Source organism: Urtica dioica, chromosome 6, assembly GCF_054948205.1.
Source record: "Urtica dioica subsp. dioica isolate 48M chromosome 6, U.dioica_male_clone48M_v1_H2, whole genome shotgun sequence".
Lineage (NCBI taxonomy): Eukaryota > Viridiplantae > Streptophyta > Magnoliopsida > Rosales > Urticaceae > Urtica > Urtica dioica.
The window spans coordinates 499,695-638,782 of NC_142761.1; the positions used below are offsets into that span (position 1 = coordinate 499,695).

Consider the following 139,088-nt stretch of genomic DNA (forward strand, 5'->3'; position numbering starts at 1 on the left):
ATCGACCAACACTTTGTAATCTATCTCTCTATATATATTATATATATATATGTGTGTGTGTGTAATGTATTTCTATATGATGAGCATGAAGAAGATGAAATGACTATTTGTTCATACAAACTTATACAATATGCATTACCCATTTCAGGAAAAATCTTCTTCAATCATACTCAAGTTTTTTTTTTGTACAACTTCATTCATCACTACTTGCTTGTTTTATGCGTTTATTTATTTTGTAAGTCCTAACGTATTTTCAAGGTGATTGGGACTAAGAAGAAAGGAACAAAAAAATCCTGGCAAAGATTCTTCAATCTTCACCAGTGAGTGAATTATTTGAATTTTGTTTCTGTGGTCCACCTTCAACATGAGTTTCCAGGTAAAATCGTAAGACATTTGGATTTTGAATTATTTCACTAATTTTTTTATTTTTATTTTATTTTTTTTATTTGGTGCAGAAAGCAAATCTACTACCAATAAATTGCAAGTGGAAACATGTGATACGTGTCGGCTACAAATTTGGTCCATCATCCAAAAATCTAATTTGTAACCCGGCCGTAGACAATGGAAAATGATGATTATGTAGTTGAAAGTTTTTCAACTTTTTGAAACCAAAAAAATAAATAGAATTATTAGCAATATATTATGAGAAATTTGCTTTTTTGATAACCATTTCAGAAACAATGCATGTGAAGCTAAACAGACCACTCCATCAACTTCAACGATATTCAATATTGATCAATTCATGTTGTTATACAGTGAGCCCTTCCATCTACTCAAGTCCTTTTTAATTTCTTTCATTTAAAGTTTAACTCTTAAAATATTCAATTATTTATTTATATATATGGAAGAGAATAGTTTGGGATGGAAGTCAAATTATTTATGTTCACAAATTAAATAAACTGTTTTTCTATCATTTCACCTCCAGGCTCGACGGGTACTCGAGGTAATATATATATATATATATATATATATATATATATATATATATATATATATATGATAAAAGTTAGGCTACTTAGTAACAATATTAACCAATCCTTACAGTAGTCCAATTGAATTAATTTATGATTATATATCTCACTTACTCAAATAAACAATTTTTTATTTATCCAAACTAAACTAGTTAATATCCCCACTTGCAATAAAGCTGCATTAAAAAAAATCATTTATGATACGAGAAGCTAAATAATCTAAATTGATATTGATCGGGTTGATTTGACTTGATTCAAATTACAAAAGTGGAAACTTCCTCATATAAAATATATCGTAATTAAGAATAATAATCTGAAAAAGACGAAGCTAATACAACAAATAAGTCTCAAAAAAGAAAAAAAAACAAGTTATATTAAATTAAAAATTAATGATTTTAACAATGCTTATTGATAAGAGGAACTAGCTCAATTAGTAAAACACTCTCCTCTAAAAAAAAATTATGAATATGAGTTCAAATTGTTGCATAATAATTTATCAATAAAAAATAATCCTAGAGACGAAATAGTGATTTAACAGGGTACTACAAAATTCAAACCACACCAAAAGTAATTACTTATACAATGGCTTGTAATATCATTTATTTTGGTTTGATATTTGAGACACGCAACTCTCTCTCTCTGTTTGGAAATTATGTTGTATTACGTCTCATGTCGTTCATAAGCATAGGTTGTCGTTTATTTTTCTTCCTCTTAACCAAAGTCTAAACACCAATAAGAAGAGTGAAACAAGTGTAGAGTAAAGTTGCGGAGCCATTAAATTCAAACACTCAAGAATAGCGGTGGTACATTTGTTCATCTCCGCGCCGGTTTCATAGTCACCCTATCTGTCGCCGTCAACGCCCATCACTGACACCGCCATGTTCGCCGACTTCAATCCCTCTAACGGTAATCAAATCTCACGTAGCCATTACAGTCTTTACTTATCAATTGGGTCGAGTCACCCGTGAGCTAACTGACCCGCCCTCTTTTTTTAGAGATTTTGTACCGGCTCGACCCTTTTCCAAACCGTGCTTGTTAAAGGGCTTGGGTTGGACTTAGGGTATAGGCCCTCAAGCCGGTCCCTCAAAAAAGCCTCTTTTTTTTTAATAAAATAAATATTTTAATTTATTTGAAATAAACTTTTGACACATAAAATAAATTTTATTATTAATGATATAAATATTTTTGACTAATTTTTGTTGTTATGATTGAATATGCATATTTTGAATTTAAAAAAGTATTTACTAATTTCTTTTTTAAGATTATAGTTTAGGGTTTTACGGCTCTGTTTAGACTCTTTTCAAGCCCGGGCCTGGGACCGGCCCTTGCTCCGAGAGTCAAGGGTTTGTTCTGAGTTGGGTCTAAAGTCTTATTGCTTAGTCGCGGCCCGGTCCTCCATTAAAAGAGTTTGGGTCGGGCCCGGCCTAGACCTCTTTTGGGTTTGAAAAAAATGGCTGGGCTGGCCCATACTTAAAAAGGGAAAAAAAATATTAAAGAAACAAGTAAGTCAATATGCAATACGTAAAAAAACAAAGCTAATAAAACAACCAAGTCCCAAAAGAGAAAAAATAAGTTATACAATAAACTATTAAAGATTGCGTATTGATTTCAACAATATTCAATGTTGACTAATTGAAGTTGTTAGATATTGACTTTAACGATATTCAACTAACGTGGTGGATGAGGTGACAAAAGTGGTTGAAAATTGGCCAAACGTGGTGGATGAAGCCCCGAACGAGGTGCCAAAAGTGGTGGAGGAGGCGACGAATGTTGTGGAGGATGTGACGAAAGTGGTGGAGGAGGCGACGAACGGGGTGGAGAAGAAGATCAACATGGGGGAGGAGGTGACGAAAGTAGTTGAGGAGGATGAGAACGAGGCCTGAAAGTGATGGAGAAGGCGACGAATGTCGTGAATGAGGTGATAAACTAGACGCTGAAAGTGGTGGATGAGTCGCCGAACGTTGTGGATGATGCGACGAACGTGGTAGAAGATGCACCAAACATGGTAGAAGATGTGACGAAAGTGGTTGAAGAGGCACCGAACGGGGTGGAGAAAAGTGGTGTAGGATGAGACGAAAGTAGTGTAGGAAGGGATGAAAATGGTGGAGCGGGCAGCAAACGTGGTGGAGGAATGTGTCGGAGGAGGCAACAACTCGACATCAAACGCTTAGCAAACTGACCTGCATGCAAAGACTCTGGTTAATGCCCCGACGGCAAACGCTCAGTAGACTGACCTGCAGACGAACACTTCGCCTAGCAACCCGATGGCAAACGCTCAGCAGACTGACCTGCAGGCGAACGCTCCGCCGAACAACCCAACGACAAACGTTCAGCAGACTGTCCTGCAAGCAAACACATCGGGAAATGACCCGACAACAAATTCCTAGATTTTTCTTTTTCCCAGTTTTTTTTCCAGAATACCAAAAAAAAAAATCGTAATGTCGACAATTTCAATAAATCATATAAATTATTGACGACCATGTAAATAAACTAAACAATTTATCGACAACAATATCAATAAATCCAACATATTAACGTCAATAATGTCAATAAACTAGACAAATGACCCTGAAATCACCTACAATCGTAACACCTGAGAAAAATTGCCAAAGCAATGTCAAGCAAGCAATCATAACACCTAAGGTTTGAGTTTGAGTTTGAGTTTTGAGTTTTTTTTTTTCATTTTAGTTTACTAGAGGAGATCGCGGAGGAGCTTGTCGGCGGCGGATTTCCGACAAAACTTTTGCTCCCATATCCTCATAGAACCGAATCGCGTTGACATTCCAATCAAGAACCACCCACCCAACCCGTCCCAGCCCCCATCTTGACAGTCTAGTTCGTGAAGACACTGAGCAGAGTCCGACCAAACCCTTTCCTTGACATAGAATCCGGGCTTGGACAAGAAAGTCGAGTAGTTAGGGAAGAAGAGCACGAATCGGAATCGAAATCGCCGGATCGGTAAACCTCTCGCTCAGGATCGATGATTGGAAGGTCGAGGTTGACGATACGGGTGTGGGGCGAGTAATGAGGGTTGAAGATGGGAGAGAGTGGGTTTGGGGAGACTTCGAGGACAAAGACAACGAAGGATTGGAACAGAAGAGCGTTGAAGAACGTTGAGAAGAGAGAGGCTTCAATGGCGAAGAAGAGGTGGGTCATTTTTTCGAAGAGAAAGAAGAGGAAAAAAAAACAAAAGAAAATAATAGAGGAGATAAACATAATTGCATAAAAAGTTTGGTCATAGTTTTGAATTAAATTATACATATTGAATTTTGATCCTAAAGTATGGAGTTCTTAGTTTAAGAATGTTCCCAAACATAAGATAAGCATATTAATGCCATTCCCCCCCTAAAATATGTCGTATCTCTCTCTCGGTCCCTCTTATAACGTTCCATGTCGTTCATAAGAATACATGTCGTTTATTTATTTTACTCTTATCCAAAGTAGAAATAAGAAGAGCGAGACAAGTGTCGTTGTGTGAGTAAAGCAAAGCTGAGGAAACATTCAATTCAAAGGTCGAAGAATGGCGGTAGTACAGCTGTTCATCTCCGCCACGAAGCTCGCCGGACTGATAGTCACTCTCTCCGTCGCCGCCAACGCCCTCTCCTTCGCTCGCTTCCGCCGCAAGTTTCTCCGCCCATTCCGCTCCCCCATCGCCGCCGACTCCGACACGCTCGCCGACTTCAATCCCTCCAACGGTAATCCAATCGCACATAGCCGTTACACTCGTTCCTCGTTTTCATCAATAACTTGTTGCAGAAGAAGACGACGAAGAGAACAGAGAGTTCTTCTTTGGGCTGGCAACGGCTCCGGCACACGTGGAGGACGGTCTGAGCGACGCGTGGCTCGAATTCGCCGAGCAGGAGGAGGACAAAGAAGGCTCTTCTTCGTTATCGCTGAGCCACCGCAATGTGGCCGCGTGGCACAACGTTCCTCGGCCGTAAGTCAAACTCTTTGAATTTGGAATTTTGAAATTTGAGGTGATATTCGTTTGGATTGGTTTCAGAGAGGAGAGACTTAGGTTTTGGTCCGATCCCGATACGGAGCTCAAGCTTGCAAGGGACACCGGAGTTACAGTTTTCCGGATGGGAATTGATTGGTCCCGAATCGTCCCAACCGAGCCACAAAACAACCTTCACGACATTGTAAGTGTGTTTCTCAATTTTTTTTATTTTAATTTTTTTTTCTTTTATGAAAATGTACAATGAATCAACCAGTTATCATGTTTATGAGAATTTCGAAGCATTCATCGATGAGGAGTCTTCTCTTATCCAGAGAAAATAATCAGATTACTAGTCGAATCTAAATTCCGTTGTTATCTAGATTTACATGTTGTGGAACGCATAATCAATTTTTTTCTTCTTTCTAGAGCAGAGAGTATCTATCCGAGTTTACAAACACGATTTCCGGCTCTTAGTTTGTAACAAATGGTGATATATGTTTTACTTGAATAATCAGATTACTAGTCGAATCTGAATTTTACTTGAAACTGTGTTTCAAATCCGTCGTTATCTCTTAATCCTCTTCGATTTACTATCTAATTGTCGATGGGTCGCTTCACAAACACCGACCGATCTCCGGCTCTTAGTTTGTAAATTTGGAAATGGTGACATGAATTTGTTTGAGGCAGGTAAATTATGCAGCGTTGGAGCGTTACAAATGGATAATGGAGAGAGTTCATTCGTACGGAATGAAAGTCATGCTCACTCTTTTCCACCACTCTTTGCCTCCATGGGCCGCTGAATATGGAGGCTGGAAGCTCGAGAGAACCGTTGACCATTTCATCGACTTCACAAGGTAATTCGTACACGATATTCCATTCCAATTCGAAATTCCCGATCTCGATGTTGAATCTATCGACAGGGTCGTCGTCGAGAGCGTTTCGGAGTTGGTGGACTATTGGGTGACGTTCAACGAGCCCCACGTTTTTGCGATGCTGACGTACTCCGCCGGAAGTTGGCCGGGCGGCAACCCCGGCGTCCTCGAAGCCGCCACCTCAGTCCTCCCAACCGGAGTCTTCCAACAAGCCATGCATTGGATGGCCGTCGCTCACCTCAAAGCATACGATATCATCCACAAAAATAGGTCAAACCTCGCTTTTCTTCTTCGTCTCTATTCCCTTTTATTTTGATCGGTATGAGTGCAGTGGCGGAGCTAGGAATTCCGATCAGGGGGGCAAATTTAGAAAGTTCATATAAACTTAGGCTAAAATTATATAATTGTATAGAAATTTTAGGGTTAAAATTGCAATTTTCAAAAGTTCAGGGGGCATTTGAGACCTCCTCTGGGCCCGAGGTAGCTCCGCCCTTGTCTGAGTGGTGTGATTGGAGGCCGATTTTATGTGAAGAATCAATGCGACAAAATATTAGATAACAAGAATGATGCGCTGATTTTGATATTAGTTTGATATTAGGAAAACATTGCAATTTTCAAAAGTTCAGGGGGGGCATTTGACCCCCCGGGGCTCAATGTAGCTCCGCCTTTGTCTGAGTGCTGAGATTGAAGGGGAATTATTGATTCGGTTGGTCTTATTAAACGAGTTTGGTGCGAAGAATTAACGAAAGGGAAAAAAATAGACTTTATAACAAGAACGACGTGCTGATTTTGATATTAGTTTGCGAAAAATGATTTGTGCAGAAGCGCGTCGAAGAAGAAACCGGAGATGGTGGGGGTGGCCCACCACGTGTCGTTCATGAGGCCGTACGGGCTTTTCGACATCGCTGCGGTCTCGCTCGCCACTTCGCTCACGGTCTTCCCTTACGTGGACGCCGTCTCCGAGAAGCTCGACTTCATCGGTATCAACTACTACGGCCAAGAAGTCGTCTGCGCCGGCGGCCTCAAGCTCGTCGAGAGGGACGAGTACAGCGAGTCCGGACGCGGGGTCTACCCGGACGGACTCTTCCGGATGCTTCTCGAGTTCCACGAGCGCTACAAGCACTTGAAAGTCCCGTTCATGGTCACCGAGAACGGAGTTTCCGACGACACCGATATCATCCGCCAGCCCTACTTGGTCGAGCACTTGCTCGCCGTCTACGCTGCCATGGCCAAGGTGATACAAACTTTTTTTTTTCATTTTTTTTAATGTTATTTTTCGAAGTAGTTTGAACAATTTGTGTCGTTATAAATAATATATAGGGTGTGCCTGTGTTGGGGTATATGTTTTGGACGATTTCGGATAACTGGGAATGGGCCGACGGTTACGGGCCCAAGTTCGGGCTCGTGGCCGTTGATCGAGCCAATGACCTTGCGAGGAAGCCCCGGCCTTCGTACCATCTATTCACAAAGGTTCTTTTTCTTTTCTTTCTTCTTCTTTCTATGTCTTGCTCTCGAAGTGAATTCAGTGAGTGACGTGTCTCTTTGGTTTGGTTTGGTTTGGATCAGATAGCGAAGAGTGGCAAAGTGACACGCAAAGATAGAGCGGTCGCGTGGAACAAACTCCGGCGAGCTACAAAGGAGAAGAAGACACACCCGTTTTATCGCGAGGTCAACAGATACGGTTTCATGTATTCGGGTAAGTAAATTACATTTACAATACGATTGATTCGCTGAGATTGCGATTGTGATCTAACTAAGGTGCTAACATTATTCAGCTGGGCTTGACGAGCCAATAGAGAGGCGCTACGTGGATCGCGACTGGCGATTCGGGCACTACGAGATTGAAGGTCTTCAAGACCCGCTGAGTCGGTTTTTGAGACTCCTTGCTCGACCGTTGTTCCTCTTCTCGAAAAAGACGAGGCACGAAGAGGAAGAAGAAGTAGAAGAAGAAGTTCCATTGGTTCTTCAACCTCAGATTTAGCCTCATACACTTGCTTATACATTTTCTATGTTAATAATCAATGATATAATTGTTGTTAATAATGGTATTCAGTATTGCCCCGGGATTGAATTGAACCATAAGTTGTTGACATGTGATCGTACTTCCACTAAACTACTCATTTTTCCTTCTCTTTTTCTTTTACCCTAATTATACTTACTATAGTTGGTCATTATTAGTTTAATTAAACTTTATACTTACTATAAGTTTGATTCGGTTTTGACCATTTTCAATAAACTAAATTAAATTCTCAGTTTGATTTTTTCTGATGAAGAGCCAGACTGATTTAATCAATTATTTTAACGGGAGTTTTTCACACATTTGGGTCTTTACAATCGAAAGAGACCAAATCCTCCCCGTTAAAATTACCTCCGACACATTGACTCTCGGGTCTCAACAACAAACTAAGGCCTAAAAACTCTTAAAACACAACAAAGCAAAATATAGATGAAGATATTATTAACAAAACAAAAATTATGTTTACCAAACATAAAGATGTCGTCGACGAACACTCATTCGAAACCCGTAAACGCTTTTTCTTTGGATAAAATATATGCGCGCGCGCACGCGCACACACACAAGTAATTACAAGTTGGTTACAAGTTTGTGTCCATAATGCTAATCTAAATACAAGTATACATAGATTAAAATAATTGAGAATCTGATAGAATTTATTGGTACCTTTAATAAATAAAACGTTGACATCGGTCTTCATTTAGGCCTAATTAACTTGAACAGTCCGAATAGCTATCATCTATATTTTTCACATAAAAAATTAAGGTATAATTACTCTTTAATAATAAATAAACAATAGTTCAGAGGAAGCTTAAGAAGAAAAATCGACACATCCAAAACAAACAAGAACCAAGTAGATTCAATACTCCTAGTAGAATTGAGGATTGTTTTTATTTTATTTTATTTATTTTGAGAGTGCCAACATATTATCAACTATTTGTGTTTTTAGAAAGTATTTTAATGAGTAATAAAAAAATTCCCATTTTTAGCGTATGAGATATTAGATTTTCTGGCTTAAAATTAAAACTATATAAATAGCGTAGACATGATTTCGAATTCGAATTTCAATCAAAACTATATATATATTGATAGATTAAGTAAAGGGCAGGTCATTCACTAGTGTTGTGTTGGTGTAACTTATTTCCCGCCACGGAAGTTAGGTTTCATCGTTCTTCCCAATCCCCAATTCCCAATTCCCAAACTCCGAATCCAAATCAATGTGGACGCTGAAGCAAGGTGATCCGGTGGAGCTGATCGTGGCCGGTCGGAGCTCCTACATTCCGGCCACCGTGCTCCGATCTCGGTCGCATCGCTCGAAAACCCTCGCATTCGTGGAGTATTCCGTTCCCGGCCACCCCTCCGACTACGTCGACCCCGCCGGACTCCGTCCCCGCCCTCCGCCGGAGAATCCCCTCCGAGCTTTCATTCCCGGCGAGCAAGTGGACGCCTATCGCACCTATTCCTGGCATCGCGGCTCTGTCTCGGAGATCCTCCGCAACTCCAGCTACTCCGTCAAGCTCCTCAACTCCGCCGGAGAAGAGATCGTCTGCGAACGGTCTCAGCTCAGGCTCCACAGAGACTGGGACCCACTCCTCAACTCCTGGGACCCACCACAACATCATCAGGTAGTTTCCCCGTTAGCTCAAATTTAGGGATTTTGATTTGACCGGCAATCAAGATGAAGTGTCTTTAGCTTTCCTCTTATATAAACAAATAATTAGATAACATGAAGATCTTTAGCTTGTGACACACCAAAAGTAAAAAAAAAAAAAAAAAAAAAAAATAAATAATCAGAGTCTTCGTAGTGAAACAAATGCCAATTAAAAAAATAAAAAAGACTTAAAATCATAGCTTAACCAAGTTAGAAATTCTAATTTTGATGATGATGGTGTAAAATCGTTTGATACAAACAAAATAGGGTCCCGTTAGAAATTTTGAAATAACCGACGTTTCGTTAATTTTTTTAAAATTTACGGTATCAAAATAATAAAAACAAAGAGTAAATTTCTAGTAAATATGACTATTTACGAAATATTTACAATAGTTTTTGGCTATTTACGAAAAATTTACAAAACTCTGGCTAAAACGCAAACGCTTATGTTTATGTTTATGTGGCTTATATCGCTAAATTTTTGAACAAAATATCATAAATTACATATTTATGGGTGTTTGATTTGCAGGCAGAGGCGTCTCCGATTGGAAGCAAGAATCTGAGGCTGAAGATCGTGTTTGGGAAGAAAGAAGGGTTTCGAGGTTTGGAGAGCGATTCTTCGGTGGAAGTGACGAGCTCGGAGGAAGGGTACAAGGAGTCTTGGTACGCGGCCAAGCTCATCGGCTCCGTCGGCACCGACAAGTTCTTGGTCGAGTACAAGGACCTCGTCGCCGACGACCCGACCGGCCAGCCCTTGAGAGAGACGGCCCACAAGCGCCACGTCAGACCTGAGCCCCCGCGGGCCCCGCCCAAGTCGGATGGGTTCGAGAGGCTCGAGAGAGTGGAGGCTCGCTACAACGACGGCTGGTGGGAGGGCGTCGTGTCGCGGGTCCAGCCCGGGAGACGCTACGTCGTCTATTTCGCGCCCACCAACGAAGAGCTCGTTTTCCCTCACTCCGATCTCCGGCCCCGCCTCGAGGATTGGCCGCCCAACGTCGAGGTAATGTGACGATACGTTTCTCCTCCGAACTCTTATATGGCTCTCTCTGTTGTGTTTGGACGTCGTGAAAAATACGAGAGGGATAAAAAAAAAAAAAAAGCAAAAGTTTCTAGGCTCCAAAACGCACCCGTAAAGTTTGTTGCTTTATCCGAATGGACTTTTCGGTTTTTCATGTATAGTTTGCTGCTTTATCGGAACGGATTTCCGTTTTCCACCCGTCTTTCCTGTAAAGTTTTTTTTTTAAAACTGTTTTCCGTTCACCCGATTTTCGTTGAATGGATTTTTCGTTCTCCACCCGATCTTCCTGTAAAGTTGTTGCTTTATCTGAATGGATTTTCGTTTTCCACCCGATTTTCCTCAAAAGTTTTTTTTTTTTTTTTTTACTATTTTTCATTCCCCCGATTTTCGTTTGTTGCTTTATCTGAATTGTTTTTCCGTTATTGTATAGGGCTCGGAGTTCAAGCCGGAATTCGAGAAGGGCATGGCGGTAGAAGTGAGGAGCGACGAAGTAGGTTACGAGGGCTCTCGCTACACCGCCACCGTGGCCGAGCTCTTGGACTACGACAGCTTCGTGGTCGAATACCAGACCCTGAAAAGCGACGACCAGACTCGGGCCCTCAGAGAAGTTGCGAAAGGTTCGGACATGAGGCCGATCCCTCCTCGGAGTCTGCGCGTTTACCCATTCGAGCCGTGCGAGAACGTCGACTGTTGGTTCAACGACGGTTGGTGGGTCGGCGTCGTTTCGAGGGTCCTCGCCGGGAAAAGGTACATTGTCTACTTCTCCACCAATCACGAGGAATTGGAATTTGCTCATTATGATATGAGGCCTCATCAGGAGTTTGTTCATGGGAAGTGGGTCTTTTCTCACCCCTTATAAACTAAATATATCCTTAATATATGGTATATTATATTATGCATATACATATAGAGATAGTCTTACTCTTTTCTTAGCTGGGACTTGAGAACTTCCTGAGTAGCTTTTGTGTAAGTAGTAACTTCTTTCTTCATATGTGGTGACTTTCTTTACTAACATATATTTAAAGCAACTTAGATTATTACTTTGTGTATATATCTCAGTCGTCGTTCTTCTTTTTGATGTCGTTTCTGCATAGTTAGTGTTACTTTGTAGGTTTGATTCTATGCGTGTGTCCACTCATTTGAATGATTATGACATGATCACCTCTATTCAATATTTTGGGACTTGACTTTAGAAGCCATGACTTTGGCAACATTATATAGATATCATATGTGGTCCTTGAATTATGAGGGCTACTTAGATATTAAAAAACACAAAAACAAAAAGCAAAAGTCAATGATGTTTTGAAATTTTGGTCTGTTCACAAAATTATTAATTATACTAATAAGCGAAAATCATATGCTAAGTTTATAGAAGTCATTTGATCTCGTATGTTACTATTATTTACAATATTTCGTAACTATCACGTGTTAATTGTTTTATAGTATTCCATTATTAAATAATAAAACTTGAATTGAAAAATAATTAATTTCACAATTAACAAAATATAAAATTTAGTGGCCTTAATAAATTCGTCGAGTTCTTTAAAAAAAAAAAAAAAAAAAAAGATACACCGAGTTAATTCAGACCCTCACATGGCAATCATTTTTTTTTTGTTAAATGAGAAATATTACAATTAGGTAGTCGAAAACAAAAAAAAAAGTACAAGAAAGAGATTCAAAAGAAAATAATAAAAGCACTTATGTTCTTAATTGAAGTTTCGGCACACACATTACCAAATTTCAACCAATAAATGCATGCCAAACTTCTACACTTCATTTCATAACACTAAAGCTCAGAAACTATATATCATAAGTCATCAAATTATTATTTTAAGTCAATAGAGTTGTATACCTATTTTCTATGTGTATTTTACCCACTATATCATTATTACATAGAAAACAAACTTCAAGCTAATAAAATCTTCTCTTCCTAAAAAAAACATAGCTTTTAAAATATACTCTTTCTCGCTCTAAGTTTCCGATTTTTTCGTGAAATTTTTTTCTCATCTATATTGCCTGCTTCTTATAATAAAAAAATTAGTATTTTCATTTTAAAAATATAAATTTCAATTCACCGATGAGTCATTTGTTTTATCAACTTGGGGACTCATCATCGTCTCTGCACTGCTGGCGATCGGCTCGTTCATCGTCATTTGTTTTATCAACTTGGGTGATTTATCGAGTGGCTCGATCGCAATCAATCTTTCTTCTGCCCCTTCTGCAACGACGAATTGTGGATAATCACTCTATACATAGAGTTCCAAGAGCATCATGACGCGTGATATATAAACACAGTTTTTGGAGTACAACACAAGTACAAAACATTCTTTGTACTCAATTATTTTATTCCGTCTTTCTCTTTCTCCCCCTCAATTTTGTCACGGCCGGCCACTTCTAATGAGTTAGAACCAAGGATTTAAATCTCGCGCGAGATTAAGGTATCTCGCATAGCCACGAGAGCGAAATGCATATAACTCGCGATATTAGTTAAATCTCGTCGTTCTCGTGCAATTTCTCGCACTTTCCCACATTACTTTTCTCTTTGTCCTTCACCGATGTGTGATTTTTTTTTTGTCCACATGCGTGAGCGTGAAGGAATAAACTCCTCATTTTGATGGTGTGACCTTTTCTTTAGTCTATGTGTTATTACTTATTAGGGTTGGTAAAGAAATCGTTGCTATTTTCTATATTTGTAACTATATATAACAATTTTCGTTTTAAAAATGCAAACTTCCATTATTCACCGATGAGTCGCCACAACATGTCACAATTGGCTCTATCGGACTACAAGAAAAAAAAAACTAATGTAACTCGATGCACCGTATTAAGGATGTTTTGTCATAGACATTAAAAAGATACATATAATCAAATTTTCGAGACTATCAACTCTTTAATTGAAATACAATATTACACATGTAGAAATAAGAAAATTTCATTTAACAATTTTCCATTCAACAAATATAGAATAGGGTGATTTGGTTAAATAGCCAATTTAAAGTTAAAGATTTGCAAAATAACTAAAGTTTTCCTAAAATTAGAGTAGTAGCCAAAATGTGCAGTAATCGGGTTACAAAAATAATTGTTATTTTGCTAATCAATTAGTTTAAATCGTTATTTTGTATAATTTTTCCTATAGATAATATAAAAACCCTCAAAAACTTGTAGTCTTGTTAGAACTTGGAATAAATAAAACAAATTCCGGCAACCACCAATAACCAAAAGACAATAGTAAACGAAAAAGCCAAGGACCTTTTACACTCTCTCCAATCGCTGTAAAATATAAATTATAAATTACATTTCATTGCAGGCATTTTTTTTCTTCCCATTTTATATTTAGATGTACAATAGTAATAGTCTCCTCAAAGCATTCTTCTATATTTCCTATGCGAACCCAAATCAGACAAAACCAAGAAACAAGGCATTTCAAGATTTTGATTCTTCCATCGTCCTTCTCACCTATTTTTGGCTATAACTTATTCTCTTCACTCCGAGACTTCACTCCAAGGTATTTCAATGTCTTTGTTTCCTGGGTCTTTGCCATAAAAAATTAAATCGGGTTGTTCTCTTCTCTTTAATCTGTACGGATATTTATATTTCTGCTGGGTTTTGTCTTCGATTTTGCAAAGTGGGTTCTTGAGGTGAAGTTCGAAGCTAATTTATTTATGCATGTATTTTTATTATTCTATAATTTGCATGTTATGTATTGACAATAATCTGTTTGTTTTCGTTTTATTATTTCCTTCTGTCTAAATTGTAGAAAGAAAAATCATAGAGGGCATCGTAAAGTTCAGGTCTTGATGAGAAATGGGTTTCTGATTAGTTTTGAATATCGACCACTCAATTTGAGTGTCTTAAGTTCAACTCTTTATTGAACTCAGACTTTGCCCTCAATGCCTGCTCTTAGTGTTTTGTCTTGATTTCCCAAATGGGTTTCTTTGATTTGTAACCGAAATACCGAATTGGGGATTTTAGAGATTCCATAAGAATCCGTGTGTATTCCTTTTTGTCGGCAGATTCAACCCCCAATAGCGATGCTGTAGCTCGACATTCACTCGAATCGTTCATTAGTTTCATATTTCCATGGCTCGAAAAAGCGCCCAGAAGAAGAAAGGGCCCGAAAATAAGCAGACCTCGGAACCTGAAACAGCAAACGGCCACGGAGAGGCCAGCGAGGCCAAGGCATTTCCCGCCAAAAAGCAACCGAAGAAGAATGAGGCGAACGGGATCGATCCGGCAGAGGAAACCGTGCCGCGGTTCGACAAGGCTCGAGTCCGGACCCGGAGCCAGAGACAAAGCAAGTCTTTTCTCTCGACGATCGGAGTTCAAATCCGTAACGTTTTGGAAAAAATCGAGGTTCCCGACAATGCGTTTACTAGGAGGTTGAAGGGATGGGGTTTTTCGGGGATGAAGTTCGCGAACGACTGGGCCGAGAGAAATCGGCCGTTGATCGACGCGATCAAGGCCAAGAGCGAGGCCGCGTGGGCCCGGGGCAGAGCTGGGTTCGATGTGGTTTACCCGGTCGTTTTGGGGTGTCTGATGAGCATCGGGACCGTCGCGTTTCTGGTTTCGGTGATTTGGTTGGACTCGTTCGTCAGAGGACTCGATTCTTTTTTCCGAATGGGCACCGCCGCTTTCTTCTCCGTCGTTTGGTGCGCTATCTTCTCCACAATAGCCATGGCCGGAATCTTCAAGTTTCTCTCCGTTTTGGTGAGTTCTCTATCTATTTTACTAACTTACTATCATGATCTTGATTGTTAAAACTAATGAATTTGCAATACAGCCAAGGTTTGTCTAAAGTTGAGTTTCAAAATATCCGTGAATAATACTAGGTGCCAATAAGAAGTTATTTTGAACATGTATATAAATTTATGTGCAGGTAATTATCTTGTATACATGTGGCGAAAATTTTAATGACAATGTCAATTTTTTGAATTTATTGCTTGTAAAGAACTTTAAAAAACATTGGCTGTACTGCAAATCAAGTAATTTGAATGGCCAGTTTGTATCTTTTATTTTTTTTGTATATATGTAGGTCTTTGGAATATATATCCTAAGTGAACTAGATTTGAACCTTGGATTTGAAACATGCACAGACAAACATGCCTGCCCTGATAAAGGAGACAAAACCGTGTAAATATATTTCGTTGATTAATGTCCTGATTTCGTGATTGTTGTTACAGGCGATAGCTGCGCTAGTTGGATTATTTGCCGGATTCTCTCTTGGGATTCTGATAATCGGCTTTTTCGGAGCTCTTTTCTTGTGGCTCTATGGAAGCTTCTGGACGACCACGCTCGTTATGTTACTCGGAGGTGTTCCTTTATATCTCTCTACGACTGTTTTATAAATTATTATTGTTTTCACTTTTTCACGTCGTTTATGTATATATATATATACACCCTCAGGTTTGGCATATGGGTTGGGTCGTGAAGGCGTTGCGCTGTTGATAACCACTGTCTATTCGGTGTATTGTGGCTGGGCATACGTGGGATGGCTCGGATTGGTCGTTGCTTTCAACCTCGCTTTTGTCTCGAGCGACGTTCTCATTTACTTTCTCAAGAATAGCGTCAACCAGCAGAGAAGACCCGCCGGCGATCCCGATTCCGATTCCGCGGCGGAGCAAGAGCAGACCGGGCGTGCCACATCAGCGCCGGAAAGCGGGCCGGGTTTCTCCGCGGACCGGGGCCCGGGAACGCCCTCGACCAGCGGCGGCGCAGCCGATCCGGAGCTGACTTCCGATGACGAAATCGTGCGGCTCTTGAACTGCGGGGACCACTACTCCGCGTTGGGATTGGCCCGGTTCGAGACCGTCGACGTTTCGTTGCTCAAAAGGGAATACAAGAAAAAGGTATCGCCTTTTTTTTTTTTTTTTTTTTTTTTTTTTTTTTTTTTTTTCCCTAGCTCTTGCTGTGTATGTTGAGAGACGTGTATTTATTTTCCCTGCATGTGGTGATTTCAGGCGATGTTGGTCCATCCCGATAAAAACATGGGAAACGAAAAGGCCGTCGAAGCTTTCAAAAAGCTTCAAAACGCTTACGAGGTTTGATTCTCACTTTTTTTTTATTACTATATCTGGTTGTCGTGTTTTACCTTTCTGCTTTTATTTTTGCAAGGTTTTGCTCGATTCAGCGAAGCAAAAAGCGTACGACGACGAGCTGAGAAAGGAGGAGCTGCTGAATATATTCCACCGATTTCAAAATACTTCGCAGATGGTATATTTATATATAAAGAAAAAAAGAGTTTGGTTTGACGAGAATGATGGCATGATTGTAATATTCGGTTGTTATGGGTTTTCCATAGAAGGGACGGCCCGGGTTCTTTGCTTCGGGAATGGCTCCGTCAGAGGGCGGCGGTGGCGAGGCGGTCGGAGAGTCGAGACGAATAGCTTGCAAGAAATGCAATAACTTCCACGTTTGGGTTCTGACTCGGAAGACCAAGTCTCGGGCGAGATGGTGTCAGGAATGCAAAGAGTTTCATCAAGCCAAAGACGGGGACGGATGGGTCGAACAATCTTCCCAGCCTCTCCTTTTCGGATTGTTGCAAAAGGTACAACGCAACGACTTTTCTCTTTACTTTTCTTCTCTCCGAAAAATAGTGAATTTTTTTAGCACGATGAGCGAGCAAGTGTGTATTTATATTGCAGGTGGATTCTCCGGCGGCGTTTGTATGTGCCGATAGCAAGATATACGACGCTTCCGAGTGGTATATATGTCAGGTATACTAGTTTACCTTAATCAATATTGAAATAATACTCGTTTGTCATTAGTGATTATCGAAACAAGAATATCAACTCGATACGGACTAATTATGAAACCTTGGTTGAAACACTAGACAATGATTATGTGTGATTATATTTGGGGGGACAGGGAATGAGATGTGCGCCGAACACACACAAGCCGAGTTTCCATGTGAACACGAGCGTGGCTTCCTCAAAGGGCTCGGGTTCGGGTTCGGGTTCGGGTTCGGGTCAAAGAGGAGGTCGGGTCCCGCCGAACGTGGAAGACTGCGTGACGGAGGAAGATTTCTTCGAGTGGCTTCAGAGCGCCGTCCAATCCGGTGTCTTTGACAACATGAACATGAACGCGGACCCACCTTCTCCGGCCAAACCCGGCTCGGCCAATGCCAAGCGGAAGAAGAAGGGAAAGAAGCAATGGTGATTCAATGCTTAGACATGACATGAGATTGTTCTTGAATTTTTGATACTTAGACAAAAGACCCAACAAACAAACAAGCAAACAAACACAGGTTTCACTGACATCAAGTGTATTCCTCTGCTTATTTGGCAGAGTTGGTTCTTGTATAGCATTTTCTTATTCTTCAATTATATTTTATCACTCTTTTTCTTGACCCTTTTTTTTCACTCGTATTAGATTAATTGAAACGTTGTAACATGTGATCATGTTTGTTCATGTGGTCAAAATAAATTAGTAAAAAGTAGATATGAAAGGAGATGTGAATGAAGCGTTTCTCAATTGTTTGTATCTATCTAGTCCCTGAATATCTGTATGACGTACCCAACTTCTATCAGAAAGAAGAAAAAGAAAAGATTGATTGTTCATTGACTGACTCTGCGTGTGTAGGTGTTGGCATTGGCACAAAATGCTCTTGTGATGCCAAGTCTCATCATCCTCTACTTAAACAGCCAAATCTATTGATTGAAGAAACACAAAATCACAACCACTTGAGAGAGAGAGAGAGAGAGAGAGATGGGAAGTGCAATTGTTGTAGCTTTGCTATCATTCCTCTTCCTCTTTCAAACAAGTACCTCTTCTTCTTCTTCTTCTTCTTCACCGGATTCCGATGTGGATCTCTTGGAATTCCCTCTGAACTTGGAGTTCCTCGAAGCCGAGTTCTTCTTGTTCGGGGCGCTCGGGTACGGCCTCGACGTGGTGGCCCCCAACCTGACGAAGGGGGGCCCGCCGCCCGTGGGGGCCCGGCGCGCCAACTTGGACGCTCAGACGCGTGACGTGGCGTTGCAGTTCGGGTGGCAAGAGGTCGGTCACTTGAGGGCCATCGAGTACAGCGTGAGAGGGTTTGCGAGGCCGTTGATGGACTTGAGTCCGGCCTCGTTCGCGAGGCTCGTCGACCTCGCCTTCGACAGGCCTCTCGTCCCTCCTTTCGACCCTTACGCCAATCGCCTCAACTTCCTCCTCGCCTCCTATTTGATCCCTTACCTTGGACTCACCGGCTACGTCGGCTCTACCCCTAATCTCCAATCCCCCGCCGCAAAAAGGGTGACCCTACTTTACAGTCTAATATACAGTTTATGTCAAATCAAACAGCATTTTATCTCCCGAGTTCTAAAGATTGGATCAGTCTAATATACAATTTATGTCAAATCAAACGGCATCTTATCTCCCTAGTTCTAAAGATTGGATCAGTCTAATATACATTTTATGTCAAATCAAACAGTATTTTACCTCCCGAGTTCTAAAGATTGGATCAGTCTAATATACAGTTTATGTCAAACCAAACAGCATTTTACCTCCCGAGTTCTAAAGATTGGATCAGTCTAATATACAGTTTATGTCAAACCAAACAGCATTTTACCTCCCGAGTTCTAAAGATTGGATCTTTTGTTTTTGTTTTTCAGCTGGTGGCGGGTCTTCTGGGAGTGGAATCGGGGCAAGACGCGGTGATAAGGACGCTTTTGTACCGGCGGGCCGGGACGAGAGTTCAACCCTACGGAATCACCGTAGCGGAGTTCACGAACCGAATCTCGGGGCTCAGAAACCGGCTCGGCTCTTCGGGCTCCTCGAAAGACGAAGGGTTGTTGGTGCCGCTCGAGGCGGGAGCCGAGGGGAGAGTCCGGGGAAACATCCTCGTCGGAAACAGCTACTCGTTGGCCTACGCAAGGACTCCCGAGGAGATCCTCAGGATCGTCTACGGAACCGGCAACGAGAGCGTGCCAGGTGGCTTCTTTCCCCGAGGAGCCAGCGGTCGCATCGCCACATCTCACTTGCAAAACACCCCCTAAATTTGTATCATTGTATCTTCATCGTCGTATCAATAAGTGTATTATGATACCCAAGTGATTATAATAAACAAATGCTCTTTTTTTTTTGTTGCTTGAACCGAGTTTCCGATAATAACCCAATTAGGCCGAGGCAGAGACTTGGTCTCTCAGCCGGCACTGGGCTTCGATAATGAGCTCGGAACTAGCCAGAGATAGCGGCGAGTAATTGGGCTGGCTTTTCTCGAGACTCAGTGAGTCGAATAAACACCGGACCAGTAGATTCCACGTTGCGATATTGGGAGTTACACCTCGGCTCACCATCTTCTCGACGTAAACCATGCTCTCATCTAAACCGGCACTTTTACAGATTCCACAGACGAGACTCGTGTAGCTCGCCACATCGGGACGCCATTCGTCCGATTCCAAACCTGAACCGATCCTCTCGAACATTTGGACCGCTCTGCCGACCCTTCCCAGCTTGCAGTACCCGTGGACGATCACGTTGTACGTAATCCCGTCCGGCGATTTCCCGTCCGTGAACATTTTCCCGAGCAGCTCGAAGGCTTTCTTTGGCATATCGGACCGAACGAACCCGTGAAGAACCGTGTTGTACGTCACCAGATTGAACCTCATTCCCTTGGCCTCCATTTCCTTCACCAACCCGACGGCTTCTCCGAGTCTGTCCCTCTTGAACAGACCGTCCAAAAGCTCGTTGTACGTCGTGACATTTGGCTCGCACCCGAAGACCCTGAACTCGCCGAGCACTCTCAGAGCTTGATCGGCCCGTCCCTCTCTGCACAGCCCCTTTATGAGATTGTTGAACGTGACCGCGTTCGGGGGACAATCCTCCGCGGCCATGCTCTCTATGAGCGAGCGAGCCTCCTCGAACATGGAGCCCCGACAGAGAGCGTCGACCATGCAAGTGTAGGCCACCACGTTCGGGCGGGTCCCACGATTCATCATGCGATTCCACGTCTCGGTCGCACCAGAAAGATCGCCTCTTTTCGCAAACGCATCGATCAGAGAAGCGTATATGTGCACGTTCGGAGCGAGCCCATTGTGTTTTCTCTCCATCTCGTGGAAAAAGGAGACGGCTTTATCGACGTTGCCGGTCGAGCAGAGACCCTGTATCAGCGAGCCGTAAGAGACGACGTTGGGCTCGAATCGGTCTTCGATCATCCGGTCCCACAAGCGAAGAGCATCGCGGACCCGTTTCTGCTGAAGCAAGCCCTTGATCAAGGAGCTAAAAGTGTGGGAATTGGGATCGCAGCCCTTGACGAACATCGAAGCAAGGACCGCTAGAGACGAATCGACGCACCCGACGTTGCAGAGACCAGAGACGATGGTCGAGTACGTGATCACGTTCGGGTCGATTCCTTTCGACTTGATCTCCTTCAAGACCCCGAGAGCCTCATCGACTCTCCGCTCTTTGCACAGACCGCTGATCAGAGCGTTGTAAACCGGAAGGACTGGCTCGAATCTGCGGGAAAGCTCTCTCGCCTCGTCGACCTTGCCGAGCTTGCACAGCGACGAAACCACGGTGGTGTAACTGACCGAATCGGGGGAGATTCCTCTCTTGGACATTTCGTCGAGCAGTTTACAGGCGTGTTCGACTCTGTCGTTTTGGCTCAGGGCTTTGATCAAAACGTTGAACGTGAACACGTTTGGCTCGACGCCGTCTCTCTTCATGTTGGTGTAGATCGGATTGATCATGTTGAACCTGTTCTCGCCGAGCAGACAGTCCAACACGAGATTGTAAATCTTCACGGTCGGTTCGCATCCGAACTCTCTGAGCCTGTAGAGCATCCTCAGAGGCGGATCGGAGAAACCAGCGCGGCGATACGATCCGATCACGGCGGCGAAGAGATCCTCCGAGCACGGAACGCCGTCGATCTTCATCTGGTTGAGGAGGTACTGAACGGCGTCGAATTCTCGGTGGCGACCGAGCCGTTCGATCATGGCGTGGTAGGTCAGAGCCGTGTGCTTGAAAGCTCCCGAGTTGGCTAGGGTTTTGAAAAAATCCATGGCCGAAGAAACGTCTCTCTCATGAATCACCCTATTCAACACTTCCGACTCGGTGACGACGACGACTTGAGCTTGGTTCTGGTCGGGAATGGCGTTACTGAGGACAAACGGAACGGAAGGTCTGTGAGGCTTCAGTACCAAGCAACGACCTTTGTTCAGATACATTGTCGTTATTCGATTCAATAGCGCGAAAGAAACAGATTTCTCGAAGAAGAAGAAGAAGAAGAAGAAGAAGAGAGAAGGAGGATATGAATGGAATCTTTTAGACACTCGAGGGTAAAGTTGTCCTTTCGTACCAAAAGAGGATCTAAAAATCTAAATAAAATAAAAGTAAAAGAGTCTCTTCCCAAAAATGTAAGTGAGTCAGGTCAGCCGAGTTATACTTCTTCCTCCGCCGCGAAACACCGTTGCTGTCTATTCTCTCTCGGTGAGTACTTCGATTCGCTTTCGATAATTCTCTCTTTCACTCGATCGTCCAATCTTTTTTTTTATTTATGGAATTATCGTTTATTCAGATCTGTATCTGAATTACAAATATGCTGTTCAAACCGCAATTAATCCAACAAATAGAAAAGCCGATCATAGAGACGATAACAATAGGGAAGCCTGAACATCAATAAACAGAGTTCGGTGGATTATCATCAATTTGTTTGATGTAAAACGAAGTCTTGAGAGATTTTTTTTTTTTTTTTTTTGCGGTGAAGATTATTATTGAGAAATAAAAACACACGTACATTAGATTTAGGCAGAAATCGGTGAGCGTTTTGGGAATCAAAATAGTTCAGACAATTCGAATTTTGAACTTTCTGTATTTCTAATCACTAGCCATTCGTTGTTCATCTTGTGAATAATTGTTTGTAACACAAACCTACAAAAAACTTTGAGTACAACCAGGCAATCATTGTTATTTCCTCGCTGGAAACATTTCTGACGAATAATCGATGTTCTTCGCTGGATTGGTTATAAATTCAGTGCTAGATGTAGAAGAGAAGAGATGGTTGAATTTCTGATTCACAAGCTTGGCTGAATTCCAATGAAATGATTATCTTGAACTTAGATTCAACTTGGTTCCTCAACTATTTGTATTGAAATTGGCAAGATTTGATTAAGTGTTTTTTTTTTATCATGTCGAGCTTTAGAGTTGTGTTCTTGTTTTATCTTGGTTCTCCGTTGGTTTAGAATATGATGTGTTATTTGCTTTATCATTGCACAAAAATTATGAGTATGAAACTTGATATCCTTTTAACTCGGTTGCTGCTAATATATAGAAAGAAACAAGAAATGGCTGGACATAACGACTCCGAGAAGAAGTCGAGTGACTTAAACGACTTACCAACCTTCAACCCCGAGAATTTGCAGAGCAACGTGAAGGTTATATACTACAGGTTTGTTTTTTCTGTTTTTGTAGCGGTGTAAATTTATTGATAGGATCATAAAAATTTATTATTTGACTTGTTGTATTATATTTTTTTCAGCCGGACGTTTTTATCAATTATCGCCGGGATTGTAGCTGGGATATTGGGGCTCACGAGCATCAAAGGGTTTATACTTTACTTTGTTGTGATGAGCCTTAGTTCAGTGGGACTCATAGCCAAGGCCAAGTTCTCGATCCATTCCTACTTTGATTCCTGGAACCAAATAGTGTTCGATGGTTTCTTTGGCGGCCTTATGGTAACTAAACATCTCTACCTCTTACCCTTTTTTTTTTTACCCTCTTCTCTTTTTAACTTCCGTTTGACTCGATCTTTCCTTTCGTTTGTGCAGTCGTTCGTGCTCTTCTGGACGTATCCTTATAACTGATTTACAGTTTCTTGGCATGACTGCCCTAATTTTGTTCCGAAATGATTTCCTTAACATTGAATACAGATTTGCGTACGACATTGTTCATATTTTCTGAGGGACCACATCGACTTGACTTGCGGGGATGGAAGCGAGCGAGCAAGCTATTATCAGCTGATTATTTGGGTGTATCAATAACTGAAAAGCACTTTGTTTGTTTGATTTTAAGGCCTTTTGGTCATGTGCTCTGTATTAGCTGTTAACGTGAACGATAACGTAGACTACTGCTAGTGGAAAAATTTTGTTTTTCAGCTATTTTTGCCGAAAACTTAAAGCAATCTCTGAATAGAAATTGGATTTTATTGTGTTGAGAACTCGAGTTCAGCTCGTATATCCCGAGTTTACTTGAGTGGCATGCACTGAGAACATTTAAGCCACTCTTGAGTCGTCAAATTAGAGCAAAAAAAAAAAAAAAATTGCATCCGAAAGAAAAGACTTGATTCTTTTTTTTACTAGAAAGTGTTAGCTTATGATATATATATACGCCACATTTATTAATCAGCCCACTAATTGTATCCATGTTGAACTAAACACATCATACTTCAAGATCAACGGAGGACCAAAAATAAACCAGAATAGATACAACTCCAAAATCTCCACGGTATGAGCCTAATCAGATCTTGCCAAATTGATTACAAATAGGTGAGGAATCAAGACCAAATGTGTAATTTGGTTGTTTGCCAAAGCAATCTCTAAAATAGAAATTGGATGTCAGTGTTGAGCTGAGTTTTAGCTTGTGTATATCAATGAGTTTATAAGGTCTACTTTCTCCTGCAAAACTGTTAACTTGATATATACGCAACATTCTTAAATGAGTCCACACATAGTAGCCACGTTGTATCCATATGAATGTAATCTGTGATGACTCGAACCAATAAATTTAAAAAACTGCCTGTTATAAACACTGATCATAAAAAAAAGGTATGTATGTTATACTCATAATGTATGTACATTGGGTATATAAGTGGAAAACGAAAGCCTAATCAACAAGAAAAGAAAGGAACTAAGACATGATCGGTGGTGGTTGAGGGAAGAGAGAATGGAGAATGGAAGGCACGTGGTCCAACGCGAGTCCGATCATCAGCGGATTGCTTTTGATTTCGATGCTCTCGTTGTTCGAAGAAGAAGACACTCTCACATTGGGAGCGGATCGGCACTTTCCCATGCACTTGCACGCCGTGACCGTAACCTGAGTCTGAGTTTGAGCCTCAATCCCCTCCGTTTGCCTCTTCAGTTCCGCCATTAACGCCTCTCCTCCAGCTTTTCTGCACTTTCCGCCCATACACACCTCCACCGCCGCCGCCGCCGGTTCTGACACTGTGACCGACGGCATTGATGTTGTTGCTGATTCCACCGCCGGCGATCCACACTTTGAAACCACCGAGCGATGATTGTGATCATCACAATCATCGCTCTCGCTGCTCGATGAAGACGACGAGCTGTCTTCATTCATTCTCATCTCCTTCAGCTTTTTCAGGAACATCTCTGCAGCTTCCTGTTACACAATTCAATCATTCATTCATTAACTCATTCAATCTTAATTCTGTTTAATTATTCTTGATTCGCACAATTGACCTAAATTCTGTTTAATTATTCTCTATCTATATGTAAGCATTATTCGATGACTGATATAAACGTACCGTGAGCTCGTCGGTCTGAATCTGGTAACCTAGAACGGGATTCTCCGAATCGGAGACCGCCGTGAAGCTTTCGGAGAAGGTCTTGAGCAATTCCAGCTTCTGCTTCTTGCTCAGCCCGTTCACGCAGCTCTTCTTCTTCTCCTTAGTCTTCGTCTTCATCTTCTTCGCCTTTTCCTTTTCCTTTTCCTTCATCTTGTTGGTGATACTGTGATAGTACTGCTCGTGACCTCTGTCGGCGAATCGCACCGTCGACGACTTTCTCGCTCCCGGGAAACACGATCGCGTGTCTCCAGCTCCGATCATCCAACCGCCGTGTTGCTGCGAAACCGGAATCGAAATCTCCATCTTCAATCTCTCTCTCTCTCTCGCGCTTTTCTTCTTTGTTGATTCTAATTTTTCTTTTTCTACTTTGTGGGTTGTTGGAAAGCGCCTCTGATGCTTTAAAGCCCTAAATTGTGATCGGAGTTAGGAATCCTACTTTCTGATGGATTTCCTCAAAAACAAATTCAACTGATTTGCTACGTGGACGTCTCTGATTGGATCTTTAGGACGCTCGTGACCGTTTTCGTTTGCCACACTTTTCCCTCCATCTCCACGCGACTAACTCACTCCAGCTCGCGCCCTTTTTTGCCACGTGTCGACACGTGTCTTCCACCTCACTTCAATGCCTTCTTTTATTATTCTGTTCCGTATAAATGATTTATTTTTATTTTTTTTTCAGGAGATTCCTTTCCTTTTACTCGATAACAATACATACATATATTCTTTGATATATATTCTCCTCCTCCGAAAATTTAATTTTAACATTATTATTTTTTTTTGTATAAGTTTCTAAAGCTAAATTCTTATTCAAAGATAATAATTATAAAAGACCAGTGACTAATTCTCGATATCACAAGGTTCTGATTTTAGTGAAATAAAGATTACCTACTGATATATCCATTCAACATAGTATAACTATAAGGTTCTTATTTTAATATAATTGAATTTTACTGATATACCGACTAATATCTTATAATAAAGTATAATATAAAAAAAACTCAATACTTAAAAAATACATTGTTCAAAATTATATTTGGGGCAAATGTCCGTAAACTATAAAATTATAATTTTTACCCTAAAATTTTTATTAATTTTTATATATAGCCCAAAATTATATGGTATTTTTAATTTGTCCTTGTGAAAAAAATTCAAATTTATCTCGCGACTACAATTAATATTTATGTAAATAATATATGTATGGGCATTACTTTATATTAAGTATAATGGCCACTATGACTAACATTAATGAATCACAAAGATATATGCCGCATCGATATGCCATCTTCTTTTTCATCAACACACAAACGCTGTCGTCATTAAAAAAAGTAGTAATGGCTGACCAAAAAAGAAAAACATATGTCTACCATTTCAACTTTGACTTTGTCTGAGACTCACCAAGTCAAAAATGATGTCCAAAAGATGGTGGAGACTCGACGCTCTGATCTGAGATTCGGCCACTCCAACTTTGACTTCGTTGGAGACCCACCGCTCCGATCTGAGACTCGGCGGCTCAGATACGACAGCCGAATATTATGCTACATTGTTATCGTGATTATTCAACTTTGTAAAAATCTTGTATACCATGGTATAACGATGTATTTTAAACCTTGGAAGAAATTATGTTAAATAGTCAAATAACTTAAAATTATAATTCAAGTATTCAAATATTAAGTAAATTGTCTAATTCGCATGTGCATGCGACTTGTTGGATATAATATTAAGTAATTGACAACTTTTTTTAAACTAGCTTTGGATGTGAGCTCACAGCTACCAAATATTAATTATAAATGAATTGTGAATGGTTAGAAAAAAAAAAAATTAGTCAAACAAAAAAAATTGAACTCTTATTTATTAAAATTTGTGTCTGTTTTTGTTTTTAAGAAGAATCTTCAAAGGAGATCAAAGAAGTCTTGTTAAGTACGAACAAGACTCTATTCTACAGAATAAATACGTTGCAAGGGAATAAATACAAAGCAAGAATAATACAAAGTTAGTTGGAAGTTTCATCTAGATTATTCAATTTCATGGGCAAAACAACTTCTTGCGGTGACATGTATCGTGTAATTATTTCATCTTCATCAGTATTCCTTGATTTACAAGTGTTGAGCTGCACAGCAAGTGCATTTGTTGCTTCTTTGCTCTTCCCACGAGAAAGTTCTTTGTTTGAACACTATTCAAAATCACACAATTTTGGTATTATACCATGAACTTGTAGTTACTGTAATAGCTATTATTATTATTATCTTCTTTTTCTTTTTAAATTGTAGATGTATATAATAAAAACAACAAATAATCAATAAAACCGTGGAATTCATTCCCTCGCTAAATCAATAACACGGACAGACACACCCTTCTTCCTATACAAATACTGAGATAAACATGCTTATCTCGGTTTTTTTTTTTTTTCACAAAATTGATACTGTAAAGACTAACGATGCAACCGAGCTTTCCCAGTTCTCAACCCTGCAAATGTTTATGAAAATCCACTCAGTGATGAAAGTAAGAAAGTGTGTACAATTAGAGAAAGTGTTGTGATCGATGATGATAAAGCAAACTTACCAGCATTGTTGGAACGTTTAGGAAGACAAAAGCGAGAGAGTAAAGAACGCACGAAACAGCGACGCCCGTTACCAAGTTCGAGACGAGCCTCTTGTCGTCTTTGCTCGGCACAAATGCTATTTTCAACGTATTTGTCAGCTCAAAAAGCCGATACGATATCTGCAACAACAATGATTCTTTCAGGTTCGTTTATCACCGATACTGACAGGATTGTAAAGACAATTCTCTATCAATCTACTCACGGCTACGTATATGGAAGTGGTGAGCATGAAGTTCAACATCGGGTAATTTGGTATCAGCGAAAGCAACAATTTCGGTTGACCGTCCGGAATACCTGATCTGCAGATCACAAAGACTCGTTCATGTTATAACTCTAAGTTTTACTACGTTTAGTGAACATTAAATATGAAACTCTGCTCTGAATTCGGATAAACAGATATGGCGTGTACCTTAGCCATATATGTATCTGCGAGATGTACGTCTCTAGCGTTATCTTCCCAAGCCATCTGGTGAATTGAGAAAGAGTTGTATAATTATACAGTGCTTCTAGAAGCTATCACGTTGTGACCAAAGATGACTTACGCGAAAAGGGTCAACGAAAAGATGCGTAATTGTTGCGTTACATTCCTCAAGCATATGTACACCCTGGCCAACACAAACAAGTATCGGAAGTTTTTAAGACGCATAAACAGAACAAGGCTTGATATTTAGTAGGGATTATTCAGGTAATGTGAACATACGTTATGGGAATCCAAGATGTGTAAGGGTGATATTTGTTGTATGTAAGCTTGTCCAACTTATATATATACTCGAACCACAGATATCCCACCTACAAATTTTAGTAGTATATATATACTTAAGAATATGAGAACCGAGTTTTGAAAGTGAAAGAACTAGAGGAAAAAAAAAGTCAATTCAAAGTATCAAATACCGTTAGTGATGTCACTGCAACAGCTGTTTTAATTGAGATTCTCCGCTTGAACTCCGCTTCCTCCAGTTTCTCCATCCACCTTTCGACCTATATAATGTCGAACGATTTAAAACCAATTAGGGAAGTGTTCACTGTTTAAAATAAATAGCAAGTTTCTTCTTTCCGAAGCTTACGGTTGGATGGTAATAAGCATATATCATTCCAATAATCCATATATATCGGTCAAGGCCCGACCGAAAATACCACTCGTGTAACGGAGAAAACTGCTTCGTTGCCGCTGGATCCTTATAGCCTGCAAGACAAGAAATCTCAATTGCCATCTTGCAATAACATATACTTTGATATAGCAAAGCTAATCCAAAAACATTGTGAAAATGTACTAACCCAGGAGAAAAGTTAATGGACTCCAGAGTAGCTCAAAAACTCCGGGTATTTCCCAGACAAATATAACTACCAAGAAGCAAGATATGATTTTGACCCCTATGACCAAACCGTTCTCGTTATGTTTGTTCGCGATACCCAAGGCTCCGTAGACCATGAGAGTGAAAAGGGTGTGCATTGGGCAGATATAGTACAACATGTAACTGTTGTTCAGAACAACGCAGCAAAAGAAAACCAGGAAATTCAGCCGCCACATCATCTGCCCGAACGTGACCGCAAAAACATTAGTTTCTAAGCGAATTAGACGATTTGTAAGACCCTAACTTTGTTGGGATTACTTGCCTGGGCGAACCTTGCGAGGCTGAAATCCTTGCGGACATAGTAATACGAGAAGTTTCCGAACCCAGTCATCCACACATACGCTGCGATAAATACTCGAATCGCATTATAAATTTCTTTTGCTGCGAAGTAATGGTACATCAAAAATAGTACCTGCAATGGAGAGTAGTAAAACGGAACATATTTTAAACACTTCGCCTCCAAAAAATACAAACCCAAAAGTGCATATATACAAAGCCATTGCATCAGATATATTCTCGCCGGGAGCGAATTAGCAAACACCACAAATATCAGAAAAGTCAAAGTCAAACCAAACCAACCTGCATCCATCCTTTCCACTCCTCTGTTTGATGCCGATTCAGATAAAGAATGGATTTTCCCGTAATAGGCGACTTGTCATTGTGCACCTTGAAAGAAGTAATCGCTGAAACTATGATGAGAAGGAAATAGAGGAACAGGAAAATATCCCGATTGTAACTCTGCAACATTGAACATAACACTCAGTCATTCATTCAACAGATATAGATAGATGAACAAATTCAACTAGCAGGCATAAAGTTATTGCGACCCACCTTTTCCGACGAGTTGAAGAAATCGGTACGATCACACACGTAGTAATACGCCAAAAGGATTCCGAATTCAGATCTACGTGCACCATAAAAACACGGGTAAGGATCGACATGTATACAATTCACGATTCGAAATATGTAAACACATACTTACATGGCTCTAAGCGTCAATCGATTTTCCATCACGAAAGCCTCGTCCATTAAAATTAACCTAAACATTTCGGCCACACAACAACATAAGCCAAGTTTGAAATATACATAACGATATATATATATATATAACGCTTATGTACCTGAGTATCGGTGACGACGTGGAAAAATTTCGATCTCTTGGAGAGGCGGTTTGAAGGCCTCCTCCGTCTTCCAACAAAACAGCTCTATCGTCATCATTAACACTCTCTTTGCCCAACTCCACCAAGTTTATATCTGAATGCCTTCTGCGTCAAAAAAATGAAAAATGATTATGGTTCGTTTCGATTAAAACGTCCTTATATTAATCTGAAGTTCTCGTATAACTTTTAATTTTCTTTGCATGCCTTTTTATTAAAAAAAATTCCATTTTAAGTTAGAAACTCTAATAGTCCTCTTCTGAATGTCATCATTAAGCTCCTCAAACATTAAACTAAATGTCAGTTTATATTCTACATACAAATTAAATATCAACTCTTTACAGTTTTGCACGGAATTAAACTTTTTATCTTCCTTATCATGCCTGAAATTGAAAATTTTGATAGCAATTCTTTTTATTTTTATTTTTTATATATAAGTTAAAACTTTAATAGTCTTCTTTTGTTTCTAAATGCATGAATTTAAAAGAATTTCCTAGATAATACAAGCACATACACTGAAAAGCAATCAAGCTTATAAGCAATAATCCGAATTCGGATTGAGAGATCAGACACTAAATCGAACTCACGTTTTAGTAGAAACTGAAGTCTTCTTGTACTCCAAATATTCGGCGTAAATCCAAGCAACAATCACTGGCACTACTCCGAGCAGAAACGAAACCTGAAACGTCGAAAAACACTCTCTGTCAACTCGAGAACCAAAATGCAGTGGAACAGGAATCGAAAGCACAAAAGATCTCGAAGCATAATAGAAATCCAGACCTGTCCAGGAGTTACGGGACCGAAGATCACCATTTTCAGCGGCGAAACGATCGCCGAGTTAGATTCGTCTTCGCCGGAGAACAATGAGAAGATCGATCAAACGAGCATCACGCGGATCTGAGAGAGATGCGAAGAGCGAGTTCGAATTCAGAAAGCGCGTGAATGTATTGAGAAATTGGGGTGTTGTGTTTTGTGTGTACGAAATAGAGAGATAGAAAGAAATAAATAACGACGGAGATTTAATGGACCGACAAACTCACAAGTAACAAGTCGAAATTATAATTAAGAGAGTAAAAATTATGAGTGTTGTGCTGAAAGTGATTGCGTCATTTTGATAGATTAATTTTACTAATCTTGTTTTTCGTATGTGCTAGAATTAGACTCAAGCGGTGTGGATTTTATTGGCTCGGGCGAGAATAATATTACGAGTATTCTAGTAAAATTATGCTTGTAAATAAAATATAGTGTCTATTTATTTAAAATTTAATATAGTGTCTATTTATTTAAAATTTACGAAACATTGGTTATTTAGTAATATCAAACGTTTAAATAAACTATTTTACTAGTGAACTTTTTAATAATTTAAGAGGGTCGCGAAAATTACAATTGTGCGTGCTAACGAAATTTTGGGAAATGTAAAATCTTTTATAATACCTTTTCTTTTTGACATCTTATCATAATTCATAACAGTGTATTTAAAATAAGTTTTTTTTTTTTTTAACTTTTGCAAATGAAAGAGATGTTTCGTATATTTTGTAACTATTATGATGTTTATACGTTTCTTTCTTTTTTTTTTTTTTTTTTTTTACTAGAAACACATCTCCTCTCAAGCTGTTAGGTTATACATAATGAAACAGGCGAATCCGACTTCTTTTTTCTAAGACTCTAAAAAGTTAAAACCCTCTTAGAAAAAAAAAAAAAAAGAGTAGTTTACTAATAAACATGCGATATTTATGGTAATTTTCCAGTTTCAAAACGAGCACCTCCTCCTTTCCTAAATTGGGTTGGAAAGATATGATTATGCATTCGGCCCATTAAAGTCCGACTTTGGCGACCGAGCGTAAGGTATTTAAACACAGGAAAGTAGAAGAAAAAACACAAACCCTCTCTCTCTCTCTCTCTCTCTCTCTCTCTCTCTCTCCGTCAGGCTTGTTGGTGAGTTTATTTGAAGCTGTCTCGTTGAGTTTTTTTTGTTATGTTTTTAATTTGTTAAACAGGACGATGAGATAGATGAATCATCGAGTATGAATTGAAAGCTTTTTTTTTTTTTTTTAAATCAAAGCTTTGATTGTAGCGTCAGAATCCAAAAAAATTCTGTGTCTAATTCATATAATTTTGGGTGCAAAGCAGAGATATGGCTATGGCGCGAAGAAACTGGCTAGCGGTACCGGAACAAACGGCGTTCCTAGCGGACGTGAAAAGCTTGTTGGTTGGGAATTCGTTTTTCGTGAACGACGTCGTTGGGCCGATCTGGGAGAGAAAGCAGTCTCTACTCATACCCGCCATAACCGACTTCTTCTTCAACCCCGCTGCAACTATCCCTACCGGTACACTACACTACTACTAGTCTTATAATATATTCAATTTTGTGCATATTTTTTGTCACAAATTTGTAAATCATTAATTTTTAATCAACCTGCGCAGATTCCATGGCAGACCGTCTTTACCAGGGTTTTAAGGATCATTCCTTAGGCGACGAAGAATCAGACGCTGTGGAAGCCATGCTGTACAAGTCTTTTTACCTTTCCGACACAGCTGTGTTCAAAATGGCGAGGTATATCAAGGTAAGATTGTTACTAATTTGATTGCCTGATTTTGATTTTGATTTTGGTTTTGATATCGATATCTGTTGCGTGTATATATAGCCGGTGGAGGATCTGTTGCGTCTTCATCGGGTACACGGTTCAGATCAGACGGCCTTCGAAGCAGATTTGGAGGTTTGTATGTCATCCTGGCCGTTGAATCGAACTAGCCTCCCCAGATACTCGTCTCTCGTGTCTGGGGATATTAAGACACGCATTTTCGACTACTTGTATATGACCCCTCCTCATGGTAAACAATCAATCTTTGAATCCACATTTGATGTAATGTAATACAAGTTACAACGAATCTAATTACTTTTTGGTATACAGATCGGACGGCTCATGGTTTGGCATCTGCAATGTCTAATTCCTTTCTCAACTGGTCCGGCGACGTCCTTGATCCAACCATATTCCTAGAGGTAGCCTTGCTCCTTTGACTTTTTTTTTTTTTTCTTAGCTTTAAATACTTATTTTTCCTTTTCTTTTTTTAACCGCAGATTGCCGATCAAATACTTCATATTTTCCATGTTTATGCCAATCGGAGTTCTCTCTAGAGACGTTCGAAGGAAATTCGCAGGCACAACGACAAACCATCCATCTTATAATTTATGCTTTCTCGTTTTTCTCCATCTTATAATTTATACTTTTTCGTTTTTCTTTTTTTCTTTTGAGGGAAACTTGTTTTAATTTTATTAATGTTAACAATGAATGTTTATTTAGAATATACCCGAGTATTTGAGCTGCAGTGGATGCATGAGTATATTTTCTATTTAAGTGCCACATTTTCTAATGGGTTTCAGTGGTATCTAATGTTAGAATTTTTCCAAATAATCAACTTTTCGTGTATTTACGCCATCAAAAAGCGCAGAGTAAATTTTTAATAAATAACGTTGAGTACGTCATATTTTTGGCTATTTACGAGATATTTATAACACGTTAGCTAAAACGCAAACGTTCATGTTTCTTTCTATGTTTCTTTCTGTGGGCTAAATTTCTGTTTTCTAATTAATAGAGGTGTGGACCAGCACATCATTGTGATTGTGATACCTATCCTATTATCTATTATCTAAAGATAAATAGAAAACCGCACCAAATATAACATCTACAATTTATTATGTGAAATAGCATTAGTTATGGAATACATATGTAAATCCATATGGGATGAAAAAACCCATATTGATAAACAAAAATGTAGTTAAAGCATAAGATATGATGCTACAAGATATACATTGTTGTAAAAATCCTTTTTGGTTGTAAAGTCATTGTACTTGGTAGTGATTTCCGTCAGAGTCGTGGTACTATTATCTATTTCAAGTTATAATTTTATCATTTTAGTTAAACAAATTGTATGAACTCAACATTTTTGAAAACCAAAAGTTAAATTCGACATTTCATTAAAACACGATATATATGTGTCATTTTTCCTTTCTTGGTCGAAAATCATGAGTTTCCCGGTGGTTTCAATTTCATTGGTAACACGCGTAATTTGCGAAAGTGGAACTCGGAATATATAAGAAATTTTCTCTTAATATCATAATTCGTATCATTACCCTTTTCTTCCGTCTATAGTTAATATCAAACCATCAATTAAGTGACCATATTTTTTGTCATGTGATTAATTAAATAACGGGCCTTTTTATAAAGAGAAATTTCCCCATTTGCCACAAATTTCATAATATTTTCTCACTTTCCACCAAAAGACTAATTTTTCCCAAAATGCCACCGAGATGTCAACATTGTTGACATCTATGTCAACAATGTTGACATCTCATAGTGAAGGGCAAAAATAGATGTCAACATTGTTGACATAGATGGTGACATTTTGAGAAAAATTAGTCTTTTGGTGAAAAGTGGGAAAATGTTATGAAATTGGTGGCAAATGGGGCAATTTCTCTTTTATAAACTTATATTTTCCGTTCAAATAAAATAAAATCAAACTTATATTTATATTCTATTTTTATTATCTTTGTAACATTACCAAATTATCCTCAAAACACACATCACGTGTACTGAACGTGATTAGGTCGTGAAAAAATATTAACATAAGAACTATATTTAACTCGAAGTAAAATTATAAAGGCACAAATACTATTTTTAGGACTTTAGGACGTGGGTCATACAAGCGTAAGAGTTGAGGGAGGCAAGAATGTAATTATTCCTTAAAAATTATAATTAGTTGACGATTTTCTGATAAATATGAGATTACTTCAGCTCCGTCTAATTTTTTTTTTTTTTTTTTTTTAACAAAGGGTACTCCGCCAAAGTTTAGAAATAAAGATAAATAGAATTAGAAACTGCAAGCACCTTCAGATTCTGATTATCTTTAGTTTTTGTTACAAGTCGCTGCAATTACGGTAACTACTTGCTACTCTTTTAATAATTTGAAAAGGGTCAGGTACAATTTACTAGGGAAAGCTTATAGCCTAATTATGATTCTCCACCAGAATTCAACACATGACTGCACTGATTTGTAGTCCAAAGCTATAAAGGTAAAAATAACAGTTGAAAGTTATTAATCAAGGAAGAAAAAAATAAAAGACATACAACAGTGTCGCTGAGATGAAGATGATGATATTTATACTATTGTTGACAATAGATAAGAGTGTTTAAACTTTAAAGAGCAATTATTGTACACAAACAAAAAGTTTCAAACACTGAAAATAAAAAAAAACTAATCCATAGTACAGAACTACAGATGAATAGAATAGATCTACCTTCTTTGGAGAACAAGCTTGTAATATAGATGAGATAATCAATGCCCAACACAGATTTACCCTCTAATTTTCTAACAAGTAAATTGCAGCAAAATCCTCACCTCCTTCAAATGACTATTATAGCTAAAAAGGACATTAAAGCTAAGAAAAAAAACACTTGTAATAAACCTAGATGATAGATAACAATAACAATAATAATGATAATAATACATGACATTGGGAGATGTACATATTTTATAATACCAATAACAATAATAATGATAATAATAATGATAAAATTGCGATTGTACTAGGGGCTAACCAAATTTTGGGAGATGTAACATCTTTTATAATACCTTTTTTTTAAGACACCATAACATTGGATTTAAGTTTTTTTTTTTTTTTTTTTTTTACTTTTGCAAATGAAAGAGATGTTTAGTATATTTTGTAAATATTAGAGATTATTCCTAAACCATGACGTCCTCAGTACTTTTGGATCAAAATTCAATATATCAAAATTAATCAAAAGATATGACTTTTTTATATTTATTGGTACAAAACTATTCTCAATGAAATATGATTTTTCTTTTGTATTTCGTCTGTCTAGTTTATTTACATTATTGTCAATAATTTACCTGATTTATGGACATTGTCGATATCATGGTTTTTTTTTTTAACCTGAAAAATCTGGAAAAAATATATATATATATATATATATATATATATATATATATTCAAGCAAACTAAACGAAAATCAACAACTACACATCCGAAATCAATCTCATTTTGAGCTTCTCTCCATTTTACCGGTAATGATTTAGATCTATTTGTCATGGTTTTACCTTTAGGGTTTGGGTTTTTGAGTTTCTTTGTCATTTTGGACGGAGAAATACAGCAGAAGAAGAAGAAGAAGAAGAAGAAGAAGAGGAATTGACGTGGAGGCGGAGAGAGACAGAGAGAGAGAGAAATTTATGTCCATATCAACGTGTTTTAATATTCCACTCCCTCCAAAACCTCGTATATACTTAATAATTTGGCAAATTTGGGAAAAAAATTTGGTTTTAAGAATCTGGAAATTCGTTTGAAGATTTATTGACATTTTGTCTTTTTATTGACATCTGTCAATAAATCTTCAAACAATTATGGAAAATTCTTTGAAGGATGTCAATAAATCTTCAAAGAATTTGGTATGTTGAAGATTTATTGACATGCATAAAATTTATTGACAACGATGTCAATAAATCTTCAAAGAATTTTCCAGAACCATTTGAAGATTTATTGACATATATGTCAATAAAAAGACATAATGTCAATAAATCTTCAAACGAAATTCCAATTTTTTTTATGATTTTCAAATTGTCCAATTTTTTTACTTTTTTTTTAACTTCACGTACCAAACGAAAAATGATCTATAACTTTGCTTTTGTGACCATTAAGTAAATAACAAAATTAAATATAAAAGATATTTTATTAAGGGTATTTTTGTACTTACACATATCACATATATAGAAGTCATACTTTTGGATTAATTTTGACCTATTGGATTTTTGTCCTAAAATATTGATATATCGACGAGGTTATAGTTTAGGAATAATGCCTAAATATTATGATGTATATACGTTTTTTTTTTTTTTTAATAACGGTTAAATTCATTACTAGAAACACATCTCCTCTCAAGCTGCTAAATTGAAGGTAATGAAACAGGCAAATCCAACTTCTTTTTTTTCTAAGAATCTAAAGTTAAAACCCTCTAAAAACAAAAAGAGTAGTTTACTAATAAGAAAAAGAGAAATTTCAAAATAAACCGACGATATTTATGGGAATTTTCCAGTTTCAAAACGAGATCCCCCTCCTTTCTTTCTAAATTGGGTTGGAAGATGATTATGCATTCGGCCCATTAAAGTCCGACTTTGGCGACCGAGCGTAAGGTATTTAAAGACCAGAAAGTAGAAGAAAAAAAAACAACCCCTAAACCTTCTCTCTCTCTCTCTCTCTCTCTCTCTCTCTCTCTCTCTCTCTCTCTCTCCGTCAGGCTTGTTCAGGTGAGTTTATTTGAAGCTGTCTCGTTGAGTTATTTTTGTTATGTTTTTAATTTGTTAAACAGGACGATGAGATAGATGAATCATCGAATTCGAATTTGAATTGAAAGCTTTTTTTTTTTTCTTTTTTAAATCCAAGCTATATAATTGTACCGTCTGAATCCAAAAAAATTCTCTGTCTAATTCATATAATTTTGGGTGCGAAACAGAGATATGGCTATGGCGCGAAGAAACTGGCTAGCGGTACCGGAACAAACGGCGTTCCTAGCGGACGTGAAAAGCTTGTTGGTTGGGAATTCGTTTTTCGTGAACGACGTCGTTGGGCCGATCTGGGAGAGAAAACAGTCTCTACTCATACCCGCCATAACCAACTTCTTCTTCAACCCCGCTGCAACTATCCCTACCGGTACACTACACTACTACTAGTCTTATAATATAAATATATTCAATTGTGCATATTTTTTTATCACAAATTGTAATTCATTAATCTTTAATTAACCTGCGCAGATTCCATGGCAGACCGTCTTTACCAGGGTTTTAAGGATCATTCCTTAGGCGACGAAGAATCAGACGCTGTGGAAGCCATGCTGTACAAGTCTTTTTACCTTTCCGACAAAGCTGTGTTCAAAATGGCGAGATATATCAAGGTAAGATTGTTACCAATTTTTGATTGCCTGATTTTGATTTTGATTTTGGTTTTGATATCGATATCTGTTGCGTGTATATATAGCCGGTGGAGGATCTGTTGCGTCTTCATCGGGTACACGGTTCAGATCAGACGGCCTTCGAAGCAGATTTGGAGGTTTGTATGTCATCCTGGCCGTTGAATCGAACTAGCCTCCCCAGATACTCGTCTCTCGTGTCTGGGGATATTAAGACACGCATTTTCGACTACTTGTATATGACCCCTCCTCATGGTAAACAATCAATCTTTGAATCCACATTTGATGTAATGTAATACGAGTTACAACGAATCTAATTACTTTTTGGTATACAGATCGGACGGCTCATGGTTTGGCATCTGCAATGTCTAAGTCCTTTCTCGACTGGTCCGGCGACGTCCTTGATCCAACCATATTCCTAGAGGTAGCCTTGCTCCTTTGATTTTTTTTTTTTTTTTCTTAGCTTTAAATACTTATTTTTCCTTTTCTTTTTTTAACCGCAGATTGCCGATCAAATACTTCATATTTTCCATGTTTATGCCAATCGGAGTTCTCTCTAGAGACGTTCGAAGGAAATTCGCAGGCACAACGACAAACCATCCATCTTATAATTTATGCTTTCTCGTTTTTCTCCATCTTATAATTTATGCTTTTTCGTTTTTCTTTTTTTCTTTTGAGGGAAACTTGTTTTAATTTTATTAATGTTAACAATGAATGTTTATTTAGAATATACCCGAGTATTTGAGCTGCAGTGGATGCATGAGTATATTTTCTATTTAAGTGCCACATTTTCTAATGGGTTTCAGTGGTATCTAATGTTAGAATTTTTCCAAATAACCAACTTTTCGTGTATTTACGCCATCAAAAAACGCAGAGTAAATTTTTAATAAATAACGTTATATTTTTTGCTATTTACGAGATATTTATAACACGTTAGCTAAAACGTAAATGTTCATGTTTCTTTCTGTGGGCTAAATTTCTGTTTTCTAATTAATAGAGGTGTGGACCAGCACATCATTGTGATACCTATCCTATTATCTATTATCTATTATCTATTATCTAAAGATAAATAAAAAACCGCACCAAATATAACATCTACAATTTATTATGTGAAATAGCATTAGTTATGGAATACATATGTAAATCCATATGGGATGAAAAAACCCATATTGATAAACAAAAATGTAGTTAAAGCATAAGATATGATGCTACAAGATATACATTGTTGTAAAAATCCTTTTTGGTGGTAAAGTCAATTGTACTTGGTAGTGATTTCCGTCAGAGTCGTGGTACTGTTATCTATTTCAATGTATAATTTTATTATTTTAGTTAAACAAATTGTATGAACTCAACATTTTTGAAAACCAAAAGTTAAACTTGACATTTCATTAAAACACAAGATATATGTGTCATTTTTCCTTTCTTCGTCGAAAATCACGAGTTTCCCGGTGGTTTCAATTTCATTGGTAACACGCGTAATTTGCGAAAGTGGAACTCGGAATATATAAGAAATTTTCTCTTAATATCATAATTCGTATCATTACCCTTTTCCCGTCTATAGTTAATATCAAACCATCAATTAAGTGACCACATTTTTTGTCATGTGATTACTTAAATAACGGGCCTTTTTATAAACTTATATTTTCCGTTCAAATAAAATAAAATCAAACTTATATTTATATTTTATTTTTATTATCTTTGTAACATTACCAAATTATCCTCAAAACACACATCACGTGTACTGAACGTGATTAGGTCGTGAAAAAATATTAACATAAGACCTATATTTAACTCGATGTAAAATTATAAAGGCACAAATACTATTTTTAGGACTTTAGGACGTGGGTCATACAAGCGTAAGAGTTGAGGGAGGCAAGAATGTAATTATTCCTTAAAAATTATAATTAGTTGACGATTTTCTGATAAATATGAGATTACTTCAGCTCCGTCTAATTTTTTTTTTTTTTTAACAAAGGTTACTCCGCCAAAGTTTAGAAATAAAGATATATAGAATTAGAAACTGCAAGCACCTTCAGATTCTGATTATCTTTAGTTTTTGTTACAAGTCGCTGCAATTACGGTAACTACTTGCTACTCTTTTAATAATTTGAAAAGGGTCAGGTGCAATTTACTAGGGAAAGCTTATAGCCTAATTATGATTCTCCACCAGAATTCAACACATGACTGCACTGATTTGTAGTCCAAAGCTATAAAGGTAAAAATAACAGTTGAAAGTTATTAATTAAGGAAGAAAAAAATAAAAGACATACAACAGTGTCGCTGAGATGAAGATGATGATATTTATACTATTGTTGACAATAGATAAAAGTGTTTAAACTTTAAAGAGCAATTATTGTACACAAACAAAAAGTTTCAAACACTGAAAATAAAAAAAAACTAATCCATAGTACAGAACTACAGATGAATAGAATAGATCTACCTTCTTTGGAGAACAAGCTGTAATATAGATGAGATAATCAATGCCCAACACAGATTTACCCTCTAATTTTCTAACAAGTAAATTGCAGCAAAATCCTCACCTCCTTCAAATGACTATTATAGCTAAAAAGGACATTAAAGCTAAGAAAAAACACTTGTAATAAACCTAGATGATAGATAACAATAACAATAATAATGATAATAATAATACATGATTTTCAAGGGCTCAACATCCTAATCCTTGTTTCTACAAAAGAGGAGATGAGTTTCTCAAGTAGGAAAAGACATAATGATAATAGATAAGATAGATAGGACATGGGAATGGAAATGAGTCAAAGTTCTCATACCAAGGTCGATCCTATATCATCGCTTGGCGGGTCTCTCGTCGTCCTCGTCATCATCCTCGTCATCGTCCTCGTCATCATCCTCATCCCCGTCACCTCCGTCGTCGGAGTCGTCTTTATCGGACGAAGCTCTCTTCCTCTTCGCAGGAGCTTCGACTTTCTCATCTTCGTCTTCTTCGCCGTTCTCTTCCGGCTCGAAATCCGATGCATCTTCTTCGTCCTCAGCACGACCCACGGGCCTCACCAGATACTCAGTGCCAATATCCTGCAAAAGAAAAAAAAAATTATAATAAAAGTCAGTTTATAATTCATAAATAAAGTTCTGACTTGAAAGAATATTTATTATATTCTGAATATGGAAAGTCTCTAAACTGAGCATGTGCTATTTACCTAAAAAGAAAAGTGTATATGAAATTAAAAATCAATCAGCAAAGCAGTCACAGAGACCAAATAGAAGCAAAGATTTCAACTAAACAAAATTAATGAAATTGAAAATCATTCCCATATATACATACACTACTGCAAAACAGTCACAGAAACCAAATCATATCAATAGCCAATTAGAAAGAGGTGTTTCAAAACAAAGGGGCAGAGATAATATTTTGCCGATAACAAACAAAGGAGAAAGGAAAATAAAAATAAACTGAGCCTATTTTGTGAAATAAATAATCTCTGACTGTGACTAACCAACCATCGACCACCTCTCTACACAGGACACTCTATGATTAGTCTTTTGCTCTAAAACGACCACACAATTCTAAGCTGACTTTTGAGAATCATGAAGCAAGATAGCTTTATAATTTGCAGGCCAAATAAGCCTCTTAATCATACACTAATCTTACTCAAGGAAATACAGACACCACCGACCGTTCTAATCAATCAATTCGCTATTTTATTTTATTTTTTTCCAAACAAAATTATGAAGAAAACGACTACCTATTTTAGCCATCTCTAGAAAAGCCATAACACAACCAGATCTGATCAAAATATTTCGAATCTGACAACTCTTCTCTCGAAAATGAATTTCTTCCTAAAATTTTACCTTTCTTTTCTTCGGCAGAAATAAAATTAACCTTATCCGTTTAGATATAGTGATAAATATGATAGCTAAACGAGCCAGAAATACCAGATCTAAACAAACTTACATAAAAAAACAAAAAAAACAAAACAAAATTAATCTAATAACTAAGCGAATTAAATAACTAAAAAATAAAGGAAAAAAAACAAAGATTTCACCTCATCTGGTTCGACCTCCTCTTCGTCTTCATCATCGTCGTCATCGTCATCGTCTCCCTCACCGTCGTCGTCATCGTCGTCGTCGTCGCCGTCTCCTTCACCATCATCGTCCTCATCATCGTCGTCGTCGTCTTCGTCGTCGTCGACGGAATGAACCGGCGGTCCGCCGGAAGATTGAACGACCTCCTGAGCATCATCGTCGTCGTCGTCGTCTTCACCGTCGTCGTCTTCATCGTCGTCCTCGTCACCGTCCTCGTCACCGTCCTCTTCTTCCTCCTCAGCCTCTTCGCGGCTGTTATCAGTCACTACGTCGTCGTTCTCTTCGTCGTCGAAAACTCTAGTTTCGTTGTCCTCCACAACCTCTTCCATGGCCTTCATTTTCTTCTGATGAGCGAAACCCTAGCGAACCAGAGAGACGGATTTTTTCTTTCTTTTATTTGCGATGAAACGATAAGATCGAAAATTGAAATTGGAAAAAAGACAGAGAGATTAGCGAGAGAGGGAGAGAGAGAGAGAGAACCAGAGAGGAACTTCTTCGTTCGCTTCGCTCTAACCAGTAGCTCTGCAACAACAGATCTGGACCGTCCAAACGGATCCTCACGCGGATTGGTGACGTGGCGAACGATCGGGCGGTGGAAGATTGTGAATTTGTATTTCTGTTGCTGCGAGAGTCATTGCGGCGCTCTCATGGACTCGGGTCACGTGCTTAGCACATGGGAGGGTAGGGTGTCTATTTTCTGGGCTTTAGGGCTCTTAATTTAAAAAGCCCAAAATTGTGGTGAATGGGCTCTTCTTACAAAGCCCAGAGTTTGTTGTTTTCTAACGACCATATCTCCAGTAAATATTTGTTAGGGAAGTTGAAATATTTTATTGATATTTATTATAAACAAGATAGAAGATAGAAGAAGTAATTCGGATTTTTGGATCAACGATCAAAAGGGCACGCGATAATGCAAGGGACGAATTCGAAATTACCACATCCACTAAAGAGATTATTTTTTTCGCTTCTCCGCTAGACTCGAGAGGACCGTGGCTATAAAATGGCGAATCCGATATCACATTACATTTAAAGAATCTTAGAAAACTAAAAAAAGAGTGAGATTTGTGTGATTATTATCATTTTTCTTTTGGACTCGAGAAGGTCGTGATTTTGAAAAAGGCGAACTCGATATTCCTCAATCTCAACGGAGCCGACCATAAAACGAAAGTTATGGTTATCTTTCCTAATCTTCATTTTTTCAAAAATTCATTTTTTGGGTCTTCGTCGTCTGCCACTTAGCAACACTCAACATTAGTTCGATGAGATATGGGCGAATAGGTTTTGACCAACATAAGATATTTCGGTTAGGTCATTGGTTATTTCATAGTGTCAGTATCTATGTGTTTTGTTCTACGTCTTTTACATTGCTCACTCATGACTCGGGTAATGTTTGGCGCTTGACAATAACGTAATCATATATACCGGGGGAAATATTTTGGTTCCACTTTTTATCTTTAAGTAGGGAATTGTCTGCTGGTAGAATGATCCAAATTTTTAGGGAATTTTTCATATACTTATATAATATTAGTTGAGTGTCCAAACTTTAGGGAATTTTTCATTGTGTTTTCCTACATCAATCATTCCCCTCGAATCGTAATATTAATTTGAAAACGCCTGTTTTTAAGTTCAAGCAAATTCATACATATTTGCTTGCCATTATCAAAACACTCAATGAACATGGCAAATGATTCAAATCTAATACATATAATGTATCTATAATTCAATCCAGAATCATTTCAAAATTTAGTTCATTCTATTTTGTAGAGTTGCTAAACGCTTCGTTTCAGCTAGTATACTTGGAGCCCTTTTAATTATATGACCACTACAAGTGATAATATGTATCATAAACATTTATTTCAACATGTACATTTTGTTCTAAAACAGTTATAGTATAAAGACTTATATCCCAAAACAATTTAAAAAAAAAAAAAAAAAAACTCGTACTGTTTATAAATTGTGTAGATATATGATATGCTAATCAATTCATAAATATGCGAATTAAAAAAATATAAGAAGTATGTCATTAATATATGACAAATACATTTCTATAGCTCCTCCACTCAAATAGGAAACGTGGAAAGTGAAGATATGATATGTTTTGAAGTTGAAAAAGACTTTGGACAAAAGAGCAAAAAAAAGAAAAAGACTTTGGACAAGATTGGTCGTCGACACTTTTATATATATATATATATATATTTTTAATGTAAACTTCATAGTATTTCCTTGGCTATTTAAGGGGATTAAAGGTAGATTCTTAACCTTATTTGTTTTGAAAATTAACTCTTATAAGCCATATATATAAATATTAAAAAAAAAGCTTCATATTCTCAAATAAGAAATAAATTTAAAATAAGAAGTAATTATTATATCTGATAAAATAGGTCACAAACTGGTTCAAATTATGACTCTCTCAAATTCCAACCTCCTATCTCTTGAATTTTTTCATCGAATAGACCCATAAAATTTGGTTTCGTGAACTCAAATTCTACCATGAACCTCAAATTAATAGCCGGAGCTTCAAACTACATTGCCTTTTTGTTGAACAAACGAAGTGAGGAAAACAACTTATATAATATATTTGAGGGCAAAAAATGTTTTCAATTTTCTCAAGTATCGATTAATGAATTATACTTGTGTTGCAAGTGTTTGTTAGTCGAATATACTTCGTTTACACTTAAATATGTTTGATTACTTAAAGACAATAACATGTCAATGTAAACGTATTCAATGATTTAAACATTTGAATAATTGAAATCATAACGTAAACAAGTTTAATAATTGTAAAACATTTTTCATAAACTTTAAGCATTTTTAAAATAATATTTTTCAATAATGTAAACAATTTAAAAAGTGAAAGCAATAAATTTCCAAAAGATAAACAATTTCAATTTCAAGAAATATTCTCATTAAAAAAATTAATAAAAGCTATTGTTGGTGTAGGACTTCGCCCCTTGAAAAAAAATGCATTTTAGACCCCAAAGAGTGTGGAGATAGCCCTGATTAGGGCTAGCTTGTATGAGGTCGACTGAGTGAAACCTGCTCGAGGTAAGTTCACTAAAGACATTAACTCGCTCTTCGCAACTCAGCTTAGGCGAACACCTTGGTAGGCGATCCAAAGATCAATTCACCAATTTGCTCAAATTTCTCAAACAAAGACTGGGCAACCGTCCTTTTCATATTGTATCGCTATTTCTAGATAGAGGAAGTACATGTGAGCGTGGGTTAGATGGAGAAGACTAATCAATAGTGATGTGCCTTCTGCAATACACAGATCTTCATATCATAGCTATAAATATATGACGCTCTCTTCATACTCACACAAATTCTATACTTTCAACTTGTTATTTCGTTGTGTTAAGCTTTGAGCTCTCCTCGATCCCGTGTCTTGTTTACAATCAAAATCAATAAAACAAAAAGCTAATTTATTATTGAAATTAATGTTAATAATGTTCATCAATTTATCCTTTTCATATACTTTATGAGAAAATTGGACATATAACAAAAGTTTTAGGCCCAAAATGAACAAATTCATTTCTTAAAGTTCGAGATTGTTTGAGATGAATTCTCACGTTAACATCTTTAATAAAAATAATGCGACAACATATATTACTTAAATTAAAATTAAAAACTCGATACTATTGAACAACATATGTAGACATACATAAAAAGAACTATTATAATGTCGAGCAATATTTAAATAAAATATAATTGAATCAAATTAAGATAAATTAGGTGTGCTCATTTGAATTAAATTGATTTTTTTTTAACTATATTCTTAGCTTTTTGTTATTGTTGATAATGATTAATTGTGGCCACTTTAGTCTAACATATGTATATATATATATGTTAGATTTTTTAAAAAGTGATGCGACTAAGATCGCAACTCAAACACATCAAACGACGTTTGATCAAGTCAACATGTATTAGGTATGTAGCAAGTTTACGAAAGAAGAGCAATTGAACGACGACATGTCTTCCGTAATACACAGATCGATACTTTTTATACATTCGCGTGCCCTTTGCTTTTTCATTTTATTTTCTCAAGTTTTTTGAGGTTTGAGCACACCCCAAGTGTATTGTTCATGGTCGATATAAATAAAAGTCCATATATTATTTAATTCGTTTATTATTTATAAATTCCTTATTAATTTCATACATTTCTCGAGCAAATCGAACTTATAACGAAACTTTGAGATTCAACATTAACAAATAAAAATTAGATTTTCATTTATAAAGCTCAAGACGGTTTGAGTTGCGCATTTACTACTAAAAAATTGTTAGAATGTTTGCACTATTTGCATTTTTACATTTCTAACTTCTCGCCACCGGCAAGCTATTTTAATCACAATTTGTTAGGGGTGTTTTAGTCGTGGCTTTAAGATTTAGCCATGCTTACTACTTATTATAAGCGATTGGCTATTAGTCAATAAAATTTGATCACGTGCTACTAATATGCCCTTAAAAAAAATGTTCACAGTAAAGAAAATATCTCATAAGCAAACAAACCGAATAAATCCCCAAAATCAAGCTTTCTAATAAAAGAGGCGTCTTTGGGTAGGAAAAAGAAAAAAGAAGAGAGAGAAAGAGAAAGGGATTAGAAGGATAAGAAAGAGATCAGATAATACAGAGTCCGATATGGCAAGAGCATGGTACACGTCAGCATCCCGGTGGCTGGAATTGGACTTCTCGGTGGGGTGGCCGGAGATCAACATGTCGTACTTGACACGTGGCATAAGGTGGTTCGATCTCTCAATTATCGTTGACCATGTTTTGTGGGTTGTGGAGTCTTTCGCTTTGCTCGCCATGCTTTGCTTCTTCTTTCTCTTCTGTGGTTGTACCCTTTGATATTATTTATAGGTATATCTATATATATATATATATATATATGCAAAGGTTGTGAAATGAATGAGTATATGATACTTTGAGGCTGCTTGGTCTTGCGTTGACCAACATATATCACACGGTCCACCTTCATAGTTCATATGTGGCAAATGCAAACATTTGATAAATCTGTGTTGGATTTATGTGTTGCTAAATTAATTGGATATATTTTAAGTTGCTAAAATTTACATATATTTCAAACCCAATTTAACTAATTAGAAGTTATAAACTGTTGTTTGTTTTGTACTAGTCAATTTTGATTATAGTAGTAATCTTAGCTATCTTTTTTTTTTTCTTTTTATTATTAATATTTATTTCAGTAGAAGCACTTATTTTCATCGCTTTTGATTACATATGAATTAATTACAAGAGTGTTGTAGTTTTTGTTGTTGCAAACTTTACGAGTGAAAGCTGGTGATTTTCTTAGAAACAAACAAGATTATTATCAATAAAATATAATTATAGTGCTAGCGTTCATAATCATATTGTTCCCTTATGTGACTCCCTAAAAATCTCTCATTAAAGTTTTAGACCCACCACTTTGTTGTGACTTATTACAATCATAATATCATATTGTCTTTTATCAACAATAATGCATATACCAATACGTAACAAACAATAAAGATATACAAACAAATCTAGTCTACTTACTCCTCTCTCTCTCTCTCTCTCTCTCTCTCTCTCTATCTATCTATATATATATATATATACACACACAATATATATACTGGTAATCTTACCACGTCATTACGATGGAGTGTTGTAATACAATGACTGTTAGAAACATATAATACGGATAACAAAATAGGGAAGCAGACATTAAAATAATTGGTAACCATAGACTATCAATTTAAAATGAAAATATTAATGTGTTTTTTTTTTATCAACATTCACGAGACGCGTGTCGAAGTGCGAGTTTGCGACGTGTATCGATCTTGAGTTGCGGGCATCGAATCTCTTATGGCTCCAAATGAATCGTAACGGGTCGAGATATCTCATGGTGTAATTTGTGTAGGAATCCAAACTGACCGGACGATCCTCACCAGACGAGTATGGGCGAACTCTTCCCTTAGAGAAAAGCTCTCTTGATTCTATAAATGGGAACCTCGACCATGTTCCCAAGGTAATGATTTTTGAGCCTAAGAACGCTGTCGAAACTCTCTGAAGCTCGTTTCTCTCATAATCAACCCCTAAATACTCAAACCCTTTAGCTATCACCTTAATTCTCATAATGTTGAGCGTCGGAGAGGTATAGAGACAACCTCTTTGTTTCTCCTTTGTAGTTCAGTCTTTCCTTTCGTTTCAGGATCGTTGGAGGACTCGAAGAACCATTCATAGCTAGGGAAGAACTTGAGGCACCGAGTTTGGGACGCTTAGGCTCGAGTGCGATCATTTGGTCCGGCCTTGGGTCGAACCGCGCGAGCCTCATAAATCGTTGTCCGATTTAAAAACTTAATTAAAAACCGATAATTTCCATTCCGGTTATAAACGGTAGAACTAGAAGGACAATTGAAAATGAAAATTATAATCCCTTTTTTTGGTACGGTACTAGAGAAACAAATAAAATGCGTGAGTTCTCACGAGGTTACTTTACTTGGGATCGATCATCAACACAAATCTAACTTTATGCACTCGTTTCGATTTGACAAACAAGCATTCCAAGAATGAATCATTAATACGGCTTAAACTTCCTTAAATTTTTCGGCAATAACAATGATGTGTTATGTGTCATTTTTTTATCAAGAAAAAATTATACCAAATTTTTTGAAAATGGTATGAAGATTGAGACATAGGCACCAAATCAAGAACCAAGCCAAGGCCTTGACCAACCGCGAGGTCTCAGCCAACTCACCTCTTTATTTTCACCAATCACACTAAAATGGCAGGGCTAAAAAAAACTCCTATCTTTAGTCGACGTGTAATCAAAGGGTCCGAACCTTATCTAAAATCTAAAAGTGTGAAACTTGTTTTATGGACTTGTTTTTGGCACAAAGAGTGCGGTGACACAATTTTCTCAATAAACATCAAAGCAAACGTGACATAAGAAAACCAAATGATTATAATGCCACATGCGCTTCAAATTTTACTTCTATTTTAAATATGTCTTTAATTCATGGACGTTTCACACATTGAAACAAAAGATACCGCTAAGAATTATTTTCAGAAATTTAACATTTGTTTTCCTAAAATTGGTTTAATGGATAAGTTTCAAAACTACATGGCCACGATCATTGTCACGTTTAATAACCTTTTTTTCCTATAAAGTAGATACATGACATGTATATCATCATATGAAATAGAAAACGTGCGTCATATGATGATACAAAGATTAAATTATGGTTGCAATTCGCAAATGCACATCTGCTTGTTTTTCGCGCCCAATTGATTGTATATGTTTTATTCACATTAAATGAGCTTGTTGTGTGACAAAAATTACTAACAAACCGAACGGGTTTCTCTCTTTAGAAAATCAAAGTCGATGGGAATCCACACACGTTTTCTAGAAATGAAACCGTTAGTTATTTTTATTCATAGCAGTCAACAAAAACGCATTTTCGTAATTTAAAATCCATTTAAAGAGTTGAATATAAAAACACGACTTGCCGTTTTTGTAATATTATTATTACCATATGTGCATCACATGCATGGCCGATAAGCATAAAATTAATATAAATAAAAGTATGTGTAATTTATTGATAGACCGCTCGTTATTAACATACCAAAAAGAAAGGGAAAAAAAAACAAAATAGAAATCAACCTAATAAAAAAGATATATTCCAATAATAAATGAGAACAATAAACACAATGACACCATATGTACCACAAAATTCCCTATAAATAGGCACAAGAAATTTGAAACTACAAATATATCAAACACTACTTCCCATCATCAAAACCCTAAATTCCTTCTTTCCAAACAAAAACAACAACAAAAAAAATGAAGAGCTTTGTTGGTAATAATATGAATATTGTTGTGACGATGATATTGCTTGTGTTTCTGTTTGCTGTACCACAAACTGAGTCAAGAATGATGACCAACACAAAAGACCTAATCTCTCAAACATGCCACAAAACACCAAGCCCTAGTCTTTGCCAGTCAACGCTCCGTGCTGACCCAAAAAGCTCGGGAGCGGATCTGACGACCCTAGGCCTCATAATGGTCAACGTAGTGAATTCCAAGGCCGAGGAGACACTCAAACACGTGAGCGATCTCCTCAGAAGTCAAAAGCAAGAGACGCTACGCCAAGGTTTGAGGACTTGTGGTAGCAACTACAATGCTGTAGTAGTCGCCGATGTCCCTGAAGCCATTGAAGGTAAATAAAAAAATAAAAATCTCGGGTCTATCTACGATCTAAAACGTTGATTTTTATTTAAAAAAAAAATGGACGACTCCAATTGATCTTTGGTTTCTAATAACAAATGAGACCTAACTACACTATATTCTGCTTCATTTTTTTATAAATCAAGTTTTAAACCTAATATTATAATAATATAAATAAATAAATTAATGACACGATTTATTTTGAGTAGGGGGACACCGAAGGAAACACAAATATGTCGATTTGGATTCTTATGTGATACCGAATTTCTTGAATATTATACCATGTCATCAATTTTTTTTCAACTTAAGTTTTAAACCTAAATGATATAATAAAATATATAAATTAACAGCGCGATTCATTTTGAGTAGAGGGACACGAAGGGAGACACAAATAAATAGATAGATGAATGAATGATCATAGTACTAATATTATTAATCGTGTATGTATATATATCTAGCCCTAACAAAGGGAGCCTATAAGTTTGCGGAGCAAGGCATGAGGGACGCGGCGTTGGAAGCAGAGTCATGCGAGAGGCAGTTTGAGACGGGAAAATCTCCATTGACGAACCTCAACGACGCTTTGCGTGACGTGGCAAACGTCGCCGTTTCCATCGTTAGGATGATCATGTCTAGTTAAACCTAGCCGTTTATATATTTTTATGGTAGTGACGCAATCAATATTATTATTGTTGCTTTTTTTGTCATATGTTTTTATTTTATGGTGAGTGATGTTATGGTATCTTGATTAATGAAATTAATTAAGGATAGAATCATCGTGTCTTACTACTTGGAATTCTTTTGGTAGGTTTTATTTTTTTTCCATCATTATAGTAGGAGGAATATCTATTTCATATATTAATGCATACCAACGACAATATAATAGATACAAACATACAAACCACAACTCATTGAACATAAAACAAAATGACATCGAAGTCTAAACATAAGAATTTTAAATCACATAAAAATATATATTGGTAGAATCAAAAGAGTAAGAACACAAGCCGTTTCAAGCTCTTAATATTAAGCATGACGTTCAAAACCCTAAAAGCTAGAGCGCCTCTGGTTGATCGATCATTAAACATTAACGATTAACGAGGTCAAAATCTTGAAGAAGTCAAATTTGCATCCTGTATCTTCTTTCCATTTAAAATTTGTTGAAAATTGACTTCAAATTGACTTAGATTTGTCACAAAATTGTTATAACACTTATGCAACAGTTCCTAAAAACGCTTTTGAGTGACGTAACAAACGTCGCCGATTTGATCGTTAGGATGGTCATGTATGGTTACAAATTATACATTTTAGAAACCTAGACATATATATTTAGTAGCAATGTGATCAATAATATTATTGTTGGTTTTTTGTCATATATTTATGGTGAGTGATGTTATGGTTCTTGATTAATGAAATTAATTAAGAAATGAATTATCTTTTCTTGCTACTTTGGACTTCACTCAATATATATATATACATATATATATATATATATACATATATATATATATATATATATATATTTACATCAATATAGTAGAATGAATATTTATTATTTACATCATGCATACCAACTACAATTTAATACATTCAAACAACAACTTTTAGAACATAAACAATATGACATTAAAGTCTAAAAATTCTTAAAAATCCTGTGAAAATGTTTATTTGCAGAGTACTCAAAAGATTAAGAACACAATCGTTCTAAGCTCTCAACATAAACATAACGCTAAAAAAAGAGAAAATGGTGGCAATAATACTCAATGTTTAATCAAATCATGACTTATATACTCAATCTTTTTATTCTTTGGCAAAAATACCTAACGTTACTATTTTGCCATCCGTTACTACTAAGTCTGTTAGTATAATAGAACAAAATAGTTACTTTTAATCAGATGACACATGTATCTCCGTTTATATACTAACAGACTTAGTAGTAACGGATGGCAAAATAGTAACGTTAGGTATTTTTGCCAAAGAATAAAAAGATTGAGTATATAAGTCATGGTTTTATTAAACATTGGGTATTATTGCCACCATTTACTCCTAAAAAAATGAACAAAATTTTCGTCTAAGTAAAGCTAGAGCGCATGTGGTTGAATGAGCATCAAACATTCACGACTTTTTTTTTATTAACTTGGTCAAAATCTTGAGGATTTCAAATTTGCATCCTCGTATCTTCTTTCCGTTTAAAATTTGTTGAAATCCGACTTCAAATCGATTTAGAACTGTTACGAAAATCCAAGTCCGATGGTCTTTATGCGACTATTCCTAGAAACTTTTGAAAAATGGCACAATCCAATTTGAATAGTTTTTTAAAAAAAAAAAAAAAAAAATTATGTATTTTTTGTATTCTAATCCGCCAATATTAACCCAAAAACACATATTGGATATAAAATGAGAAACAATCTATGAGCAGACAAATAATACTCATTCTCTTACAATATGCATGTTGAAGGTGATCAAATCTGAATTTGAAAATAAGATAGACCCGAAAAGAAATCAATCAGGGTCGTCCATGTTGTGATCAACGGTTGAAATTGTACAACACTCATATTATTGTATTAGGAGCCTTAATTTCCTATGATGTGGTTTGTAAGAAGAAGAAAATAAAGGAAGCTCACATGTGAGTTGTGAGTGTGACCCAACACAAGTTCTGATCTTTACAAATCTAACAATCAATGAATGGCTATATAATAAGATATCTTAAACACCTAACTCTCTCTCTCTCTCTCTCTCTCTCTCTCTCTCTCTCTCCTCAATTATTCAGAAGATCAATGATCATGTGCAAATATTTTCAGTGGACGTATGTGCATTTGAATTTGAAAGAACATGACAAGTTTGGCTTCGTACCAATTTTTGTTGACAATTTTTTTTTACATGACAGATATTGTAAAGACCAAAACTTGACTGATATTAAACACGGCAGATATTGTAAAGACCAAAACTTTTAAGCTTTTTTTTTTTTATCCCTTCAGAGTTCAGACCAGCCAAACCAAAATCAATTAGCTTGCTTATCATCACTATTGTAAAACAAAGAAGAAGATAAAGAAGATTAGATAAAAACTACCTCGTCCCGTTTTGATTATTATTCACATAGCCGGGACTCAAACTTTTTTTACCACAACCACATTCAGGTAATTCTGTCTACACGGAAAACAGACAGTCATGGAAATTCCTTTTTCTTCGATTTTTTGTTTTCTTTAAAATAAATAAAAAAAAGCCTCTCATTTATACACCAAACATATCAACATCCTCATCTCGTCGCCTTTTCTTGCGGATCTGCCCCCGAAACTTGCTCTACCATACTGCAAAAACGACTAACCCGATTCAGTTCTCGATTACTCAACCAATCGCTTCAAACTTTACTTTTCCGATACAGAGATAAAAAAATAAAAATAAAAATAAAAATAAAAATAAAAAACAAAACATACTTTGGAGACTCGGAGCCGGGTCCATTGGGAATCACCGCCGAGGGAATCGGATAGAACTGAACCGAGATCAATCCGCTATCGTTCGGAGATTCTTTCAAGTTCTCCGGGGAATTTCTGCACGACATCCCTGAAAAAATCACCCGAAACCAAATCAGAAAAACAACACCCAAAAAACAAAATATCCATTTTAGCCGAATAGCCAAAGTTTTCAGCTTTTTAGCAAAATAACCAAAATTTCAGACTCCCCTCTATAATTTTTTTTTTTTTTTTGGTATCTACATCTGACAAAATTCAAAAAAATTACCGACACCTGGTACACGCACATTTTTTTGTAAATTTTAGCAATTTCAGTAATTTTAGACTAAGCCTGAGCTGAGCTATTTCGCATACGAAGAGAGAGCTACGAACGAGTGTTACCGTGAAAGAGAATGAGGAGACAGAAGAGGAGAGTGAAGACCAAAGCGAAGAGGCTGGTCCCACTGGACGATGACGAGGACGATGACTTGGAGGCTTTGATCTTCTTGATCCTGTCGGCCCGGGCCCGCTTCAGCATCGCCAGCTCAGCGATCTCCCTGATGAGCTTCTGGTCCGCCGCGTCCAGAGACGGCCCTCTCGGCGGCCTCGGAGGCTTCTTGTTGTTGCTGTTGCGCTTTTCCTTTTTGTTCTCTTTGTTGTTCTTGTTCTTGTTCTTGTTTTTCTCCGGACCCAAATCTTCTCCGATTCCCATCATCGGCTTCGAACACAAATCTTCATCGCTGTTCGTCCCCAAACCGCTCTCGAGATCGATATCCCTCGAGCTTGGATGCTCCATTGTGTTATCAGAGCTCTTTGCCGATCCGAATTGTTACCAAAGTTTCAATCTTTAAGACTCTTTGACCAAGCCTTTCTTCTTCTTCTTCTTTTTAAATATTTACAACAAAGTAAAATTTTCAAGCTTCTTTTAATTAAAAATTCTTACAAAAAAAAGGCCTCTCTATTTGTTCCTCTTTCTAATTCTCCAATCACCTAAACCCTGATGTGATTCTACACAAACAAACAAACAAAACAACAAAATCAATTCTCAAAGCTACAAAAAGGGAATAATGAAATGTAGCTTCTTCAAGCCATCAAAATAGACACCGAGTCAATAAAAAAGAAAAAAAGAAAAAAAAAAGAAAGGAAAGCCTTGTGTGCTTTGTCCCAAATCAAAGCCAAAGCCGATCATCATGCAATTCCCGTGAACTTATTATTGATTTTATATTTTTAAATTCGCTACCGGAGAAGAATATACCTTCATTCATCTATAATCAAAGCTTCTACGGCAAGCGAAAAAGAAATAGGAAAACGAGGCGTTGAAATGTATCAACAGAACAGAGAAATAATAATATTTTTATAAATTATAAAATAAAATTATAAAAAACGAAAAGAAGTCGCAGAGTTGAAACAAGTAAACACGAAAGAAAAGGAAAAGAAATTACCTTTGTTTGGACGATTGAAGAATCGGAGAAGAAAAAACCCTCACAGATCCGATATCGCCATTAGAGAGAGAGAGAAAGAAAAGGAAAGAGAGAACCAAGTCACCGTTAATATCGGAATTCCCCAATTTATTTATTAATGCAAAATTATATTACATTTATTTTTTCTTTCAAATAGTCTTTTATTTTATTATTCAAATAAATAATAAAATAGATAGAGAGAAAAGGAAAACCATCACGAGGGCTTCATGGAAGGAACGAGCTACTAAAGATCTTATTTATATAGTTCACTTTAATACGAAAAATCAAATTATTAATACAAAATCTAAACATATACTATACATTATTTAAAACACCAACTATATATATATATATGATAACTGTAACCACTGGAATTTAGGAATCTTTAATAGTTTGTGCCATCACCGACAGTTTTCTTATTTTGACACGTGGATTTTCATTACTTATGGACCTACTCTTGGGGTTTACCATCACCTAAATAATAAATAACTACCTTTTCTTTTTCTATTTTCTTTTTTGGTTTTGGATTAAATTAAATTAATAAAATCCGTTTTGTTTTGGATTGTTCGTTTTTTGCGTTTCGGTTGATAATGGTTTAATGATTTAGTGCAACCTTTACGGCCAACTTTATAACTTATAATCAATCTTTGTCCTATATATATATGTGTGTATATATCCAATTTGGTATTTAAATGTGTAACATACTATACTATGGTCGTTGCTAATGGTTGGTTTGATTTAGTGTTATAGAATTAATGGTATTTATCTACAATTTGGCAATTTCAAATTTGACCTTTTTCGGCGTTGCTAATAATAAAACATTGGATTTGCCACTGAAAAAAAATGGGCTAATAGAATATTCCAAAGTATTTTTTTTTAAATGTCGAGATATTCATTTTATGCGGTGCCTAAGTTTCAATAATGCATAAGCAACGTAATAATAATAATAATGCATGGGCGTGTATTTTTGTATTCATTTTATTGTGACAAAATGAAATACAACAAAATTCTGTGCCTAAATTCTAAAATGCATCGAAAAATATCAATGTATTGTAGCTGTCTTGTCCAGCTGGATGAGGATGGGGATATACTGAATCTGTATGTATATATATTATATACACAGAAGAATTGTATTATTATTATTATTAACTCATTGATTCACAATTAGAAAAAAAAAATGAAAAGATAAACACGAGAGATTGTGGGCCTGGCCCATAAGGATGACATTGGATTTAATTATGGGCTCTCATTGCTCTGTTGTTAGGGAGCTTATTTAGGCCCACAGATTCCTGATTAGATTCTTTAATGCAAACGACTCGTCAATTCGTTTCTCTCTTTGACTCTCTATTCCTTTGCATCTTTGATATTTGTTGTTCCATGGGGACAATTATTTATTATTAGGGACCTTATTACTATTGGTTTGCGTGATTTTATTTCAACCGCTGAAAATCATCACAAGATGGTTTAAATCAATGACTCGAGTCAACCATTTTTGGAATTATCTCTCTCTCTCTCTCTCTCTCAAACTTTCTCTATTTTTTCTCTACACTTAAAGATGAACTTTCTCTCTTCTCTCTAAGCTTAGAGACGAGCCAAAAATCCACGACCTCTAGCAGTTAAATCACCCACCTCAAATTTTCACCAATATTGATATTGAGAGTCGGGTGCGCGTTCGAAAAACATTTTTGGCGCGCAAGAGAATATTCGAGACTTGGAAGACGAGCACAAGAACCGATGCCTTAACGTACTCATTCACTAGGAATCTTAATTCGCATACATCGTGCATCAATAATCCTTAACAATTCTCAATTCTCAATTCTCAATTCTCAATTCTCGCTAGCCTTACTTAATTTCAAATAATAGCAGGGACTATCCTTGCTATTTATACGTCTACATTTCATCATGGACACTTTGGTAGCTATCAAGAAGTCTTCTTATGCTTTGCTTATATAATTTGGATACAAATCCAATTCCTTTTTCTTTCTTTTTTCTTTTTCTTTTTTCTTTTCTAAAACGGTGACGCCGCATATGCTGGCATTTACGGCTACAAGTAGTTACAAAATGATAAGATTACGTAGAGAGTTGTAAGCCATTCTTCGAGGCAACTTAAAGTAATCTATGAGTTGAATCAATTAACCTAACACATTCATTCTTTATCATAAGAATGAGTTGTGACAACTAAGTCTTGCCATGGAATAACTAGCAATACAGGAAGAGTCAAAACTTTGCATATCAAACTCTTCTAATAATTATTTAAAATGGTTATTCGCAATCTTATGATCAAAAGGGCATTTGATCTTAGTATTGATTGTTAGGAGAACTTGTGATGTCTTGTTATGAGACATAGATGGTTGGAGACCCTATAGTTCTTCATAGATATTTTATAGAAATATTGAATAATACAAGTGCATTTCTAAGAGTATATGCTTACACCATATAACTCTTATACTCTTAGAATCACTATGTATGAAAACATACATGTTACCTTAATCCTGAAATGAGACATAATTACTTGTGATGAGTCACTCTCACTTGATGAATTGATGATTAAGGTACTTCAATACGAACCTTTGTCTGGGCAAGTCAGTGAGAGGACTTATTCATAAGGGTATCATAAGACTCATAGATATGGAATTCCTGTATAAGATTGTTAAAATACAATATATGTCACCTCATGCTTTGTTGATGAAAGTTTGAATTAACTAATTAGGCCTAGTATTCAATTGAATTTACTCATTGAATCAAGCATTGTGAGATAGTTGCTCATCTCACAAAAAATGCATGTGCTTATTCACAATCAACAAAGACTATGACGGGTGAAATGGCAATTTGCAGGACCGGTGAAATGGCAAGTTGAAGGAAACTATAACTAGATGGGTGAAATGGCAATTTGCAGGACCGGCTCAATCATGCACGACATAGACTATGACGTTTGGTGATGTTGAAAAAGATTGTCATTGGCAAAGGTACACTTCAAGTGAAAGACTTGCCACAACTTGAGAATATTTTTCTGGTTGAAAGAAAATCTTATCAGCATCAGTCAAACTGTGTGATAATGATTATTTCAAACTCTATTTCTCAACCTATGTCAAAGTTAATAATCAGAATTTTGATAAATGAAATAAATGTCTAATATACCTCCTCATTGAATATAAAGAAAAATGAATAATTTGACATGCAGACTACTCTTTTACCTTGTACCAACACGAAGCAATCAAAGAGACAATTATTTTGACACCAGTAAATACATACTTCTCATACGCAATAATTTTTTAATCTATGGTCAATAAAATATCGACTACATTCGAATTTTAAAAGAAAAAGAAACTAAACATTTTTTTTTTTTACTTCATCCCGCTTACCACTTTTTCATAAGGAACCTTTGCTACAATAATAAAAGAAAAAAAACAAAACATTATGTTAATTACATTGCTACGTCAATGTATACACCAAATGAGCTTTCAAGTGAGACAAGGAACATATTGGAACCCATTGACACGCTTTTACTGATGAATAGCTTAATGTGTCTACACAGTCTAAATGCTCTGTAGCCTTGCAATGTACAGAGAGAGAACATACCTATTCTATATGTTACTCAATTGCATTTTGCGCATCACATACTTGGCCATTACATCATTGAAGTCCATGACCCAACAAAGGACCTTAAAAACTCAACTTTAGTATATAAATAAATATATATATATATAAAAAAACAAAACACTCTCTCTATCTCTCGGGTTCACTAGAAAGAGAACTTCCCAACCTGTTCATCTTCATCTTCATCAATGGCATCATCATCATCGTCGTCGTCGTCGTCACTGAACATGACAATCTCGTCTTCCTCTTCATCATCGTCTTCCATTGCAGATTGCTTATCTTTCTTCTTCAAATCGGTGCTCAGAACCACAGTTTGTCCGCCCGATTTTTCCATGTCCTTCCTCAGCTTCTCCATGTTCTCCTTCTTCCGCTCCTCCTCCAACCGACCCTTCTCAGCTCGCCGCTTGTCCAGATCAGCCCTATAATTTTTTAAATTTTATTTTTTAAATCAGAACGAATCATCAATTGACATACCCGAAGGAAAACATGGGTTCTATTCTATTCTATTCTATCTGTACTTGTAAGTTTCCATGTACTCGTCGGCGCTGCTTTGGATGGCCTTAAAGAAGTCGTCTATTCCGGCGCCGGTGACCGCGGACACACCGACCGAGCGCAGGTTGTTGTAAAACTCGTCGAGCACAAGCGATAGGCTCTGAGTCAGAGTGCTCGAATACGAGCTGTCCGAGCTTATCGCCGATTGAAATGCCTCAAAATCCTTCATCCACTGTCATCACACCAGAAACTTTAAGCTAACAAATACAAATAATGAAACCCTTTTGATCTCTCAGCTGTCTTAACCAAAGAAAGCTTCTAAATCACAGACAGCTGAGATTTCGCTCTCTCCTGTGCTGCCATATAAAAACGGTTTAATTATTTTTTAAATCCATTGGCTCACAAAGGAAAACAGCGAGACTTTGAATGTCTTTATCTAAAGAGTGATGTAGCTAAATAGCAAATTTAAAGTTATGAATTTGCAAAATAACCAAGGTTTGTCTTAATTTAGTGAAATAGCCAAAATGTGCAGTAATTTGGTTTCAAAACTTTTTTTGACCCCAAGCTCAATTTTTTTGAAAGTGATAAATTGCTTATAATAATCGTCAAAAATTTTAATCTTAAAACTTTCAAAAAAAAATTTGAAAACGTAAATTTGGCTACTTTGCTGAAAAGTTGAAACTTTGGCTATTTTGCTAATCAATAAGTTTCAAACGGTTATTTTGTACAATTTTTCCTTATTCTAAATTATCTTGTCTTGATGGTTTACTAATGCATATAAGCATCAATTTTTCTTTTTATATTTGAGGCATAGCTTCTAGTTTGATAAAAGAGAGCACAGCAAAAAAGGAGTGACCTCTAAAGCGAATTCATGTTGAGCCACGTCGATCTTGTTAAAGGCTAGGACGAGTGGTAGCCTAGTCTTGTAGAGGATACTACAAGCGTAGAGCATGTTGCTCATGAAAGTGACCGGGTTCGAGGCTCGAGGCGTGTCCACAACGTACGCCACCACCGTCGGAAACGTCGACGCAAAAGCTTCCGTGATGATCGCTCCCGAGGCTGACCACGTGAATATCTCTATCTGACCCGGAGTGTCTACCAGCACGTAATCAAGATGGTCTGCTCGTTTCTCGATCATCGAAACCACCTGAAAGATTTGTGAATTGTATATCATTCGCTCAGATCGAACATAGATTTAGTAACGGTGATACGATCTAATATTTTTGGATTAATTGAAATATAAATGAAAAAAGAAATACAATAGGTGATATCAGACTTTCCCAAATGGGGATTTTATCCCCACTCCAGTCTCCCATACAATTTCCATATCTATTCTCTACTATTTTTTGTTACTTATAGACTAACTTAGGTAGTGTTTGGTATTCCTCTCAAAAACAATTTTTCAGTTTTTGAGTTGAAAAAATTGAAAACATGTTTGGTTTAAGTTTTTGGAAAAAAATTTCAAAATTTTTTGAAGTTGTTTTGGAAAAAAGTAAAGAAAACTGAAAACAAATAAAAAGGTGTTTTTGAAAAAAAAATTCTTTCTCTTCTCTCATCTTTCTCCTCATCTTCTCTTTTCATTCTTTCAAAAACAAAAATGAAAACTATACCAAACACTTTTTTTCAGTTTTTTCACTTTCTCAAAAACAAAAATGAAAACTGTACCAAACAGCTTTTTGAGAACAACTACAAAACAGTTTTTCAGTACAACTACAAAAATTAGAAAACAGAAAACAAAAACTTTTTGAGTTAACTACCAAACACAACTAACTTCTTATATTTGAATTCCAATCGTCTCTTATTATTCCCATAAGGCTTATCATCTACTACTAATGAACCGGAGCAACTTAAGGAGGTTTCAGAAAATTAGACTCTACTTCTTGAGATTGCAAATACTTATTTTTTGACGCCGAGGAATAATCATCGCTGATGAGAGATAGCATGACAAAATTTTCACGGGTACCAATAATTTCAAACCACCAAAACAGAAACAGAACGCGAAGCAAAAGACGCGTTTGATTAACATACTAATTATAGATCTCGTGGTCGCGTATTCGCGTCCTAAAACTTAAATCAGGATTACGATAGAAGTCGCAGTAAACCCTAGAATTCTGTCAAAAACCAAAGTCTAGATAGTTTTCAAGAACGATTATAACCAATGTCTGATTCTAGTAATTCAGATGTACACCAAACAAGCATGTGAATTGCAAGCGATTGAGTTATTAGATAAGATCGACGTTATTGTCGTACCTCGTCGAACTTTGTGGCAAAGAGGTTGAGCGAAGTGAGAATTCCTCCGTTGGGGCCGAGATTGAATTGCTTCATGACTTCCTTGTATCTAACAGTGTCTCTGATATCGATGTTCGCAGCAAAAGGAAGAGTCAACACAGCAGGATCGAGATTGATGACATAACCGCGAGCGTTTGTGGATTGCGTTTGGTACACCAATCGATTCATGAACGTCGTTTTACCACTTCCTGATCAATCAATCAATCAATCAAACAATCCTTTTTTTATTATTATTATTACCTTTGATTTGCTGTCAAGATAATTACAGTTTGTGAAAGAAAAGAGACAATGAAAGGAATTCCATTTAATTACCTGCCATTCCTATAACAATGATGATAACTGGCTTTTTCTTGAAGTTATTAGAAGAATCCCCTGGTTCGATACCGAGTTTGTTCATCGAGTCGCTGAGATCTTCCTTAGCCTTAATTCACACACACAAATACTAATTAGAACCCTAAGTTGCAATACCAAAGTTCAAACGATATACTTAAGCCTTATCATTTGTTTCTTCTTCCGAGGCAGACGAAATTAACGAATTAAAATGTGCCAAGCTATTCTTACTATCTGAGCTAATCATCATATTTTCTTCTTAACGCCGTGTTAGACACATTTTCGTTTATTTATTTATTGACGAAGCATTTAAGCCTTGGTTTTGCACATAGCTAAAGAGAAAGAAGAGAGAAAAACCTGAAGTTCCGGAGAATCCTGAGAATCCATCGGAACCGAATCATGAGACTTTCCCTTGTTGTCAGAATCACCATCAATCTCCATTATTTCTTCTTCTAGTCTTCGAGCGGCTCTGTTTTGGGCGGTGAGAAAAAAATAAGGTAAGGTTTAGGGTTTAAGAGAGTCGTAGTTTCTTTCTTCTGAGCAGACAAACAGAGAGAAGAGAAGAGAAGTGATAATAAATACTTGAAACCAAAAATCAACGAGCGTGGCGAAGAAGAAATTGCTATGAACTCTGTTTTTTACAGTCAAAACCACCCCATTTTCATGCTTTTTATATTTGAGCCCAAAAATAACAAAGCTATCACAGACAGCAATTGGGCCTATTGGGCTTCTACAGTTGAATTTGTTAGACAACATATCTTATTGAGAAAATTACATAATTAACCTAAAACGTGTGTCACTTTGGATAAGAAAGCTTCACTCGTGATTCGACACGAGGGCTTCGCTCGATAATCCATCGCTCCCAAGTTTTTAATGAGATGTTAACCTAAACTCGTCTCAACGTATAGAGCCAGTGTCATTAGGCCTCGTGGGATGACCCAATGCGGTGTGATCCCGATTTTTCGATGGAACTCCAAATTTCAAATTAAGGTGAAAGGACTCCGAACAATAATTTTAGTGATAAAAAATAGAAAAATCCTTCTTAATTAATAATAAAAACAAATTTTCCAATTTATCATATTTTTAGAATAATCTCTTGACTATGTTCTTGAAATTTTGTGAAACATGTAAAAAATTTAGGGATTATTTTGCCGACTAAAGAAATCTGAATATCTCAACAAATAGTGAGTGTAATAGATAAATGAGTCATTAAACCGATTTACTATAACTTGTAAAAAAAAAAGGTGAATTTTTTGAATTTAAGTAAGCTAAGGGTGAAACTGTCAATTCGGACATAGAAATGAGACAAAATAACAATTTAACAACACAGAAAGGGTATCTGAGAGAGAGAGAGAGTAGAGCTGGATATCGTTTCTTTCTTCTTTCTTCTTCTTCTTCTTCTTCAAAACTGAACAATTAAAAGATTTCAGCGACAGAGAGAGAGAGAAGAGAGAGAGAGAGATATTAGGGTTTTTTTTGTGAGTAACGAAGAAAAATCAGCAAAGCTGGATAGGCACAGAGATCACCACCAACTCCGCCATGGAAGCGACGGAGGTTCCGAGTACGAGTTCGAGTACGACCACCGTCACTCCAGACCTCCCTCTCGCCGGAGTCCCCCGTCCTTCCGCCGCCGCTCTCCCGCTCCCTTCGCCGGCCAAAAGCGAGCCTATCCTTTCTCCGATCGCACCGGACATTTTTCTCCAGGTAAACATTGTAGAAACCAATACAATTCGATCTGATTCAGTGCCGAGCGCTTTCCTTCTGTGAATTGGTTTCCAATTCGGAGGTATAGGTTATGCGTTCTTATTCGTTGAGGAATCGTATAATTTTGAGACGACGATCGTTTCCCAAACACTGAGAGCCAGAGCTATTTTGTGATTAACCATTTATTTTTTCGCTTATATATTTCATAAATTCTTGAGCTTTCTTTCCTAGGGGTGTGTCTCATAACGGAATTCTCTATCCAATTATCCATGCTTGGTTTCTGAATCATTATAGAGTTTCGAAGTGGATATTTTATCTGAGACTGAGAGTCAGCGTTATTTACCGATTAGCCTTTTTTTTCATTCCAATTTATCAAAAATTTCCGAGCTTTTTGTTTTATTGTTTCTTTCTTTGTCGTTTATCTGATAAGGGAACAATTTTTGCTGTACAAATGTTTCAGGTAGAGGTGGTTTTGCAAAACTCTTTGTTGGCTCAGTTCCAAGAACTGCCACTGAGGAAGATGTAAGTCTATCTGATCATTCTAACTAAAATAAGTGATGCACTTTTGTGTCTCGGATCATCCATTTGAAAAGATTTCATCGTTTTTGTATCAATCGATGGTGTTCTCTATCGAGAACTCGGCCGGATCACTCATGGTATTTACTATTTTCAACCCTCTCATAACTCTGCTTATGCATTTCAGATTCGACCGCCGTTTGCAAAATATGGAAATGTGATTGAAGTGGCTCTGATCAAAGACAAGAATACGGGACAACAGCAAGGTATGTTGGCGATTCTATGATGTTTTGGAGACCATACACACAAACACACACTTTCTTGTTTCGGGTCTTCTGAGAGAGGCTGATGGGACCAACTGAAAGCTCATCCTCCGTCTCAGTTTATTTCTTGTTACGAGTTTCGGGCTTGCTGGATTTGCTTGCAACCCGTTTTTTCATGCCTGTAGTGTCAAACAAGAACCGCGGTACACATAACTAGGAGAAAAACCAGATTTTTTTTTTGTGCATAGACATTGGATCTTCGTGAGCGATTAGATTCTGTCCTTATAGAATAGAAGTTATCGGTTGTAAAGGGAGTCTGTTTGGAAGATGTAGATTTTATTAAAAAAATTCCACCAACTCTTGTACAGAACATAAACTTACTCTACACATACGTGGGCTATTGACATTAAGAGTTAAATGGCTTTAATTCGGTAAAATTTGTTTGGTTTACTAGACCGAAGAATTTCGGACTGCATTTGAATGAGTTAGAATGGTGTGTTGATACAAGATGGATTATGAGTATTTTTTTTCTTCTTCTAGATGATGGATGTCTGTGGGTTATGTTATGCATTGGCAGAATGGGATATGCACTGGTGTAGGTAGATAAATATTTATTTTTAATTGGTTAAGTCCAACCAATTTAGTTTTTCGTATACCTTCTTGAATGTGACGCTGAGAAACTATCGCAGAATGATTGAATTATGATATGGGTGGGATACACAAGTGGTTATTTATGAAAGCTGAAATTCTGTGTATGTGTTTTTTTCCTTTCTTTTTTGGGTATGCTCGGAATTACATCATGTGTTTTTATGTGTTTGAAAATGTGATCCATTTCTCGTTCTATGATGTGATCGATTTCATGTGTTTGAAATGTATGGTCTCGCTGGTGAATGCGATGAATGGGATCAAATGTCTTTTGTATAATGAATGTATGATCTCGTGGACAGTTGTTACACCAACTGTGTTGATGAATGGGATTAGTTATCTCTCTACTGTTGATGTGTGGTCTTGTGGACAGTTGTTACAACCAACTGTATGTATACATGAATGAGTTTGATATTCTCAATAATGGATGACGAGTATGTGGACTATCGTTACAACAATCTTGTTCATGTGTTGATGAATGTGACCATTTCGGTTTCTATTGTTATGTATGGTCATCTGGATAATTGATATGTTATTACCCTGAGTAAAACTATTCACCAATTCAATTGTGTACTATCTTATTGGTTGATGCGTTCATGACACGAGTGAATGCGTGGAATTATTTAAATTTTGTATATCCCCAATCGATGTTTTAGGAGTTCTATATGTGATTTGGTAGTGAGAGAGGTTAGCTCAGCGGTAAACACATCTAATCCACAACTAAATCAGATGTGGGTTCAAGTCACGGAAATGTCATAAACAGACTCGAAATATGTTTTTTGTTTTTGTTTTCGCAGTTTCTAGAAAGTTGGTTGGCTGTTTTGCAAGCGTGTCAAACGTTAAGCTCATAGAAAATATATGCTGGGGTTTATTGTTTGAATGCTTGAGAAAGATTGGGACATGATTAAACGATTTTTTTTGGATGATTGTATATTATCTTCGCAAAATTATGGCTCGAGCACTTACCAGTTATTGATGTGTGTCCTTAATTCGAAATCATTTGTCTTGTATGTCTTTCATAAATATATGCATTGTATCGCCTCTGCGATAATCTGCATTTTGCACTCAGGAATGTTTTTACAATCTTCCAGCTTTCAGAGATCACGATGTTTACGCTTGCCTTCGTAATAGAATAAAGATTGGAACTCTCTGCTAATGCAGGCTGTTGTTTTATCAAATATGGAACTTCGGAGGAAGCTGATATGGCGATTAGATCTTTGCATAATCAATACACTCTTCCAGGGGTGAGCTTTGCTCAACGACTCGTCTTTTCAATCTTCTTGTGCTTTCATGTATTTATTGTTCTCCAATATATTATCTTTCAGGGACTAGGCCCTATCCAAGTTCGGTACGCAGACGGTGAACGAGAGCGCCTTGGTAGTCTTCGTCTTGATTCTTTTCGGATATTCCGCAACTTTTATGAAAATTTTAGTTTTGCACATGGCAAAAAGTGTATGCTTGGACATATTTCATTTGGTTTCTTGTAGCTAATATTAATCCTCTTACCCTAGGTGCAGTGGAGTACAAACTGTTTGTGGGGTCGTTGAACAAACAAGCTACGGAAATGGAAGTTCAGGAGGTTGGTTGGTCATCTGCAATATTGTTATCTTTTAACCGATGAGCTTTCCTACCCTATTCATTACGAGCTTTACTTTTTCACTTTGACATGAGCTCTGAAGTTTCGACTTTTCTTTCTTTCCCCTTTTGTCTAAATTTCCACACGGCAGATATTTTCGCAATTTGGACGAGTAGAAGATGTATATCTCATGCGTGATGATATGAAGCAAAGCCGTGGTATGTGCTCTACCTTGATCTATCTGGAAGAGAAAAGTCCTATGGTTTTTGGGACAGATTTTCTTTGCGTCTCTTTTAGTTACGGGACTTACCGAATCCTATAGACGATCGTGGTTACTTTTTGTCAATAAAGGGCATCACTGTCTGTCTGAATTATGCTTTAATATCGTCTATAAAAGAAGTTTCACTGATTATATATATATATTTTTAATATTTACCTTGAAGGATGTGGATTTGTCAAGTATTCTCACAGAGAAATGGCATTAGCAGCTATAAATGCTCTAAATGGATCCTACACAATGAGAGTAAGTATTATTGTTTCAGAAAGACAGGCTCGTCGTTTCTGCTTGTCGAGTGTGTAAGTAATAAATTTACGAAAGAATATTCTTTTTGTGCGTCGCAGGGTTGTGATCAACCATTAACTGTTCGGTTTGCTGATCCTAAAAGGCCGAGGCAAGGAGATTCAAGGTCCGATCTTCTACTTCCCTTTCTTCTCCACTTGACGCCTTGTAGTTTTTTAATTTTTTGATATTATGTCAGTCAATGAAGCCCCTTTTAATTTCACTCGTTATTTTTCTTGAACTGGTTTCGAATATTATGCTCGTAGTAAAAAAACAATGACATTATTAATTGGATCTTTTAGCTATATAGCCATTTGACTTATAGCGTTTTGTATAATAGCCAACCTTTTGTAAATTTTCTGTAAATAGTCACCTCAACTTATTTACGGCACTCAAAAAGACAAAAAAAAAAAAACCCAAAATAGGCGGGAATGTTTTTGGGTATTTTGGTATTTTTGAGTGCCGTAAATAAGTTGAGGTGGCTATTTACAAAAAAATTACAAAAGATTGGCTATCTAGCAATTCTTAGACTTTCGGTGGTTTATTTGGCTAATTTTCTGTTATTAATCTATATATTTTTAGGGGAATTCCTTCATCAGGTGGCCCGGGTTTTGGCCGTCAATATCAAGGACCACCAGCAAGGTACTTCATTGTTTCATTCATTCTTATATCTTCATTTCTACATTTTTCATTTATCATTATATGCTAATCTACACAAATTGTTTCCCATTCATGTTTATCAGACCAGTGGCCGACCAAAGGGACCGAATTTCGCCTAATGCTTGGCAACCAATGAGCCCACCACCGAACATGGGCCCGCCTTCTAACCCCAAGTTTCACGGCTTTCCAAGACCGGGCGGTGACGTGGCATTTTCGGGAAACACCGAATATGTAAATGTCTTTTTTTTTTTTTTTTCCAATTCGCAATATTCCCTTAATTTAACATGTAAATGACTCGACTGCTTTCTCATCTGTATCTCTCAGGGTGGTCCTCCAGACAGCTCTTTATCAGCCCCGTCTTCCTCTTCGATGTCACAACAACAACAACAACAAATGCCAGCTCAGCTTCAGGTCGTGTCGCGGGGCCCGCAGAGCTCTTCTCCTCCTCCGAACGTGGGGTCCGAGCTCGCTCAGATGCTGACTCAGCAAAAGCAAGCTCTTCACGCGAGCTTTCAGTCGTCGCAGCAAGCCTTCTCTCAGCTCCAGCAACAAATGCAGTCCATGCACCCCTCCCTTCTGCCTCGCCACAATCAGGTAAAAAAAAAAAAAAAAAAAAAAAACCGTAAATAAACCGAGACATTCTGCGAATGGTAATTTTTTTTTGAGCGCTTTTGTGTTTTGCTCTCGTGGATTCTTCAGTGGGCCCCGCAGGGGATGGCTTCTTCCGGAGCAGCACCGGCGGAGGCGGTGCGTCCGTCTTTGACCGCGGCGGGTCCCGCGAAGTGCACGTGGACCGAGCACACTTCTCCGGACGGCTACAACTACTACTACAACAGCGTGACCGGCGAGAGCAAGGTGAGAAGAGTTTTGTGGTTGACTTTGTTTGTGGTTGACTTTGGCTTGAATTGAACGAGCCTGTGTTTTAGTGGGAGAAACCCGAGGAGCTGAAATCGCACGAGCAACAACAACAACAACAACAACAGTCAATGGCATTTGCTCCGCAGACTAACCAACAATCGGTTCCGCAAATTCAAACTTCGCAGTTTCTTCAACCACAGTTCCAAATGCAACAACAACAGCCCTCTTTATCTTCAACAGTTAGTTCATCTTCTTTTTCGAAGTCATTTTCGTTCCGTGGTGGTTTCTCATTCGTTGCTGCTCGACTTTTTTTTTTTTTTTTTTTTTTTTTTTTTTTCAGTACCAGGGTTCGGGGATAACTGGCCTCCAAACCAATCAGGTAAAGCATACATTCATACATGTAACATCTTTTGGGTATATGTGGTGGTGCCAAAAAGCGATAATGCGATTGGCTAAGTTTTGTTTTTGTTTCGTGGTTGAAGGGCTATGGACAAGTACGAGGAACGAGCAACACAGTAAGTGAAAGTGATGCTTTGTAATTCCAACATGACTTTGGCCGAAGAGTTTGATCATGAGCTGACTCTTTAATTTTTTTTTTTTTTTTTTGTGTGACGACAACAGGGTTCTCAGGAATGGATGTGGAAGAATAAGCCAGCAGGTTGGTTCTTTTTTTTTTTTTCATTTTCTTGGAGGTAATTTGGTAAAATGTGACCAATGATATCAGAAATTTGAAAAATACTGACTCTAACATTCAGCCACAGACTGTTTTTTTTACATACGGCGACAGATCAATAAATCATAGTTTTGTCAAGTGGTTTGGTATTCAACGGTATTTCGGTCAAACACGTCATATTTTCTCAATATTTGACACTATCATTATAAAAACAAAAATTTATATGTTATTGGTCATGTTTTACTAAATTCAGCAACTTATATATATATGTGTGTGTGTATAAAGGAGTTATTAATTACAGAAGGTAATAAAAGGTCGTTTTGATTTTTCAGGATAAAGGAGGAGTTTGATCGGAGGAGGGATAATCTGTAGCATATAATTGTAGCATTCATTAGTGTCCTTTTTTTTTTACTTTTTTTCTTCTTCTTGATCTTGGTCATTATCGTCTAAATTTTTAGGCAACATGTTGTGGTGATAGATATCTGTTTAGATGTCATGTAACATGTAATCTCCGATTAGCGTTCTGATAGATCAACATTTGCATATGTGAAAAATTATAGTAAATAAAAATAATTCTTAAATTAAGACAGTAGACCTGAAAACGCACTACGGAATGAACGTAATTATTCCCTAATCTAATATATTTGTGAACATGATACATACGTAAAATGTAAAGGAAAAAGTTAATTGGGAAAATTACCCGAGTTTTAAGTACTTTTTTTTTAGAATACGCCCCTTTTCATTTTGTTTTTTTTTTACTTTCTGTTTAAATCTTGTTTAACAACCTCATTAACCTATTAATCTTATTTTAGTTTACAGAAAAATCAACTCAATTAAAAAAAATAAAAAAACCTAAGTTTATAGAATATTTGAAAGTTGGAAATATTTAGCAGATTATTATCTTCAAATTTGATATTTGTGGAATTTCCCAAGGTTTTTGGCTGTGTAGCGGTTTAAATTTTTTTTTTTTTTTTTAAATTTTTAAATAAAAGAAGAAGCTTCCCGGGCTTCAAATTTCTTGTGTATGTTTAATACTTATTTGTGCTATATGACATAGCAACACAACAAAGCATACTATATGTTGCTAAATAGTAAATCCAGATTCCTAATATTTGTGAGCGTATGTATGGCTGAAAACGTTGTGATACTTTGAGATTATTCATGTTAATACTTCGTGTAGTTAATAGAAAAAACACGAGGTAATAACTTTGAGTAGTTTGCTCTATCAGTCCATCTACATTGCATTTATCTATTATTTATGATCACATCTAACATTTTTTTACTTCATTTTCTAGACGAAGAAAAAAAAAAGTTGCGAGCTGACATCTATGTTTTTGTAATGTGGTCATGTCAAATTTGGTAAACTAGTATATAGTGAAAATATTTTGTTTAATTACATGTATTGCCCTTCGAAATTGAAATTATCGGTTCCGAAAAGGGGCAAAGTTGTCAAATAAATTAATAAAGTTACGTTAATTAAGATAAATATGTAAGGATGGATGGCACGCAATTATATTATGCGTTACAAGAAGAATCTGCTTTTTGACTAAATTGCAATTTAAAAGTTTTTTTTTTCTTTTTGCTTGTATAAAGTACATATAAAAATACATTTCTCTACTACTAGTTTATTTTATTTATTTATAATAATGTAAGTGGGAAAATGGATTGGAAGCCAAATTCCAGTGGGAAAATATAAATACAGCTAATTACAATATATGTGATTCTTATAAGTAGATGTACATGAATATAGACGATTCACATCTTTTTTCCAATAATCTTTATATTATATATGTGTATATATATGGTGTTTAGAAGAAGTAATAAAACAGCTTTCTGGAGAGAATATTCTACGTTGTTGTTATGACCAATTTACACCCCAGAAAATAGCTGTGTTTTTGTCCTCTCTCAACCCTTGTTAGGGTTTATTTCCTAGCTAAGCTGATCAAGCTATATATTAGAATCACAACTGAGGAGCCAAATTAATTTATATAATTAAAGGACTAGCACTAATCTATTGTACGCTTTTCATATGATAAACGTGTATTGAAAGCAAACTATATAGCAGAAACTTTTCTCACGCATCTTTACAAATTTTGATCAAGATCTCATCTTTACAAGTACGTTGAACTTCATTCATTATAATTTATAATACATGTGTATGATACGTAATAGTATTAAACACACATAATCACCATTCACCTATATTTGGGCGAAAGGGAAAAAAAACAGGAAAAAAAGAAAGAACAAAAAAAAAAAAAAGAGAAGAAGAAGTGGTGTTTGTGCTTCATGCATCTCAAGCCACGTGCCTTTGTCGTGAGAGAGCATATAAACATAAGTATGATTTTCCACTAGCTCAAATCAAAACGAAATATAAAAATAGAATGACATATTTCTAAAGAAAAGAAAAGCGATATATATCTATCTATATATTATCAAGACACAAAGTAAAATGTACGACGTATAATATTTATATTCCAAGTGAGTAGATCATGTATATATTCATATTTCAATCCACAGGACATTTCTATATATTATATATACCCCGCGCTATATACTTTAATCTTTCAATATTCATAATTATCATTGCTGTCTGTGTGCAAGTAATACATATACATACATACATGTATGTATATCTATATATATCTATACAGCTACCCAAAAAAGGGTATAAATAGCTTACAGTTTTCACAGAACTTACAAGAAAAGAAACACACATAGGTTTTTATATACATAATTTGTGTATGTCTAAATGTGTGTATATATATGTTCCCAATTGCGAATCAATGAATGCACTTTTTCGAATTAATTCTCTGATTTTCTGCATGAATAAATACTACACATACATACTAAAGGCCTAAGTAGAGTACGTAGCTTGAAATTCCGAATAAATTTGCAGATATATTACACCACACACACACCTATATATATATTAATATATATATATATATATATATATATATATATATATATATATATGCTTATACAGACACGCTTTACGACAGTGCAGTATGGACAACAAAATATAACCCAACCCTATTTCTGCACTATCGAATCTCACACCATTAATTCTCTCAATCTAAAAACCTCTAAACCTATATGGTTATATATATATATATATATATATATATATATATATATATAAAATATGGGCGAAGTAATGTTCCGGCAGCGCAGGCTAACGCATATGTTTCCATATCTAGCTAGGGTTTGGCAGAACAACATTGATCCATAATTAATTAACTAAAACACGCTATAGCCAGAAAATCGAAAAAAGAGCCATAATAAAATAACCTTCTTTTTGCCAGGGCAAAGATAAACCCTAATTATTCAATGATCCTGCATTTGCACATTGCTACAACTAAAATAACCATGAAGTACCATATAATTGATTATCGCGTATATATCTATTGATATAACATCAAAAGATGAAACAAAGAACGAGAATGATTGAAGTAAAGTAAGTAATGTGTATTGAACAAAAAAAAAATATCTGAAAAAAGATATATTATACAAAACCCCCCAATGTGTACATAAGCATAAGAAGAAGGAAAAAAAAAAGAAGCTTAAACTAGTCATTAATACTTGGTATATATAAATCTCTGATAATACAAAGAATAAACAAAAACGTTCTAGCTACATAGGAAAACTAAAATCCCTCGGTGAATAATACAAGAGGGAAAAAAAACCCCTGATAGATAGATAGCTAGAAAGAAAGAAGAAAAGTAATAATCACTAATATAATAAAGCTAGCTATAGTATACGAATTAGTTAGAGAGATGAAGTTCATACCAACATATATATATATGTATATATATTATAGGATCAAATAAACAAGCGATATGATCAATGGTCATCACTCAATTGTCTGGGCACAATGTCCTGAAGAAGCCCATGATCTCTCACCATCAAAGAAACGGAAGACGGCGAGTTATTCGACGAGGCATGATTATTAATGTAGTTAAGCCTCTGATGATGATCTTGCAAGAAACTAGTATTAGTACTATTAGAATTAGGATTAGGATTAATACTATTATTAGTTTGGAAATCCGAGCTCATCATCATCGGACCAGTGCTCATGAGAGAAGGGCTCGTGTTGAATAAGGCGAGGCCGTGGTGGTGGTGGTGGTGCTGATGTGGCATCGGGGCGGTGGTGGAGAAGTGGCTGGGAGAGATGATTCCTAGGCTGCCACGTGGCGTGATGGGACACGGGTGGGTGTGTTGGCCCTCGTAAGTGGTGACCACCGTGGTCGGCTCCTCGCACGATCGCTCCACCCGCTTCTTCACGCCGCACCCTGCGCTCGTGCACCGGTAATAGCTCCTATATACAAAACACATTAATATAATTTTTAAAAACGATCATTATCAAAATGAATTAATTAGTGGTGCATTATTCATCATATATATATACTAATATCGATATGATGCCGGAAATAGACCTGTTTGATATCATCCATAATGGTTCAAAAAATTCAAAAAAAAAAAATTAATTTTAGGAAGGGGTTCTTAATTATATATGTAATGTGTTAATGAGAAGGTATGGGTTAGCATTTAAGAAATGTATAGAGAAATTTATACATGGTGATAACTACTCAAAAGGGGACCATTATATCTATATATTGGATAGGCGAGGTAAAAATAGGGGTGACTTGTTGTAAGATTTTTATATACTTTCATACATATTGTACGTACAACTACAAGAGAGAGAGAGAGAGAGAGAGATGTGTGTATATACGTGTATATGTATATATATATATATACCTGGGATAAGGGCTGTTTTTAACAGCTTTTTGACCGTATTTTCTCCATCGATAGCCATCATCCAAATGATCCACTTCGCTCTTTGTCATGAACGCAAATCTTGGTTCCCTTTGCCTTTTCTGATTCTTCTTTTTCGCCTTCAACCTAATCAATTTATTAATTTAATTAGCCCCCACCACCATATTTTCAAATTTCAATAAAAAAAAAAAATTCAAGATATCACTCACACTATACAAAATCTCAATTGATTGAACACATATATATATTTATATATATATTGCAGGTAAAAAAAAGTTGACAAAGAAACAACACCTAACTATCCACAATTCAATAGTGAAATAATATATATATAAAAAAAAAAAAAAAAAAAAAAAAGAAGAAGAAGAAGAAGAAGAAGAGGGTTTTGTAGATGAGATTGAGTTTCTATCTATACTTACTGTTTGCTGGTGGATTTATCCTGATCCTGATCGGCGACGAGAGTCTGCGTGGCAGTCTTTGATTGGTCGTTGCTGTTGTTGTTCTCGTTGGAGGAGGAAGAGAGTGACACGTCAGAGTTCGGGGTGGTGGGAGCGGTGTTGAGAACCTCTGACGTGGTCGTCACTTGATCGTCCGATAAAATGGACGGCTGCGATGAAGCCGAAACCAACTGCGGTGGCTGTGGCTGTGGCGTAACGATACTCGCTTCGCAGTTAGAACTACTAATATTAATATTATAATTATTATTGGAGAAGAAATCGAATCCGAAATCCAGGGGTTGGATTCCCAGCAAGTCCATGAAATTATTATTGCTCATCTTCTGATTCTGATTATTGTTATCATCGTCGTATAGCATGTGGTGGTCGTCGAATATGGTGGAGAGCGAGAAGTTCGCCGGAATATTCTCCTCCGAGAAGATGTTGATGCACGACGGTTTATCGTGACCCTCCGGTGATGACGTGGCTCTCTTAGTGTTTTCCATATAGAATATATATATGTATGTATATAAAAATAGCAGCACTACTGATGATCTCTATTGAGCTTATAATTATTGGCACATATTCTCTCTTTCTCTTCCTCTTCTCTTCTCTTCTCTTCTTTTTTTCTAAATGATATTTTTTGAACTTGTTCTCCAAGTAGCTACCACCTAGATATTGTGTGTTTATTACAATACATATAGATATAGAGAGAGAAAAGAAAAGAAAAAAAAGGTGGTAGAGAGAGAAAACACAAAGAGACTTCTATTTTGGGTGTCCTTTCTTTTACATATATATTTATTTATTTTATATAGTTTTTATTTATTTTTGTGTGTGTGTGAATGGGAGTTATTCATAATAATAATAATAAAAATAGGATTTTTTTTTTTTTTTTTTGAGGGGGGATTTTGGAGAACAGGTTGGCTTGGAGAGGTTTCCCACCACCAGGTCCTCTGGGAGACCGACACGTGTCGGTGGTGAAGTTGCTGTACGGAAAATGCCGACGGGACGGTGCTCGTAATCAATGCGAGGAAAGACCAGTCACCCGTGGGACCCACCTCTTCCCAAAACGCGCATTTCTGACCGGTTTTATCGGTTCCGTGTGAAAACCCTCGCTCTCTTCTTGTACACGTGGCAACGTGTGTGAGACAAATACCATTTCATCTTTTTATTTTTTTTTTTCTATTCTCTCTCTCTGTCTCTGCATGTGATTTCTTATCTCTCTATATATAATTTTTTTTTTTTTTTTTTTGGGTTTTCCTCTTCTTCTTCTTCATTCCCGCTTTCTCTTTTTTAACTTTTAAATCCTTCAAGTACAATAATAATGCTCAACTTCTATTATTTTATTATTTATTATAAAATCAAGCACGTTAATATTTAAATTACAAATTTGAAACACATTGGGGGCTTGTTTAGCCTAATCAAATAGATATGAAGATACAAAAAAAAAAATGTACCTTGGCAATGGCATTGATGTACTAGTTTATAGGAAGAAAAAAAAGAAGTTATGATATTTAGTTCTTAAATTTTATATGAGCTATCACGTCTTTAAATGCAATGACTTTGTACTCCATAATATTGATTGAACCCTCCTTGATGGTTTATTACTCACATTAATAACCAAACTTTATATATATACAATGAGTTACTATATTGAATTTCTTTTATTATAGATCTTTTTTTTATGATGTACTAGTTTATAACTTTTTTTTTCTTCTTCACACAACTTGCATTTAAATAAAATGACATTATTGATTTGAATTTGATTAATTCAATCCACCTAACTCCCAAAAAAGGAAGGTCAAGTAGACGTTAAAAAACGAAAATAAAAATTCAGGAGCTTTTTTTATTATAAAATACATTTTTTTTTCTTTCCTTTTTAGGGTCAATAGATTGCGAAGTCTGTTACAATATATATTTAAAACCTCCACGCATTGATTTTTTGTTTTTACCCATATATATATATATATATATATATATATATATTTGCTTGTTATTCTACGTATATATTTCAAGAAAAGAAAATGCTAGAACCTATAACTGTAACATGTTTATATGTTTGTTTGTTTTTTTTTTTTTTTTTAAGAGAAAAGGCCTCAACGAAATAATGTCATACAATAAGATAAATGTCCTGAAATGAGGTACCGGTACAACAAGAAAAGGCCTCAACGGAAATATAAATTTGATTGATTATGACCATACAAAGATCCCGGATCGAGACGGGTACCTCATACAACAAGATAAATGTCCTGAAATGAAAAATGAGAAGCAGAAGACGGCAAGGCAAAGCAAAAGAGTCAATGTTCTATTTTGTATGGAACGTCGGAATCCTTCACGAACTCCTCGGACTCCTTCAAATAGATCTTCTGAAATTCCTAGTCAAGCAAGAATACTGCCAAAAACAAGTCATAGCTCGAATCTCACGCCACCCTAGATAGGTCGAGAGGCCCCACACAAACAAAACCTTGGATAGATCGATCGAATCTCACGCCACCCAAATCTACATCTCGTCGGCTCTCCAAGAAAATGGCTACGGTGTGTTATTAGAATGTCCCACATCGATTGAGTACTTGAGCAATGTGCTCCTTATAAGTGTTTGGCATCCCTCTACTCTTGAGCTAGGTTTTGAGTGTGAGTTAGGCTCACACTTCTAATATGGTATCAGAGCGGGGCTCAATTTCGATTGTGGGACCACCCGTAAATGTTTATTCTCATAAATTTCACGCTCCAGTTGTTCATCCTGAGCGCGAGAGGGGTGTATTAGAATGTCTCACACCGATTGGGTACTTGAGCAATGTACTCCTTATAAGTGTTTGACATCCCTCTACTCTTGAACTAACTTTTAAGTGTGAGTTAGACCACTTCTAATATGTGTCGGGGCAGAGGCAGAGGAGAGGCCTTGCGCGACAGTGTCGATAATTGGGACTAGGGGTTTTTTCACACACAGAAAATATGAGGAAAGAGAAAAAAAAAATCCCAACACTTTAGAGCTTGTGTTTATATGTTTGTTGTTGCTTGTTAATATATTATGGCATATTCTCTCTAACCCAGTGATCTAAAAAGGGAAATAATAAACATCCCACAAAACATCAATTCAATGTATTTCCTATATTACATAAACAAATAAATAAAAGGGAAGATGACGTCATAGAGAGGGACAAACCAAGACAAACTAATTATGTATATATACACACAATATAACAGAGGAAAAGCAAACGGAACAAGCTATGAAAAAAGCTGACTACTTTATAAAGATATAACATTTGATGAGGAAAAAGAAATGAAAATGAAAATGAAAAATGGTGTTATTATTAATTACCGCATAGAGAGAGAAAATAGTTCTTTGGCACGTGTGGTCCATGGGTGACACACGTGCCACGTCAGCACATCGCCATCGTTGCCTTCTTCCCCGACAAACCTAAACACCCTTCCTTGACCACTACCGCACCATATATATATATATATATATATATATATATATATAAATATATAAATATATATATATATATATATATTCATTATTTTACATGTCACCTAGCTTTTTTCCTCGTCGTCATTTTGATGATCTGTTTTCCGGTTATTTCTGACGTGCGTAATATATATTATCATTTATATACAATGATCAAATTTGTTCTAGTGCCCTTTTCAATTAATGAAAGAAAATATAAAGTATAAACAAGCAATAATGTATTGTTTCTATACAAATCTACTGCTACTAGTGCACACAACATATTTACACGTCCATAGTATATTAACTTAAATACAAATTTCTGAATATTTCTCTTTCGTTGTATATATGTCATGAATATTAATTATATATAGTAGCACTTTTGCATGATGTGGGCATCTTAAATTCAAATATCACATTTCCATACACGTTATCATTACATACACGAAGCTATTATGGTTATTTTGAAGTACAACCATCTGTCTACGGAAAAAAAAAACCTATTATTTACTAATAAGAAAAATCCACACGCAAAAAAAAAAAAAAGAAGAATGGGATTTTCTCTCTTATGGGACGCTACTTATCTAATAAATGTAAAAGGTTTTTTTAGGGATAAAAAAAACATTATATAATTATTCGCATTTTATGAAAACGATAAAAATAAAATAATTACAAATCGGCCTTTTGGTCCCCATATGAAAGGCCAAAAACAATTGGATGTAGAAGTGGGGGGTTACGCTTACGTGGACACTTGATGTCCTTTCGATCCACGAGAATGATGATCGGACGGTCGTGATTAGCTGATCAAAGGGTTTTGAAAGCACATGCACTTTAACGCGGTTTTGGTATATTCTACGGAGTGGATTGCTTCCAATACACGCTCTCTAGATCTCATCTATTCTCTATTGCCTCTTTCCCAATAATTTCCTATATATATCTTCTTTACTTCCACTTATTTTACATCATTCAAATTCAACTTTTCAAATACACTATTAATGCATTGTTGACGACGTATTTGCTAGTATCGATACCATATCGCTACCGATATATAAAGCTGGTCTAAAGTTGATCGTATGACATCTCATTTTCCGTATTATTAATATCATATAAAAAATCAAAAAAAAAATTGTATTATGAAATGTGCTATCAAGACTTTTATCTCAAAATCATCCAAAAAATGAGACGGAATTGAGATCTATGTTTAGTACCATTTAGTACCATATTTATAAAGTATATTTTTTTAATTGAAAATATATGAATTTTTTTTAAAATATATTTATGATTAAAATAAAATGAAATAAATAAATATGAGAAATATGAGAATCTCGGAACCGTGAAATATGATTTAGGGATTTCCCGGTACCATTTTTTACGGTTCCGAAAGTCCAATTTTCCACAAAATATGAGACGGGACCAAGAGATCCCATTTCTCGATTTCTATATGGCAAGCTTTACCGATATATATATATATATATATATATATATATATATATTCTAATTTAACAGAAATATTACAGATATATTGACAATTATTTCATAATTAGTTAAAATATCGATGTCGATTTTAACAATCAGAATTTAATTAATAAGATATCGACGGATATTCTATAAAATATTATAATTAATAATAAAAAAATTCGAATAATACATATTATTTTTCTAATTATAAACAAAATTTAAATATAATTATCAAGGAGCTTATCGATAAGTATTTTTTTTAATAAAAATATTAAATGTTGAATATTAAATTGAAAAATACTTGTTACTTGCGTAACTGGAAAAAATAAGTTGGGGCTGCATTTTATGATTTATAGTTATGCATCCAATTCAAATGGCTTGCATCAAAAGATTGAGCAATATTAATTATGGAAAAAAAAGAAATAAAAATAGATAGATATATAGATCAGCTCATCAGCATTGATCAGAGAGTTTATCAGATCGATAACCAACATGCTCTTCTTTAATTGGGCAACATGCCATTAATATTGACCAACTAATTCATATTATTAATCCATAAATATCCCTTTTGCCACTCCCGAAGTACCACGCACAATGAAAACCTTGGGCTATAGCTTGTTCTTTTTTTTTCTTTCCACTTTTTTAAGATGGAGTTGGTAATCTCGTGATTCATATATTATTTATTTACCCCACTTGGGAAAATATTCATATTATAAAATGAAAATCAAAATGTTAGATATCTGACCAAAAAAAAAAAAAAAAAACTGGTGAAGTCTCTTTCTCAGGAAGTACATTTTTGGAGCCCCTGAGAAAGGGAAAAGAAGACAGACAAAAAGGTATTAATACGTAATTTAGGATTCTATTCTAGTTCTCTTTGACACGGTATATATGTAAATAATTAAAATAAGCCGCTTTCACATGCAAACATACCATATCTATTCTAATTCACAATTATTTTTTTAAAAAAATCTTATTCACAACTGAACTGTGTTGAACAAAGAATTAATACAAATTAAAAGAAGAGAGCCAGAAATATCAATCCATATATAGTTAGTTAACAAAAACCTGTACTAATTATATATATATATATATATATATATATATATATAATATATTTGTACCTGTGTCTAATTTGTTCAGTCTGGGACACAATGAACACCGACTTTATTTTAGAATTAATTCATATTATAATCTAATTTTGTTGTGCTAGTCATGTGTGTAGTCTGAAAAAAACGCAGAGGTCAAACTCTTTAAAAAAACAAAAAAAAAAACTGGGATCTAGATATATATTGAACAAAAATGGCAGTCCTAGAATCAAGTAATCTCAACAATTTTACAGTATTGTCTAGTATTAATTTACTCCTAGATCAAACCATAATATTTTCATTACTAGAACCACGACCTAGATTTACCGTACAGATTACAGGTTAGTACGTAGTATAAATTATCATTATAAATCTGAAATTAATTAATTGTCAAGTGGTAGTTTCGGTTTTAGCCTAAAATTAATGTAATTTCACATCTCGTTTGTACTGAGATATTCAGATTCAATTTTTGGTAATTGTGTGTCCCTCATCCCTCATAAATTTATGTGATTTTGTACAGATATATATAGTTCAATCACATTAGTGAATATTTATGTATTGTGGATATTTAATCGTAATTTTGTTTGCACAGTTATTATTGTGATATTTATTAATGTTGCTCATATCTTACGTACAGCATGAAAGTGGCCATAATTTTTTTGAATACAAAGTGGTACTGCAATACCTAAAGTTTAGTGTTATTATCGTGTGACACAAAAGTTAAAATTCTATTTATTCTATTTTATGATCTATTTTATTTCTTAATACTGCACTTCGCGTCAAATTCAAGAAGAAAGAATCATTTAGCGGCTACATGTTTGTAAAAATAATTATATATGATTGTAAGCCTTGTTTCAGTTATGATCTACCGAAATAGATTCTGTCGCCGACCACATTTTATTTTACTAATTATAAGATGAAGAGTGATATTAAATAAATAAAAAATTAAAATAAAAAGGTTTCAAATGTTTTGGGTCATTTATCACTTGTTGGACATGGTTTAAATGGAATATTATGAGGTCATGGTCACTTCCTTATTATTTTGACACAAATATTCCTATGGAAGACATCCCTAACTATATATTTACATATACTCAACTTTTTTTTTTTTTTTGAAATGGCATATTGAGCATATTATTGATCAATTTACCGAACCCCTTGCATTTGTTATAATAACGGTCAATATACGTGTGACATTCGTTCATATATGTAATATTAATATACATGATGAATAATCATATGCTACGCACTTCTACATACATAATAAATAAATAAAATCATCTACATACGTCCAAAATTATGTTAATTAAAGCAAAATTTTGTTCTTTTCAGCCAATTGTCCGTCAACATTCATGATGAACTCTCCTATCTCTTTTCTCACTTTGACAATATCATAAAATGACAATCTTTTGTACGTCTATTTATTTATAACCGTCTTCGAGGACCAAAATCTGTATATATATACATTAAGGAAATAATATTAATATAATATATATATAGACAATATCATAAAATGACAATCTTTTGTACGTCTATTTATTTATAACCTTCTTTCAGGACCAAAATCTGTATGTATATACATTAAGGAAATAATATTAATATTAATATAATATATATATAGGCAATATCACAAAATGACAATCTTTTGTACATCTATACATTAAGGAAATAATATTAATATAACACACACACACACATATATATATATATATATATATATATATATAATTTCATGAGGTAATGCATTTATATTTTATATTCATGCTAGAACTTATATTTATATAACTATAATATATATTGACATCATCCACTAATGGCGGTTCTGAACTGAACTTTGCAGATTATAATTATCAATATATTTATTCATAAACAGAAGAAAAAAATAAATAATAGTCGTCTACGAGCCAACCACTAAATATTCCGTCTATGCATAAATTATTATTTATTTTATAAGCAAGATCCACTAAGGATTTCCGTTGATTATTTATTGGATTTCAAATGTAATAATACTTAACCCATAGACTATATATAAATGATCAACGTTTACACCTTGAACTTATCCTCATCAAATTAACAATAATTAAAGGCCACAACGCACAAACATCCTCTTCTTTTTATTTATTTATTTTTATTACAATCCTCTCTCTTTATAGACGGTTGTCTAATATGGTCCTATTATAATAGTCAACTCCATCGCTTTGACCATCATCCACAGATTTATTTGAAAAAGGTCTGTTGATCTAGACATCATAAAAATGTCGACTCGACTCATTTTCGGACCCAACCGCGTATATACTTTATATATATATATATATATATATTTAAATTTAGTAAAAAAATAAACTTGTTATGCGTGTATATTTATGTATATTAATGCCTGTATTCACAATCTATGGCAACAAAGAAAACATAGTAATGAATAAAGTTTGTAAATTTTAAGGTGTTTATAAAAAGTTTCTGATTCATAGTGACAAATAAATTAACAAAAAAAAACAAACGTGAATGTAATTAAAAATATAGTATGAACGAGTATAAAAAAGGAACCCAAAGCCTTTGACTTTTTGAATTATTCTGGAAGATTGACAAGTGAGAATACCTCAGCGCTGATTGCGGCCATATTAAGGTTACACTCCTATTGTGTGTGTGTGTGTGTGTATATATATATATATATATATTCGATAGTAGATTAGTGAAAAAAGTAGAGGGATTTAAATTTTTATTTTATTTTGGGGGGTGTTATTATTTATTTGTGTTAGAAAATTGGAGGCACATGGGCGGGTCAAGGTCAACAAAATTGTTAATGAATTAGGGATCTCTAAAAAAACAAAGCTAAAAACGCGTAGAGACACAAATGGACAAAAAAAGGGGTTCGATTGGAAGAGAAAGGACAAATCTGCCTTGGATTGCGTGCACGTCTCTCCATAAAAATTTGTGATTTTTAGGGTTTCGGCTTTTTGGGACCAGCCTCTCTATCTATGTCATCTATGTATGTATGTATGTATGTAATGTATGTGCGTGGGTTAATATTAATATTTACATGATGATTGCCTTTTTTTTTCCCTAAATAAAAATATAGGGGTAAAGTTTAATTTCTCTATTAATCCAATAGAACCCCTTTAGTGAAGCTAAGTAGTAAGTAGTGTAGCTCTTCCTTTATTCCATTTTTGTACTCTTTTTTGTTTAAATGTGTATATTAATTAAGGATAATATGGAAGCAAACCAATTTGTGGGCCCGGATAAATTTTTTTTGAATCCGTGCATGTGTATATCAGTTATATCGTGAATCACAACGAGGGTCTGATTAATATGGCCAACTCGATCATAACTAAATGTGATGAGCTGGCAAATCTTATAAGTAAGCTTTGATGAATTAGATTAGAGGGTCTACTTTATAATGAGGGTATTAATGCAAAGGTAATATATATATATATATATATATATATATATATATATATATATATATATATATATATATATATAGGATGTTGAATTTTTTTTTTTTTTTTAATTTTTGTTGTGGTGATATGGCTTGACCGCAAAATCACATGTAGTCAATAAGATCACTTGGAAAGGAATGAGTCATTTAAGATTGGGTCCCTCTTTAGAAGGTCAACCGAAATTGTGATCATTCATTCACTTTCACAATTAGACCCCTCTAACTTAAATTTTGGAATCTTGACCATGACCATGAGAGATTATTAACTATATATGTGTTTTGAGTATGACCATTTATCTCATTATTCTCAAAACTAATGCTTGTAGGACCTATTTCTGCGTAACTTTCTCAACAAATCATATTGTGAAAGACTGATGATATTATGGAAAACGAAATAGTTGGAATAGAAGTGGATTGACTTGGTCCGTCCAACAAATGAGTCTGGATTTGATGTAAATAAAAAGGGCAATTTTTTTTATTAAATTTTTTTTCTTGAAGAATTATTGAGCTTTTCTGGGAGAGCTTGGTTCACAAGTCCAGGTACTAACATAACATGCAATTGTCTGAAGGAAAAAAAATAAACTAATAATAGACATAAATTCAACATTTCATACCACTCCAATATCAATAAAGGATAACGAACAGAAAATTATTTAAAAAATAATAACAGTCAGAGAAAGAGAGAGAGAATAATTGAGAGATAACTAACTGCCAAAGGTTTTGACTTTTTGGACACATGCACCGACTTATCAAGAGCATGTCTGAGAGATGCTCTTTGTGAAAATCTATGCTTGGAATTGAAAGAGCCTTTCTTTCTCGTAAACAAAATAAAAAAACAAAAATAATAAATTTCATTTTCATGAAAATAATTCAACCTTGGACTCTCTCTTCTCTAGGTCCGAAATGTTTAAGACACATGAACCCACCAGCATATAGATATATGGGTTGGAATTGGAAAGAAACACAATTTAGTATATTTAGTGATTTATTTCTATAAGAAGACAGAAATGTTGTTAACAATACACGATAATTAAGGCCTATTGGCCCTAAAAAGCCGAGAATTATTCAATCGTGAATCTTCTTCCCATCCCAATTTCGATTTTTATATTTTTTTGGTTAAAAAATGGATTTTTTTTTTTTTTGCTTAGAAAATAAAAATGGAAGAGATTCATGTCCTTGTTTGACTTACGTAACACAACTCAAACGTTAACATCATGTCATTTCTGACTCGTCAAGAATATCTAGATATATAAAAATATATAAACAGAGGATCTCGAATCTCAATCCTGTTCTCTGCATTTTGCCGACACACAAACACACACACACACACAAACACATTTGCTTCACATCCCAAAATGTCTTCCTTAATTTCCTTTCAACGACACAACCAGTGATTAAGAAAGAGAGAATTTAACGCTCACTAAACAAATCCATCAAAATCGGACTTCAAGTGCTGATTTTAAATGTTACAAACTCAGGATAACTTAAACCCCTCTAATCTGATGTGAAGAACCACCAAACACTGGGAATATTCTAATAAACAAAAATAAAAATAAAAATAAAAATATTGGACATTCAATTTTAATCACCTTTTCATCGAAGGGAATCAACTTCTTCCTAGGGTTTTCACGAGTCTTTTGTGGCATCTTCGATGGATTTTCGAAGCCGACGTTGATGAACATCCCAATTGTAGACCCGAGCTATCGTTACCTGCATAATAATAATAATAATAGTACTCTGATAAAGTACCTTTGAATTCCATTGATAAGTGACAGAAAATTACAATTAAACCCAAAGGTAAAAGCCTAAACGCAATACTAATTTCCCCTATATGAGCATTTCCATCTAGTCTTATTTATGGGGTTAATCATTCACAATAATACCATCTCTGACCCTAAGAATTAGCTAATGTTCTATTGTCTAAACTCCTACTCCGATCAATAAACTGCCTTGTCCTCAAGGTCTCCAATTCCTTTTTAAGAATGCATAAAATTGACAAGCTAATATTCATGGATTTTGAGAATGAATATTACCTGGGTAATCGTCACTTGGTCCCTCAAGAAATGTAAGTCAGCCACAAGTACTTCTAGACTCGCCTTCGCGTTTTCCAAATTCTTTTGCAGAAGATCATTGGCCTGCCACCACATCAACAACGTACAAGAGTTATTTTGAAGCTATTTCAAATGGGTGTATTAGGACACTAAACAGTGAATTAATTGAATTTCTTCTATTGGTTCGTATCACCGACCTCTTCGAGAGAATACTCCAACATTACGTTTGCTCCGAGCCATAAACAAACGGAGTCAGTGTCGTCAATGGAAGCCCGTGAATATATGCCTTCCGACACTTCGAAATCAGCAATCAGTGCCTGCATTAATTCATTCGGTACATGGCATTGAGTCACACAAAAATAAAGGACTTAAAAAGATATTATTTCGCGTACTTATGAGCGTTTTGCATTACATAACATTCTCTCAAACATAAAACGGATTTAACATGGGATTGAGGAAACGGATATTATGTAATGCAGGCTTTGCTTTTCCTTTTTTGTTCACAACCATTGTGATCAAATCTTATTAATCAGTACTTCTTTTTTGTTTTCTTTAAATGAAATTATATATGAATCCAAAATCATAGAGTAATTAGATCTTTCTTCATGACTGAAAGTCACAACCTCTTCGGTAGTTACCTTTCTTGTCTGACTCTAATAATTGAGTTGGGAATTTCAGATTCGTTTGCTTGAAGATGAGGCAACTAATATTCTTATTATTACGGATAATCTGTGAACAGTTATCAGTTTATTTCCTTTCATTTTAGTATCGTTTTAACATCACCGCATCTAACCATACCGCACAGAATCGGAATTAAAGACTAACAAGTAAATCGGCAAACATAGTGTTTCGCAACAGAATAATGGCATTGAAATCGGTATTGAACATATATATGTATATATGTATATGGTTGTAAGTATCGGATACACAAGATCAAAACGAGCGAATAAAAAGCAAATGAAATCGAATAAAAACACACGAACCTCACCGGAACCTCTCTTAGCTTGAAGAGTTGCAACCACGTCTAGGCATTTGTCAATATCAGGAATCTTCGCCTGTGAGTCAATCATGATCAGATTATAACACACTTTGACAGAGTATTGATTTATGTGACTTACAAAAAAAAAAAGAAACAAAAAAAAAAAACCTGAAGATCTCTCTGTTGAGCAAGAAGTTTCATCTCCACCACCTTGTACTGTTGAAGCCTGTAGAGCCGCAACAAAAACCACGCTCATCGTTCAATTCAAATTTCAATTCCATTTCATTTCTCACAGACCATTGATATCGAAGATCAATCCAAATATTTAAAGAGATCTCAGTGATTAAATAGTCGACTAATATAAACGAAAAATTTAAGAGCTATTGAGAATTAGGTCAATGGAGTGAAAAAAAAAAAAAAAAAAAAAAAAAAATCGACAGACCTTTCTTGGAGAAAAGTTAGGGCAGAGTTGACATCCAGAGACAATTGAGAGAGAAACGTCTGTACATCTTCCACGAACTGAGCTCCTGGAATTCCTCTTCTCTCTGTAATCGATGAAGAAGAAGCCATCTTCTCTCTCTCTCTCTCTCTCTCTCTCTCTCTCTCTCAGCTTCAAGCTCTCGAACTCTCAAAACTCGTTAGAAAACCAGTGAGAGGGACTGGCAAATCAAATTCCCGAGAGATCTGAACGACAAGATGATTATGTCGTTTATATCTGTTATGGGCTTCGTATTAAACCCCATTGATAGTTAATTGAGCCTGTACATAGCCCAATCTTCAAATAATAAAGTTTAGTTCGTTTAAAAAATTAAAAAAACAAATGGCAAGATCATAAAACTAATAGTTATGTAATCTAATAGAAGAATTCTAAAAAAGATAGTATTTATTATCACTTAAAAAAACCAAGTAAGTTGAGATTTTCAAACGAATAAAAAACAAAAGTATATTAAATTTTTATTGACACGGTAGATAATATGTTTTATTTTAATAAAAGAGAATATTATCTAGTAAATTTAAATACAGGTATTTAATATTTATGTTACTAATTAATTATACATATATATATATATATATATATGTATGTATCAGAATAAACATAGATAAACAAAAAAAACTTGAGTAGTGAAATAAGGTTTGTGGGAGGAATAAAAAAAATACGACAAACCTATAAGAAGTAATGAAATTCAAAAATAAATACTTTCTCCCCCCTCAAGATCTCGTGTTGAATCTAGAAAGAAAGAGTTAGCCCACACGACTTGGAAGACTAAAGTGTCGGTTCCTAAAAGAGAAGGAAGCCAAAACATCCATAACTCTCGAAAATCAGAGACGTTATCAAGTATTGGGTTTAGTGCCAACAAGTAGATGTAGAACGATGTATTTACATAAGTGCAATAGATTCTTTTACATGGTAACTTGATGTAATGACTAATAAAATATTAAAGTGAATTAGTAATTCTTTCTTCAAAGTTTGTGTTCTGATTATAATATTTTTGTCCTTAAATAGGTTACAACACAAGTAGAGTCACATTCAATTATGCATAACAAACTCTTCTAATGGTTTTTTGAAAAGTAATATTCACAATCTTAGGATCAAATGGGCATCTGATTCCAACTGACAATTGTTAGAAGAACTTGTGATGCTTGGTTATGAAACGTAGAGAGTTTGAAACTCTATACTTCTTCCTAGATATTTTATAAAGGGAAAATAACACATTTATACCCTATGTTTTAGTGAAATATCGACTTTAACCTTTGGTTTTCAAAAATGTCGAGATCATACCTTCTGTTTAACTAAAATGACGAAATTATACCCCGAAATGGATAATAGTGTCACAAATCTCCCTTTCGTTGATATTAACTCTTATATAAGAAAAACATAATCAAATTCAAAACAGTATCCTAACTTTCAAATTTCCAATTTTGAAATAAAAATAGCCTTAAATTGAAATTAAATAATAAAATTCATATCTCCCAAGAGATGACTTCATTCTGTGTTCGAATTGCAACTCTGAATCATGGGTTCTCTGTTCGAATCTGTAATTTTGATGACTATCAGCTGTCGATTTTTACCATTTTGCCTCTTTTTGTGTTCTTCACGATTAAGAGATTGTTGTTTATTTTTTTAGTTTTTAAATAAATTACATATATGACGCGAATGAATAAAGATAATTGGAGTTTACATATAAATATTATAGTCAACGTCAATGAAAAGTCAATAAAAACAATATTTGTGACACTGTTGTCTAATTCAGGGTATAATTTCATCATTTTAGTTAAACAGATGGTATGATCCCGACATTTTTGAAAACCAAAGGTTAAACTCGACATTTCACTAAAACACAAGGTATATATGTGTCATTTTCCCTTTTATAAATATAGTGAATATGACTATCGGGTGTATTTCTAAGACTAACAACTATAATCATTTAACTTTTATAGTCTTATAATTACTATGTATGGATACACTCATGCTTACTTAAATCTTGAAATGAGATATAGTCATTTATCGCTAGTCATCTTCATTTCATGAGCCAATGATCAAAGTTCTTTATTAATTCTAATCAGGCAGTTGGTGAAAATGAATTAATCCATCAACTTGATGTGAATAATGGCTTCCTCTGAGGTGACTTGGATGAAGAAGTCTTCATGAAATTACCACCTGGTCTTTGTTGATGTCGATTTCGGGATTGTCAACAATCACAAATAAATATACGATATATTTGTTTTATTTAATAAAAGGTATCAGAAGACTTTGTATAAGAAACAAAAATGAAATCCCGATTTAATTAAAGAGAAATATTGATACGAAATATGAAAGGAATGAGATTTTTTAATAATAAACGTTTACAAAGGGGGGAAGTGACGAGATCAAGAGGCGAACTCAACAAAGATCAAGAGAATTTGAATTAAAATGAAACATAGAATTGAAGCTTATGCGTGTGGCAAAAATGAATACAACAGTCATTATTTATAGGCGAATAAAGAATCATCTCTTGCACACGTGTTGATCAGCTCATCCTCACCGCATCGCAGGTTTGCAAAGTCTTAGATCCTGTCTTCTCGGCGAGGTTTCAGCTTAACCACGACTTCGCTCCCTGATCGGGTCAACGTGGGTGATCGGTTCTCCTCAGTGAGTTGGGCTTGGGCTTCTTGCTTAGAGCCGGGCTGAATCACTTATTGAGCTTTGGCCGAACCAAAACCCAATAAATAATAAAAATATTTTAAAAAAAATTATACCCCAACAGTCTTTCTCATACAGGTGACACTCGAGTGTGTAAGCTACACAAATCTCTTTTTGGTCTCAAACAAACCTCTCATCAATGGTTCTCCAAACTTTCATCTACCCTCATCTCTCGAGGTTTCCGTCAATCAACTTCTGATCACAGTCTTTTTACCTATATTTGTGGCACAATCTCTGTCTTTGTCCTTGTCTATGTTGACAACATTATTGTCACAAGAAACAATGACTTTATTTTATAAAAAAAACAAACAAAATTCCTCTTAGCTTCTTCCTTCTCAATCAAGGAACTTGGTTGTCTTCGGTACTTCATTGTCAACGAAAATATATGCTCGATATTTTCATTGACTACGGGTTGCTTGGTTCTCGTCCATCTTTTTTTCCGATGGAACAAAATCTCAAATTTCGCCCCACTAACGGAACTCCCTTTCCGGATCCATTCATTTTCCGACGTCTCATTGGTCGCCTCCTATACCTGGCTATCACCCGTCCGGACATTCAATTTGCGGTCAATACACTTACCCAATTTATGCAAAAACTCCACTCGGTTCATCTCGACTGCGTGCTTCGATACTTAAAAGGTACAATAGGCCATGGCATTCTCCTCCTTGCCTCTCGTTGGGTTTTCAAACTCTGATCGGGTGTGATGCCTTACTACTCTCCACTCCACCATAGGATATCTCACAATGCTCGACTAAATCCTCACCTCTTGGAAGACTAAGATACAACCAACGATTTCAGGTTCTTCTGTTGAGACCAAATACCGTGCTCTCGATACCCTTACATCTAAACTTCAGTGGCTTCACTTTCTCATGTCGAAACTTGATTTTCCTAAACTCACCCGATCATTGTTCATTGCGACAACAAAGCTGCAATTCATATATATATAATATTACGTTAACAAGATTAAAAGTATATTTAAAATAACCGCTGTTTTTTGAAATATGGACGATGATTTTAAGTCGATTGTCACTAATTTTGAGTATCAGTATGATCGGGCTAAAAAAATTAAGACTTTAAACTAATGCCATACAGATTAAAGTGGAAAAACTACAAGAGTGGTGTTTTAAAATTGCAATATTTCTAAAATAGGGAGTGTTTTAATTTTTTTAATCGTAATATTTTTTTTTTCTAAACTATGAACAAACATATTTCTTATAAATAAAACTTTAAACAATAACTAAAGCTAAATAGAGAAGAAAAAAAAACATAAACACAAACGGAAGTGATTGTTTATTATTTGAGAAAAAAATATTTCCGAGATAAAAAAAATTTAGGCACCTTATTCTTGGGATACTACCATTTTTTTTTTTTTGAAGAAAGGATTGGACGTACCATGTATAATTATCAAAGAAAAAAAATACATGGGGCATTTTTTTTTTTTTCAAGCGCGTGGATCGATTTGACCCTAATTTACATCTACTTTTTTTATTTTTTATTTTTTATTTATTTATACATTGTATACTTCATTACATAGAATATCTAATCTCAAATTACAAAGAATTTTTTTAAATAATGAAGAGATAAATCGATATTTTAGGGGATTGAACCAGACTTCACCTACAAGAGATTATTTAAGTCAATTCGATATCTAATTCAATTCGATTCTCTTATAACGTTATTATATAATAGTAATACTGATAACCGTACTAATGTTGAAAAGTGATTCGGTTAATCAAATCGAAATTTTAATAGTTGACATGCTCATTTTTTTTTTTTTTTGTTACGTATCAGTTTTAACTTCTTTTTTTTACAATATTCTAACTATATACGACAACATTTCAAGTCAAACCAAATGTACCACACAAGATGAATTTTGATTATGATCACTTGTCCTTTGAAAAAGTGAAAGCTATACACTAAATTGTACGTGTAGCTTTATTTAATAGCTCGTAAAATTAGTAGCGGTGGTCCTGATATTAGGTTAGTATATTAAGTAAAGTTTTTGTTACTTTAACATTAACTAACGACAATAGTATACATAATTTAAGATGTTCGATGTCCCTAGATCTCATAGCTTGGTCCTATTATATATATATATATATATATATATATATATATATATATATATATATATATATATATATATGCTAACATCACTTTCTTGCAACTATTAGCTTAGGAATCATCATCATGTGACGTTAAATTGGTAATTTTTTTTCACCTGATGACTAGTCCTGTTAATATATTAACTGTTTATATAATTTGGCAATTCTACATCATGGGTTTGTTTGTGCACTTAGGTCAATCTTCTTTTGCTTTATTATCAGAAGAACTCGGTACAAAAAATTGGATATTATATAAGTGTATCGCGGTTTCGTTGCCAAGCATATAATTTGGGATCTAAATTATATGTGTATGCATTAATAATTGGAATTTGGAAGACAATTCAAGCTTTAAATAACTTTAAATCATGCTTAGCTTTTGAAGTTCTCATGATCACCTCATATGAATTTTTAAGTTTTAACTTATTTGATTGTTTTGCTTCTCGATCGATGTTATATATATATATATATATATATATATATATATATGTATATATGAAAATTAAGGAACAAAAATATGAGGGGGTAAAAAAGTGAACCAAAGAAAGTGAAATCTGATTGACTTTTGTGATGTGTATATATGACACATAACAAAGAACTGTTTTGTGACGATCCTGTAAATCAGGAAAAAAGAAGAGGTCGGTAATTAGGCATCAAGTGAACGAGAGAATAAGGATATATCTTTATATTTTGAAGAGATTTTATATGATCAGCCATTTTTCATGCAACATTAATATGGAAAACGTAGACAACCCTAATCTATAACCCCTATGCAAGTTGTATATTCTTGATTGACAATTATTGGAGTTACTATTTCTCGTAAAATCTGCAACATTCAAGAATATATATATCCGCACGCTTTGTCTCTATTATATATATATATATATATATATATATATATATGGATATATACATATATATGTACTAGTGACCTTAGTTATTCTTCTAATTAACCCATCGTTGTGTTATCAAATATGCATGTCTAACACATGACAAATATTCAATAGGATTTTTCTTCACGGTCATGGCCATTTTCTTTAATGAAAGTTTTTTTTAATTTTTTTTTAGTTAAGATTTTTTTTTAACAGTTATAGTGTTTAAACCTTTATTCAAGCATTGATTGAAATTTGAAACCATATATAAATTTTAGCCGCTAGAATTTTATTTTTCTTGCTAGTAGTAAAAATGTTGATTGCGATAATAAAAGCGTTTCTTTGCAAGTCACAATAATTTAAACGCATAAAATACTATAAAGATTGAAAATAGATAGGAAAGTCACATTCTTTTTTTTTTTTGAGTTCTTGGTTATAAGGAAACGTAAGATTATATACAAGAAGGAGAGCTATATACATACATATAAATTTATCTATAAAGTGGTGTTAATTATATAGTATAGTAGTAGTGGTAGTGGTGAGCATATGGGTTTGCCAACTAAATTTATATACTTTTTTCACTTTATTTTTCTTGGAGTTTAATGGGCAAAAAACACGGTGATGACCCCTCCATGTGCTCTAAACATGCTTTTTCAAGCCACACTGTGCAACAAAATATTCTCTATAATACTAAATAATTATTATTATAATATAAGGAAGTGCATGTGCTTTTCTTTCATGCCATTTTCTTGTGTACTCACTCACATCACATCTTGGTGAGCGTGGTAATTCAATTCTCATATTATATGGAATTAAAAGAAGAAGAATAATGAGGTTTTTGTTAGAAAAAAATATTTAAAAGGTGTTAAAATATGCCGTGACACACATCACATGCCACTAGTCGTTTTACCCTATTAATTAACATATATATATATATAATATTATATTATATATATATATAATATATATACATATATAATATTTTAGCTCAATTCAATATTTTCCTATAGATACAAGTACAACTACAACTCGTTCATCTCCCTTTGTTCATTATTTCAGTCATAGATAATATCTTCAGCATATATTGTACATAAAGCTACTATTTCTAATTAATATACTTATATAGGAAAATTAAATGAGAACTGTGACGAGTGGACTATATAAAGAGTGCAGCTAAAAATATTATTTTAATTAATTCTCGTTTAAAAACCTAATTAACTTTTTTCATCTTTCTATACACTTTTTTTTTATACCATGACGCTCCTATTCGTACGTATTATTCAATTTTCTTAGTTCTAACTACTCAAAATCACACAAAATTTCATTGAAAGGATACACACTTCATTAACGTTCAAAGTTAATTCTATAAACTACATTAGAGTGAAAATAAAAAAAAAATTATATAAAATATTTTTCAACCAACAATCACCATATCTTTAACAAATCTAAATACATGTTCATTAACTATCGAAGTAAAACTTCCATAGTTAATTTTATCAGAGAATCTAAGATTCTCACCAACGCGAATTAAAGTGTGTTTTTAGGTGGTGGCATTTTATTTTTTAAGAATAATTTAGCAAAAATGTTAATCTAGATAAGATTTTTTTTAGAAAAAGCTTTAATGTAGAGAAGTTAAAAGTGTGTTTAATTATCTACCTTGTCCGAATGAAATGTTATATGATATATAAATGTTTCATATACATACGTATTGGTGTCATGTGTGATACAAGTTCTTTGGATATATTAAAAAAAGATAATAGTATGGTATGTATATGTATACTCATTGACAGTTTACTAATTATTAAGGGAAAATATCACATTTATACCCTGTGTTTTAGTGAAATGTCGAGTTTAACCCTCGGTTTTCAAAAATGTCGAGTTCATACCCTCTGTTTAACTAAAATGACGAAATTATACCCTGAAATGAATAACAGCGTCACAAATCTCCCTTTCATTGATATTTACTCTTATATAAGAAAAACCAAATCAAATCTAAATCAGTGCCCTAACTTCCAAATTCTCAATTTTGAAATAAAAATAGTCTTAAATTGAAATTAAATAATAAAATTCATACCTCCTAAGAAATGACTTCATTCCGTGTTCGAATTGTAACTCTAAATTCTGGATTCTTTGTTCGAATATGCGATTTTGATGACTATCAACTATCGATGTTTACACATTTGCCTCTTTCTGTGTTATTCACGATTAAGAGACTGTTGTTTATTTTTTAGTTTTTAAATAAATTACATATATGGCGCGAATGAATAAAGATAATTGGTGTTTATATATACATATTATAATCAACGTCAATGAAAAGTCAATAAAAATAATATTCGTGACACTGTTGTCTATTTCAGGGTATAATTTCGTCATTTTAGTTAAACATGGGGTATAATTTCGTCATTTTAGTTAAACAGAGGGTATGAACTCGACATTTTTGAAAACCGAGGGTTAAACTCGACATTTCACTAAAACACAGGGTATAAATGTGTTGTTTTCCCAATTATTAATTATATAGAAATATGTTCCTCTAGCTAGCTAAATAATCGTACGTTGTAACTTGTAACCCCATATTTGCAAATAAATATAATAAGAGAGAAAAAGAGGTGCCAATAATAGTTAATTTAGCTTGACAGTAAAGAGGAAGTCACATACTCGGGTGACTGATGTGATGTCAAAAAATGAAACCACCGCAATATATGTTTTCAGTCTCACCTCACAACCAATTAGTGATTGATATCCTTAATCATGATTTGACTTCACCTAAAGTTTGTGCTAAAGTAATCGTCTATGTTTAATAAAATCTCGTTGCGCGCCATAATTAATTATCCCATTAACCATATGATCAAGTACCGAATGCCCACATTATTCGATCATATTATTACTAATGAATTATAGTTAGGAATATTGCTACCTAGTCTCTACGTCTTTTTTTTTTCTACGTATTTTATTTGTTATTTTGCACTTTTTTTTCAACTTAAAGAAAGGAGAGTTAATTTTGTTTATATATAAAAAGAAAGGAGAATTTATAGTAATGCTTTGATTATATCTGGCAAATATATGTTTGTGCTTTACAAATTGCGTCTACTAAAGATATAAATAATTAAGCTTATTTTTTTTATAGCTAAAGTTTGGTGGTCGATGCAAATCCTTGGAAGGAGCTTTAGCAGTTGAATGTCGGCTATTTAATGGAAATATATATATAATATATATATGCGTGTATTGTGTGGTGTATATATGGTTGCTTAATCCCATAGTCATATTCTCATCCGTTGTAAAAAAAAATAATAAATAAATAAAACCCCCCACATTCTTCCAATGCTTTATTTGTATTTGTTTTCATACTCATATATGTAACTTTTTTTTTTAACAGTGCTTTTACTTCAATTGAATTAAGTTAACCATGCGGAAAACAAATAAGAGGAGAGAGTACAAAAGTAGCTAATAGTTATATAAAAATAAAAGAAAAAGAAAAAGAGAGGTAAAATTCAGTTAATAATTTGTGTACTTTGGTAACTAGTAGTTTGGAAGGTGGCGAGTCGAATTTGGGTGAGAGCAAAACTGTTGGTTTTTCTCCCTCTTTTTTTTTTTTTTTTTTTCTTTTTTTGAAAATTAACCATTGGTTTTTCTCTTGGGAAGGGAAAAGGAAAAGGATGAGAGGCATAAATAAGGCACATGGTGGGTTTGAACTTTGGATCAATATTTGATATACCAAGGACCAATTTATGTGACGTTTCATGTTTGTTCATCAACTATCTTTTTTTTTTTGTTCAATTTCTAACTAATTTTTACACACACATATTATACATATATAAAGCGGTCCTTATTTTCTCTATACTATTCTTTTACCATGTACCAATTACCAATTACTAGCATTTCAACAACACAAAAAACAAAACAAGAATCACCCGAATTTTTTTTATAAAAAAAGTATTCTTTTTATATTTGATGGTATGATTGATATCACGTGTAATAAATATGTAGAAAAATGCTCGTTCAATAAAAAAAAATGTAAAAAAATTGAAAGAAATTAAAAAAAAACTCTCAAAAAAATATTTTAAAAAACATAGGCCAAGTCTCTCTATATTTCTCTTCTATCTATATTTATATAAGTGAATGTATCCAATTTGAGAGAGCAATACAATATATATATATATATATATATATATATATATATATATATATATATAGTGAAATAGTGATAGCGATGAATGTAGGAACACCCGTGTGGTTTAGGGGACCTGAAAGTTTTTGACACACGTGGATTCATGCCCTTTGACGCCGACTTTTCCCTCACTACATTTATTATGTGTGTGTATGTATATCTTGTTGAGTGTATTTGTAGCATTTGGTATTAATTAAGGAGAGAGTGAAAAAAAGAACTCTAGGGTCAAACTCAAACGCACGACAAATTATTATCGACCACTAATATATAAATATATAGCATGTAACGTCAAAATATTTACGTGGATAAACTTGACACGACAAAATTAACCTTGCATGTCTAGAGTGGAAATGGTATGAATAGCATCAATAATGTACACTTGTACTTGGTTGGTAACAAAGAATAGTATATACCGTGTATTATTGTACTTTATCAATAACAAATTTAAATGAAAGAAAATGTGGAAGCTAGTTTGATTAAAAGTAGGAGCGAAGAATAGTAAATAAATTTGAGGTTTTTGAAAGAGCGAAAGGTTCTTCAATCTTGTGTTTGAACTTAACATTAAAGCTTTGTCAAAAAGTGTTTCTCAAGTTGAATCATGTGGGATTTTATTTAAAAGCTCATCAAAATTGGTCGAAAATTGATTTAGTAACGCTTGAGCCTTGAATCTATTTTGAGATCCCTTTTAAGTATCGGTTTGATGTGCTGACACGTTGTATTTATGTCTTTCCACGATGATAAAAAAAAAAACACCATATAACAATACAAATCATTCTTAATTTACATATTTACGAAGAGTTTTCAACTCAAAATGTAATATAGGAAATATACGATCAAGTATATGCGAATGTTAACGCTTTTTGAACATGCATACCATTTTCACTCTTTTAACATAAAGATGCCATCAGTTTCACTTTTTTTTTCACACTTTTTACTAATATTATTATTTATTACTCTAAAAATTTATAAATTAACCACATTCTTAAACTTTTGTTTTTTCTTTTTTTGCATGTTATAGCCCCTAATTTATATTTTTGGTCCATTTCTGATCACATTCATCATATCCGACTCAGCCTCTACTATGCTCTATGTCGCGACTTAAAATATTGTTGATTTTTGCCTATAGTAGAAAAAAAATTCCAAATTTTTTTTAAATGAAACAAAAAAAAAAATTGTCGATAATCCAAAATCATAATAATACAAAAGAACAATAGAAACTCGAAATTCAATTGATTTTTGTTTATTTAAATACTGAAATGTTCCATTCCAAAAAAAAAAAAAAGATTTCGTCAAAACTAAAAACATTATGACAATTTTCAAACTAACATTTAGACATTTATAATTTCCTCTCAGATCTCTCCCCTTTTCCTCATAATTTTTTTTTAAAATCATTGATGATGTTTTCGAATCTTGTTTCTTTCTTATCTTTTGATCGTTGTAATCATATCGCATAGTTTGTCAGCATTGTTTGTATTCCATAGTATCTGCAATTTGCATCGCATTGGGTAAGAGAGTGAGAGACTAACTGACATAACCCCCAGAGAGGCTAGTCCTCTCATTTCAGTTTCTATATTTAGCAAGTTGATAAACGTAATTTAGAACGACATTAATTCCTTCATAATTGTTATTTGTCACGCAAACTGACGATCAGAGAGGATATATCCGGATCTCGTCTTTAATTGCCAGTATAGAAGACGTCACTCACTCACAAATTGATATTTAAAAATAAAAAATAAAAAAAATTAGAAAAGAGATTATATTTAACGAGAGAAAGAAAACTGATAAGTAGTGGAACAGGAAGATATACATATATATATAAAAAAAAAAAAAAAAACTAAAAAATCAAGAAGAAGAAGAAGAAGAAGCCGATGGGTGAGCCGAGCCGGCGAGCCGATTGAGGAGTTCAGTCATGGCTCGGATCTGCATCTCGAGAGCCGGTATGTAATCCTCGGCTTCTTCCAGAATCACCGGCAGAGATTCCTTCCGGCAGCCGGGAACGAGGCGGCCGAGGACTTTGGCTTTCCTCTGGACCGCCGGCAAGTTCTTCGCCTTCAGCCGGAGAACGCTCACCCTGGGCCTGCGCGATCGGCCGGAGGAGTACGCCGGCGCGTGGCGTTTGGCGACGGATCTGCGGCGGCGCTTGAGCCGGAGGCCGCGCGCGGTGAGGATCGCGCGGCTCCAGCGCGTGCGGCCACGCGCGGTGGCGGCGAGTGCTCTGTCGGCGGCGTCGCGGACTCCTCGGCCGTTTTGGGTGACGTGGCGGAGGGCTTTGAGGAGCCTGGTCGAGTAGCTCCGTTGCTGAGCCTGAGATTTCCAATTCGACGATGAATGATTCGAAGAAGAAGAGGAGTTTTGTGTGAGCTGTTGGAATTGCTTCTTCTTCTTTCTTGATCTGGCTCTGCTTCGCTCGGTGTTCACGGCGGTGCTAACGGTGGTCGATGACGCCATGGAATCTCTTTCGCCTCTCTCTCTCTCTCGCTCGATCCGATTCTCAGATGAACAGAAACGAAAGGTGAATTTGGAGAGATAAAGAGAGAGAGAGAGAGAACTGGATAAACGTGACGGAGTTTTGTTGTGGTGTTTGTTTTGGTGGTAAAGAGAGAGAGAGAGAGAGAGACAATTGGGAAGAGAAAATTAGAGTTATATAAAGGAATCAAAACATGCCACGCCTTCTCTCTTTTCTCTTCCTAATTGTTCTTTTTCTTTTCTTTTTTATGGATGTAATAAAACTCTTGATTTTCTTTAAGGGGTAGTTTCGTCATAACAATTTCTTCTGCTCATTTTACGCTTATAGTTTCTTAATTATTTTATTAATTTTTTAGAGAATTGCTATTGGTTTAGTTTCTTTAAAATACAAGTTTTAGCATTCTAGTTTTGCTAGGTAAGCTACCACACCACTTTAGAGGTAATTGATTCAATTCAACGTTGAGTCAAAGTCCCTCCTAATATAAACATACAAGCTATGATAAGTTAATGTGTATTATGTTGTGTAAAAAATCTTTTTTTTTTTTTTTTTGCAATGGTAAATTGAACTTCTTGTTGTAAGGAATTTGAATGAGATAAGATCGTCTGAAATTTACAATTACACGGAGGATCTTAACTACAAAACTGTAAAAATGAGATTGGTTAAAGAGTTTTGCCCTAATGAACGCACATTTTATCACTCAATACTTAAAATATGTTTGCATGACTAATAAGGTGAGGACAGGAGATCAATAATTTACTTAAGAGCTAAAGTTTGAAATTGCGTCTTTTGAGGTGTCTCATGACTATTACGAACACTCAAACAACTCAACTCGAGTGTCAATGTAACTGCATGTTTAATATCAATCAATCTATTTAATAAAGGAGTGTAACGCCTTGTAACAACCAGTAATGGTATGAATATTACACTTGATATCATTCAAACTATATCATTTATGATGAGAGCATTGACCAGGTCGATAGGATTGTCAAATCGAACATATTTCGTAAGTTATGGAGTTGTGATGACATCTCGAGATACTTATAATCATAATTGATATTATTGATTAAATTCAAACATTACTTCGTTAAAGAGATACTTCTACATAATATAGTGTATGCGTCCATTTTTTACTATACTTTTAATTTTTAAGTAGTTCGAGTAAATTTTTTAACTTAGGTGGTTTAATGAATTATATGCCTAATTCTCTCATAATATATAAAATGTTAAACTAAATATTACCATGTATTATATTTACATATAAAAATAATAATCACTAGATAATGAAAGTTGAAACATTAAAATAAAGATATATTCGTAAAGTATTTCATTGGATGAAAAATATAGTGGAATGCAATTGAATCATAATTTCAATAGTGCAAAAGTACTATTTCTTAATGCAAAAAATTTCACTAATTTTGAGTTAGATTTGAGATGCTCTTATGCTTATGCTTGAGCATCACTTTGTATCTTAGAATCATATTTTACGTAGTGCTTTAGTATTTCATGATCCACTTTACCCTTATATATTGTTTTCTTAGCATCAATAATTATCGAGCCATTGGGTTTTATTAGTGAAATACACACAATGAGTCCACCTTTTTTGACCGGGTCATTCAAAAACACATTGTCAAGGTGGTAATGTATTATCCTCCATTCCTAATTTACCCTTTTACATTAGAACTAATTACAAATGTTTAGAAGTCACATGTTCAAACGAAGCAAAAGACAACATGTCAACATATACATTACATACAAGTCCAAACAAAACACAAGGACAACATCACTAATCTACTGGGCATCTCAACACTAGCAAATTACATTACATTCCAACAATTAACTAGTAATTACCGCTCATACACTACCCATTTACTATAGCCAAAGCACTCCAAAAATGAAAATTGGATGCTACGTGGCGCAAATTTATTGGATTAAAGTTCGAGCGACGGGGGTGGTGGTGGGACCCGCTTGGTATTGTTATCATTCCGTGCTATGATTATTTGGGTGGCGATACTAATTATTGTAATATAAATAAATAAAATTAAATATTTATTAAACAAGAGAAATGCATGTGCAATGTGGGTTGTTATTCTGGCACTTTGCCTATCTCCTCTTGTTTTTGTATATGTTTTGTTAGCTCTTTTGGATTTTTATGCTCTTTTTATTTTTTTTTATTTTCTCTTTCTATATCGCTTAACATAAATTTTATTTTGATGGCACCAATATGTTACCATAAGCAATGGGTATACAAATCTAAGCCTCTTTTTAATCCATATATATTGCGAACGGCCAATTAATATGGGACCATTTTCAACCATAGTACTAAACAAAGTTTATTTATTGCAAACTTGAAGCTTGAGACAAATTTTTGAGTAATGAATTCAAGCAAGTCAATGATAATTCCTACTATATTTCAATTTTATTTTTATATATAATATAAATGAAATTGTCAGGGTAGTAGTGTATATATTATTCAACTCTATCCATAGCAATTACCAAGTTCAACGGACAAAAGCACAGAGTAACACACATCCACATGTCAATTATTGTTGGGACCAAATAAACATTCATCCCATAAACAAAACAAAACAAAACAAAACAAAAATTAATAGAGCAGCAATGACAACCTGACATTTTCGTACCTCAGTAATTTTTTTAATTTTTTTTATCATGTCTTTTAATTAAGTTTTTATTGGTAATCATGAACCTAATCCTCATCATCACCAAAATGATGGTCACCATGTGTCTACAACTCTACCCTATAAAGAATTATTTGGTCCTCTTAAAAAAAATAATAATAAATAAATATTTGGTCTTATTATATGTTTTTAATCTTATTATTGATAAGTAAATAAAGAAAAAGAAAATAAATAAATAAAAAACAAGCCAACACAGGCGTTATGATCATGCTTCCCCGGAAAGAATGCCTCCCTTGTGACAGACATAAAAGATAAAGAGATTATTCAAGAACGTCAATTTTTTTTTAATGGTGGTTATGGTCTCTCTCTCTCTCTCTCTCTCTCTCTAAATATACATATAATAATAATTTAGCTCAATTATTCTCACTTCAATGAAATGTTTTACGATATAAAAAAAAATGAAATGTTTTTCAATCACATCTAATTGGCTAAGCATGATTGATATTATATAGTGTGTGGTATATAGCATATGTGTTGCATATAGTTTTCTTCCCTATACATTATTTTTGTTTTTGTAAATAAATAAAGATTATATACATACAGGCTGTTATTTTTGGCAAACCCCTTTAAACGAGTTTAGCTAAACCAAACACACTAACAAATGGCTAAGCATGATTGATATTATATATTGTGGCATATGTGTTGCATATAGTTTTCTTTCCTATACATTATTTTTTGTTTTTGTAAATAAAATAAAGATTATATACATACAGGCTGTGACCCATATTCCGTAAAAAAAAACAAATAATTTTTGGCAAACCCCTTTAAACGAGTTTAGCTAAACCAAACACACTCACAAATTGCTTTTAAGTTTAGAGAGAAAGCAATATAATCACATGCATAATTGCATATATATGTAACCCCACAAATGAGTAGACATATATATATTTTAGGGAAATGTTTTGCTCAAGTACAAAAACCAGCAAATATCAACATTCACATGAGGCAATATCTATATATATATATATATATATATATATATATATATATATATATATATATATATTCTAACGACTGTGGAAGAATTAAGGAAGAGAGTGATCAGAAAGGTGAAGCTTGGTAATGGGGCTAATAATAGATTATTTGTATTTCTCATATCGCTTTTGCAAGAGGTAAATTTGAAATGAAAATGATATATAGCTTAATGTAAAAGCTGAAGCATTAAGAATATAGCTTTGGTGGGATTATTGTTGCTATAATTATTAATGTGTTATCCCCACATCATGTAACTACTGTTGATTTTCACTATATGATATATTCTTTATGTTTTCCTCATAAAGCAATCAGATAATTCCGTTATTAATATATCATATTTTTCCTTGATAAAAAAAAAAATTAAGTAACTAGTCAACTAAAACGTTTGAGATTACTATATAGCCAACGTTTCGTAAATTTTAGATAAATAGTCATAAAAATGACGTAGCATTTCTGATTTGCGTAGTTACATCAATTTACGCATATAAATACATGGATGTCGCTATTTATCTTAGATTTGCGAAATGTTGGGATATATCTAATGGACCATTAAAAAAAAGGAAAAGGCCAATAATTCCAATCAAGCGAGACAATAATAATATAAGCTAAATTGAATAAATGAATAAAATTGATTTGTTTAAAATCCATGCACCCAATTGATTTACAAAATGCTTTTGTAGTACTGGAGATAAAGAGAAGAAAATGGAGGTGGTCATGGCGAAAAATTCGAGACAAAGAGAAGAAAATGAAATGACTTAGGTTTTTTTTTTTTTTTTTTTTTTTTCGAAATCTTAAGTCTAAAAAACTGTTTTAAAGTCCTTTTGTCACAACGTAAAATTTTCAAGTCGTGACGAGAACTGACTCAATACAACAGGCCCATTCTTTCGCTGTATAATCATTAGTCCTGTCGCGACGTGAGATTTTTACGGCGTAACAAAACTAGAAGAAATTTTAATTTTTATTATTTATTTAAATTATTCAATGACGGGTTATTCTTCCGTTGTAGAAACACTTTACATCACGACAATAATTTTTTACGCCGTGACGAAACCGGAAGGAAATTTTATTTTTTTATTATTTATTTAAATTATTCAACGACGGGTTATTCTTCCGTTGTAGAAACACTTCACATCACGACGATAATTTTTACGCCGTGACGAAACCGGAAGGAAATTTTAATTTTTTTTTATTATTTATTTAAATTATTCAACGACGAGGATGTTTTCCATCGTAGAAGCACTTCTCGTCACGACAAGAATTTTTTGGTCGTCACGAAATCTTTGTTAACAACACTTTTATCATGACGAAAATAATTTATGTCGTTGAATAAACACCTTTACCTTTTTGGTCACAAAGAAAAAAATATACGTCGCGAATAAATACTCCAAAAGAATTTTTTTTTCACGACGGGACTCATTTTCTTTCTCATCATGGAAACTCCCCCAACTATAATCTTTCCACGACGGAAACAAAAATCGCCATGAAAAGTTAAAAAAAAACACACTCTTTCCATGACGGTTTCAAAAACCGTCGTGTAAGGTGGCACATCAGGATTTTACACGACAATACTGAAAATCTTCATGGAAAGTCCGTCATGTAATCGGACATTAGTAGTGTAAGAAGTAAAGGAAAACACCGTTTCTCACACTTCAAACTTTGATTTCTTCTCTACCATCTTGGAAACGAATATACAAATTCAATGGTAGTGTTATGTAACTGTGAGGTTATATATTAGGAGAAGTAAAACATACATAATGACGTAACAAAATGTCATTTTTATCTCTGCAGCAGTGTGACCGACATGTCGTTCATATGAGAAGTGAAGTGACATATATGTTGGAGTGATAAGGCCGTTAATAAAATGATATGGGAATTCTGATTAATATATATATATATATATATATATATATATATATATATATATTATGGGATTAAAAAGATATAACGTTCAATATGACTACGCATTGAATAACAGTTCTGTATAATAATAAGAAAAAGTCAACTGGTTAAATATATATGTTACTACGTTGTATAACGTCAATTCTCCTATACAAAATCGCTTCATATCAAAATATAATAAAGCTAGTTTGACCCTCTTAAAGATACGCAAAACGTGCTCTAAAAGAATAATTAAAATAGTGCTGGTCAAATCTGCGGTATAAAATTAAAATATAAATTTAAAAGCGTTTAATTTATTTAGGGCATCTCCAACCTATTATATAATTAGAGTGAGAAGTGAAAAAATAGAGTTTGATGTTCTAGAATTCAATACTATTGCCCACTCTAGTTTTCTTCCTTAAAACAATTTAGAACAAATACGAGAAGAGGCATGAATTACCAAAAAATATACTATTATTGAGATTTATTTCATAAAAGTGTTGAGTTTCTTAGAATTCTATGGATAATTAAACAAAATCCTATTAACATATTCGTTGTTTAATTTAACTTTTAAGTTGAAAATTCTATTTAAATTATGACATTAGTGCATATGTATCAATTTAATAAATTTTTAAATTTTTTAGCTTTTTTTTAAGAGGGGCATAGTGTGTGGTGGGGGCCTCGGACAATTGTCGCTCTTGCCCTCCCCTTAAACCGGCTCTGGACATAAATATATAAATAAAAGCCTAAAAATAGATTATCAAACATAATACTATACAAGAAAATTAAAATTAAAACATTTATATTTAAATGAAAAAAACATCTATTATGAGAGTTCATATGTATTTAAGAATCTATAAAATTATTTAAAATTAATGTTAGCTATATAAGAAATAAAAAATAAAATATGATTGGATATAAAAGATACAAATTAAGTATATGTGAGCTAAAATGTAATATATAAAAAGTTGTTAAAATTATTAAAATAATAAAAAATATGTTTTTTTAGTGTTAGAAATAGAGTTTTGAATTGGAGATAAAATACTGTTTGATTTAACATAAACGGTATGATAAAATGAGAAAAGTTGTAAATAGAATTTTGGATTGGAGATTATCTTATCTCGCTGATTTCAGAAATACATTGGCATCACCGATACAAACTTAGAGACCTCATAGTAATAAAGTCTTAACCTTCCTTAAGAAAACTAAAAATAATAATAATAAAAATCAAATCTTAGCATTATCAATACTATTTTATTGGGGCCCGTTCTTACCAGGGAAAATAATATATATATATATATAAAATTTATTTGAAGAAAAAAAAACAGTGCCACATGAAAAAAAGAAGAAGAAGAAGAACGAATAGTAGTAATAATAAATTTTCAAAAACAGTTGATATTCAAGTATCATATAGCTACAGTTTTGAACTAAAAATTATTATATAATAGCCAATTAGAGTCAAATGATCCAAGTAACGAAACAGCAAATAAACTATCAAATATCTAATGGGAAATTACATATAGCTTACGTATCCAGAGTTGTAAGTGAAGCTATATATATATAAACCAATTTCGAAAGTTCCATGCTATTTAGGCCAGGATTGTTTATTATTATTTAAAGATGTATGTATATAAGGATGATCACTTATAAGGAAGAGACTAGCAATACATTAATAATGGCATATCCACTTCATTTTGTTCCTCCATGGTGCTACCTTCAAATATCTAAAATATAATCATGACAAATAGAACTACCAATTACTTTGATCATGAGAGGACCTAGTTTATTTTTTTTATAATATATATTTAACTTTATTTTGTTTATTAAGCCGAATCTCAAGTACAATTACATGAACCTAAGCCGAGAACATTGACGAAGATCAATCGACGTTCAACTAGTCGGACACAAACATATCAACGACAGTTCGTCGCAAACGAAGCATCGACAATAGTTACATTGTAGATGAAGTATCATTGGTTACATCGCAAACATTTCAAATAATTCATACTATAAGATGATAGGAATTGCACGTAGTTATTTATCAAACTCATCCTTAGCGCCATGTGCATGCACCGTCGGTGGTTATTTGGTTACTAGTTTCAACAACGCGAGTCAACATAATTATTATTGTTTTTAAACAAGAAGTGGAAAATAAAAATAAGGAAAATAGACTAAATTAAAGACTTTTAATTGTATTAAATTAAATTTAGCAAAATCGTTGTCAATGATTTTTAAAAAGTAATAAAAGGTAGAAAAAAAAAACTCTTTTATGATTCAAAGTTTTTCAAAATATTGCATGTTTTCCTATCTGTCAGATTTCTTAGAAGTATTATGGACAAAAAAAATTTAGGTAAATAAAAGTTGAAGTTAAATTTTGATAAAAGAAATAAAAAAAAAAGATATAGAGAAATAGAAAGTAAGAAAAGTTTCTTATATTTATATTAATAATATATATTGTTATCTTAAATTGCAAAAGTTATTATATATCAAACAATAACATATAAAATCTGCGTGTAATGTTAATACCATATAGTTTTTCCAATATTAACATATACTCAAAATAATGTATGTTATTGATATAGTATAATATAGTACTAGTAATTATGATTATAATATAATAAAAAAATTATACAAAATATATTGATGAGAGAGGGAGAAAAAAAATAATATACATAAAAAAAATGATACAAAATATATTGATGAGAGAGGAAAAAAAATTTAAAGGCCGAAAGAAAAAAAAAAATAAGGCCGCCACGTGTCCTCGCCTAGCGACGCCACGTGACGGCCTCATGATGAAAGTGGGAGAGGAGGTGCTCTTTATTATCTATGATATAGATTTAAAAAAATGGAGTAGTGGAATATAATCTTCGCACAATATAGAAAGCTTGAGTCTTTTTTAGCTAAAATATTTGTAATCAATATTTCACTATCTCATAATTCTCTAAAAATAAGACGTAGCTACATTTTGTTGTATATATGTCTAAAATATTATGTGTTCATTCACTTGCATTTAATTATTATATTGTTTAATTTAGACAATCGATCATAAAACCTTCATTTTTACGGTTTTTTAATCGTCCACGCGTGGTATCATGTATTATTTTTCTTGGTTGTTTTTTTGGTGTTAAGATTATATTTTTTTATCGATGTATGTATGAATGCAAAACTGTAGGCTACTGAAACTATTAATATCTATTTTGAGAGCAATAATTAAGAAACTTTTTGGGTAAAAAAAAACCCACATATAATGACGGTCCGTTAAATATCGTCATAATAGCTTAAATAACGCGCCAACTTTACAGCGCAATTTAAGGTTTGAATTTCGCGCGTTGTATGACATGACAAGACTTTTAATGACGTTCGAAAGAGAAACGCCAATAAAACTCTTGGATGTGACACCTCGGTACATTTAATGGCGCTTTTTGGTTTAAACGCCATTATATATCTTTAATGACGCCTGTTTTAATGACGTTCAAAAAGTGACATTAATTCTCTATAATGACGCATTTTGAACGCCATTACATCCGTTTTTTCTACTAGTGCGCAAGATATCCAGAGTTTTGATATTTGTGATCTCTCGGACTCACTGGGACAATAGGCAATTTACACACTTGCTAGTTTAATATTATAAAATGATAATGATCATTATAGAAAGAACAAAAAACTTAATACCAATACTAGCGTCAATAATTATTGCAAATATGAAAAAACTTACCCCCTGACGTAATTATTGACATAAATCACTGATATCCGCATCCAAAGTTGAAATCATCTGGGTTAGTGGAAAATATATACAGATTAATTAGATCACATATTTTTTTAAAAAAATGCAATTTTTCTAAAAGTGGCAATAATCGAGAATAATCATGATGATTTAAGATATATTATTGGTGACTTTTTCTAGATTTTCTATTTGTCTTAAGTCTTAACCTCTTTTAGTAGTGCTCATTTAAAATATCTCACAATTAATTGTATCAAATATATTGTTCATATTTATCGCATGAATACAATATATTTTTTTTTAAAGATATGTACAAATTCTTTAGTGACATCACATCATATTTGTAGTTTGCCTATATATATTGGAAGCTTAAACTGGAATTTCTTCAAACCATCAAATGTTTCAAAAAGAACTGAAAACATATATACAGTGGTAACAAATAAGAAATCAATATTTACTTTCTTTCTTTTTTTTTGTTTAGGGAAAAATCAATATTTACTATCTGTACGTTGTGCAAACTGCAAAGTACCCTTATAATATCTGTATTAACACTAATCGATACTAATATTTGTTTTTATTCCAGGGTTCGAGTTGTTATAAAATCTGATCATGAAGACCTCGTTTGTAGTGATGATCTCGGTGACCTTGGTGATCCTTGCAATATATTCTGTGGAAGCCAAAGCAATAAGCGACGCTAATAATAATGAGCTGGGACGAAAACTATTGCTGGCCAATAATAACAACGCAGAAGATGAGAGCGACGTCAATGAAGGTTATGGAAATTCCGGCGGAACCAGCGACGCCGGCTCCGAGAGCCACCACATCTTCCCCGACGGCAAGCCAAAGCCTTCCAACGATGTTCGCAAGACAAGGCACTTCTTCTTTTAACCACTCAACAATATTATTATACATCGCAGGAGATATATAATATATGAATATACATACTATACAATTACTGTGTATATATGTATTGTATTGTATTGTGTGATCGTATATTGTTGAAGGTGGCTAGTGGACTCAATAGGTTGGTTGATACCAAATAGATCGACTTGTTATATATATATATATATATATATATATATATACATATATGTGTGTATGATTATTACATATCATATAATCTGGCTCGATCGGCTTTTTCAACTAGAATTTGTGTAATAGTCTTCTAATTATTTCTCCTGTGCGTGTGTATCGTTATACTGCTATATAAAAATCCATGCATCATATCTTTAGCATGGCTTTGTGTGCTTTATAATTTCGATATTTATAATTAAGCTTAGATACGCGAGCTAAGCACTATGATAGTACTGTCTTTGTGTATAATATGTATGTATATACATATATATATATATATATATATATATATATCATTAAGCGAGCTTAATTTGTACTGCCAAGCCGTTGCATGTGAACGTAAATAATCTTGTATATATATAAAACACTAAAGTAGTGTAAGAGAAAACAAGTGAAACTTCAAATTTTTTTTTCCGGTGTTTGCGTTCATTCTGATATTCAAGTATGTTGTATGTGCTCAATTTGAGGTTAGAATAGTTCCACTTCCATCTAATTGGAATCTCATAACTGTCACTGCTGTGCGTTTTCATATACGGTAATATTTAAAAAAAAAAACGATTACGAATATTGATTAATGTAATTAAGTGTAGAGATAATTAACGTATCTTTTTGTAAGTATCCTCATCAAAATTAACTGTGATAACTAAAAGTGTCAAAAGGGTCGGATGGTCAGGCCGACCTTTCAAGTCGAAAAAAAAGTCGGAGCTTAAGTCCGAATCAAATTTTTTTATTAGATGGTCGTGTCTAATGAATATGACTTTATAGGACCAATTTAGGACCAAGCTCTTGATCCTCAAGGTCGATGGCCGGTTAGTCCACAGACGGTCCGACCCGACCTAATTGACGAAACTAAAATAGACCCAAAGGACTCGACAACTACTAAACTAAGATTCGATCAATTACTATTTAGTGTTAAATTATATCTAAGAAAAAACACATATAAGCATATTAATGCCATTTTTTCCTCTATGCGGTCGTTTTCAAATTCCGTCGTATTACGTTTCATGTCGTTCTTGAGCATACGTTGTCGATTAAGTTGAGTTATGATTTATGTGTGTCGTATATATTTGTGTGTGTGTGTGTTTAAAATAGTCTTTTACTTTGGTTTTCGATTCTTGAACATTGTGCGATCTTTAATCTGTTTAATTGCACTGCAAGGTACTTCATTCTCAAAGGCTTGCATGTGTGAAACAGTGCAAAATCACAACAAAATGAAATAAAAACCATTTCATTATTCAATTTATCGAAACCGATGAACCGTTGATTGTGTTCCTTGACCGCTTTCGGTTCGAACTCATCTTTTGTAGATTATATTGGTCGGAATCGAATTTTCATTGTTTTTAAACCACTATTTTTTTTTTTAGACTATTTGGCCGTAGTTATAATGTATATTGTATATAGCTCAGACCCATTTGTATGCCAAAATTTCAGCAACAATAATTTGAAGAGGCTAAACTGCTACAAAAGTAGTAGTTTGATATATTATCATGATTTATTTATATCTACCTTTGTATTATATATAAGCAGGGATGAATATTTATAAAATTAATTTCCAAGCGTTTACATGGCAAATTAAACAAATAAAGCAAGTATCTACGTTGTTCAATATGGATACGCATAGAATAACAGTGTTCTTTTATTAAAAAAGAAAAGAAAAGACAGGTCAACTGGTTAACAATATGATATATATATATATATATATAATAATATATATATATAATATTATATATATATGATATATACTACGTTGTATACACGTCAATTCTTGTGAGAACCAAACATTCTTGACTTTATCCTCAGCCTATGTTCAAGAATATATTAAGAGAGAAAGAAGAGGGATTTTGTGCATAAGAGTCCTTGTTGTATGTTATTATTTCAGATTGCATTCATGAGCTTGTGAATAGATTCTTGTGTTTAAATATATCCTCTATGATTCAAGTTTAGTTTATGTTTCAAAGTGCTTGTGTATAAGTTGATTCTCACATAAGTTAAGCTTTGTTATCGTCATAAATAACCACTGATATTAAACATTGTTGTGTACTTGGATCGACCCTCTAATATATACCCTAAACGTGCCCTTAAAAAAAAACCATAGCTGATCAAATTGTGGTATTAATTTAAAAATATAAAATAAAAAGCGTTTGACTTATCATGCTAATTCTAGAAATACATTCTCATACATCAATGCAAACTTAAAGACGTCATATTAATAAAATATTAAACTTCCTAAAAATAATAATAATAATTACTAAAATCTTAACAATATCAGTTTAGACAATACTATTTTATTGGTGGCCGTTCTTATGTAAACATATAATTATTCAGTTTTCCATTTATTTTTCTATGCATGTTTATAATCTCTTTCTCTCTCTCTCTCTCTCTATATATATATATAATATTATCGTACATGATATATTAGCAGACATTCATCTCCATTATTCTGTATTATGATATTTTCGTTCAGTTTCCATTGTTCATTTCATTCATTCAAAAAACACGAATTAGACAATAATGGCGATCGATAACTTGTTCAAAAGAGCACATAAAAGCTTCAAGTTCCGAACTCGCTGTAATAACAACAACGATTCTTTTCTCTCTTTTTGTTTCTCTCAATCACCACTAATCGGTTACTGATTCTACATTTATTTATACTTTCGTTTTGAAACGACTTTGAAGCGTAATTATGTAATAATCTACTGTTTGTTTTTATTATTAATAATAATTTTTTTTTTTTCCTTTAATGTGTCAATTGTAGCTGCCAAGAAAATGAAGGTCATGCAATGTGGACCTCCGACCGATGTCAGACACGTGGCACACTTTGGTCACAGTGTCCCTGCTTGGGTACGTACGTACACACACTGTTATAATTTTTATTTTCTGATAAAATAGTTTTAAATATTTTGGTAATTTTTTTTTTTTTTTCAGATGAAGGTCGTACCGGATTTCACTTCGTCGCAGAAAATAGGAGATCGTGATCCAACACACAAAACTGCCTTACCTTCTCAAGGTTTAAATTAATTCATCTTATTTTGTTTCGAGTGTTTTAATTCAGAGAAATTTGATTAAATTACGATCACCAACCCCGTAAAAGTTTGATAAATTAGAACCAGTAACACAAGAACATGTTAATAGTTACACCGTGGAATTACAGCTTTTGTCAATGAATTTAGTTTTTTGGAAAGTATTTTAATCCAACGTCCTAAACCAAATTTAACGTGTTATCTAGATGTCATATCATACCTAATAAATTCGATTAAATGAAGGAAAAAGGAGTAGAAAAATAAAGTAGGTTAAAAAAATTGATTTATATCTTCTATATATTATAACAAAGTAATGACTCAAGATTGTATACATATATTATCTGTGGTGTGTGTTCCATTCCATATTCAACACATATTGTGTGGATTTATATGTATCCTATAGGCTATAATAGTTGTTTTTTTTGTTTATTAAAAAAATTGAAGATTTATTCACAGATAATTTGAAGAGATATATGGAAGGCAAAGACGTGGAGTTTCCTAATAAGAGACGAAAGTGGTGGAAGTGGACGAGGATGATCAGGATTAAACTCAAAGCTTGACAAACTCTGATGTGGCTTTGACTTCTTTTTTTTTTTTTTTTTAGGGAGCTTTGACTTTATTAAGGGAAATGAATATATATATATATATATATATATATATATATATATATATATATTCCTTATTGGTGTTTTTTCAAATATTTGATATTAAGATTCATATTCGTAGTGGGGCAAGTAATTATTGTTATTGTTATCATTTAGAGGTGAACGATTGTGAAAATACGATTTTCTTGGTTGGCCACAATGTGATATAAACGCACTTTTTTTTTTTAATATATATATATATATATATATATATATATATATATATATATATCATTAACGCACTTTGTTAATGAGCTATTATATATATAAATGAAGAAAGTAGTTCTAATTAGAAGGTGGATTGATGGTTCCAAACTTTGTTGATAAGAATATAAAACCGCTCGAGATATTTCATGTCAATGAATATGGGACGAAAAGATATCCCTCTCTATATATTGTCATAGTTACCAAAATATAGAAATGATCAAAGAAATAAATTCGGGATAATCGCTTATTGTCTGTGGACTATGTTTAATAAGAAAGATGCTAAATATGTTTTTTCGCACTTAGAATACTCGTACGGCCCTTTTTATGTTTTTCTTATAACATGTCCAAAAAGTGTTTAATCTAAATATTTTCAAAATTGTGTTTTTTTTCAAGTTAAATAAAGTCCAAAATAATAAATAATTTTTAAAAAATAAACTTATAAACATAAAACAATGATTCACAATCTTGAAAACATTACTTTTACAATAAAAATAAAATAAAAATGAGATACTATTGTAATAAGTTTCAAGAAATCCAAAACAAAAAGTGAAAATTGTTTTTTCTTAGTCTTTTTTTTTTTTGTAATTTATCGTAAAAAATAGCATATTTATACAGTTGTTTTTAAGTTATAAACAGACATTTTTTTCCCTTGATGTTTATCGTATTTTTTAAACATATTTGCGTAGTACTTTAGGCTCTAATAAAATTTATTACACTTAAAATACTTATTTTTGTAATTTCTCAAAAAAAGAAGTCAAATTCCCTATCTTTGCAGAGAGAGAGAGAGAGAGAGAGTCGTTATGGGCTTGAATTTAGCCCAATTGCTTTCTAGGAGCCCAGTTGAATTAAATTGGCCAGAACAGTCCATGACCGCAATTACACCATTGTTCCGGGGTAATTTAAAAAACTAGAAAATCTGTCTGATTCACAGTCCTCGACGAGTCTCCGAGCAAAGAAGAAGAAGCAAAGCTCGAGCGATTATTGCTATGGAATGACAACACCGATTCTTTCCATTTCCAAGTTAGAATTAACAACCTTGTGCTCCTCTTGAAGCTCTCGAACCAGTCCTATAACAGAGCTATGGCTCCGAAACCATCGGCGACGATCTACGGCGTCGTTTTGGCTGTGAGCCTTGTCGTTTTTGTAGCGGAGTCGGTTCAGGAGGCTTTCAAGCAAGCTCCGGGACACTCTCAGTGGCACCACAGCGCATTTCACGACGTCAGAGACTCCGTCCGATCCGATGTTCGTCAAATGTTGCATTCTCGAGCCGAGGTATATAGCTCTCTCTCTCTCTCTATATATATGTGTGTGTGTGTGTGTGTGAATGTATGTGTAGACTCTCGTGACTTGCTTCGAATTCTGTATTTCAATTGGAAACGGTGAGGATTTAAGGGTTTTGAGTTTGGATTACATATGATCGCTTCGTTGAGATTGAAATGAATACGAATTTTAGCGATGAATTAGGCCTAATTTAGGATTTTTGAAGTTTCGGACTTGCAATTTGGGAAAGTCAGTCAATAAAATTTTAAGATTGTGAAGCTCTCAACAGTGATGCTACATTTTATTAATCATTTTTTTTTTATGAAGTTGACATAGTTGAGGAAGGATCAATTGGTAGGTGCTATGTTATTTCAGTGTCTGTTTCTGATCATTTTTGGTTTTAACTGCGAGAACCATTCTGATGAAAACTATTTGAAAATGGTCGAGAAACTCTATGGCTTATCATAATTTTAAAACTAATTCAAAAGGTCCCTCGTTTCGCTAAGTTTCGACCGTCTATTTCAGGTTCCGTTTCAGGTCCCACTTGAAGTGAACGTGGTTCTAATTGGTTTCAACGGCGACGGAGGTTACAGATATAAAATGGACGCTCAGAAGCTGGAAGAGTTTCTGCGGGTCAGCTTCCCGAAACACAGGCCATCGTGTTTCGAAACCGGAGAGCTTCTCGACATCGAACACCACGTTGTCTTCAATGCCTTCCCTGTATGTTCGAACACTCGTGAATTCCTAATTCATATGCTATAGGAACTTGAACTTTTTTTTTTCTTTTTTTTCAGTCTGGGCAGCCTGAGCTAATAGCTTTAGAGAAGGAGTTGAAAGAGAAAATGGTTCCTTCTGGAACAGCGAGAGAGGTAATGATTGAATGTCTGAACTTGACGTGGTGTTGTCTTTAGTTGTTTTTGGATTTTTTATATATTATTTTTGTATGTTTTTAGTCTGGTTTTGGAAGAGAAGTACCTTTGTTTGAAATCGAGGCGACGACGGTGGAGCCGATATTTCAGAGATTATATTCCTACGTTTTCGACATTGACGGCTCGACCGGTTCCGCTAAAGAGACCGATGGACCTGGTGCGACTGCAATATTTATCGTCAATTTCGATAAGGTAGTTTCACAAGCTTCTTAGATCGATCATTAGTTCAGGTTTGTCTGGCTGTATTTTTTTCCACTGATCTTTCTATTCGTTTTTTTTTTTTTTTTTGCTTCTTCTTTATTAGGTAAGGATGGATCCAAGGAAAACTGACACCGATCTCGACAGTTTTATGTACGGTAAAATTTCGGAGCTCACTGAAGAAGATATGAAAGGACAAGAAGGTGGTTACTTGTATCGTTATCGGTATAACGGAGGCGGAGCAACTCAGTTGTGGCTAAGCTCTGGGAGGTACTGTTCATTCTTTCTGAATTTGTATTTCACTTTTGGTTTTGTGAGTCAAATTGTTAATATTTTCACCAACCAATTTATTAATACAAATTATGATAAACGGATTACAAAGATAGTCTCCAGACTTTCCAGAGTTGTTCCGCTTTGTCCTTAAAATTCTTATACAAGGCACGTGTCTTTCTCTCTTCCACCGTAATAGCTTTTAAACACTACACCCTAAACCCCAAGCCCCTTATGATCTATTAATTATTTTAAATCCTAAATTCCTTATAGAGCCTAAAGCAAGCCTAATATTTTTGCTGAATTCTTGTATGTTTCAAGTGCCGCTTTAGATAAAGCGGAACTATGTAGGAACAACAATGCGATAGAATGAGAGTCTCTGTATTTACTATTAACTATTTTCTCGATCCTATTGAAGTCGTGAATTCAATGGTCTTCACTAGCGTTTTATGTTCGTCAGATTTGTGGTAATTGACCTCTCGGCGGGTCCTTGTACGTATGGAAAGATTGAAACCGAAGAGGGCAGTGTTAGTCCAAGGACTTTGCCACGGTTGCAGAATTTGATGGTTTCAACGGGATTGGGCTTGATCGCTGATCACATTACTCACGATATCTTCATGGGCCAACTTGCCTCTTTGATATCCACTACAGTGGAACACGTGGTAGCTCCGGATGTTAGGTATGAGCTCTATCAACTCATGAATATTCGTTTTTAGTCATGGGCTCACTTGATTTAAGTCTTTGTTGCGGAACTCAGATTTGAAACCATCGACCTTGCAACGAGGCTGCTTGTACCGATAATCGTCCTGCAAAACCACAATAGATACAACATTTTGGAAAAGGGCCACGACTACAGTATAAATATCGATGAAATTGAAGCCGAGGTTAGTTGTTGCTCCAAGTAAAAAGTAAAAGTCCACAACTATTACGTTCAACAATGCTATGCCTGCAAAAGATTTCTTAGTGTGACAGCACTATTTATCTGAACTGTTCAGGTCAAGAAAATGGTTCACGATGGCGAAAATGTTGTGCTTATCGGGGGTACTCATTCATTGCATCATCATGAGAAGATTGCCATCGCTGTTTCAAAAGCTATGCGAGGCCATTCGCTCCAAGAGACTAAGAAGGATGGCAGATTCCATGTCCACACCAAGACATATTTGGATGGTGCTCTTCTTAAAGAGGTTTGTAGTTCCTTCTATTGTCTATGTGCTCATTCGGACAATCTCTACCTGTCTTGTTTGAATTGCAGAAAGAATAAATTATATTCCAATAGGTGTTTCTTTCACTTTAACTATACGCCTTCCATGATAACTTCAACTAGTTTAATCAAGGCTTTAATGCATTTAAACGAGTATCGAGGCAGTGGGTCTTTTATCACGAGGCGTAAGCCTCAAGTCAATGTATAAAAATGCATGTAAATATAATATACATATATAGCAAATTATAAAACAATTAAGGACTTGAATTCATATTATGGTTAAAAAAATGTATTAAGATGATAAAATCTCCAAAATCAAAATAATTAGTTCATATAAGATAACTTAAGTTTGTAAGACCGAAGCTGAGATCAGTTTTAAGACTTTCTGATCCCCTTTTAAGCAGTTTTCTAACGAATTAAAAAAAAATGCCCATTCAGCTTTCAAAAACAGACCCGCGTGAGGCTTAAGTGAACTTCAGAGACGTTTTCTCCGCGCCTCACATGCCTTTTAAAACTTGATATCAATCAATTATGATGTGACATTGCTAACGTGTAGGAAATGGAAAGATCTGCGGACGTGCTAGCGGCCGGTTTGCTTGAGATGGCTGACCCATCACTCTCAGATAAATTTTTTCTCCGTCAGGTTAGTTTTTTTTACAGAAATAATGGACCCCCTTGTTTCTTCAGTGATCTCTCCACCTATGAACATAATTATTGTTAACGCCTATCATACTTTAGTCCATTTTTCGTTCTCACGTTCTCCAGGATTGGATGGATGATTCTGATGGTAAGAGTGATAGTGTACTAAAACATAAGCCTCTTTGGGCTACTTATGATTCAAAACTTAGTAAGACGAAAAGTAAACCGCAGAAGAAGCAGGGAAGTCTGTATCGGACTTATGGGACCAGAGTAATTCCCGTGTGAGCATCGCATCGCCTTTGATCATTATTTTAAATTCCTTATTTACTTGCATTGCAAATATTTAAATTCCTTATTTACTTGCATTCCTTATTTACTTATGATTCAAAACCTCTGTGTATGAGATACTATGGAGTATTAGTCACGTTATAATTAATCAGGCCTAGCAATTTCAGAAAAATATTATTCAAAAGTTAATGTCTATGGTGGTTTAAACAATGACAGTCTCAATGAAATGTTTTCTAACAGGTTTGTGTTATCGTTGGCCGATGTGGACAAGAGCCTTATGATGGAAGGTGACAGTCTTGTATGGACCAGTAAAGACGTTGTCATTGTGCTCGAGCATCAAAACGAGAAAATACCTTTAAGGTGTGAGATTTCTGTTCTTTCTACTGATTTTAACTAATTACTCTTTACCCTTTGTCGTGAATGTTGGATTGCATGCTAAAAGGTCATCATTTATGTATAGTGTGATTTTGTATGCCAATCAATTTTCACGGCAGAGGCCAGATATAGGGTTCATGTTACCTTTTGTTAGTATTCAAAGATTTTTCATTCTCGGATCTTACCACGGATTTGCCTAGTTACTGCTTTTTTTAATGTTTGTGGCTGATTTGAATTGCGTTTTCGAACGTATTTCTCTTAAAAAGTCTGGTTCTATTTCCCACCACTATTCCGGTGCACCAGATTGTAATTTGGCGCTCTTCGCGCTTGCAATAAACCTTTCTTTTCAATATCGGTCTTTCTATGATAGTTTCTATAAATTACCTTTTACTTGAGATTTGCTGGTCTAGTGGTCGGGTCTTTGATTTATTTCCAAGAGGTTCTGGGTTTTAGCCTCTCTAGGACTAGAAGTACCCACCTAGCAATTGTTCTTGTTTCAAATTTCCCAGACCTTGCGGGGTCAGATGAGTAACCAGGGACTATATATATATGTATATATATATATACAAAAATTTAGCGATATAAGCCACATAAACATAAGCGTTTGCGTTTTAGCCAACGTTTTGTAAATTTTTCGTAGATAGCCAAAAACGATCGTAAATATTTCGTAAATAACCATATTTACTAGAAATTTACTCTGCGTTTTTTGTTATTTTTATAGCGTAAATAGATTTACGTGGCTATTTACAAAAAATTAACGAAACATTTGTTATTTCAAAATTTCTAACGTTTCATACGGCTAGATAGCCACTGGACCCATATATATATATGTATAAGTGTTATAAAGTCATGAACTGTTATTTGTGTTGTTTGGAACGAACGCAGATATGTGTCGGAGACGGAGAAACGTTACGCGAATCCATCAGAGGCACAACGCCACATATTGGCTGGATTGGCTTCGGCCGTGGGAGGACTAAGTGCACCGTTCGAAACGGCCTCTCACGTCCACGAACGGCCCGTCATTAACTGGCTTTGGGCCGCCGGTTGCCATCCATTCGGACCCTTCTCCAACACTTCACGACTCAGTCAAATGCTTCAAGACGTCGCATTGGTAAAACCCTCTCTCTCTCTCTCGCTCTCTCTCTTTCTCTCTAGAGAGAGAAACTAAACTATTTGTGATTGATTTCTTGGCTATCTTTCTCACTAACCCGAGGTCGCTTAAAACACCAAATATTACAATAAATATCAAGACACAACCTATTCATAAAAAAATAAAAAAAAAAAATAAAAAAAATCCTAATTAAATAACTATTCCTAATGTTACGTGGGTGACACGCACATAAATACCGACATTACTTTTGTTTCGTGGTGTTATTCATTAGAGGAACACGATATACGCTCGCGTCGACACTGCTCTTCGGAGAATACGCGAGACTTCGGAGGTAATGAGCTTTTTGCACCAACTGTGATTGAGTGTGTTAAGTTTTTGAGGGAAGTATAATAGTTTACCGTACAAATTATGTAGACGGTTCAAAGTTTTGCGTCGAAGTATCTGAGGACTCCGCTCGGTGAACCGGTGAAGGGAGCGAAGAACAAATCAAGCACCGAGCTGTGGTTGGAGAAGTTTTACAAAAAGACCACTAACATGCCTGAACCGTTCCCTCACGAATTAGTGGAACGCTTGGAGAAATATTTGGACGTAAGTGAAACCTCATTTCCATGTTTTATTCGTTGTCCTTTTAGCACAAATAATCATTTTAGTGCAAATATTTTTTGGAGCAATATGGTCGTCTGACTTGATGATTTTGTAGCATTTTAGTACATTTCCAAAAAAAAAATTCCTCAACAACTTCTAGCATATTAATTAATTAGTTAATGGACTGTTTTGTGTTGCTCATATAAATCAAACTCGGAAAAAAACAGAAATTGGAAGAGCAGCTAGTAGATTTGTCTTCGCTGCTGTACGATCACCGCTTAGAACAAGCTCATTTGAACAGTTCGGACATTCTTCAAAGCACTTTGTTCACGCAGCAGTGAGTCTTATGTTATTCATTTTACATTTATTTAGTTTAATTTTGCGTGAAATTAAACGACGGCCTCGATGATGACGATGCAGGTACGTGGATCACGTGTTGCTCACGGAGACGGAGAACATGAAATGCTGCGAAATCAAGTACAAATACCCGGTTCAGTCCTCTCAGAACTACATCTACGCCGGAATTCTGGTCGCCGGATTCTTGATTTACTTTCTTGTCATTTACTTTGCGTCTCCGGTGCGTTAAAGACTATTAAAAGAAAGATAAGTTGAATTCAAATCACAAACTCTCTCCATCATAGAATTATTACTCAGAAAGGAATTTTGGCGGTTCTTTTTTGTTGTTGAAGTTTTAGCTTCATTTGCCATATCATGTACAAGTACAATAGAAGAGGAAGGTGTTTAATAATTATCATTTCATCAAAAGCCTTATTCCACTGATAAATTGAGTAATTTCAAATTAAGCCCTCTCTACTCTATCTGAGAACATTTGCAGTTTTGGTTTAATAATATCATTTGCTTGCCTATCTAGTGATATTGAGATCACCGGAGCACTTCTTAATAAGTTAATCAGATTTAAGGGTAAATTTACGCCAAAGTAATCTTGCTTATTTGCCAAGCAACCAAAAAACTTGGATTAAATTATGATTTCTGGTTGTTTTCGGCTTCATTTGCATGCCATTTCATCAAATAGAGCCTTAATCCATTATCCATTTCATCTGCGGGCTTCAATTATGTTATTCATGTGAAACTCCCTTTCAATAAACTTTCTTTGTTTAATTAATTATAAACTAATCATGAACCCATAACCTCATTTCACCTTTTCACGTTCTATGTTATCTTCCTCTTCCATATAAAAGCTCAAATGGTGGTTTGAAATTCCAAAAATAGTGAGAAAAGAAAAAAGAAAAAGAATAAAAGCGAATCAGACAAAGCTTTCTAGGCTTGCAATGTGCATCAAAAAGCGCAGTTACATAACTGCTCAGAGCCCAGTGCATGTTCATCATCTTCATCAAACATTCTTTATTATTGTAATTATTATTATTAAAAAAAAAAAATAAAAAATTGGACCCTCAGCTATGATGCTTATGGTTGTCATCAAATCAAGAGATAAATCAGGTCTCAAAGATATATCATACCATCATCGGATCAAAATAAACAAAAACATGAACACAAGAAAAAAAAAATCATTTTGAAAATGAATTTTTATATGTAGCAGCATGATAATTCACTGCGCTTGGAAAAAAAAATCTGAAGCGAAGCGACTCAACATCACTGCCAATAAACTTTATGCCTCTTGAAACTTAAATCTAGATAAGACCATCCTAAAAACCCATGGAAATCGATCATAGGACTCCTCACAAGAAGCAATTTTTACAATCGAAAATACCTAATAACTTGAAAGCCATGATTCAGATAACAAGAAGAACGAGTGACTATAAACAACAGGTTTATGGAGAGAGCGATAGAGGATAGATATGAGTAGCCGATTATTTGGGTGGTGATTATATACTGTGAAGCCGAAATTAGGGTTTTAGTTCGGAGAAGAACATGGAAATAATGGAAAGACGAAAATGACCTTCCCTTCTTTTGAGTGCAAAACTGTAAATTAAACAGGCCTGTTATCCATATGGTTCTAAAATAGCCCATATAGTCCCAAAAAACATAAGCCCAATGGGTAATGAGTTTGGGCTTGTCAGACAATCAAGTGGACACTACTTGAACATCCTTATTATAAAAAACATTGTTTCAATATATATGTTGATAGTCGATATATATAGTCGATATATATAGCATCAGTATAATAGGTAGTCGGTATTGTAAATGTTATAGTATTGATAGAGATACACCAATCGATAATCAATAAATCAGTAAACTCAAAGCTTCGATATAAGTATCGATATCGATATTTGAAATATTGATTTGGAGAGTGCCTCATTTTTTATTTATTCTACAAACATCTTATTTTATTATGAAAGTAGCACTCTTATAGTTTTATCTTGATTTTTTTTACGGATTTGTTCTACTTATATTTTTATATTTTGTAATTTCATTAAATATATATCAGTATTTTATTGTTTCATTCAAAATGTAGGCAAAAATATTTGAAAAATAAAAGCAAATTAGAATTTTTCCATGAAAAAATAGAGAAAAATAACTTTATCTTTTATATACTACAAATATCTATTTTTATATATTTTATATTCTAGTTATTTGATATTTTATTATTTAAAATAAATGCAAAATCAACTGAAATATAAAATCACAAAGGTTCGAGCTAGAAGCGCAAGAGCAAGAAGTTAATAAAGACACATAGACATTAACAATGAATTGATGGAGAATAACATGAGATCGCAAAAAAGCAAAGTAATAATAGTAAAAAAAAAAAAAAAAAAAGAATAGGAAAAGAATGACCTCCTAATAATACAAATAGTTGTTCGGAGTCAACATGTTTGAAATATGAAACTCATAAACCATCGTTCGTAGATTAACCACGAAAATAACTGAAAATCGTAGGTTTCATTAACCCACATAGTACAAAAATCGCGACGATAAAAAATGACATGTTAATACAGACTACATATAATTATTTACACTTATCATCATTTTGTCAACACCGCTATAATCAAATGGTACATTTTAGAGACATCTCAAAAATCTTCACTTTGTCAAACACTTGTAATCTGAAAAAAGAAATAAATTTTCCCCAAAAAAAAAAAAAAAAAGTTCTTGCAAAATTGTATGTCATCAATGCACTAATTTTTTTTTTTTTAAATTAAACATTAAGTTTAAATAACTAATATGTGTCAACGTGCCGAAGCGTCAACGCTACTCACAACTGTGAGTCCCATTTGACATGTAGATCTATATCATTTTTGTTGAGTTTAAGATATGTCATTTCTTCTAAATCTATATCACCCAATAGTTTGGGTTGATTAGATTATTATTCTAGAAACTTCCAAAAAGTATAGACTCGTTGTTTTCCATGCCAACGTGAATGGTTGTCCTCTCTTTTGTCGTACGCCATAATTTATCAAGCGGTTTGATTCTTCTGCACCAAATTAGGACCGATAATTGATATAAAAACTATGGTTGGTCAGTGATCTGCCACGTCATCGCTGCCACGATTGGTTAGCTGAGCAAAGCTAGAACACGAGGCTGATCCTCCAATCCACGACCTCACAATAATATTAATACTACAAGTGTAATTTTTTTTTTTTTTATATAATAAAATTTCACGTGTGAGTTGTGTTGTGACTAAAGATCTAAAACCTTATTTTTGGAAATAAAATATAATATTAATTTTGGGAAGCTACGAGGCAAAAACGTAGTTTACTACTATGAACACAAAAAACAAGTCACTTGAAAAAAAAAAAACAGAATCATGTAATGTAGACCGTTCATTAAAGACTGATTACGTCATCAAGTACGTCATTAGCCTCCGTGTTTTCCAAGCCAAATTGACTTTGGCAATACTGAAATTTCGTATTTTTTGTTTCACAATATTACTAAAATAAAGGAAACGGCGCAACTATTATATATTGAATAAGCCTATTCTAATTATTTTAATTTAAAAGAAAACTATGTAAATATTATAGTACACCAATCAAAATCAAACTATACAATGCTTTTATAGAAAAATATTAATATTTTGCGATTTGCACCAAAAGAAACTAGAATAAAACTACACCAAATAACATTTAATTATGATTACAATAAAATATCATTTTTCCGTTATGTAGCGTAAGAAGACTTATACACAGAAATTAACTAATACCATTTAATGACAGCTAGACTTTGCGTCTTATTATTTTCTTAAAAATAAAAAAAAATTCTGAAAAAAATGTGATTTTAATTTTATACACTGTGTAGCGTGTGCGAGAAGAGAAAACTTATATATAAAGTATTTATAAATATTTTAAAGTTTTAAATAAATAAATAAAAAAAAGCAAAACCCAAAGACCTGACAGACTCTATAAATAACCCTGCAAAACCTTACACAACAAACAGTGTCTCAAAGAAAAAGAAAAAAAAAAAAAAAAGAGATTCCTCTTCATTTTATTTACTCTCATTTTCGTTTCTGCTCAAACCATGTGTCCTTCGGGGAGAAGTGTCGCCGCGGCGACTGAATCGCACGCGCCGTCGTGCTTTCGATCAGCGTTCGAGGTAATCGACGCCGACCGCGACGGAAAAATCGGTCCCGACGATCTCCGAAGCTTCTACGGCGGCGCCGCCGACGAGACCGCCATCAAGACGATGATCAGCGCCGCCGATTCGAACCGAAACGGCTTCGTCGAGTTCGACGAGTTTCAGATCGCCGCTCTCCACGGCGGCGACGACGACGACGTAGTCATGAAGGAAGTCTTCAAGGCCATCGACCGCGACGGCGACGGAAGGCTCGGCCGCGAAGATCTGAGGGATTACATGAGCCTCGCCGGATTCTCTCTCTCCGACGATGACGTGGACGCCATGATCGCGCTGGCAAACGACGACGACGGCGGCGACGGCGTGACGTATCAGGGCTTGCTGAAGATCTTGGCCGTCGCTTGATCCGATTGTTGACTTTCTTTGACTTTTGATTCTTGGGAAGAGAATCATAGTCTGTGCTTTCTTTTCTTTCCTCTAGCCTAGGGAAGTTCGTTGAGACTTGAGAGAGTTAAAAAAACGCGCGGAGTTTTACGCGGTTTTTGAGAATATTATTGTATTACATTTTTTTGATCCTAATGAAAATCAGGGTTCAATCCTTCATGCTCATGGTATATAATTAAATTAAAATGTTAAAAGGAAAATAATTTACAAGAAAAGAGCAAGGAAAAAATAAGTTTGGGGTAATGATATAGATTATTGAGTGGTTTGTATTGTTTCAAACGATGGTTCGAGGGTCTCTACTTCAATCAGGCTCTCAAATTTATCCTTTTAACTTTTTTAGATATCACATATTAGGGTTCATCTTCTAATAAATATATCAATTAATTGTATTAAAAAAATCTAAATAAAATATTTATATCTTTATGTATCAAAATTTTTTAAAAAATGGTCAATTTTAACAACTTATATAAAGAATATGTCTAATGAATAATTTAACAAAAAAAATTAGGATCTAAATAGTGCACCCTCAAACATGACGTGCATTATTGAAATCCTCAATTTGAAGATTTAGCGTTTCTCATTGGAGTTCCAAAATCAAATGCTTTTGTTCTTTTATTTTTATTTTTATATGCCTTGTACTGTAGTATATCAGTGTATTCAAGAACCAGCTAATTAAAAAAAATCGCTTTTCGAAACTACCAAAATAATGAAGTAGGTCGCCGAATTTTTGCCGAAGAAAGAGGGAGAGAAGAGAAAGCAAGAGAGATAAAGTATGTGGAAGAACATCGCCTCTCTCTTATTTTCCCTTTATTTTCTTATCTTCTGGAGCAATTTGAAATCAAACTTTAGAGTTTTCATTTTTATTGATTTGTTATCCGAATTGAAGCTTGTTTGTTGATTCGTACACTCGAGCTTTGGTGTGCGTGGACTATTGATATTTGGGTGTAAGACATTTTCCCCCTCTTTTCTATTTTTTGCTTACTTTTCCCTCGAGTTATAAAAAAACCACACAAATAATCGTGGACACATATGAATCATTAAATAAAGATATATTTTATTATTGTAATTTGAAAATTAACATATATTGCTTCCATGTCTTTTAGAATACATAATTTTCTTGAATTTTTAAAGTAGTCTGGTCAATCGGACCATTGTGCAATGTTTAAAGATGAAATGTCTTTATTTTTTTCCAAAATTTTAAAAATCCTTTAACCTATATCACCGTGCCAATTCGCCAGAGTCTTTGCTTTGTGAATTTTCAAGGTAAACAAATGTAAAATTTTATAAAAAAAATAGGCAAAAAATGGAAAAAATAAAATAAAATAAGAGGGCTAAAGCCCTCCTTAGACTGGGAGTATCTTTGTCCTTGCGCATATAAGTGTTGTGGTAAAAACTTATTTTGTATCTATTTGTTCTGTTATATTCGATTGTTCTTGAGCTCGGTTAAGTCGAGTTTGTCGATAATTTTCAAGTTCGTTACCATCAAGATAGAGTTGTCCTAATTTTAATCGAAAGAACTAGTTTGTAAAATTTTGAGACTTCGCCGTATAATTTATGGGAATAGTCTCTCATAGTAGTTTTTCGTAATTAAAAAAAAAATAGTTGTTGAACCTTTTAGTTTCATAAATAATTGTTTTAATTTTTGAAGTGTACATTTTGCCCTTAATAACTATCAACCATATTTCAATAATGGTTGACCAGATTTCAATAACTTTCAATAACAGTTAACCATATTTAAATAATTGTTATTGTTAACCAATATACCAATATTTTGAACCAGATTTCAATAACTGTTAAGTAGATTTCAAAAATCGTTAATCAGATTTCAAAAAATGTTGACCAAAATTCAATTACTATTAACCAGAGTTCAATAATTGTTAACTAGATTTCAATAACTGTTGAACAGATTTGAACAAAACTGATTTTTGTCCGTAGAAGAGAAAACCGGTTCGTGTCGATTTGTTTTTTGAAAACATGAGTGAGATATGAAAAATGACACACGTTTTAGATTAGTTATGTAATTTTCCCGTATAATTTTGTCTTTTTTCCTTCATTATATATGGACTTGAATTGGCCCGGCTAATCGTGGGCCTAAAGGTCCAAAACTATGATGATCCCAAATGAACTAGCCCAGCCCAATTCTATCAAATCGACGTCGTTTGGTAGAGCTAAACCCTCACCGAATCAGAGATCCAAATGTTTCCCAAAACCCACACGAAGCCGAAGCAAACGACTCTCCAATGGCGTCCTCCAGAATCGCGTCTAGGTTATCGTCTCGGTTAAAGTCATTCGCTTCCGATTCCACCAAGAAATCGATTCTCTCCGAGCTCGCCTCTCCAACTTCGACCTCTCGATCCAGTACAAGAAGAACTTCAAGGTTTGATTTTTTTTTTTCCCTTCTTCTTTCAGATTCAGTAATAATCTAATTCTGCTGTTTGGTCCCGAGGAATTGAAGTTCAACGCTTTCAAAGATCTTATCTTAATGTATGTTCGTTTTGCTACTCGAGTCTCGAAGTGTGTGTATTCGATTCCATAATCCATACCAATAGTGGAAAAATCTGATTTTTAGTTGACCTTTTAGTTGGACTGTGTATTAAGGTTTAGAAAATTATAAGCTTTCATTTAGTTATGGTGATCTTTGTTTATGAGTAGTTAAAAGTTCTCATTTTTGGCATTTTGCATTTGTGAATTATGTTCAGATTACCATTGCAATTGGCCGGATTGGAATCGATGTTGCCATTACACAGCGCTGTAGCTTCGGCGAGATTGATATCGAGTTTGTCCATTGAATCACAGCAATGGGGTTTGGTTCCACAAGGTTAGTTTTTTTTTTTCTCTCTGCTTTGTCAATGGTTTTCAATTTCATCTGTAGAGATATTGTTCTTTGTGTTCCTTGATTCACACTTCTGTCCTGATAATGTAATTAGCTTGGTACTAAATAGTTTCGAATTCGATTTGATGCAATGCTGATATTTTAGACCGTAATCGATTCTCATTAGTAGTTATCACCACGTTTTGGGGTGCTTTTTAGCAAAACGTTGAGCGATTATCTTCGAACAAACTAGGATGTGATATTCGTAATCAATTTAATTTTGTAAGGGGTTCTGGAATTAGTAGAGACACAAAAATTGGGACAGAGTTTTCTAAGTTTTGAGGGAATTCGTGCAAAAATTCTTTAGCTAATTAAGAACGGGAAAATTGGTTGAGTGCCATATAAAGTGAAAAAAAAAAAAATCTGATGAAGGTCTACGATCATAGATAAACGATCATCTTATGCTCAGCTGTGTGAATAATATGGACATCACTATCATCGGGTTTTGTAAAGAATAAAATCGCGTCTATCCATCAGATTATTGTGGTTTTGTACATATTAAAAAAAAAAAAATTCTGATGCCTTTCGTTCCTCTTTTTTTGCCTCAGGAATTTCGATGCCTTTATGAGAGTCTACTAAAAGCCAAGTTTCATGACTTTGTTGGTTTTAACATTTGACATCTTTTTTTTATCTTCTTCCAGAAATGCCTTGAACAGGCTTCGGAATTAAACGCTTTATTGTCATTTACTACCGGCTTAATCGCCGATTTACCTTTCCGCAGATGCCCAACAAAGCTTTGGTTGATTACTTTTCGTCTTTCTATTTACATATAATTATATATTCATTGATAGTAGGTTCCCAAACGGTTTCAAATTCATCTTCACTTTTGTAATTGCATGTGTGAAAATAGACACAAGTAAGACCGTCTTCAACATAAATCTCTACGTAAAAAATAATAGTAAATTACTCAAACCAAGTCACATTGTGGTAACTTGTATCATAAGAAAGCGAACGGGAAAGGAATGCGCATTTTTTTTTACTTGTTTGAACCGTCAAATCTCCCACAAGAACACATGAGAAAGAAAACAGCTTTAAAACATATTTATTTGCTTTAAAAGTACAACAACATGCATGGAATATATTAATATTATTCTACAGCTTGGAAGACGGCTTTTTCGAGCCCCGACCCGCTATGAATTCCTGCATCTTCTTAAACTGCTCTTTCGACATCCCGTTATAGTACTCGTGAGCTCTCTCCTGATACCAAAATCCGAGCGATATTCAATACTAAAAAAAAAAAAACATACGATAAAGACTTGAAACACGAAATTGATAGCGACCTTTTCGAGCGCAAGAGCGTGAGCGAGGTCGAGCCTGAGACCGTCGTTAATGACAGCCTTGTATCTCAACACCAAGTCATGACTGTTTCTGATTATGGCCTCTGCAACTTCTCGGGCTTTATTCAAAAGCTGGTCTGCCTCGACGACATGGTTCACGAACCCTAATTTCTCCCCCAATTCTGCACTCAGAGGCGTCGCTGTCAACGACACTTCGCGAGCTTTGTTGGCTCCGATTGTACGCGACAGCTTCTGAGACAGACCCCACGACGGAAATATCCCAAATCTGCAACAAATTGCGACACAAATAGTAAGTAAAAAGCTCGAATTTTTTTCACTACCGAGCACTCTCAGTATATTTGACTCTTTATTCGTGAAGTTAAAATTCCTTTTATAATCGTCCCTAGAACAAGCTTCAAAAGTTAAATGTACTCGGTTTCGGAAAAAAATTCAAATCCGTTTGACCGATACCCCACAGTACACCTATTCATATCCAATAGATACTATTCTGAGAGATCATTTTTTATAATTCAAAGTTGCAATCTTGTTCTTACATTTCTAAATGAGTCGCTTAATTTTTCAGCTATCAGATATGATCGAATCCTTATAATATCTCTCCATTTTTTACACTATCACTTCAAGGAAAATTCAAACACTTGCATTAACTTGAACCAAGATTCAGACTTAAATCAACTAGGGACTTTAACAATCCAAAAATCAAAACCTTATCCACTGAACATTCATTCCCTTTCCGTACAGTTCATTTATTTCAATTCCAAAATCATTGTATACTTTGTAGCTTTCAATTCCAATCAGAGTCACACAACTTGCAAAAGCTTTGAATTCACTTTCAAATCCAAAAAGAAAAGAAATCTGACCTGGCGTGAGTGTCGACGAACTTGGCTCCTTTGGCCGCGACGACGATGTCACAGGCGAGAGCGATCTCGAACCCCGCCGTGACGGCGAAGCCTCCGATCGCTCCGACGATCGGTTTCCGACACCGCTCCATCTGCGCCACCGGATCGGCCTCGAGATCCTTCACGTCTCCCTTGAAAACGTCCTCCGCCGCCGTGAGGTCAACGCCGGAGCAGAAGGCGCGGCCGGAGCCGGAGAGAATCACCACGCGGACCGAATCGTCGCGGTCCAGAGCCTTGAAGGCCTGAGCGAGGTCTTTCATCATCGCTCTGGTCAGCGAGTTGAGCGACTTAGGGCGGTTGATTGTGACGAAGGCGATCCCGTTGGGATCGATCTTCACGAGGATCAGATTTTGGTCCGCCATTGTTAGGGTTTCGAAGCTCGGTGATTGATTGATTAATCTCTGGAGGGTTTTGAATTTGATCCTTCGTCGAATTGCGTACAGACCTTATCCGTTGACCTTTTTTGGACCGATTCCCGGTAAAATTACACGCGGTGACGTATTCTTGAGAGATGTCGTTTGGAAGTATGTGTTGTCGTTGGTGACATGCTGTTAAAAGATGTCGTTTGGAAATATTTGTTTTGTTGAGAAAATGACATTATATGCCCCTACTTTGAGAATGAAGGGCTTTAATGTCTTTTTCATATTTTCATTTTAAAAATGTCTCACTCTTACATAAAATTTTACGTTAAAAAAGATATTGATTTGAAAACAATTTGATATGGAGTATAAATATCTATCGCTCAAATAAATAGAACAATATAGTCTATTTTCCGCCTTCGTTGGTGACATATTATTGAGTGATGTCGCTTGAAATATTTGTTGTCGTTAGTGACGTATTATTGAGAGATGTCATTTGGAAATGTTTATTGTCGTTTATTACGTATTATTGAGAGATGCAACTATTTGTTGTCGTTTACGTATTACTGTGAGGTAAATGGACTGAATTACCTCATTTTTTTTAGCGGTAAGCATATGTGCTCAATTCCACTTTTGTTTTCAAATTAACGCCCTTTTATTGTAAAATATTATGCAAATATAAGACATTTTTAAGTGAAAAATACGAAAGAGGTATAAAAAGCTATCAATATCAAAAAGGGCAACTAATGCCATTTTTTCAGAGATGTCTTTGGAAATATTTGTTGTCGTTGGTGATGTATTATAGAGAGATGTCGTTTGGAAATATTTGTTGTTTATCGTGGAATATGTAATGTCGTCTATTATTTCATTCATTAGAAAAAAAAAAAATGCCACCAACGTCGACCCTTCTAAAGAGTATGTAAAAATTAAAAGAATAAAGAAAATAGTCGAATGGGTTATGTGTGCAGTTAAAAAAATTATATTCCAAAACTAATATTTCAGTACCTTAATTTACACTTTCTTTATTTTTATTTCTTTGAAAAATTGATTTCTTTGACTTTAAGTTCCTTTATCTTAGCAATTTGTTATCTTTTGATACTATAACTCGTGTTCTTCTTCTTTACATATTCTTCATCATAACATCCTATTAAAAAATAACTTTAATTCGTATCACATTATATAAGTAATTATAACAACTAGTATAATTGTTAATTAGTTAAATGCTTGAATTCGTATAATTTCTTACAATGGTTTATAGTGATTGAATTTAATGAGTCGTTCATTAACGAATCCACAATAATTGCAAATATATATATGGGTATTTTGGATATTTATGGGTATTTTTGCAAATAATTACAAAAATACCCATAAATAAGTTCAAATTTTTTTGGATATTTATGGTTATTTTTGCAAATATACGCTTATAAATAAGCGTAAATAAAATGTAATTAGTTATTTACCTAAGATTTACGAAACGTTTGCTATTTTACAAAAGCAAATATTTAAGTTGACTATAGCTATCGTTAGACACTAGCTGAAATTTATTAATTACTCCTCAACTGGACTATTTTTCTTTTATTTTTATTTTTTATGATGATTTCCCTTGAGTTGATTTTGAGTTTTATATTTTCGGCAATGGATATAAGACGCAAGACGCTTTGGCAGCTTTGGAGTTGATGACTCAAAGAGATCTAAGACCAAACGTCGTCACATACAATTCTTTGCTATGTGGGTTGAGTCGTTCGAATGATTTGGAAGGAGCCGAGAGGTTGTTTGACAAGATGGTTTCTCGAGAGATCAACCCCGACGACGTGACTCTAAACATTCTTATCGATGGATTCGCTAGAAATGGGAAGATGGAAAGGGCTCGACAATGGTTTGAAGTAATGGTTCAACGTGGTTCCGAGCCGAATCTGATAACTTACACCGCATTAATAAAGGTATATTGCCTTAAAGGCGAGACGGAGAGAGCAAATGAGATGTTTGAAGAAATGGTATCGAAGAAGATTCTTCCGAATATATTTTCGTACAACACTCTGGTCGAAGGCTGCGTAAAGGTGGGACAAATGGAAATTGATTTTTGGCACGATTAACGATTCTGAACGATCCACTCACGTGTTGACACGTGGCAACGAACTGCCACGTGTCAACACGTGAGTGGATCGTTCAGAATCGTTAACCGTGCCAAATAGCTTTACTCGGGACAAATAGATGTTGCTCTCAAGCTTCTCAAGGATATGATCTGCGATGGCGTGTCACCTGATTATGTAACAAGAAACGTCTTGAAAAAGATTCACGAAACTAGGCTGAAAAGAACTTGTAAAATAACAACCCTGCACTAGGCATGATCTTAAAATTTTACTTTGCTAGGACATGCTAAGGATTAGAATTGTATCTGTTTAATTTTACTGTTTCTACTTATCAAGACATTATATTGGAAAACAGTTTAATGGGCACAAAAAATCACAATAACTTGGTGGATAATAGTGCTGTAGCTATATCGGCAAACATAATTTAGTCGTGAATTTTGTTAACTCTTATGCTGTCACCGAGATTTATTTTACTGTCACCGAGCAGTGTTGGCTCTTTAAATTATTCTATTTGGTCCGAGGAGACCCGAAAATTTTATGCAAATGGAAATTATGTCAAAACTCAATTGAGACCAAAGTTTAGGAATGTTCATCATACCAAATTATGTCTTGGACTTTTCATGTGCAAAGACAAGGAATATCCACAACTCCAGGTGTATGATATGATCTATTTTAATTGCATTTTGTCTTCATAGTGCACGCTTAAACGTGTTAAGCTACACCCAACAAATTATGTAGCCTCTAAAAAAATGCGTCTTGATCTTAAGATACGATGCGATTAAATAAACTAAATTAAATAATTTAATCTTTAAAATACAATGATGAAGAAAGTTCAAGAATTCCTATAAATGAACTCATCGATATATTAAATGGGTTCAAAAGCAAAACCCATTTAATAATAATAAAAATAAGACAACCCGATAGAAGCCCTCCTCACATTCACAATGCACTGGACAATAATATTATATATTTTGTCTTCATATTGCACGCTTAAACGTATTAATCTACACCCAACAAATTCTGTAGCGTCTAAAAAATGCGTCTTGATTTCAAAATACGATGCGATTAAATAAACTAAATTAAATAATTTAATCTTTAAAAATACAATGATGAAACAAGTTAAAAAATGCCACTCATCGATATATCAAGTGATTGTATACCATTAATTACATTTAACAATATCAAACCTCTCCTACTCTCGATATTGTCACAAAATTCCGATTTGGTCACGATCTACACGCTTATGCTTATATCGTCTGGTGAGTACAAAATTGCAGGCCATTTTACATAAAATTAGACATCAAATCTCTATCCTGGGCAACAATCCATAAATTATTGTCAATTCTGACGTGGATCACTGTGATTTCATCAATGGATGTATTAAAAGTTAGAACCACGATAGTCAAAAGTTTAAGGCCACAAACATATAAGTCGTACTCAGTTTTGAATCAAAACCATTCTCATCCTCTCGATGACTCCAGATCCACCAACTAAAATACTCATTAATTGAGCTCAAAATACTCATTAAGGCGAGTGCTACTCTCTGGCGGCGGAGGTGTACTTCACCTCCCGCCGCTTTGGCCGGAAACGCATGAAGTGCATGAGAAGAGAGTGACAGATATTTGGTGAGGTTTGAGTGCGGTTTGACACTTTTTAAATTCTAATTAACAAGTCAAAAGGTTCCTAACCCCCACTTTCACAAATGTCTAAAGTACCCACAAGTAAAAAATGGTTATATAAGCACCCTCAAGTTATTACATGAAGACTTGCCACTCTCTTCGAACATCTCGTAATGGCTGTGTTACAGAGTTTCTCGAAAAAAATCGCCATGGCTATTCTTCTGGCGACAATGTACACCCTTATGCTGATATCGTCGTCGGGTTAGTATACACGTTTACTATTTCCATATTGCTTAATTATGCTTATGCTCATTCATTTGTTTCATTGAGAGCAGCGGCAGTGGTTTTGATAGAGTTGGAGAATGCATTGTCTAAGCCGATATACGTCAGCGTGATCGCCGATACAGCCTCGTTATCCTCTCCTCCTCAAGGAGAGACGATATTCCTCACTATCGCGCCTTCCGAAATTCACCGCATTACTCTGCCGCCGACGTGGTCAGGCCACGTGGATGCATGTGATCAATCTGGTGATCAATGCGCGAACCCATCGCCGCCGATTCATTTCACAGCGGCTCCCCAGCCCGACGGCTACGAAGTCTACTACGTCGCCGCGGGGCCCATCAGGACAACGTGGCAAACTGCGGTGGTCATCCCTACAGGAGTAATTAGTCCATCAGTCCTGTCTCTCTGCTTCGCACCGGTCTACCATATTCGATTCAGGTTAGGACTTTATAACCGTGGGTGAGCCATGAGTCTTGACCAGTGAGGACTAATTTGCAACAAAAATTACGTGACCGATGAAATGCTTTGATCCCTGGACATGAAACCATAACAAAAATTACAGCAGTCTAATTGAATGATTATTGTGTCTTTGATTCTTGCAGTGAAAATGAAAAGCAGTCTAACAGAGGCGGAATGACAAGAAGGTCGAAACTGTTGTGGCGCGTTGGCGGCGGCGGCGGGGTGGCGACGGCTGTGGTGTTACTGTTTCTGTTTTACAAATTTGGTGCCCTTAATTGTGTCGTTAAAATAGTGTGTTGCAACGATTGTTGCAAATTACGTCGGCGCGTGTGAAGATTATTACTTATCTAAGGGTGTTTTATTATTTTATTGAGAGTTTGGTGTTGTCTTTGATTTGATGCTAGCAATTCTATTTTCGTTTTATTCCTTTTTGTTTTTCAGCTATTTAAATCAAGTTTGCTGCGTTTTACTGTTTAATTGTCTTTTTGTAATTTCGTTTCAGTGAATGATGAAATAGAGATTTCTGTTTGCCTCCCTCACAATCTCGACACATCAACCATTAATATTATTAACTAGTTTTTGTATTATTATTTACGACTTCATTTTCATTTAACATCATGCATTATTACGAGTTAACGACCCACTACTCTCTCCCTCTCTAGTCTCTACCCCACCAAATCTCTGTCTCTCTCTACTTTTACATGGACACTTATTTATTTATTCATATATGTGATGTGACGTTAGCTAAAGTGCTTCCCGGAAATGGTTGAGGACGAGGTTGATTACAAAAAATCATATAATATAAAATATACTAAAATGAGGTAAAAAAAAAAAAAAAACTCCGCATGAACTTCAGGCGCGTTTCCGGCCAAAGCGGCGGGAGGTGAAGTGCACCTCCACCACCAGAGGGTAGCACTCGCCTTTATGAGTATTTTGAGCTCAATTTACGAATATTTAAAGTGACTGCAGCTATAGTTAACCGAAGATAAATAGATATTTGTCTTTTTATCTATACTAAAATAAAGTTCGTTGTTTTTGTCAAGTTCTCTGTTATTTTTATAGGTTGTTTAAAGGTTCGATTTTAGTATGGTTCTAAGTTCTAACTTTTAAAATAATAAATACTAACTTCTGGAATAATAAAGATTGTAAATAATAAATACTAACTTTTCACATATTTATGAATCACAACATTTCACATATGTGAAGGTAGTATGGTTGAAAACAGTGCAGAAATTCAACCGCATGGTAACCGAAGATAAATAGATATGAATATCATGTGAGTGATAAAAAAACATATTTAAAAATTTCTTCTTTTTTTCTTAGAAAAACCTATCTTAATTTATATCATTAAAACAAAATAGAGAACCTTTTATAATTTTGGTGAATATGTTCACAGTGTAACTCACTTGTGAGAGAAGTTTCAATACGTCTTAATAAATAAAAGTGTACAATACTCAAAATCTCTTAAAAAATTAAAAGTTAAAAATAGTAATAATCATTAAATAAAAACCTTTATATAGAAATATTAATTTTGATTAAAAAATACCAATATTAATTATATCTCAAAACACTTTATATATAATACGTAAATTAGTAAAAACATAAGCAAAAATTAATATTAAAGCCACAACTATTTAGTGGTGTAATCTCTCTCTCACACACAAAAAGGAATTAGTTGACAAAATTTTGTGGCAAACTAATAAATTGAGGATATAAAGTATATAGTTACCCTAAAGCAAGGTTCGAATTGCCGTTTTCGATGTCGTTTCGAGCCCTCTGATTTACGGAAAATCGACACGCCGATGGAAAATCGAACATAAAAATTGTGGAAAAGGCAACTGATATGCCGTTTTCGATGGAAAACCGACATGCCGATGGAAAACCGAACGGAAATAATGTTGCAAAATATGTTATATATATATATATATATATATATATATATATATATATACACGCACACACACATACGTATCTTTCAATTATTAAAATTGTAATATAATAATAGCAATACATTTAGTACATATTATTTAATATATGTTTATCCTAATTTTATTTTATTTAATACATATATATCCAGCTATATAATTTAAAAATACACGTGTTTATATATGTCGTAAAAATGGGTAATAAATATTCAATGATAACATATCAATTTTTTTATAATATTATTTTCTTTTATAAACATATGTTTTCATCATTTTATTTTGTTTTTATACATTTATTTTTTATACATAGTAATATAATTAAATACATTATTAAAAATGCAGCATTAATGGAAAATATATCATTTTTATTAGTAAATTTTTATTTGTTACATTTATATATGAATTTTTATCATATATATTATTTGTCTACAATCATAAAACAAATGTAATATATAAGTAAAAGTAAGCAACATTATTATAAAATTCGTCCATGGTTCAATTGGCAAAAGCTTAGCTTACCCGGGTGGGTGACTTGGGTTCCATTCTCAACTGGCTCCATTGCATTCCATTTAAATTTTGTATAAAAAAAACGACAACCACCAACGAAAAACAAAAACGACAGATTTCAACGACAAAAGAGAAATCATGCTTTTCGCCGGCCGTTTTTTTTAACAGTGCCCTAAAGTAGATTTCTACGTTATATCAATTTACCCAACTATTATTGGTTAATAGATTAGCTGAATCGCAAAAGTGGATTTTGAAAGAGCTGGAGATTTGCATGCATGGTTTCACAAAAAAATGGAGGTGGGAATGACTGAGAGAAAAAAAAATGAGTGAAAGAAGATGTACATAATTTACTAGTATTGTTGTCAAAGTTGCGTAAAAGGTGAGAAAGTTCATTGTTTGTTGACTATAGATGTCAACAATTGTCATCAACCGTTGACAACTATTTTCAACAAACAGAGAACTATTTACTCATATATTTCAATAATTGACTAATTTGTTGGCAATTGTTTCAACAATTGATATTAATTATTGACATCTATATCTACAATTTATGATAATTATTTACATAGTTGTCAACAATTACCCATACATGTTATGATTTTCATTTTTTTTTACAGCATGTAGATTTTGTCTCTTATTACCATAGGATGTTGAACACAATCGTTATACTTGCAATAGTTCCGCTCCTTTGTCCAAGCAATAAAGTTTACTATTGTTTCAGACTACTTTGTTGATTTCAGACTTTTTTTTCATTGATTTAAGACTTTTTTTTTTTTTTTTTCGAATTTTTTGTGTATGACTCTTGTTGATTACAAACTTTATTTGTGATTTCAGACTTTATTGTGTATGAATATTTTGGATATTGGATTGCATAGATGTCAACAATTACTATCAATTGTTGACACCTATGTCAACAATTGACGCATATTACTATGTTAACAAATTAT

General features: G+C 34.6%; 22 protein-coding genes, 1 long non-coding RNA gene and 2 other non-coding genes across 27 annotated transcripts; 13 read left to right on the forward strand and 12 right to left on the reverse strand.

Annotated features, from left to right (window-relative positions):
• The first annotated feature begins 4,434 nt into the window (after positions 1–4,434).
• SFR2 (Glycosyl hydrolase superfamily protein) lies at positions 4,435–7,917 on the forward strand. The gene is made up of 9 exons (XM_089617836.1): positions 4,435–4,666; positions 4,728–4,908; positions 4,975–5,113; positions 5,599–5,765; positions 5,832–6,053; positions 6,606–7,017; positions 7,104–7,253; positions 7,350–7,479; positions 7,559–7,917. The coding sequence occupies exons 1-9, from the start codon at positions 4,492–4,494 to the stop codon at positions 7,762–7,764; spliced, it is 1,782 nt and encodes a 593-aa protein (XP_089473962.1). The 5' UTR covers positions 4,435–4,491; the 3' UTR covers positions 7,765–7,917.
• Positions 7,918–8,878: 961 nt separating this feature from the next.
• LOC149392641 (agenet domain-containing protein) lies at positions 8,879–11,517 on the forward strand. Its single transcript, XM_089616574.1, has 3 exons — positions 8,879–9,422; positions 9,978–10,448; positions 10,897–11,517. The coding sequence occupies exons 1-3, from the start codon at positions 9,015–9,017 to the stop codon at positions 11,323–11,325; spliced, it is 1,308 nt and encodes a 435-aa protein (XP_089472700.1). The 5' UTR covers positions 8,879–9,014; the 3' UTR covers positions 11,326–11,517.
• Positions 11,518–13,779: 2,262 nt separating this feature from the next.
• On the forward strand, positions 13,780–17,811 carry LOC149392642 (Chaperone DnaJ-domain superfamily protein). Of its 2 annotated transcripts, none has more exons than XM_089616515.1 (9): positions 13,780–13,971; positions 14,480–15,173; positions 15,647–15,776; positions 15,870–16,312; positions 16,424–16,504; positions 16,578–16,676; positions 16,768–17,010; positions 17,108–17,179; positions 17,331–17,811. In XM_089616515.1, exons 2-9 carry the CDS (start codon positions 14,547–14,549, stop codon positions 17,619–17,621), a joined length of 1,986 nt encoding a protein of 661 aa, XP_089472641.1. In that variant the 5' UTR covers positions 13,780–13,971; positions 14,480–14,546; the 3' UTR covers positions 17,622–17,811. The 2 variants fall into 2 exon arrangements, with proteins under 2 accessions (XP_089472641.1, XP_089472640.1); XM_089616514.1 differs by having other exon boundaries at positions 13,783–13,971; positions 16,765–17,010.
• Positions 17,812–18,170: 359 nt separating this feature from the next.
• On the forward strand, positions 18,171–19,469 carry LOC149392643 (desiccation-like protein). Its single transcript, XM_089617015.1, has 2 exons — positions 18,171–18,698; positions 19,058–19,469. Exons 1-2 carry the CDS (start codon positions 18,171–18,173, stop codon positions 19,439–19,441), a joined length of 912 nt encoding a protein of 303 aa, XP_089473141.1. The 3' UTR covers positions 19,442–19,469.
• On the reverse strand, positions 19,469–21,684 carry LOC149392644 (uncharacterized). The gene has a single exon (XM_089616513.1). The coding sequence runs from the start codon at positions 21,608–21,610 to the stop codon at positions 19,562–19,564; it is 2,049 nt and encodes a 682-aa protein (XP_089472639.1). The 5' UTR covers positions 21,611–21,684; the 3' UTR covers positions 19,469–19,561.
• Positions 21,685–21,783: 99 nt separating this feature from the next.
• On the forward strand, positions 21,784–23,598 carry LOC149392645 (Rab5-interacting family protein). Its single transcript, XM_089616516.1, has 5 exons — positions 21,784–21,872; positions 22,714–22,830; positions 22,921–23,116; positions 23,210–23,229; positions 23,312–23,598. Exons 2-5 carry the CDS (start codon positions 22,727–22,729, stop codon positions 23,340–23,342), a joined length of 351 nt encoding a protein of 116 aa, XP_089472642.1. The 5' UTR covers positions 21,784–21,872; positions 22,714–22,726; the 3' UTR covers positions 23,343–23,598.
• A 545-nt stretch (positions 23,599–24,143) lies between these two features.
• Positions 24,144–25,408, reverse strand: DGAT3 (diacylglycerol acyltransferase). Its single transcript, XM_089617786.1, has 2 exons — positions 24,925–25,408; positions 24,144–24,779 (listed from the first exon to the last, which is right to left on the reverse strand). The coding sequence occupies exons 1-2, from the start codon at positions 25,267–25,269 to the stop codon at positions 24,288–24,290; spliced, it is 837 nt and encodes a 278-aa protein (XP_089473912.1). The 5' UTR covers positions 25,270–25,408; the 3' UTR covers positions 24,144–24,287.
• A 2,021-nt stretch (positions 25,409–27,429) lies between these two features.
• RWA2 (O-acetyltransferase family protein) lies at positions 27,430–31,115 on the reverse strand. Of its 2 annotated transcripts, none has more exons than XM_089617288.1 (15): positions 30,855–30,950; positions 30,662–30,753; positions 30,039–30,179; positions 29,900–29,956; positions 29,749–29,821; positions 29,497–29,655; positions 29,180–29,329; positions 28,841–29,096; positions 28,630–28,748; positions 28,457–28,543; positions 28,266–28,354; positions 28,108–28,170; positions 27,975–28,031; positions 27,768–27,864; positions 27,430–27,684 (listed from the first exon to the last, which is right to left on the reverse strand). In XM_089617288.1, exons 1-15 carry the CDS (start codon positions 30,885–30,887, stop codon positions 27,484–27,486), a joined length of 1,674 nt encoding a protein of 557 aa, XP_089473414.1. In that variant the 5' UTR covers positions 30,888–30,950; the 3' UTR covers positions 27,430–27,483. The 2 variants fall into 2 exon arrangements, with proteins under 2 accessions (XP_089473414.1, XP_089473413.1); XM_089617287.1 differs by having other exon boundaries at positions 27,433–27,684; positions 30,039–30,182; positions 30,855–31,115.
• A 784-nt stretch (positions 31,116–31,899) lies between these two features.
• On the forward strand, positions 31,900–33,410 carry LOC149392648 (uncharacterized). The gene is made up of 6 exons (XM_089617704.1): positions 31,900–31,919; positions 32,205–32,401; positions 32,499–32,638; positions 32,720–32,906; positions 32,987–33,075; positions 33,154–33,410. The coding sequence occupies exons 2-6, from the start codon at positions 32,209–32,211 to the stop codon at positions 33,208–33,210; spliced, it is 666 nt and encodes a 221-aa protein (XP_089473830.1). The 5' UTR covers positions 31,900–31,919; positions 32,205–32,208; the 3' UTR covers positions 33,211–33,410.
• Positions 33,411–37,356: 3,946 nt separating this feature from the next.
• On the forward strand, positions 37,357–38,838 carry LOC149392649 (uncharacterized). Its single transcript, XM_089617755.1, has 6 exons — positions 37,357–37,391; positions 37,598–37,794; positions 37,896–38,035; positions 38,119–38,305; positions 38,386–38,474; positions 38,554–38,838. Exons 2-6 carry the CDS (start codon positions 37,602–37,604, stop codon positions 38,608–38,610), a joined length of 666 nt encoding a protein of 221 aa, XP_089473881.1. The 5' UTR covers positions 37,357–37,391; positions 37,598–37,601; the 3' UTR covers positions 38,611–38,838.
• Positions 38,839–40,531: 1,693 nt separating this feature from the next.
• On the reverse strand, positions 40,532–42,719 carry LOC149392650 (uncharacterized). The gene is made up of 3 exons (XM_089617171.1): positions 42,590–42,719; positions 42,070–42,468; positions 40,532–41,098 (listed from the first exon to the last, which is right to left on the reverse strand). The coding sequence occupies exons 2-3, from the start codon at positions 42,445–42,447 to the stop codon at positions 40,853–40,855; spliced, it is 624 nt and encodes a 207-aa protein (XP_089473297.1). The 5' UTR covers positions 42,448–42,468; positions 42,590–42,719; the 3' UTR covers positions 40,532–40,852.
• A 7,000-nt stretch (positions 42,720–49,719) lies between these two features.
• On the forward strand, positions 49,720–51,047 carry LOC149392651 (cell wall / vacuolar inhibitor of fructosidase 1-like). Its single transcript, XM_089617696.1, has 2 exons — positions 49,720–50,304; positions 50,771–51,047. The coding sequence occupies exons 1-2, from the start codon at positions 49,929–49,931 to the stop codon at positions 50,947–50,949; spliced, it is 555 nt and encodes a 184-aa protein (XP_089473822.1). The 5' UTR covers positions 49,720–49,928; the 3' UTR covers positions 50,950–51,047.
• Positions 51,048–53,364: 2,317 nt separating this feature from the next.
• Positions 53,365–55,446, reverse strand: LOC149392652 (uncharacterized). Its single transcript, XM_089617689.1, has 4 exons — positions 55,201–55,446; positions 54,161–54,766; positions 53,744–53,870; positions 53,365–53,617 (listed from the first exon to the last, which is right to left on the reverse strand). Exons 2-4 carry the CDS (start codon positions 54,552–54,554, stop codon positions 53,566–53,568), a joined length of 573 nt encoding a protein of 190 aa, XP_089473815.1. The 5' UTR covers positions 54,555–54,766; positions 55,201–55,446; the 3' UTR covers positions 53,365–53,565.
• A 3,171-nt stretch (positions 55,447–58,617) lies between these two features.
• On the reverse strand, positions 58,618–62,525 carry QQT2 (P-loop containing nucleoside triphosphate hydrolases superfamily protein). The gene is made up of 7 exons (XM_089617816.1): positions 62,509–62,525; positions 62,284–62,395; positions 61,909–62,017; positions 61,558–61,784; positions 60,164–60,454; positions 59,334–59,539; positions 58,618–59,234 (listed from the first exon to the last, which is right to left on the reverse strand). Exons 2-7 carry the CDS (start codon positions 62,365–62,367, stop codon positions 58,961–58,963), a joined length of 1,191 nt encoding a protein of 396 aa, XP_089473942.1. The 5' UTR covers positions 62,368–62,395; positions 62,509–62,525; the 3' UTR covers positions 58,618–58,960.
• Positions 62,526–63,341: 816 nt separating this feature from the next.
• On the forward strand, positions 63,342–69,972 carry LOC149392654 (flowering time control protein FCA-like; the record flags this gene model as incomplete). The annotated part of the gene is made up of 18 exons (XM_089617016.1): positions 63,342–63,630; positions 64,091–64,152; positions 64,334–64,412; positions 66,216–66,298; positions 66,380–66,431; positions 66,566–66,633; positions 66,782–66,848; positions 67,074–67,153; positions 67,252–67,316; positions 67,772–67,831; positions 67,933–68,080; positions 68,174–68,443; positions 68,549–68,704; positions 68,776–68,946; positions 69,048–69,086; positions 69,190–69,222; positions 69,329–69,399; positions 69,713–69,972. Coding segments are annotated over 18 exons (1,833 nt in total), but the record flags the coding sequence as incomplete, so codon positions are not given.
• A 2,961-nt stretch (positions 69,973–72,933) lies between these two features.
• Positions 72,934–75,355, reverse strand: WRKY48 (WRKY DNA-binding protein 48). The gene is made up of 3 exons (XM_089617623.1): positions 74,576–75,355; positions 74,139–74,282; positions 72,934–73,698 (listed from the first exon to the last, which is right to left on the reverse strand). The coding sequence occupies exons 1-3, from the start codon at positions 75,094–75,096 to the stop codon at positions 73,224–73,226; spliced, it is 1,140 nt and encodes a 379-aa protein (XP_089473749.1). The 5' UTR covers positions 75,097–75,355; the 3' UTR covers positions 72,934–73,223.
• A 10,026-nt stretch (positions 75,356–85,381) lies between these two features.
• PFD3 (prefoldin 3) lies at positions 85,382–87,733 on the reverse strand. Its single transcript, XM_089618454.1, has 6 exons — positions 87,490–87,733; positions 87,216–87,273; positions 87,052–87,123; positions 86,266–86,385; positions 86,051–86,152; positions 85,382–85,727 (listed from the first exon to the last, which is right to left on the reverse strand). The coding sequence occupies exons 1-6, from the start codon at positions 87,615–87,617 to the stop codon at positions 85,644–85,646; spliced, it is 564 nt and encodes a 187-aa protein (XP_089474580.1). The 5' UTR covers positions 87,618–87,733; the 3' UTR covers positions 85,382–85,643.
• An 11,370-nt stretch (positions 87,734–99,103) lies between these two features.
• LOC149392657 (transcription factor bHLH148-like) lies at positions 99,104–100,044 on the reverse strand. The gene has a single exon (XM_089618433.1). It carries the CDS (start codon positions 99,813–99,815, stop codon positions 99,210–99,212), a length of 606 nt encoding a protein of 201 aa, XP_089474559.1. The 5' UTR covers positions 99,816–100,044; the 3' UTR covers positions 99,104–99,209.
• A 9,445-nt stretch (positions 100,045–109,489) lies between these two features.
• Positions 109,490–110,144, forward strand: LOC149392658 (uncharacterized). Its single transcript, XR_016299838.1, has 2 exons — positions 109,490–109,536; positions 109,688–110,144. It is a non-coding gene; the product is annotated as an uncharacterized LOC149392658 (long non-coding RNA).
• A 4,803-nt stretch (positions 110,145–114,947) lies between these two features.
• On the forward strand, positions 114,948–121,689 carry LOC149392659 (uncharacterized). The gene is made up of 16 exons (XM_089617303.1): positions 114,948–115,321; positions 115,835–116,029; positions 116,104–116,178; positions 116,263–116,430; positions 116,543–116,706; positions 117,167–117,385; positions 117,464–117,590; positions 117,702–117,890; positions 118,464–118,550; positions 118,673–118,827; positions 119,075–119,194; positions 120,095–120,320; positions 120,592–120,651; positions 120,735–120,908; positions 121,133–121,242; positions 121,326–121,689. Exons 1-16 carry the CDS (start codon positions 115,130–115,132, stop codon positions 121,489–121,491), a joined length of 2,427 nt encoding a protein of 808 aa, XP_089473429.1. The 5' UTR covers positions 114,948–115,129; the 3' UTR covers positions 121,492–121,689.
• A 477-nt stretch (positions 121,690–122,166) lies between these two features.
• Positions 122,167–122,255, reverse strand: LOC149392660 (small nucleolar RNA snoR118). The gene has a single exon (XR_016299995.1). It is a non-coding gene; the product is annotated as a small nucleolar RNA snoR118 (small nucleolar RNA).
• A 58-nt stretch (positions 122,256–122,313) lies between these two features.
• On the reverse strand, positions 122,314–122,393 carry LOC149392661 (small nucleolar RNA R66). Its single transcript, XR_016299983.1, has one exon. It is a non-coding gene; the product is annotated as a small nucleolar RNA R66 (small nucleolar RNA).
• Positions 122,394–125,243: 2,850 nt separating this feature from the next.
• On the forward strand, positions 125,244–125,989 carry CP1 (Ca2+-binding protein 1). Its single transcript, XM_089617456.1, has one exon. It carries the CDS (start codon positions 125,337–125,339, stop codon positions 125,793–125,795), a length of 459 nt encoding a protein of 152 aa, XP_089473582.1. The 5' UTR covers positions 125,244–125,336; the 3' UTR covers positions 125,796–125,989.
• A 2,024-nt stretch (positions 125,990–128,013) lies between these two features.
• On the forward strand, positions 128,014–129,453 carry LOC149392663 (uncharacterized). Its single transcript, XM_089617511.1, has 3 exons — positions 128,014–128,211; positions 128,534–128,652; positions 129,255–129,453. The coding sequence occupies exons 1-3, from the start codon at positions 128,075–128,077 to the stop codon at positions 129,272–129,274; spliced, it is 276 nt and encodes a 91-aa protein (XP_089473637.1). The 5' UTR covers positions 128,014–128,074; the 3' UTR covers positions 129,275–129,453.
• A 270-nt stretch (positions 129,454–129,723) lies between these two features.
• Positions 129,724–131,343, reverse strand: ECHIA (enoyl-CoA hydratase/isomerase A). Its single transcript, XM_089616453.1, has 3 exons — positions 130,862–131,343; positions 129,987–130,269; positions 129,724–129,903 (listed from the first exon to the last, which is right to left on the reverse strand). The coding sequence occupies exons 1-3, from the start codon at positions 131,260–131,262 to the stop codon at positions 129,799–129,801; spliced, it is 789 nt and encodes a 262-aa protein (XP_089472579.1). The 5' UTR covers positions 131,263–131,343; the 3' UTR covers positions 129,724–129,798.
• Between the last annotated feature and the right edge of the window lie 7,745 nt (positions 131,344–139,088).

Bases quoted from the DNA above. Each gene is read 5' to 3' on its own strand.
- SFR2 (XM_089617836.1), top strand. From the start codon at position 4,492: ATGGCGGTAGTACAGCTGTTCATCTCCGCCACGAAGCTCGCCGGACTG. The intron at 7,018-7,103 runs GTGATACAAACT...AATAATATATAG, and splicing joins TCTACGCTGCCATGGCCAAG to GGTGTGCCTGTGTTGGGGTA. The intron at 7,480-7,558 runs GTAAGTAAATTA...AACATTATTCAG, and splicing joins ATACGGTTTCATGTATTCGG to CTGGGCTTGACGAGCCAATA.
- LOC149392641 (XM_089616574.1), top strand. From the start codon at position 9,015: ATGTGGACGCTGAAGCAAGGTGATCCGGTGGAGCTGATCGTGGCCGGT. The intron at 9,423-9,977 runs GTAGTTTCCCCG...TTTGATTTGCAG, and splicing joins ACCCACCACAACATCATCAG to GCAGAGGCGTCTCCGATTGG. The intron at 10,449-10,896 runs GTAATGTGACGA...GTTATTGTATAG, and splicing joins ATTGGCCGCCCAACGTCGAG to GGCTCGGAGTTCAAGCCGGA.
- LOC149392642 (XM_089616514.1), top strand. From the start codon at position 14,547: ATGGCTCGAAAAAGCGCCCAGAAGAAGAAAGGGCCCGAAAATAAGCAG. The intron at 15,777-15,869 runs GTGTTCCTTTAT...ATACACCCTCAG, and splicing joins GCTCGTTATGTTACTCGGAG to GTTTGGCATATGGGTTGGGT. The intron at 17,011-17,107 runs GTACAACGCAAC...TTTATATTGCAG, and splicing joins TTTTCGGATTGTTGCAAAAG to GTGGATTCTCCGGCGGCGTT.
- LOC149392643 (XM_089617015.1), top strand. From the start codon at position 18,171: ATGGGAAGTGCAATTGTTGTAGCTTTGCTATCATTCCTCTTCCTCTTT. The intron at 18,699-19,057 runs GTGACCCTACTT...TTTGTTTTTCAG, and splicing joins AATCCCCCGCCGCAAAAAGG to CTGGTGGCGGGTCTTCTGGG.
- LOC149392644 (XM_089616513.1), bottom strand. From the start codon at position 21,610: ATGTATCTGAACAAAGGTCGTTGCTTGGTACTGAAGCCTCACAGACCT.
- LOC149392645 (XM_089616516.1), top strand. From the start codon at position 22,727: ATGGCTGGACATAACGACTCCGAGAAGAAGTCGAGTGACTTAAACGAC. The intron at 23,117-23,209 runs GTAACTAAACAT...TCGTTTGTGCAG, and splicing joins GTTTCTTTGGCGGCCTTATG to TCGTTCGTGCTCTTCTGGAC. The intron at 23,230-23,311 runs GTATCCTTATAA...CATTGAATACAG, and splicing joins TCGTTCGTGCTCTTCTGGAC to ATTTGCGTACGACATTGTTC.
- DGAT3 (XM_089617786.1), bottom strand. From the start codon at position 25,269: ATGGAGATTTCGATTCCGGTTTCGCAGCAACACGGCGGTTGGATGATC. The intron at 24,780-24,924 runs GTACGTTTATAT...ATTGTGTAACAG, and splicing joins TTCAGACCGACGAGCTCACG to GAAGCTGCAGAGATGTTCCT.
- RWA2 (XM_089617287.1), bottom strand. From the start codon at position 30,887: ATGGTGATCTTCGGTCCCGTAACTCCTGGACAG. The intron at 29,656-29,748 runs GTGGGTCGCAAT...TCAATGTTGCAG, and splicing joins TCTTCAACTCGTCGGAAAAG to AGTTACAATCGGGATATTTT. The intron at 28,355-28,456 runs GTATTTGATACT...TAAAATTTGTAG, and splicing joins TTGCAGTGACATCACTAACG to GTGGGATATCTGTGGTTCGA.
- LOC149392648 (XM_089617704.1), top strand. From the start codon at position 32,209: ATGGCTATGGCGCGAAGAAACTGGCTAGCGGTACCGGAACAAACGGCG. The intron at 32,402-32,498 runs GTACACTACACT...CAACCTGCGCAG, and splicing joins CGCTGCAACTATCCCTACCG to ATTCCATGGCAGACCGTCTT. The intron at 32,639-32,719 runs GTAAGATTGTTA...GTGTATATATAG, and splicing joins AAATGGCGAGGTATATCAAG to CCGGTGGAGGATCTGTTGCG.
- LOC149392649 (XM_089617755.1), top strand. From the start codon at position 37,602: ATGGCTATGGCGCGAAGAAACTGGCTAGCGGTACCGGAACAAACGGCG. The intron at 38,306-38,385 runs GTAAACAATCAA...TTTGGTATACAG, and splicing joins GTATATGACCCCTCCTCATG to ATCGGACGGCTCATGGTTTG. The intron at 38,475-38,553 runs GTAGCCTTGCTC...TTTTAACCGCAG, and splicing joins ATCCAACCATATTCCTAGAG to ATTGCCGATCAAATACTTCA.
- LOC149392650 (XM_089617171.1), bottom strand. From the start codon at position 42,447: ATGAAGGCCATGGAAGAGGTTGTGGAGGACAACGAAACTAGAGTTTTC. The intron at 41,099-42,069 runs GTGAAATCTTTG...TTTCTTTTGCAG, and splicing joins AGGAGGTCGAACCAGATGAG to GATATTGGCACTGAGTATCT.
- LOC149392651 (XM_089617696.1), top strand. From the start codon at position 49,929: ATGAAGAGCTTTGTTGGTAATAATATGAATATTGTTGTGACGATGATA. The intron at 50,305-50,770 runs GTAAATAAAAAA...ATATATATCTAG, and splicing joins TGTCCCTGAAGCCATTGAAG to CCCTAACAAAGGGAGCCTAT.
- LOC149392652 (XM_089617689.1), bottom strand. From the start codon at position 54,554: ATGGAGCATCCAAGCTCGAGGGATATCGATCTCGAGAGCGGTTTGGGG. The intron at 53,871-54,160 runs GTAACACTCGTT...TGATTTTTTCAG, and splicing joins TCTCCTCATTCTCTTTCACG to GGATGTCGTGCAGAAATTCC. The intron at 53,618-53,743 runs GTATGTTTTGTT...TCGTTTTTGCAG, and splicing joins CCCGGCTCCGAGTCTCCAAA to TATGGTAGAGCAAGTTTCGG.
- QQT2 (XM_089617816.1), bottom strand. From the start codon at position 62,367: ATGGAGATTGATGGTGATTCTGACAACAAGGGAAAGTCTCATGATTCG. The intron at 61,785-61,908 runs GTAATTAAATGG...TTGATTGATCAG, and splicing joins CATTGTTATAGGAATGGCAG to GAAGTGGTAAAACGACGTTC. The intron at 59,540-60,163 runs GTCACTCCTTTT...GTGTGATGACAG, and splicing joins AACATGAATTCGCTTTAGAG to TGGATGAAGGATTTTGAGGC.
- WRKY48 (XM_089617623.1), bottom strand. From the start codon at position 75,096: ATGGAAAACACTAAGAGAGCCACGTCATCACCGGAGGGTCACGATAAA. The intron at 74,283-74,575 runs GTAAGTATAGAT...TAAATTGATTAG, and splicing joins GATAAATCCACCAGCAAACA to GTTGAAGGCGAAAAAGAAGA. The intron at 73,699-74,138 runs GTATATATATAT...TTTTGTATATAG, and splicing joins AAAAACAGCCCTTATCCCAG to GAGCTATTACCGGTGCACGA.
- PFD3 (XM_089618454.1), bottom strand. From the start codon at position 87,617: ATGGCTTCTTCTTCATCGATTACAGAGAGAAGAGGAATTCCAGGAGCT. The intron at 87,274-87,489 runs GTCTGTCGATTT...GCGGCTCTACAG, and splicing joins CTAACTTTTCTCCAAGAAAG to GCTTCAACAGTACAAGGTGG. The intron at 87,124-87,215 runs GTTTTTTTTTTT...ATTGACTCACAG, and splicing joins CTCAACAGAGAGATCTTCAG to GCGAAGATTCCTGATATTGA.
- LOC149392657 (XM_089618433.1), bottom strand. From the start codon at position 99,815: ATGGCGTCATCGACCACCGTTAGCACCGCCGTGAACACCGAGCGAAGC.
- LOC149392659 (XM_089617303.1), top strand. From the start codon at position 115,130: ATGGCTCCGAAACCATCGGCGACGATCTACGGCGTCGTTTTGGCTGTG. The intron at 116,431-116,542 runs GTAGTTTCACAA...CTTCTTTATTAG, and splicing joins TTATCGTCAATTTCGATAAG to GTAAGGATGGATCCAAGGAA. The intron at 120,321-120,591 runs GTAAAACCCTCT...GTTATTCATTAG, and splicing joins TGCTTCAAGACGTCGCATTG to AGGAACACGATATACGCTCG.
- CP1 (XM_089617456.1), top strand. From the start codon at position 125,337: ATGTGTCCTTCGGGGAGAAGTGTCGCCGCGGCGACTGAATCGCACGCG.
- LOC149392663 (XM_089617511.1), top strand. From the start codon at position 128,075: ATGGCGTCCTCCAGAATCGCGTCTAGGTTATCGTCTCGGTTAAAGTCA. The intron at 128,212-128,533 runs GTTTGATTTTTT...AATTATGTTCAG, and splicing joins AGTACAAGAAGAACTTCAAG to ATTACCATTGCAATTGGCCG. The intron at 128,653-129,254 runs GTTAGTTTTTTT...TTTTTGCCTCAG, and splicing joins ATGGGGTTTGGTTCCACAAG to GAATTTCGATGCCTTTATGA.
- ECHIA (XM_089616453.1), bottom strand. From the start codon at position 131,262: ATGGCGGACCAAAATCTGATCCTCGTGAAGATCGATCCCAACGGGATC. The intron at 130,270-130,861 runs GTCAGATTTCTT...AATTTGTTGCAG, and splicing joins TTCGTCGACACTCACGCCAG to ATTTGGGATATTTCCGTCGT. The intron at 129,904-129,986 runs GTCGCTATCAAT...TTTTGGTATCAG, and splicing joins ACGCTCTTGCGCTCGAAAAG to GAGAGAGCTCACGAGTACTA.